Source organism: Sciurus carolinensis, chromosome 13 (assembly GCF_902686445.1).
Source record: "Sciurus carolinensis chromosome 13, mSciCar1.2, whole genome shotgun sequence".
Classification (NCBI taxonomy): Eukaryota; Metazoa; Chordata; class Mammalia; order Rodentia; family Sciuridae; genus Sciurus; species Sciurus carolinensis.
In genome coordinates this window covers 12,711,103-12,815,641 of record NC_062225.1, presented here as the reverse complement: position 1 = coordinate 12,815,641, position 104,539 = coordinate 12,711,103, and the positions used below count along the sequence as shown (strand labels likewise).

Below are 104,539 nucleotides of genomic sequence, written 5' to 3'. Positions count from 1 at the left end.
GGGAGATGTTTGGGGCCTTGAAGAGGTGATCTAACAAGATTGGCCAGGAATGAGGTTGTTCATAGTACATTGGTTTTTCTACTTTTGTATATGTCTGAAATTTTATCCAAAAAAAAAAAAAAAAAAGGTTAAAAGAGAGTTAAAAAGAAGATTGGAAAAGAAAATAAAAAACTAACCCTTAGACACTAGAAGAAGTTTGTAGAATAAATCAATCAATAAATACTGGGTCCTTGAAAGAGAAGGTGAATCTAGGGAATCTAGGGAAGGAAATAACTTGTGTGTGTGTGTGTGTGTGTGTGTGTTTTCGAAACATAAGTGAATTTTCCTGCCTGAGAATTTGTTCATTAGAAAAATTCATGAAAACAGTAAATTATAAAAAAAGTTCATGAGCATTTTGGTGTAAAGATGAGTATTCATGTATTTCAACCTTGCAATATGTGTTTCGTTTATTTAACTAGTCCTAGATTTGTGGATTACATCAGTCAGTGTTTTCCAGAGAAACAACCAAAAGGACATTTACACACACACACACACACACACACACACACACAAACACACACAAATTATCCCATATGATCGTGGGGTCCGAGATGCCCCCCGATCTGCTGTCTGCAAGCTGGAAACCAGGAAGTCTATCTGTCAGTCAGTCTGAAGGACTGAGAAGTAGGGGAACTGATGGTGTAAATTCCAGTGTAAAGGCAGATATGAGGTGAGACGCCTCAGCTCTAGCAGTGGATGGGACAGGTAGTGAGGAACACCTTCCTTCCTCTATGTTTTAATTGACTCAGGCCCTCGGAGGACTAGTGATGTGCACCCCCACTCGAAAGCACCATCTCTACTAAGTCCACTGATTCAAATGCTAATGTCATCCAGGAACATCCTCAGAGACACACCCATTAACAGATCAACCCTGGGCATCCCCTAGCCCAACCAAACTGATACAAACAAAACAGAACAAAACAAAACAAAACTTCCCATTAAACAGAATTCTCAAGAATTTTGTTGATTGCAGTTCGTCACTCTTGCAAACAAAGCACATTCATTTGGTAATTTGCCTTGGCTAGATTACTGGAAATAGAATTTCCAGATTAAGACATCTGATGTAGTCTTCCAAATTCCCCTCCAGAAAGTTCTACCAATTGTGACTCCAACGTCTCTCGCCTGAAGATGCCAGAAGGTGAAGTATTCTAAGTGTTCTAGAGGAGAACTACAGCACCAAGTTTGGATTCCTATTGTGGTGAGGATAATGGGGAATTTGTTGTTCTATTACATTGATGTACATTAAAAAAAATGATCAAAAGGGATGGGGATATTCTGCTCTTGAGCATTCCAGTCATTCACCTCTTCCTTCTGGGGTGCGTTTTGTACTTCCCAGTCTTTTGTTTTCCTGTCTCATGTGCCTACCACAGTGCACAGGCCCTGCATATTCTCAGGTGACAGAGCATCCCTGAAAGTTGGTTAGGTTGCTGTTTCCACCCCTCTGGGCACATCCTGAGAACTTAACAGGCTTTTACTGGAAGTGAGGAAAAGTCCAGGACTCAGAACAAAAGTGGAGAATCATCTAGCCACTTCTAGTTGAAGGGTTATGGAAAATAATATTCCTACAAGACAGCTCCCCAAGAAAAACAGAGGGACAGTGTTGCCACCCGCAGCAACAATCCCATGGGAATTTATCGGAGGTGGACTGGGAATGAACTACTTCTATTATCTTTCTTTATTGGGCTACTTCCTTGCTTGCTTGCTTATTCACTAGTTTATAGAGGAAGAGAGGCTTTGCTTACAGGAAGAGAGGCTTTACTTAGAGGAAGGGAGGCTTTACTTAGAGGAAGAGAGGCTTTGCTTAATTTTAGAGGTGCTACGCTTTCAGAGAGGCTACGCTTTCAGAGGTCTACTGCTTCTTAGAGGTGGGTTGCTTCTTCTTAGAGGTCTGCTGCTTATCAGAGGTGCTTCTTAGTGGTGCGTCCCACGTACTGCAATCTGCAACCTGCTACCTAGAGGTGTGTTCTTAGTTCTCCATCCTGCGATCCCCTCCCAGGTGAAGAGAATGTCTTATATACACTAAGGCAGCCAATCAGCTTAGGATTAGCACAATTGAAGCACGCCCCACCGTACCAATCAAGAAAGAATGAGGAACATCTGTTGACCACTAGCACAAAGGAGACATTAACTAATTAGGCAAAGGTAGATCACGCTGTGTTAACACTAATTATGCGCCACCTCTTGGCCCAACGCCAGCCGCCATCTTAGAGCTGCTTAAACATGTCTCTGCAGGACAGTGTGGCCAGGAGGAGGGAGGGAGATTAGCCAAGCATTTAACCTCCCAGTAAATTCTTTCCTTGTAACAATAGGCCCTGAAGGAGGGGGGAGGGTATTGAATGCTGGGCCCTGGACTCTGACCTTCCCCCATTGCAAATTAGTCCAAAGTGGAGGCACAACATATACGGAAACTCTGGGAAACAGTGGATCCCAGAGAAAGAAAAGCAATGAGCGAGATTTGAGTACTCATCCCTGGGGATCTGAACTCCTATCTCCCCAGACAACAATGACTTTCAGCCTTTTTACAATTACCTTCCTAAGTTAAAGTCCTAACCTGCGCAACTAGCCCCTGACTGTCCAACTGCACATCTGTGGTCTCCAGTGAAATTATAAAACCTAGACTCCTTTGGTAACCCAGGGGCCATCTCCATACCCAGAAAATGGGCCCTCCCATGCCTGATCCATGGACCTCGCTGCAGAATAAAGGACAGCTTGCTGACCCAAAGTTTGCTTCCTGTCTCCTGCCTCTCCCGACATTTGTGGGCCTTGAGCTTACACTAGTAACCTTACACTAGTAACCACTCTACACTAGTAACCACTCTGGTAGCGAAAGGTACTTAAACAATAGCAGCCACAAACCCTGACTGGTGTTGTCTCCTCTTCCACTCCATCCCTCCCTGCCCAAAGGCAAACAAAAGCTGTTGCAGGTTGAATGTCCCTCATCCAAAATACCTGTGACCACAGTGTTTCAGATTTCAGATTTTTTTGAACTTCGGAGGATTTGCATGTACATAATGAGACATGTAATGGGTGGAACCCAAGTCTAAACATGAAATTCATGTATGTCTCCTAGGCATCTTGTACACATAGCCTGAGGGAAATTTTAAACAATATTTTTGACACACCTGCGTTTTGACGATGGCCTGTCACATGAGGTCAGATGTGGAATTTTCTACTTATAGCATAATTTCAACACTCAGAAAATTTCAGATTTTGGAGTATTTCAGAGTTTGGAATTAGGGAGGTTCAACCTTATATTTTGTTTTTTGGGGGGGTCTATTGCCTTTAGGATCTCATCTGCAAGATGCAGCTGAGTGGTCCCAAAGAGAAAGAGGATGGAGACAGGGTTTTTTTTCCCGAGGCTGTAAGAGACAGCTCCTCCTGGGTGAGAAGATTGAGGTTCCCTAAAACTCAGAGGCTACTTGGGGTCTTGGGATACAGATGACCCTGATTTGACATCACCTTCTGTGATTTCATGTCACATATCAGTATACAGGAAGTACATGTTCTCTCAAGACATTTCTGAAAGGAATGTTTGGGGTTTTGAGAAGATTTCAGGTCTTATAGTAGGCCTTGAAAGAAATCAACAAAACCAAATACTTAATTGGGAACCAGTACATGGGAAACAGCCGAAAAATGATTCCCACTCTCCATGCTTGAAAATTGGTTCCTTTCCCACTTTTCCAACTTTTTTTGGTTCAAGCAACATGTTGATACCGCTGTTGACCGGTGACGAGTTCTGTTCCCTCTAATGTTGAAGTTTGAACACTAGGGAAGCACGCCAAGGCAAGCATATTAAGCAGGTTTTACTTAAAAGTAATAATACAGACTTCTCCTGGGAGGAAGAAGGGGGTCATGGCTGATGTTCTAAAGTCCCAAAAAGTGAGCGCACCCTATATCTGTTATAGGTTAAGGTCTCTTTTGTTCTCCAGTTCTCTCCCCCCTCAGCTCTCCCTCCTGTCTACCTGACTAGGCCTGGTTTTGCACAAAGTGAGAAACCATGGGCAGGGGGAGGGCCAAGGTGATTCAGGCAGGTAAGGGCCCAGGGGGCATTAATTAGTAGCTCCAAGCTTGCAGCCCTTGATAAAGGCAGGTAAATTTGGTAATCAATGAGCTCCCGGAGACCCTTGACATTCCATTCTCCCAGGGGCATTCTCCAGCTTCCAGAGGCAGATGGCTTCATGGCTTCATTTCCTCGATTTGACCCGATTCCCTATTTCTACACTAACTGCCTGTCCCCAATTCTGTCTTCCACGTTAGTTGTCAAAATTCCCACAACTTTTCCAACTGCATGAATACCAGCCCCTCTGTGCAAATAAGGGGTCTGTAACTTGCAATTCATACAAGAGTCAATACATGCCCCCAAAAGTACAGCCACAGACTTCTCCAGAGTGGTGGCCTCTGCTTAGACCCTCTGCAGAAGTCTGCTGAATGATGAACAATGAGATTATGGATGCCAAAGCAATGGTGGGATTTGCTTCTGGTCTTGCCCTTGCCCAAGCTAGATTTACCACCCTGCGCCAAGCAAGGCTCGGGCCTGTTGGTTTGATTGTACTTGCGTCTGTAATCTGAGTTTGCCGTGGGAAGGACAACATTAGATGGGTGGCAGAGTTTTGTTCCAATGTTTCTCTTGCTCTCTCTCTCTCCAGTTTATCTTTTTTTTTTTTTTAAAAATGCAACCATAGTTGCAAGATGTGGCTGACGGGAACACGACTTGCCTAAGAAGAAGCCTCAGCTCTCTGGTTTTGACCTCCGCGCCTCCTCGTGGGAAGAGCCGATTGCACTCTGTCCAGTTGACTGGCTTAAATGAAACCCGGGGCTAAACAGTCCACCAAAGACCTCCATTTAAAGGTCGTTTTGAGTCATCTTTCACTCAGGACTTGGAGAAATTGTCACCTGGTGAGATCAGCCTTAAATCAACCTACAGAATAAGTTTGGGGGTCTCTAGCCTCCTGTGGACGAGTGTGGCCGGGCTTGTCTGAGGCGGGGGCGTGGGGGTGCTGCGTACTCTGGTTTGCTGAGGACTGAGCTCCCGGGAAGAATGCCTTGTTCTCCGGATTGCTGTCGCCTCCCTCCATCAGTCCCCGAGGGTCTGCCTGACACATCGTGAACCTTGTCGACTTAACCTGCTAATCTAATTTCAATGTCCAATTCGGGGTTTTACAATTCTGGGTAATTGCGCAGAGAAGGCGCCCCAGATCCAAGAGGCGGGTGGGACCGGGCGCGATTGCTCCCCGTGTCCTGCAGAGGGCGCCCTGGTGTCGCCATCCTACTTTGCGGAGGATTCTTGAATCTGTCATCTTGATTTGACAGAAACATGCTGACAACTGATTGGTACACCGATTCTACTTTCCACCTTCTTGTCTCAGGCACACACACACACTCACACATAATCCCTTGAAAACAACACACAACCGTAGGTGTCTTCTATGAATGAATGGGTGAGCATTTTTTTTTTTTTTTGGTAGACTTTTCTAGAGACATGCCATCAACATTAGAAAAGTGTAAAGTGATCGTTGTCAAAACAACCCCTTAAGACTGTTGTGGCAGGTGGAAGACAGGAAGTGTATCCAGGTAACTGAGCTCAATGCAGAATGGTACGAACATGATTCCATCCACCCCCAAGCCTCCTTTCCTGCTGGATAGAATCTCCTGCAAGGATATTTGAGATAGATTTCTTAGCTTTTGGTCACTTTCTGGAGTTTAAAGAGGTACTGGGGTTGACAGGACACAGCGCTGGTCCATACTAAAACTTTGACCCTTTGATTAGGGCTTTTCCTCTTGCCCTCTTGGGGTGGACAGTCGCTGAGCCTCTATTAGTTGAAATGCAGGTGGGATGGGGTGCTTCACACTCTGTCCTCTTCCTTCCTCTCTCCTCTCCCAGTTGGAGCCACGGGAGGTGGAAAGGGGCCAAGTCCACATTCTCGATTGCACATGGTGGCCGTCCTCTCCCTGGACCACCACAGCTGCTCCCCTAGCTCACTGCCAAGGGCGTCGGTAAGAGGGATGATGACAATTTCACAACCGCGGACGAGCACATCTGGGCAGAGCCCTGGGCAAACGTGGTCCTTGGAGAGGAACATCTCTGCCGACAGGCAGTGGGTGACCTCATGCTAGATACCGGTCACATCAGAGCTGCTTCACGCCTGGGTTCCTGGCTCAGCTTCTGCCCTGGTTGACTCTCAGGTCGCTGGTACACTTGCGATCCTTCTTCCTAACCTAGAAGCCAGACCCACCAGACCCATGTCCCCAGGTGAGAGCGGGGGAGCGCCCATGCCCCACTGGGCCACCTCTTTTCCTTTCTACTTTTCTCTACGTTAGAGGCACAGGGACGGTCCAGCAAATCTACCAGCTGAGCAGACGCAAAACAGAGCTCAGGATCCAGACTCTTGCTGGCACTCAGAGTTTTAGGAGTGATTTCCTCGGGGAACTTGCTCTGTTTAGGTGGAAAAGAAATAGCTGTTTGCCTGAACCAAACTCTTCTGCAAAGAGTCCAACATTGACCCTTGATCTTTCTCCCCATCAGGTATGGGACTAATGGTCATCAGTGGGGGAACCAGTTTTTGTGAAATATCCCACTCAGTGACCCTCGGCCAGACCCTTCTTTAGCCTCTGCCTTGGATGAAAATCTGGGGCAAGAGGCAAAGTCCTGCTTGGTGTCTGGCATGGCCTTTCACACAGCTCTTGTGAGGAAGAGTGGAAGGCTGTAGGTGATATGTGCAGCAGCCACAGTGTTAGAGCGAGGACCCCTCCAGCCTTCTTCCTGGTTTCATGCAGGGAGGTACAATGCTGGGATCGGCTTTTCTCTGTCACGCACCCTCTTCTGACTACACAGCTGGGGGCCAGCGCAGGGGAAGAGAGGAGATGGACACAAGGGAGCAAAGGACCGCACAGGCAGCTGAAGGCAGGTGTGGGGAGGTTCAGCCAGGGATCACAGGCGGAAAGATTGTCCTATTGGTTCATGTTCCATCGCTATGACAAAATGGGAGGGTGAGAAGGAAAGTTGGGCTCAGAAGGCCCTCCTCTTTCATCTGTCCTGAAAAGTCACGTCCGCACGTGAGCCCAGCCTGTCTTGGTACCGACCGGGTGTGATGGAACTTTCCCTTTTCACCAATGACACATCAAATGAAGGGGAGCGCTCTCTTTTTCTGATGTGCTGTGACCAGGTGATGGTTTGACTGTGTGCTCCCAGAGTTCTGGTGTTGGGAGCTTGGTCGCTAGAGTGGTGGGGCCGACAGGTGGTGGGGACTCATGGAAGGTCCTTAGGCCACCAGAGCAGCTTCTCTGAGAAAAGATTAACACAGTTCTCATGGGATTCCCACAAGAGCCAGTTGTTAGAACAAGTACCACCCCTGAATTGCTCCCTGGCTTTCTGTTTGTGATCTCTTCCTTCCACACGGGCTCCCCGTGCTGTGCTGCCATCCACCATGAGGTCCTCCTCAGAGCAGAGCTGATGTTGGCACCATGCCCTTGAGTCTGTGGAACTGTGGGCTACATAAACCTCTTTTCTTTATAATTACCCAGCTGTGGGCATTTGTTACAGTAATGGAATGTAGATGAATACTGCCTAATTTTAAGGCTATTTCAAGATCTGTGAAGAGTGATCTTAAAAGATCTCTCCACACAGATAGGTTTAGATAAACTATTATGTAATGCCTTTCTCATAAATAATAAATTTCTACCTATGGTGGAGACTTCATTTGTTGGGCTACACTTTGGTGGTTGGAAGAAGGGGAGCTGATGGGAGTGGCTTTAGGGAAAACTTTAAGAATTGTGCCTTTTCTTTTACCAAGAACCAAGTATTAGAATTATCAGAGCATGATAAGATTTATCTGCTCTCTCTGTTTTCCTCTCCCTCCCTTCTTCCTTTCCTTCTCTTTCCTTTCTTTCTCATTGCTGCCCAAGACACACAGGACAGACCACAGAAACATAACAGAATTCTGCTGGTTACATGTCTTATTTGTCTAGCCAGAAAGCCCCCATTTGCTTACCACCAACGCCACATGTGAATTCCCATGTAAAAAGGCAAGTTTGTTTACTGGGAACAGAAAGTTGATTTTTAAAACTCCTTTAGCTTAGAGCTGCTGGGTTTACAATAAGATGCATTTTTTAAAAAACAGCAACAAAAAAGGCGGTAGGGCAGGGGAAGAATAAAACCAACAAGAAAATATTGTAACAGAGAAAGAAGGATCATGAGACACCCATTCAGGGAGTTTAAGAGGAAACTGTTGACAATCAGATGATGGGAAACGATTTGGATCACTGATGCTAGAGACAAGCAGAACAGGCAGAGGCCACACAAGACACTTCCCTAAATATTGTCCTGAACAATAAAACAAAAGTTTTCAGTGAAGGCCACTATTAAGCACTACTTTGGTGTTGAAGATCTCAGTGGAGGCCCTACCTGTCAACACTTCTAAACTTCCTGTGTTGCAAGTTTCTTTCTGCCAGTTTTCCAGTAGATTATTGAAATCTGACTAAAGAACAAGATCACAAATATCCCCAGTAATTTGTGTTTTACAAGTGTTTTGAGTTGGAATCAGGACTGGTTTTAGGTCTAAGGTTTCAAATGGAGACGTGCATCTTGAAAAATAACCTGATTGAGAAACGAGTAGAACAGATTCCATCCTAAGATAATAAAACATGCCTCCTTCCCCAGTGAAAGCCGGTCTTCCATCTCCACATCTTCTTTCCTCCCATCTCTCCCTTTCGTGTACTTACCCTATGTGAAGCTGGAGTGAAGAGGGCAGGATTCAGGAGGTCCAAGAGAACTTTCTGGAAAACGTGATTCGGGTGCAGGTCGGATGGAGATGGAGAGTGAGGTGAGAGGAAACCGCATGAGGAAAGAAGCACAAGAATCATGTGGACGGTCGCCTGTGGCCTAATGATGGGGATGGGTTCTCAGAAATGCAATCGTAGTCGATGGCAGGGCCACGGTCCAGTAAAACGCCCTTTTGTCACACAGGGATATAGTTCAGTTCCCTGAGTCTAGAGGAAGGTGGGGCTCCGAGGTGGGGTGGGCTGGGTGAGGGGTGGGGGGTGGACTGTGGTTCCAGGATGAGGAAGACTTGGGATTTTATCAATGCATTTTATTTTGAAAGATTTTTCTGATTCTAAATACTTGAAAATTTTGAAAATGTGGAAGACACAAAGAAAACAGCCTTGCACCCTCCTAGCATGTCGCTATGAGCACTTAAAGTTCCAGTGCTTTGGAGTGTGTCTTAACATCTGGCAATGCGCACCATGCCATAGTATTATGCTTTTTTCAACGTTTTCTTGACTCTTACTCATTCATTAGTTTATCAACTTTCAACAGATTTCTGTTGATTTTTGGAGGTGGTCAGGGGAGGGTATGGCGGATTGAACTCAGGGACACTCAACCACGGAGCCACATCCCCAGCCCTATTTTGTGTTTTATTTAGAGACAGGGTCTCTAAATGAGTTGCTTAGAACCTCATTTTTTGCTGAGGCTGGCTTTGGACTCGCAGTCCTCCTGCCTCAGCCTCCCAAGCTGCTGGGATTACAGTCCTGTGCCACTGAGCCTGGCTCTGTTAATACTTTGAATTGAATTGTTTGGGATTTATGCATTAATTTATAATATTACTCTTCTCTACAAACATAATAACCCTTAATTCAATATGTCCTTAGTGTCTTGATATAATTCCAAATACATATAATTTATGTACTTTTAATATAGCCTGGACTAAGCTTTTTAAAGAATTTCTTCTCAGGAATTTATTTTGCTGCTATTAGAATTCCCCGCCCCCACCTCCAGTTTTCCCTAGCATTTAATTCCATGCTAATGGAATTCTATTTATTTTTGTATTTTTATTTTACCACTGTCAAACTGCTATTAACTTTAATATTTTTAGCAGATTTGATTGTGTTTTTCTGCATGGATAACCAGAACTAAACATCACAATAAACTTGTCTTTTTCTTTCCACAATTTATGGCACTCGTTTCTTTTTGTTGCCTAATTGTTAATATGTCTAGATTTTGTTTCATAGGGATGAGAGTAGGTCTGTCTCTAGGGTTTTGCTCTTAGCTATGATGTTGGCTATTACTTTTCTTTAAAAATTTCTAATTATTGTTATGGGGCGCAACTTAAGAACAGACCGATCACCACTGAGAAGTCCAAATTTGAGAGTATTTATTAAGCCGGCCAGCTGACTGTCTCACACAATGCCCCAAAAAATGGCTATTGGGAGAACAGCCCCGACCACAAGGTTGTAGGGGTTCTTATACCAAAAATCACATCAATCATAAGTGTCTGTTGCTATGATTCGAAATTACAAACTAACATCATGAGAACATCAACAGAGGGGGAAGTGGGTCAAACTTTTATCTAGGTACAAACTAAAGAATGGTTACTAACATCCACACAATTTTTCTTTATATAAGAGTTGTGTTTTTGTATTGCTGAACCTGTCACACTAAGTAACTGGTGATGGGCACAGAGGCAAGGTGTTCCCATGGGAGAAGCTTATTTCCTACATAACATGGAGTCTCAGAGCAAAATGGAGTCTGCTTAGTCATTTCCCTTAGAGTCTGGCCTAGAAAATTCTCATGGAGCCAAATCTGTCAGCCCATCACAATTATTTTAAATTTAAATTATTTTAAATTGAATGCTCTTTTAGGCCTAGTTTGCCAAAATTTTTAAAACTCACAATATGTATTGAATTTTGTTGTATGAGTCTTTGTCAAATATTAAGATGATTATATACTTTTTCTCCATTAACCTTTTGATGTTATATTTTCTGCTATTTAACCATCTTTGCATTCCTGAGTACACAGCGAACTTCTATTTTTAAAATATGCTATATTTTTAGTTTTGGGGGGATTTTTATTTATATTTGCAGGTAAAATTGACCTTTCCTCCTTCTAATTCTGTCTTATGGAAATTGCTTGCTTTCTTAAATGAATTATGAAGATTTCAGTTTTTAATATGCTCTGAAAGCATTAATATAGGTTGACTACTATTTCTTTTTTTACAGGTTTGAAAACCAGGCTGTGAAACATTGTGTGTCAGAGACAACTTTGTTGATGATCCTTAAATTATATTTTTTATCTTCTATCATATGAATTGATTTTTTTGGACTTTTTTCTTTAGTAATATGTAAATGTCTAGAAGTTGTGTATGTATCTAAATTTTCAGATTAATTACCATAGAGAGATTCAAAGTAATTCTTCTGACAGCAACGGATGCCCTAAAGAAGCCCACTGGGTTTCTTTGTTTGCCCTCTGACTATTTTACTTTTGCTTTCTCTGTCCCACACTGTGACTTAATCAGCTTAAGACCTCTATTTTACCTTCTACTCTCTCTTCTGCTTGGATTTATCCATGCAAACATTTTCTCCCCACCTTTTTCTTTTCTTCTTTCTTTCACCTTTAAGTCCTTCCTCCTATTTTTTAGGGTTTATTGTGATGGTTGATTTCTGTCCCCAAACTTCTCAAGGTAAGCACAATACTTCATTTTACAAATTAAAGATTTGCTCCCATAGGATAGCTTTGGCTGCATTTCAGAGATTTGGTATGTGGTATTCTTCCAGTGTTTATTGGATTAATATTGGGACATTTAATCTTGATTTTTTTTACATGTTGATTTTCATCTTAACAGATGTGGTCTCTCTTCTGCTGACTCTGTTTCTTTGCATATAACTTTGTTAATTACTTCTAGTTTAATTGCATCATGATCTGAAAATAGATCCTTTACCATTTATGGTATGGTGTTAAATAATCTCTTGGCGCAACTTCTGTAATTCAATTGGCATTAGAAGCAAGGTGGCAGTTTTCCTATTACTACTTCAGTGTTGGATTTCTAGTTAATTGTCAAGTTGCTTTACTCACCAACTACTAAGTCCCCAGGATGAGGCTGAGCCGCGTATAACTGGGACACAACTTGGAAGTGCAGTTATGTATCTGTTGCCAGAGGGCAAATGTGAACAGGCCCTTCCCCTCTAACCTCTCTTACCCCTTGCCTGTCGCTACTCCAGGGGTGTAAAGGTGCTCTCACTTGAGGGGCATGAGATGGTGGGGATTTGAGCTTCAGAAAACCAGTGTTTTGGACTCTGTTGTGAGTGCAAGGTGCTTGGGGTGGGCGGGTGGCTCCATTCCCTTGGCAGCAAGTCCTGGGAGAGTGTGGCAGTGAGGTGCAAGTTTTAGGGACATCATATGCCACCCGCACAAGCAAAGCTGCCCCTGGAGGCGTGCCCAGGACATGACGGACAGGGCCGTGGGCGCGTCTGTTACCTGCAGTGGGCACCGGGTCTGGTCAACTGCTATGCATGCCCCCTCACCGCCTGCTTTTGTGTCTCTGGCCACCAACTCTCCCCTAAGTGGGGCCACTCCTTTTTCACTCCAGGACAATCCCTCTTATTTCTGCCCTTTTTTCTATCCATCCTTCAAAGGAAGTCACTTTCAGTGACTCCATGTCAGTATGACTTTCTGAATGAGGTGGCGTCTCAGGGACTCCCAAGTCCTCCCTTCCCCTGGCTTCCGTCGCATGGAATCTCCTCTCACACCTGAGCACTACCTCTTGCACACACACTCACACTCAGTTTCCAGCTGATTATCTCTCTGCTAGGGTCACTCATTATAAAAGAATAAAGAAACGTTCCGAAATATTCTCTGAATTTCTATTTTCTTCCTTCTACATTGAGTCTGCCCATAAAATATCACATTTATGTCTTTAACCTTCTCAGTTGGACTCTAACTAGTTGCTTTTCCAATGTATATTCTTTTCAATATGGTCTGTGCCTTCTAAACCCTTCCGGAAAACTCTTTACCTAAAATTTAGATTCTTATTCTAAGCCGGGCTTCCAGCACCCAGGTCCAAACTGAGTGAGAAGAAAGTCACTTGAATTTCAGGTCACTCCTCCCCAGGCCCCTTCTATTGTGAACACACTATGCTGTTTCTTGCTCAAAGTTTCATAGCCTGTCATTAGCTCTAGGCTTGTCCCAGCAATAGGAAGAGCATGGTGGCCTGGATTTGAGACCAAACCTAGTGACAGTAGCTGGATGACCTGGAGGGTGCCACTTAGTCATTGTTTCCTGGTGTGCAGACCTAATGATACCAACTGTGGAAGTGTTCAGACATGAACCTGAGACCTTGGGACCCTGCAGACTCTCAGCCGGTCCTGCCTCCGTGGTCACCAGCAGCTCTTCATAATGCTGCTGACCACCTGTCACCAGTCTTTGTCTCTGCTCAGGATGATGTCCCATCTTCAAAGCTTTCTTCACCTGCCTGCGAACAAAGCTGTCCTCTAGGACGGTGGTTCTCCACTAGGACTGCACCCCAGGGGACATGGGGACATTTGGCAATGTCTGGAGACCTTTTTCACTGTCACAATAGGGAAGGGATAATACTGGTGCCCAGATTAAGAGGTCGGATGATACTAGGCGCGAGGCAAAAGTGCGCCTGTCTCCTGGTTCTTCCTCTCCTGCGTTCTGAGCGCTCCGTGGTGCGAGGCCGTGTCCTGTGCAGCTCACAGCCATGCGGGGCGTGAGCGGCTGCAGAATCGCCCATCAACTGATGAGCACTAGAGAAATAACTTTTCATTTCACCACTGGGAGTGGAAAGGTGGATTCGTGACAGGCAATTAAAACTCTCAAAACCACAAATGGTGTATCTCATGAGAGCAGCAAATAACACAGTGAAAAACTTTTTCTTTCCTTTCTGAGAACATTTCCTTTCTCAGAAAAAAAAGTGTGAAAATCACTTTTTCTTGTAAAGTGGTGACTAGGAGCAATTATTGGTCACAACCGCTAATTCAGTTGCTCTAGGAGGCATGTCACCTTAGATGTGGCTCCTTGGCCTCCCCACCACCCTCTGCCACACACACACCTGATTTCCTCCGTGTGCTCACATCTGGGGCCATAACATGTGACACAAGTTGGCATTTTTCTTCAACCTGACATGAGTGAAATTTAAAGTAAACACAAAATCCAATAGCGTTTTACTATTATTCACTAAAGAGTCTTAGAACCAGCAGGTTCACAGTATCTCTTTATGACTGGAAAGGATTTTAATTTGCAAGTGGACATTTTTTTTCCCACCAAGGAACAGTTACTTGGCTGGCACCAAGTGTTTATTTTGTTTCACAAAAGTGTTTTTGTGTCCTTTTTCCTTTCTTTTTTTTTTTTTTTGTGGTACAGGGGATTAAACCCAGGAATGCTGTTCCACTGAGCTACGTCTCCAGATTCATTCATTCGTTCGTTCATATTCTGAGACAGGGTCTCATTAAGTTGCCTGAACTTGTGATCCTCCTGCCTCAGCCTCCTGAGTTGCTGGGATTACAGGCCTGAGCGACCACGCCCAGCGGTTTCTGTGGCTTTTATATAACAGGCACACGTACTTTATCCAGATGAATCTATGCTGTCTTCCTCTCTCAAAAATGAACAGGGGCTGGGGATATAGTTCAGTTGGTAGAGTGCTTGCCTCGCAAGCACAAGGCCCTGGGTTCAATCCCACGCATCGCAAAAAAAAAAAAAAAAAAAAAAAAAAAGAGAGAGAAAGAAAGAAAAAGAAATGAACAAGGACTTACAAATTATTTTCTAAGACTGGTTTCTCCCTGGAAATGAAAAATGAGCAGCATCCTTTCCACATCGTGTTAAGTAGTCTGCAGCCTTGAGATGAAATTTTAAATCTAAATATCTAGTTCTATCATTGAATAACCATAAACAAGTGCCACTGATTTTTCTACCTGTATATGTGATATTATTGTCCGTTAGCTCTTGGATATAGTTCCATGTTTGTTCCTCCTATGGGTCATCTTTCCTGGCCCTTATCTTTCTCAAACCTGGAGTGCGGGATTTGGACATCATCCCTGGTTCTCTAACCTGGTGGCAGAGAAGAATGACCTAGCAGCTTAAGGAAGTACTTAATGCCCAGGTGGTTCCAATTAGTCAAGCCTGCGACTCGGCGAAGACCCTCTTCCAGGTTATTTCAAGCATTATAATCTTGTGATCAGACAGCACCTGTGTAGGTGCTGGTGGTGACATTAGCGAGTCAGCACTGTCCAATGGAATGGTGAGGTCCTGCTGGTCAGTTTGATTACAGCCATCCTAAACCTTTAAAGAGCATCTAGCCAGTTTTATTTCTAGGTATTTATTCTGAAAAGATAAGCACACGTGGCCCTCTGCACCTGTGGGTTGCACATCCATGGATTTGACTAACAGTGAATGGAAAATATTTGGGAAAAATTCCATCAACATGGAACATGTACAAACTCTCCTTGTCATGATTCACTAAGTAGAACAGTATAGCAACTGTCTATAACACTGACATTGCATTAGGTATTGTAGGTAATCTGGAGATGATTCCAAGTGTGTGGGAGGATGATTGTAGCTTACATACAAATACTGCATCATTTTAAATAAAAGAGTTGAGCAACCATGGATTTTGGTATTCACCAGGGGTCTTGGAAGCAACTTTTCATGGATATAGAAGGATAACCCAATATTTGGTTATGATGATGTTCATTCTGGAATTATATGAAATAGAGAAAAAAATGAAAATAAGGGAATGCTTAAATAAATTATGGTATAACCATCCAATGCCATACTAAACAGACATTAAAATAATAATGTCATAGAAAATTATTTCGTATCATGGGAAAATGCTCATGATAAACTGAGTGAAGAAGTACAAAATAATCTTTTTGTCTTGGGGGGGGTGCATATAGAATGATATTTGGAAGGTTATAAAGCAAAATGATGACCTGTCACCATCATCTCTGAGTGGCAGGATTGGGGTAATTTGGATTTCTCTTCCTTTTGCTCATCTGTATTCGTCTATGGCCACAGTGCACTGCTGTAATTAGGATTGTCGCTAACCTGTCCCCTTTCCAAAATATACATTTACTCCTTAAATTCTTTCAGTTCTATCCTTTTGTTTCCCCCAAACTGCAACCTGATGGAGCTTAGCTACCAACCCAGTTTCTCCAGAAGCATTGAGCTCAAACCAGCGTACAATCCAAATCGAAGTGATAAGTGCTCAATAAGCATGCAACCAGGATGGGGGACTCGGGGGGGGGGGAGTTCTAAACTTTACCAGAGCTTTACCAGGCCAAGAAGCACCAGAGAGTGAGGCTTCCCAGGTAAGACTGGGAGGATGACCTGCTGCAGAGCTGACGAGAACTTAACAATAAATAGATTGGGCCTGACCTGCAAACATGGGGAGGGAAACGTGTTTTTGAAGAAATCTGGGAAAGTCCCAGACCTTACTCTGCCTTTGTGTGAAGGAGGGAAATGTGCTTCCTATGAAGACCAGAACCAGACTCAGCCCAGGCCCCGGAATTGACACTGATGGTAGGATGGATTGGATTCTGGTTTCTACTTACTGTAGTGACTGGGCACACTCTTGCAGTGCACGACCTAGACACCTGCTCCTACAACAGTGTTATGAAGTAAGAATACAGTGACTCAAGGAAGGTAATTTTTACAAAGCTCTGTTACTTATTTGGTGCAGGGACATGCATCCAGACTAAAGGCTCATAGGCAATACATTTGGGCATTCTTTTATGAACTATGAGAAGCATTGCTGGTTTTTGAAGAGGAAATTAAATTAAGGGCACTAAGATGAGGGTAAACATAGAAAATAATGAGGAAGTCATTGTTGCCATCGGGTGAAACCTGATGAGACCCGAATCAGGGCAGTGGCAGTGAGCGAGGATGGAGTGGACAGGTACGATGGAAACTGTGGAGATAGCATTAATGAATTTGCAAATGGGGTGAAGAAAGAGGGTGTTAGAAGAGAATCTCTTGAAATGAACCTCGAAGCCATCAGCTTCTGTTGATGGTTGTAGTTGTAGGAGTCTGAGGAAGGTTAAGTAAGTGCAGATCTTCAGAGAACACCAACAGTGAGGGAATCAGTGAAGCAAACTGAAGAGAGCAGAAACCAAGAAAGAGAGGGAAACCAAGAATGATGTGGGGTGTTATGGAAGCCAAGAGTGGAGGGGGATGTAGTGGAAACCCAGAATGGAAGAATGGAGTAAGGTTTAGGGAGGCCAAGCGTGAAGTACCAGGGAGGAAGTGGTCACCACACCAAAAGAGAGCAGTGGAGAATTGAAGAGATCAGAGAAGACTCCATTAGCAAGTCAGTTGGAAGGTGTCCCTTTATTTTTAACTAATAGTTCTGCAATGCTACAGAGATCTGATGCTAGACTCCAAGGGGTAGGTGTGTGATGGGAAGGAGTCTACCTCTTAAGAGTAAGAACCTGGACAAGGAAAGGAAGGACAAAGGGGGGCAGCAGTTTCATAGGATAGAAAAGACCAAGGAAGGCTTTAGTTATGATGGGGGAGGGGCTCTAGAATATTCTTAGAGACTAGTGGTGGGAAGCTATGGATACAGAGGTTAAAAGTGATTCCAAGCAGACTCATTCAAAGGGTAGACTACCAGGGTTTACGGGGATGGAGAGATCTAATCTGACCACCAGTAGAGGAGCTAAGCACAGCAAAGAAGGCACGTATTTTTCAGAGGGGAGTGAGGAATAGGGAGAAGATGGGTGCAGAGCCTGGGAAACGTTGAGTTGGGAGAGAGACATGATGAGGGTATGTCACATGGTGTCCATTTTCTCAGTGACTAGGAAATAAGACTTTGATGATGAGTTTTCAGATCTGGGTCAAACAGAACATCTGAAAAGTATCGGGAAAAGAGAAGGGCCCATCAGCAGTGTGGCAGGCCCTCCAGCTACAGCTGGATAACTCTATTCCTGTGGAATTTGTGAGGAGGGATGCTACGTCCATCCTCCTTGCTCACCACTCCATTTCCACTGAATCTCTGTGATAGAACATGGTGCCTAGTGGGAGTAGATGCTCAGGAAGTATTCGTTTAATGAATACGTTCTGCTGTTGTGCTGATCAGCAGTTATTTAGCCAGTGGAGAAAACAGAATAAGAGAAAAGGGAGTACATAGGAACAAACACACCAGACGCAAGGTCCCTTTAGGGATGATGGGTAAGAAGGAAGCGTCTCATCCTGAGTTCACAAACATTTTCCACTCTATCCTTTGCGTCAGTTTCCTTTTCTCAAACCCATCTACCTAGCTTGGTGCAAACCAGCCTAGGCGTAGACAATTCCCGTTATTGGCAGGGAGGTTGCGGGGCCTCCTACTGGTGCAGCAGAAGTGTGAAGTTTCCATCCTGCTATGGCTCTTCCTGGAGGCGGTAGCTTCTTTCCTCTTGACTCTTTTCTTTGCAAATAAGACTTTTTTCCTTTTCATTTTCCCTTCACCTTTCATTTCTAGGCTATGATTTTATACTCATCTGTTCTCTTTGGCTTCATCACTATTCCCTCTGTCCCCCTTGCCCATTTCTCTCCTGGTCTTTGAAGCATGAAGATCTTCCTCCTGGGATCTGAGTCTCTGTCTTTGGCTCTTCGTTGAAACATCTGTCCTGGGACTCTGTGACTCACCAAAGTGGTTGATGTTTTCATGAGCTCATCTGACATGAAAATTCACAAATCCATTTCCAGAGAGGGGCAGTCACACCTTACTCTTTCCCTGTGTTGGGTTATACCTTGCCAAGAGCTGTTTTGAGGCGCAATCTTCCTAATGGAGATTCCTGGAAGGCCCCTCTAAGCAAGTGTGTGATTCTCTCAGCTCTCCTGGATGAGGCCAGGTGGCCTTTCTTTCCAGCTGTCTCTGAGCCTACACTTCCATCCCAATGCCCTCTCCCTTCTTTTGATTTTGGGCCATCAGCTTCCCCAGCCCATCCTGGTGGCTGAATTTTAGGATTCACAGTATATCTTGGAATGGAAAAGAGAATGAAAAGAAAAGAAAAGAAAAGAAAAAAGAAAAGAAAGAAAGATTGATTATTTCCTACTTGCTTTTCTGTAAAGCAAAATCATACTAAATCATGGCACCCACAAGTGATAGTGTTAAACATGGGTAAATACACGGTGATGGCTCCATGCTTGAGGTCCAGCAGCTTATGATTTTAATAAGGAGGCTGGTGAGTTTCCTTCCAAGTGGTGGAAGCTCATCTTCTTGGCCTTTCCACTTTCTCTATGAGTGGATTTTCCTCTCCTAGTGCCCCAAGCACTGGGATGTAGAGAAATGATTCACATGGTTGACAAAGGTGTGATGTTTCTGAGGTGCTGCTGATTATGAGAACATGTGTGGCTTGAAAATAAGGCAAGTAGGGTCAAGGAGACCACTGACTTGCAGGCCTCCTATCGTGTTGGGTTAGTGGGAACTCAACTGTGGAAGTGAATCCAACGCATGTCCTGGGGTGGCTTAAAACCACCTCCTTTTCTGTGGGATATACGAATGCAGGTCCAGTGACCACTGTCTTCCCTGTCACAGATAAGACCGGAGGTGGGTTGCTGCCAGTTGAGAGAGAGGCCAATATGTGACCTTGGGTCTTCCCATCTAGTGATGCAGAGATCCCGTGTATATGCAGTGCCTCCTTGGGCAACTATAACAGAGTGCTGCAGACCAGGTGGCTTAAACAAAAGAGGGGTTTTTATGGTTTTATTAGTGCATTAGAGTTATATGTAATAGTGGGGTTCATTAAATTCATACATACACTAAATAGAATTTTTTCCCGTTTCAGTCCTCAGTATTTCCCCTCTATTATTCCTTCCCTCTCCTCTTCCTTGATTCTCCTGGTTTCCTTCTATTTATTTATTTTTAATTAGTGCATTATAGTGTACATAAAAGGTGGAATTCACGGTTGTTTATTTCTATATGTACACAGTATAATTTGGTTGCTTTCCTCATCTTTCCTCCTTCCCCACCACCCACTTCCTTTGCCTCATTGATCTCCCTTCTATTTTCATGGAGTCACCCCTTTCCCTTTATTTTGCTATAGCTTTTGCATAAGAGAGAAACCATTTGACCCTTGACTTGCTGAGTCTGACTTCCTTCACTTAGCATGATGTTCTCCAGTTCTATCCATTTACTAGCAAATGCCATAATTTCCTTCTTCTTTATGATTGAGTAAAATTCCACTGTGTACAAATACCACATTTTCTGTTGACAGGCACCTGGGTGGGTTCTATAACTTGGCCATTGTGAATTGCACTGTTTAAACGTGAGTGTACCTAGCAACAGAGATTGATTTGCTCACAGTTCTGGAGTCTGGAATTTCAAGATCAAGGTGTTGGCAGGGCTGTTTCCTTCTGAGGTTGTCAAAGAGAAGGTCTACTCCAGGCCTCTTTGCTCCTTGGCTACGGACAGGTGTCTTTTCTGAGTCCTCACATGGCCTTTCCTTTAGGTGTGCACATTCCTGATATCTTGCTCTCTTATAAGGAGATCAATCATTTTGAAATTAGGGCCCATCCATATACAATAGTACCCCATTAACCTTGGTGATTATCTTCCAAGATTTCCAGTGGATACTTGGAATCTGTGAATAGTACTGAAACCTATATATGCTATGTTTATTATCCACACCTATAATAAAGTTTAATTTACAAATTGGGCACAGTAAGAGATTAACAGTAGCTTAGCATAGATCTTAGCAAACTCAGTATGTGATATTTTTCCTTTCCTTATTGAGAACCTCTACCTTTTTACTTAAAGGAAGCACTTTATAGTCATTCTTTGCCTTATTTGGATTACAAACCTCACTACTCTTGCACTTTGGGAACATGAGTAAGAGTTACTTGATGTGTTAGTCATCTTTCCCTGAGACAATCAACTTATAAAGAGAAAAGGGTTATTTTGACTAGAGTGTGAGAGGTGCACATGATCGATGGGCATTGCTTTAGGCCTTTGAGGGTCCATCCCAGTGAGAGCACATGGCAGGAAAAACCTGCTCACCTCATAGCCAAGAAGGAAAAGAGATGAAGGAAGAGATGAGAGTTCCACAGTCCCTTTCAAGGGCACGTCCTCAGTGACTTGATTACCTCCCACTAGACCTCACCTTTTTAAGGTTCCACCATCACCCCAAAGCACCAAGTTGGAGAAAAACCCTGTAACCCCTGGGTCTTTGGGGGGCACTTAAGAGCCAAACTACAGCTCTTGAAAACAACATTCTGATGCCATGACAGTCTATCTAATAACCAAGATGGATACTAAAGTGATTAACAGGAACATACAGGGTTAGGACAAACTGGATGAAGGGATGATTTGCATCCTGGGTGGGATGGAATGGGACAGTGTGAGAGTTCATCACACAACTCAGAGGGGTATGCAGTGGAAAACTTATGAATTGTCTCCCCCGCCCCCCGGGAATGTCCCATTTAATATTTTTGGATCATGGTTGACCACAGGTAACTGGAACTTCAGAAAGCAAAACTGTGGTTTAAGGGAACTTCTACAATCTCAATTACCTCTTTAAAGACCCTCTTTTCACATGCTAGCCGTATATCAGGGGTTAGGAGTTCCACCCGGAGGGGGATACACTTCTGTCCATACATTGTCCATAGTGAAATCAGGGGCATAGGCTTAAGGAGAAGAGAAGTGTAGTGATCCCTGAGGCCGCCATACCCCAACCCAGAGGCTGTGGCGCTGAAAGGCCCCTCTGCCATGGCTCTGCCTTACTTTGCGGACATTGCCCTAAATGAAAGAAGCCAGCCACAAAAGACAAAGCTGTGTGATCCCACTTGTGGGAGGTACCTCGAGTAGTCAAATTCAGAAAGAAAGGAAGGAAAAGAGCGGGAGCCCCGTGCCAGGGGCAGGAAGAAGGCAGGAAGAGTGTTCAGGGGGAACAGTTTCGGTCTGCGATGATAACAAAGCTCTAGAGATGGATGGGTGGTGGACGGTGCACGAAAAGATGAAGTTTCTTAATGCCACTTTCTACTTAAAATTGACCAATAAAATAAATTTTATGTTATGCATGTTTTACCATAATGACAACAATAAAATGGTCATGAGCTGTGGTCTCAGCCCCGAGTTTCAGCCTCTCATTCTCCTCCTCCAACACACACACCTTATTTCGTTAGGTCTGAGATTTTTGACCTGCACAGTGGAAAAGCTTCCTACCCAGAGCTGAAAGGAGACAATGAAGCTGAAGTGTTTAGCAAGGACTTTTGGATATACTTGACACTCAGCCAACCATAGCTCATAAATACTAGGGACAGTGTCAGAGAAGAGAAAATGCAGCGTTCAAGTGATGGTGGCCTCTACTCTACTTCAGTGCAATTTGCTTCTCAGTGGGGTCAAAACACCCTAGAACCATGGATTCAGAGAACTGAGATTGAGCTGCTTATTGCTCCGGGAACCTCTGGGACTAGGAGTCTTCAGCAAACCTTCACAGGAGGCATTTTGCGTTCTCAGATGAGCTGCCTCTTTATCATGCCTGAAATTGAGCAGATTAGGAAGAGCTGGCCAGAGCCAGGGGCAGGGCACTCTCTGCTGTGACCTCGTTTCTTTGCTTCTGTCTTCAGTGGCTATTCATGCTGGCTGCTAGGCCAGTCCTTCAGGCCAGTCCTGCTAGGCCAGTGGTACACAAAGAACCTGTTCTCAGGTGGGAAAGCATGGACCTGCCAGTACAAGTGGGCTATGCCCACAGGGCCTCTGTACCCAGTGAAGCTCCACAGCCCCGGCTGTCCTGCTGTCTCTGACCTGTACCTCCTCTCCATGGAGTGCCACCTCTCAAGCCCTGAGTGACCTCACTCTCCAGGTTTCTGCTGTGGCCTTTTGCTGCCATCTCACTCTCCAGTCCTTGAGAGTTGGCCCACGGCCTAAACACTATTGGCTCAATAATGCAGTTTTCAAGTATAAAGAAATTTAATTGCTTTTAATAAATATGCAGCCCAGAGCTTCCACTTGGAGCTTGTTTTAGATTGCTATTTTGCTGTTGTGACTAAAGGATCTGACCAGAACAATTTTAGAGGAGGAAAAGTTTATTTGGGGGCTCACAGTTTCAGAGGTCTTAGTCCATAGAAGGCTGGCTCCATTCCTTGGGACTCAGGGTAAGGCTGAACATCATGGTGGGAGAGTGTGGCAGAGGGAAGCAGCTCACATCATGATCAGGAAGCAGAGAGCAACTTCATTCACCAGATACAAATATATACCCAAAGCCTCACCCCAATTCCCACCTCCTCCAGCCACACCCCACCACTTCAGTTACCACTTAGTTAATCCCTGTCAGGGGATTAAATCACTGATTAGGTTACAACCCAATCATTTCTCCTCTGCACCTTCTTGCACTGTCTCACACATGAGCTTCTGGGGGACACCTCACATCCAAACCATAGTAGAGCAGGAGGAGTGTGGTTCAAACCTTGGTGAAGAGTGGAATCAAGCACCTGTGGATCCTTTTCATCCTTCCTGTGTCCAAGTTCTATATATGGGGAGTTGGTGGATCCCAAGGAGCCTGGAAGGAGACCCTTCTCTGGGAGGATGGCGGAGAACTGGATCACTGGGTTGGGCTGTGGTATTTCTTCTTGGCTGTGGGCATCAGCCTGTACTGCCATCCTGCCCATCCAGGGCTCTCGCTGAGCTGTGCCTCCTGTGAAGACCAGGTGAGCTCTGTGGTCATGTCTTAGCACCCATCCCTTCAGGCTCAGCTCAGTTTGCAGAGTCCAGAGACCTGGGGAGCCTCACCAGCCCTCCTGCTTGTCCCAGCTCTGTCTGTTGAGAAGCATGCTGTGCCCAGCCTGTCAGTTGTAATTGGTCTTTTCAGGGAAACTCCAGTTTTCTCCTCCCCAGCAGCTCACCCACCATCTCCTCTATGCCAGGTTCTAGCCTATTGATACTGCAGATTTTACAACTTAATTTACATTTTTACTATTGGTTTCTTGGTCTTGGTAATTAGGCCAGGAATGCTAATGGTTGTAACTACCATGGGGACATTCTAGGAGGCTGCATTTGGGAATGATCCCCAAATGACACCCCTATGGCCCTGACGGTCCCCTGCACAGAGTAGACTGCCGTTTAGCCTACCAGGTGACTGAAAGTGACATCCAGAGAAAAAGTCCCCTCCCCTCGCCTCTTGACTTCCATGAACAGGGGCAAGGAGAGGCCCCAGGTTCTTGGTGTAAGGTGGTCTCTGCTGCTTCCAAGCCTCCCATGAAGGCCCCACTCCAGTCTTTTCCATCCCACCTTCTCTTAGGTTTTCTCCCCATCATTTGCCAGACTTCAGGGCCAAGTTTAGAATTTCTTTCATCCCTATTTGAGTCACTTATTGGAATGCCACAGACTCCACCACCCTTCATCTCCAGCACCCTAGTCTACCCTGCTCTCAACATCTCCACAACACTCTGGAAACCCCAATTCCATTTCTTTCTCCTATCCTCACTCACTCTTGAAGCCCTTCCTAGTTTTCTTGGACTTCACTGTCCATCTGCAGCTCACCTCCTGGATCACTCCTCTGGAATGATCTGTGCCTTCCCTCCTCACTCTTAGCTGGTGATCTTCTTTCCAATCTTCTGAGAAAATGGGTAATGTAGTTTGAATCCTGTTTCAACTGCTCAGTGAGGTTGCTCCAGAAGGCTCCCTTGCTCCTGATGAGTATATGCAGGTTATGATTTTCTTCTTCCACAGAAACAAACATTTGTCTCCTTGTCCTATTTCCTTTCTGTATTTTCCTTCATTTTTTTCCCTTCCCACTTGCAGCAAAAATGTCCTGAAATAGTTCTATGCTCTCATTGTTTAGTTTTCCTTCTTCCACTCTTTCTTACAACTTTGAACAGTCTTTCACCCCTCCTGATCCACAAACACTGACTTCTCAAGGCTACCATGATGTCCATGTTGCTAAATCCCATAATGTATTCCTAGCCTTCTTTCTATTTGAGTTGCTGGCAGCATTTGACATCTCTTTCTTGGCTTCCACATGCTGCACACTCTTGGGTTGAGGTTTCTTCCTATCTAACTGGTCTCTCTTTCCCTTTCTGTTTTTTGTGGCTAGTTTTTTTTTTTTTTTCTTCTACCCAACTTCTTTAAGTTCAAGGACTTGGGGCTTCACATCTGGTCAGTGTCTCTCTCGGTTATCTTATCCAGTTTCATGACTTAAAATCAATGTGCTGATAATTCCTAAAGATATATTTCTGGCCTGAATCAATCCCTGAGCTCTCGTTAGTCTACTGAGTCTTGCTGCTTAGATATTTCATAGTATCTCAGACTTCATGCATTCAAAATGGAGCCTCTTTCCAAATCTCTCCTACCTACAGCCTTCTTATCTCAGTTCCATCTTTTAAGGTGTTATGGATAAAAATTTGGAGTCTTCCTTTCTTTGCCTTCCACCCAAACCTAATCTGATGGTAAATGCAGTCAGCTTTACTTGCAAATTATTTCCAGAATGTAGTCACTTATTCTGACTTTTGCCTCTACCACCCTCATCCTAATCTGCCATTTAGATGATTACAGCAGACCCTACATGTGCAATTGTCCCTCCACCCACTTCCATTTTTGACACACACCCAAATCTATCAGCCAGTGTAATCCTTTTGATATTTGTCTAAGATAGCAGATCACATTCCTGATGTCTCTAAAGGTGCCCACCTCAAGCAGAACGACAGCTGAATAAAATTTCTACAAGAGCCGACAATGACTTCCATTGTTGTCCCCAAGACCCTCTGAGTCATCTGTCTCTCCACTCATTGCCCTATTTTACCCATCTCACCTACTCTTCCTCTGTTACCCTCTGGACCAACATTCCCACTGTGCTCTGTGGAATCTTCATAGATTAATTGGTTCATTTATTCATTCCACAAAGTAGTCACTGAGTTACTGTTGTGCGGAGATGCAACAGTGAAGATAGGAAATGCATTTCCTGGTCCCATGGAGCTCACAGTAGAGAAGGAAACATTGAACAATGTGTGTGTATGTGTGAAGAGTGGCACAATAGAAAATCCAGGGTTATGAGAACACACAGGGAGGGAAAGGCATACAAAAAGTGTGAGTCTAGGGCTGAGGCTGTGGCCCAGTGGCAGAGCGCTTCCCTAGCACGTGTGAGGCACTGGGTTCGAGTCTCAGCACCACATACAGATAAATAAAAATAAAGGTCCATCTACAACTAAAAACAAAAATATTAAAAAAAAAGTGTGAGTCTAAAGAGTTCTTAGGGAGTCATGTGAGCTAAACCTTAAAGGGTCAGTAGGAATCGACTAGGTGTGGGGTGCTGGAGGAGTAGGGCAGAGGGTGGTTCTGCTCCACTGTCAGTAGGTTTTCCTCACCCCTAAAACCTTCAGAGAGAACTTTCTTTCCAGCCCCTGACTCAGCTGAGACCTGGTTCTCTTCTGAGAACACTGTGTCTGTGATGGGTTTGCTGCTTCTCCTTTTCATGACTTTAAGGTGTGGGAGGAGGAAGTGGCTGTCTTTTCTTGGACTTTTCCAAATTGCCAAGCCTGCTGAACTTAATTCAGTGTTTTTACTTCTAATGTCGTCTTACCATTTCTGTTTCCTGCCTGGGCCACCTGCCATATCTCTGAAATCACTTCAGATAAGGTCAGCAGTGACTGTACTTGGGACTAGTGGAAATTTCTCTACCTTAACCTCTTGGTGGCATTTAATAATACTTGCAACACTCCTTATCTGCAGATTTCACATCAGCAGATTCAACCAACCTCCAGTCAAAATATTCAGAAAAAAAAAAATTGTACCTGTACTGAACACGTACAGAAATTTTTCCTTGTCGTTATTCTCTGAAATACAGTATAGCCACCATTTGCACTGTACTAGCTATGATAAGCAATCTAGAGATGGTTTAAAATATGTGGGAGAATGTGCACAGGTTATGTGCAAATGCTAGGCCATCTAGTATGAGGGATTTGAGACTCTAAGGATTGGGCTTCTGGGGGAGTCCTGGAACCAACCCTGCCTGAGGACCCCAAGGAATGCACCCACCATCATTGCCATGTCGTCCTCTGTCCACTGTTGACTCCTGTCCCCTTGCCTACTACCGCGTTGGTTACCTTTTTATTTTCCTTCCCAAGTGCCTTTTCTTCACTTGTCTACTAGAATATCATGATCCCAGGGTTCCATCCTTGCTCTCATAGTTCTTACTCTCCTCTCTCTGCCCAAGCAACCCCGGTCACCTCCATGACATCAACTAGGATTCACATGCTGACAATAATGGGCCTCTGATTTAGCTGACTGACACTGACAAGTCTAAGACCCTGATGTCAAGCCAACTCCTCAAAATCAGCCTATCCAGGTGGACTTGGCCAGGCCTTTCTCTTTCCCGTGTCTTCCTCCTCTAGGATGTTTTTTTCTGGGACTGTCTCCGCCATTCTGCTTCACCTAAAGGTTGTCCTGACTCCTCTTTTCCTGCTTCCAGTGCAAAACAATGAACCCAGTTCATCCTACTTTCAACACAGTAATACAATTTGTTCTTCTTCCTTCTACATGCTAGCATCACTTTTCTAAATTTTAATCCTTGCCCCTTCTTGGTGGGGTTATTGTAGGAGCCTCCCAGCTGATATCCCAGGTCCTCGTTGGCTACCTTTGCTCACCCCTTGTGGTCATAAGTTTTTAGGTCTCAACCGACTCTTGTGTTTAGTTAGATGAAGACTGGGTTGCATTTTGCTGTGGGTCAGAATGAAGACTTTCCTTTATTTCCTCTTTCTTCATTTCCTCTTTTCTCTACTCAGCTCCTTCTTTCCAACCACAATTTCTGGAATCTTTATTCTTCCTAAATATTCTAAGTTCTTCTGGGAAGAAACAAACTAACACATATGATTCCTCTGAGATATGAAAATATAAACTTCTTTTACCTGTTTCTCTTTCTTTTAGATAGTCTACCTTTAAGGAATGCTAAGCCATATTTAAAATGCTAGGATTTTACATAGAGGATCCTGGCATGGCTGCACGTTAGGATTTCTGTCTGCTCATTTCCCATTGTGTTATTTGATGCATGTATCTCTTTATGTGAACATCCACAGATTATGTTACATTCCTTAATGTATAATTCCAACATGTAGTTGTGGCATCTTGTTCTTTTAACAAAATATGATTTAATTCACCCAATTTTAAATGGTATTATATAAGAAAAACTTTATAAATTAATTCGAACATTCCTTACCCGAAATAATTAACTTGTAAGATCATCTTTGCTTTGTGCCTTATTCCATGTATGTAAGATATCTCACATCCTCTTACAGTATTGGGTCAATGTATTGTTATTTTAAAGTCTTCTGCATTCAAGACTCAGAGAATGCTGCCTTACAGAATTCTGAGGACCTCCATCATTTCTAGAAACAGGTTGGCTTTTTGCCTGCAAGAGCTTTTCCTGAACAGTCTGCTCTACGAGGCACATATTTCTGCTTGTCTAAGCACATGTGTTTGTTTTGAGTGTCTGTCTCTGCACACGTTGTCAGTTCATCTATCTTGGTGGGCAAAGCTCTCGTCAGCAGGAAGTTCACTTATCTATTCCCTCAGAACATCTAAATCTGTGATCTATTCAGTACAAAAGGGTATCACTGACAAAAATGAGGCAAACAAGGAGATAAAATTTTTGTTGCTATTAACAAGGTAACAGCGGTTCACTTTATGCTTTGAATGTAGCCCTTGCTGCTTGACCACTGCAACTTATTTTTTGAATGGACACGTTTCTTTCTCTTCCTCTCTCCAGGCTCCTCCCTCATCTCTTCCCCTCCCTAAACTCAGGGGAAATAGGGTTACCTTTCTTCCCCATCCTAGGCAGAGTTGTCTGCCCTGAGCACACACCTGTCATAGGAATGAAGGAATCAGACTTTGGGATGGTATGAGAGGATCTCAGAAATGACTGTCTCCCAAATTAACAAGTGAATTGTACTACAACAGAGAATGCGTGGAATGCAGCCTTTGAGTCACCTCTTTAAAAGCCACCTGTGGCTGCAAATGGGCAGAATCACAGCCTCTCGGACAGGAGTCCCCTGTGTTTCTCCTTTGCTAGCAAAGCAATACACCTTCTTTTTCCTTTTTCTCAAAACCCTGTCCTTGTTATTGGATTGGCATCAGGGAGAAGGACTGAGGTTTTGGCTAGAACATTACTGACTAGCCTGCACTCTGCCTCCTAATCCTGTAGCCAGAGAATATAGCCAACCATCTAAAAGGCTGATGAGAAATGAACAATAACCACAAAGATAAGGCAGACAGGGTCACCTGCAGAGCAGGTATGGGAGTCCACTTGACTGGGCTTTGATCCTGGCTGCCACCCGGCTATGTGACCCTTACCTCTCCATGCCTTGGCTTCCTACACAATGAAAAAGATAATACCTTACTCTTAACAACCAGAGGAGGATGTTGGTGGTTTTTCTATGTATTACCCAAAACACTTATCTACTCAATGAGCACACAAGAGCCAAGACTCTTTTTATGAGAGAGGGTCTGACGGGTCTGGCCACACCAGCTCTGACCTCTTACAATAATGGAGTCGCCCAACTCTCCTGTATTTATAACATACAGGTAAAGGGGGGCAGGACCGGGAGGAGCTTCTTCTGTGATGGGCAGGATAGGGTGGAGTTAGGGGAGCCATTCTCTTAGGGGGAAAATTTCAGAAGGAGACAGGGAACCACTCCCATGAAGCACCACATGCTCCCCGGCAGTTCCTAGAAGCCAGGCCTCTGTGTGGCATGGCTCAGCCTAGTCTGATCCAGCTAAATAAGGACGGTTTCCCACATCTCTCTCTTTTCCTCCCTCTCTCTCTTTCTCTTCCCCTCTGTTTCTCTTCTTCCTTCCTCCCTTCCTTCTTTCTCAGAAGAATTTCCTTCAGTCAGATCAAGGAACTTCAGGGAGAACCCCTCTCTATGCTTAGGAAGTAGGTTGGGGGAGAAACAAAGGAAGTTATAGACCTTGATTCTAAGGCAGCTTCTAAATCCTTCCAGTTTCCTTTCACCTCAAGAGTTTCAAAAGGTCTGCTTTGCAGTACTGTGCTCTGAGCTCCTCTAGTGGTCCACCTGTCCTCCTGTAACAGACTTTCTGACCCTTGAGAAGGTGGCAGAAAGCTGTTCAATTTTCTAGTTCCCAGAAAGGCTACTTCCTCATGTATATAATTTCTAACTAGGCACAAAAAATCGACAGCCTTACCTCTCACTTTTGTTAATTCTCAGATGAGTTTAAATCAATTTTTTAACTATTAACCCATTAATAAATCTCTGGAACCAACCCCCTCTCTTGTCGAACATGAGGTAACAGAAGAAAACAAGAAATGGGGACAGTCTTGCTGTCCATTCCCTCATAGCTTTGTGCTCAGGAAACAGGATTCTGCGTTTTTCCTGATGCTCTGCCTGGCTGGCCTCTCTCAGGATGCTGAGGATTAGAGGCCTGGCCTGCTGCTGGGTATGGACGAGAGGCCACTGCCAAGGATGACTGGTCCAGGCACCTGACCACGGTGCAAGAGTCTGACTGTTGCTTTGAGGACTTGACATGGGCCTGGGACTCCAGCGAGCTCCCAGAGAGGGAATTCTCTCAAGATGCTTCCCACACAATGGCCTTGCTAAATAAATCATGGATTTTTGCTTTTAGTGCAAAATTATGTACTTAGATAATAGTATGTTTTCCCATTAAAAAGTGTTGATGGCAAGTAGAGAAATGCAAATCAGAACTACACTGAGATTCCACCTCACTCCAGTCTCCCAGCTCAGAAGGGCAGTTATCAAGAATAAATGTTGGTGAGAATGTGGAGGAAAAGGTACACTCATACGTTGCTGGTGGGACTGCGAATTAGTGCAACCACTCTGGAAAGCAGTGTGGAGATTCCTCAGGAAACTCGGAATGGACCCACCATTTGACTCACTCATCCCACTCCTCAGTTTATACCCAAAGGGTTTAAAATCAGCATCCTACAGTGCTGCAGCCACATCAGTGTTTATAGCAGCTCAATTCACAATAGCTAAACTATGGAACCAACCTAAATGTTCTTCAACAGATGAATGGATAAAGAAAATGTGGTGCATATACACAATGTAATATTACTCGACTTTAAAGAAGAAAGAAATTATGGCATTTGCCAGTAAATGGATGGAGCTAAGTGAAGTAAGCCAATGCCAAAGAACCAAAGGCTGAACGTTTTCTCTCATACGCAGATGCTAATTCACAATGGGGAGTGGGCTAGGGAAGCATAGAAGTACTTTGGATTAGACAGAGGGGAGTGAAGGGAGGGGAGGGGTATGAGGGCAGGAAGGGTGGTAGAATGAATCAGGCATTGTTACCCTAAGTGCGTATATGATCACATGGCTGGTGTAACTCTACATCATGTACAACCAGAAGGATGAGAAGTTATACTCCATCTATGTATGATGTGTCAAAATGCATTCCCCTCTCATGTATAACTAATTTGAACAAATTTAAAAAGGAAAAAGAAAGGGAGGGAAGGAGGAAGTGAACAGGATGAACTTAACGTTCAGCAGAGAAGTATAAATCATCTGTTCTGGGAAACAAGATTATTTGACAGATAAGCTGATTGTACGTCTGTTATCTAATATGCTCCATATCCTGTTTTTTTTTTTTATCAAATAAAGTAGTATAAATTCTAAAACAAAACAAAACAAAAAACACACACAAAAATACTGTCTCAGTAAGAGTAGTCCCATGAAAGTTAAAGTACCATAAGGTAGTATTAATCCATCTTAAGGTCTAACCATATTTCTCAGTACCATCTCAGTACTGTTGCTTTGGGAAATAAAACCTTGACATGAGTTTTGGTGGGGACCAATCACATTCAAACGATAGCACCGCCTCCTGGTTGTACATGATGTAGAATCACACGGGTCGTGTAGTCATATATGTACATAGGGTAATAATGTCCAATTCATTCTACACTCCTTCCTACTCCTATATCCCCTCCCCTTCCTTCACATCCCTCTGCCTAATTCAGGTTTTTATAAATGAACTTGGCATCTCCCTTAAGTCCCTCTTTTGCAAACATGCATCCAGTATATATTCTTAGACCTCCCAAACAGTGAATTGAATAAACCTCTTTTTTTTATAAATTACCCAGCCTCAGGTATTTTGTTGTAGCAGTACAAAATGGATGGAGATAGACTGAAAACACCTACAGATTAAAAAAAAAATACTTCTACATGAGAATTAATAGTTACTATTTATGGCTTTTATTAGGAGCCAAGCACTTCACATAATTTCCTCATATATCACTACAATAATCTTGTGAAAGATTATTATTTCCACTTTATAGGTAAGGAAACTGAGGTTTAGATAAATTTAAGTAACTTGCCCAAGATTACACTGCTGGTAAGCAATGAAGACGTTCTCACAGAGGTTGTGTGACCTTGTAACCATTGTGCTCATCTGCATTCTAGCTCTTGCTGGGGCTGGCCAAGCCAAGTTCCTTAAGCATTTCTTATTAGTCGAGGTGTACATCAGTGAGTGAATGAGAAAAGACAATGTAAATATATACCATGGAGTTTTACTCAGCCATAAAAAAGAATGAAATGATATCGTTTGCTGGCAAAAAGATAGGACTGGAGAACATCATGCTAAGTGAAATAAGCCAGACTCAGAAAACTAGGGGTCATGTGTTTTCTCTCAGATGTGGAAGTTGATGAGAAACAAAGGGGGGAAAGGGTGTTGGGAGGAATATTATGAAAATAGAAGGGAGACCAGCAAAATAGAGGAAAGGGACCAGGGGAAGGGAAAGGGAGGTGCTTAGAAATAAAGTCGACCAAAGCATATTGTTATATTGCTATTGTGTGCTTGTACAAATATCTAACAATGAACACACTGTTCTGCATGATTCTAATGCACCAATAAAAAGGAAAAAAAAGACATTTCCTGTTAGGTTCTGTAGGAGATTCTATCTTTGGAGGTGACTCAGGTATAGGTCAAAGAACTGAATGTGATGTAATAGTATTTGCATAGCTTATGGGTAGATTAAAGAAAAGCAAAACAAAACCTGGAAAGGCAAAGAAAGAGAAAAAAACAGACCTCAAAAAAACAAAAGAAGAAAAAGGAAAAACCTTTGATTTACATTTATGAAATGGTTATCTTGGGGTCCCTAAAATAATCTGGTAGATACTGCTGTGGGCCCACCTAGCTGGAGCTGCATCTAATGCCTTATCTAGTGTCTCAGTGCCACTAAGCACTTGGATGTTAAACATATCCTCCAAGAGTACATTTCAGTGCCCAGAGGACTTTATGTCCATTCTTACATTTGGTGATAGTTAAAGTCATCATTAGATGAGATCAACCCCTCAAAGTGTCTTTCCCCACTAGCAATGGAAGAGCTTCCATTTATTAACACAAACTACATATCTGTATCTATCTCAAATCACATAGCCCCAGTGGGATGTGAAGTTCTTGTTTTATTTTTGGAGTGCATGCATTATAGAATTCCTCTACTTAAAGGAACCTACAGTGTTGCCTATGGAATTTCTAATTATACTTTTTTTTTTTGTCAAATACATCAATCTTCCTGAGTCTTTGTAGGTCCACACTTTCAGAAGGAGTGGGGCCATCTGTGTATTATGCTGGGGCTGGGGCTGGAGCTGGGGCTGGGTGCCATGCTTGACCCTTGGGAATGCATTGCTACATCCTGGGAATTTCCCCTGAAGAACTTGACCTACAAAGGTCTGGGCCTGTTCCCTCAGAGAACATGCTAAGATAGCTTTTTTTCCTATCTTTGTGACCATGAAACCCATCTGAGAGCATTAAAAAGATACCACCATGCTCACCCCTATCCCTCTAGATCTGTTACGGGTTTAAGTAGAAATTTCCCAAGCACATTCACTATTTGAACCCCTCTTGAATTCAGGAGAGCATCCTGACTCTGGAATTTCACGCTACTCTTGGGTCTTTCATTGTCTTAGGAGTCAACAGTCCTTTCTGATCTTTAGGAACACTTCGGTCTGGTACATCTTCCATTCCCTTTTATAAGAATCTAACCTGGTGCTGGGGCTGTAGCTTAGTTGTAAGGTAATTGCCTCGCATAAAAAAGAATGAAATGGTATCACTTGCTGGTAAATAGATAGGACTGGAGAACACCATGCTAAGTGAAATAAGCACCACATCAAAATAAATAAATAAAAAATAAAGATTTCACTCTCTCCTCCAAAATGCTTAAAAAAATAATCTAAACTGTCCTCAGAAATCATCACTTTTCTCTGAACAAAATATTTCTTTTACAACTCAGTGTCCACATGTCCTCCTTCATTTAAAAAAGTATAGAAATTCTAAAACACACCAATGGTGACCACAGGACCAACACCTGCTTTTTGTTTTATTTTATTTAATGAACACCACTTCTTCTTTAGTGTCTAAGCTAACAGGGTTCTTTGAAACAGTGCCAATTTCCTTTAGGTTTCTTGTTCAGATTTTATTTTATTTTTTAAATCTTAACCCCAAAAGATAGCTGACTTCCTATGTGATCAGGTCATCTGTGATCTTTAACTGTTCTGTGATAAAAAAAAATGAACCACCTCCAAGCGGTTGAATCCACAGGTTGGGTTCTTGAAATGATTCTTTATCAGAAATTATGCAATCAGTGATGCAAATGTAACATTAAGCTACCAAGCAGAGAAGGCTCCTCTCTGCTTGTGTGCAGCCACCTGAACCCAAGAGATGGTCCCAACGAGAAGGTGCTTTCTTCTATTATGAAGAACAATGAAATATGGGCAGCTATGACCTAGTGATGCCAACCCCACCTCCTGCCCTGGAGTTCTTGTAGTTATTTCTAGATGAGGAACAGAATGAAGGAGAGAAAAATGATGGGTTTCTGCCTAAACCTCACACGCTGATGACTTCCAGCCTTGGTTTTGCAGACTGGGGGAAGGAGCAGGTATGGCACTGAAGGGTCTTCACTGCCCACTCATCCTGTGGTTTTGGAAGCATGTGGACTCACATACTGAAGTTTAGAGGTGAGACCTCTGTGGGAAGGATTCCTAGGGATCTACTTTCCCAGAACTCAGGAGCCTGGCTGCTGCTGCCCACCTGAGCTACAGGGTTTGATGTTTCCACGTGGGACTTTGTCTCTCAGATGTCACTGTTGTCACTTGACTGGCAGTTTCCTGGCTTGCATGTTATATATTTTACATGACTGATAAGACTTCAAAAACAGTTCCCTGAGCACAGAGGTAAAAGTACAGAGGGTTTGTTTTGTTTTAGGCTGTTTGCCTTCCAGGGTATGATAAGTTGTGCCACAATTACCTTGAAAGATTTCACCCAAGTGTGGTGAAGATCAGAGGCCCATGACAGAGCAAGGGTCACAGACTAGTTGGTGTCTTGAAAGGACTAACAACAGACGTTCTCCCATTCTTTGCATTTTCTCTGTCTGTACTCCTACCTCTAGACAGGTCCGACATTTTCCATGGCCTTTGGAAGGCAACGCAATCTGTCTCTGGAATGTATTGAGCTCTGAGAACTTAGAGTCAACCCTCTTTATATGTGGATTCCATATTTGCAAACTAGCAAAATTTATTTATAACACCAAAATCAGTAGAGGGGAGCTTTCGTGGTCATTTGAGGATATGCACAATGTGACAAAAGATTTGAGTCTATCATGTTGGAGGTCATTAGCTCAGGTCCAACAAGGTACTCTGCCTTGTTGCTTCAGATCTCGTACAGACAGCAAGGATCCTTTTTGTGGTCCATTTAATTGACTTTTTTTTTTTTTCATTTTTGTGCTTTTCTGTTGGTGGTTTTACTGTTTAAAACAGCCCAGGATGTAGTGCTAAAGTGCTATCTCCTGTCCTTCAGCACAGGATGCTGTCATGTGCTGTGTTAGAGAAAATATCCATATTAGATATGCTTAATTCCAGCATGTCAGTGCTGTTGGTTATTGGTCATGAGTTCAATGTTAACCTTAACTGTATATATGTATGTATATATATATATATATATATATATATATAACACTATATACATTATTAACTACATATATATTAACTTATATATTAACTATATAAACTATATATATAATAACTATATATACTATATATATTGTTTTATATTATTAAATTAACTATATATAATTATTAACTATATATATATAATTTATTTACATTTGTATTATATCAGGGGTTTTTAAACAGATACATGCATAAAGCAAGGTCATATTTATTTGATTAACTTGGGACCAGAGACTTACAGAAACCTAATCCTGTGTAGCCCCTAGGAGTAATGGCTCAGTGTTCACTAATTCAGTGCTCATGACAAATTTATAGAACATAACAGTTATGCATAACAAGATCTGAAAATCAACTGTGTTTAATAGGGAGAAGAGTTTTCTACATCTATTTTCTAACTTTTATGGGTACCAATAAGTTTCCTGAGCTGATAATGCTCTGAACTCAGGCATTTGGAGAAACTAGGAGGCACAAATGAAATCAACTTTGTAGGGTTTCTTGTAGAAATGGGCAACACCAAGGTTACAGGGATCCAGGGCTTCTCCAGTTGAGGATAAGAATAAAAGAGTGGAGAAAAAATATTTTGGATCTTCAGTATTTAATCCAAAGTGAATTGACTGGCAACTTTACTTTCTCTTTGAGATTTTAATAAATAGAGAGCAATTTAATTTAGGCATGATTTTTTGCTGAAATTGAGGTATTACTGTATTGTCATTTAGGTTTGTTGTTCAATTTCTGTTGGTCTATTAGGCTATTGTAACAGGGCAAACTTAAGATGAGAAGGTGACTAAGCTATGAATTTTTGGCCTCAGTTGCAGAAATATATCTGATGTCCTATGTGGACCCTCTGCAGATGCACTTGAGGACCAAAGCTGCGTCTGTCTCCCTTGGAGCAGAGCACTGGTGAATACTATTCTCAGAGCTTGGAACGGTCTTCCCCAATTAACTATTGATCTCTTGTCCCAAGGGAGATAGGCATAGCCAAGTACGCGGCAGGCTTGACAAATAAACCCGAGTAAAAGAACTAACAACTGGGAACTGTTAGAAGGCACCTTACCCTCTATTCCTCTTGTATCTGAGAGGTGGGGAGGGGCTTCTGTTATTATGAGACTTGGTGGGGTCTAATGTAAAAAGTAGCACCTTATTAAAGGGGTGGGGCTGTTACCTGGACATTCTGACCCCTTCTATTCCATGTTCCCCTAACTCTCCTCCCCATTTTACACAGTAAACTCAGTCTTCCTGGTGCATATAATTAGAAAAGTATTTTGGAGTTTGTGGTTCCAAGGCTGGAGTTTAAGAAGGAAGATAGGAGATTCTCTTTTTCCTTCCACCTAGTTTCACTGTTAAAATTGAGTGAGTATTTTGACTGACAGCAGATGCCTAGTATTTATTCAGTAGCAAGAACCAGAGAGGATGGTACCTTGAACCCACCAAGATGGAGCACAGGGCTGGGCAGGAACAGCGAAGCTGGGGAAAGCCCATGAAGCTGGTCTGGGGAGGCCAAACAGTGGAGGGCCAGCTCAAATTCAAATCACACAGCATCTAATTCACAACGAAATCTGAACTGCAGAGGAGATGCGGAAGCTTCGAAACTTCTGAGTTTCTGCTTTCACTTCTCCAAGAGGGCATCTGGTTTGGTACCTCAGGGATAGCTGAGAGCAGGACCCACAGCTGGAAAAGGGGGAAGCAAGTGTGAAGTGTGGCTCAGACCTCATGGCCTGCTAAGTGGGTTAAGGGTGGGGCTTCCTCTGAAGGAAGGGCCTGGGCAGGGCAAGCTCCCCAGGCAGAGGTGAAGGAAGTGGTCTGGTAGGAACTTCAGCCTGATGCCCACATGCATAGTCAAGGGCTGCTTCCATTGCCAGCCCACTGAGCATGGTGCAGAGGGCACTTCCGGCTCTTCCCTGTTAGGAAAGAGGGGCTTTTCACAGGCAAGAATCTCACCACTGCATTTCCTTTTCATGGTTGATTCCACGAGGTGTCAGACCTGACTCTGCAGCAGAGGCTGTGCTGGTACGGAATGGCCGATTTTATAATCAGAATTTCTTAAATCATTCAACATGGTGGCAGGATGATGGGCGCTTTTATTTCTTCTTTGCATTTTCCATTTATATGAATATGACAGATTAGAGTTTATGGATATTACATATTACAACATGTGTCGTATGTTATAGTGTATGTTTTATATTACACATTATGATATAGTTTATAGTGTATGTTATAACGTATGTGCTATTTTGTATCCTTTAGGTTCTATATTATGACATAGTTTGTGTTCATTTTAATTTTTTTATGTTTTGTGTGTGCCAATTCATATTCAGACAGAATACAGTTAACTTAAAAGTAGAGTACAATATCTGGGAACTTGCCTTTCTATGAAGTTCTGAAACATTTCATGGGCAAAAGAAATGTAAAATTAATGGACACATTTTCAGAGAAGGATGAATGCTTGAATCCACTAAGATTAGATTAGAAGCAGACAAACTGAAATTCTCAAGTGTGGGTGTCACTTCTTGTTTTCATATGGAAAAGCTGTCATTTGACTTTAGGTTGACCTTAGCTTCTCCAAGTCAGTAGTTTTGTCCCTGAAGTTGTTAAGCAAATTGATTACCTGCCAATTTCACCAAGATGGAATTACAGAGCAATTTTACTCCTGAGTAACTTTTTTTAAGCCACTCCTTTGTATGTAATGTGCTTGCAACAAACACTTCCTTTACATATAATATGGTTCCACAACAACTTCAATTCAGATGACACTGGAACACAACGGAACCTTCTAGAACATTCCAGAACCTTCTGGTTCAGTCATACCCATAAGCTATCCCTTTATTCCTGTTCACATTCTGGCCTTGGTTACTTTTTTATGCATACCTCAACCTTCTTCCAATAGAGGGTATAATTTTTAAGACCCCCTCCTTACTTTCTTACCTGTACATTTGCTTCTGTTCTTTCACCACTAACCTTTTTTCTGCCTAGCCCCATGTACTTTCAGTACTTGGACAATCTGTGCAATCTGCTGCACAGGTGTTACTATTTTCACACCGTGTAGTAAAGTGGTTACAATGAGGCTCTGGAGCTGGGCTGTTGGTTTTCACGCCTTAGCTCCCTTCTTTCCTAGACTTGTGACATTAGGCAAATTGTTTGACTTTTCTATTTTTGAATGTCCTCAATCCATAAGTGTCTGCAATACCTATCTCACAGAGCTGATTCAAAGGAAACAGGCCATGCCTAGTGTCTGCCCTACAGCAGGTATCCCTAAGTTTGGGCTCTTATTACCATGTTAAGTAGGATAAAAATCTCTTCTATAAGTCTTCTCTTTAAAGAAAAATAATAGATGAATGTCTCCATCTTTAGTAAATGGCAAAACTACTTTTGAAAAAAGCGTATTTAGTGTTCTGTATATCTCCTTTGGGTACCTTGTATGTGCTGGACAATTTGTATCCCATATAGTCTTCAAAGAACACTTTGGGAAGTCTGTTAAAGAGTTTTCATAGGTGAACTATTCCAATAATACTAAGAGGTCAACCAAGAGGTCACCATATGCTTTTCAGAGGTAGTTATTGTTCTGCAAAACAATTGCATTAATCCCTATACAATTAAAATTTGTACATGAGTATTGTTGACTCTGAACATATATTTCAAAAACCATTGTGGGATGTTTTTATGATCAAATTTGGGTCCATGATATATATAACTAGGAGTGAGCATCCTTGTGAACACTCACAGTGATATTGCAAAATTACAATTCTTGGAAGCATTTATCTCAGAATTAACTGACCCTGATTCTCAAATCCTGGGGCTGCTAAGAGAGTTTCTGGATTTCAAAGGGGTATTTTCCCAAGGTGGCTGCTCCTCTTCCCTCTCCCCACTTCTTCTCTTCCCTTTTCTTTTTTAAGTGGGGGTGGGGATGGAATGTAGGCATACACTCTTCCACTGAGTACTCCACCTGGCCCTCAAGGTGGCTCTTCTCTGGGCTGATGCTCTCTGTGCCACTGAATACAGAGGCCACAAAAATGGAGAAATGTCACCACCTGAGGAGGAGGTAATGGTGGATAACTACTGATCTTAGTTTTAAACGTCGGGGTCAGGCATTTCTTTCTGAGCTCTTTGTATCCAAAATAGCTCCAAAAACCAACTATAGCTATGTAAAGGACACAGACTAACAACATAAAAGGAGCACAAGAGGGAAGGTTGAATCATACCACTTCCTAAAATGCATTAGCAATCATATTTCATAGAAATTTTGGAATTTGCATGGACCATTCCATTCCAGTCTCTGTTTTGGGGATTCAATGGCAGACCTACTGATAAACAATCCAATGCTCTTCCCAACGACTGCATTTAAGCTGTTTTCTGGGCTGTCAGCTCTACTCCCTAACTTATAATAAACAGCACCAACGAATCATGGAGCTCTAACCCTAAGTCTGGATGGGGTTTCAGAATTCTTCTCCACGTAGCGCTCTAGGGAACCACTGCCAAGGAGTCAGCTGGAGAAAAGTTGGAATCCATTAGTCATTTTTAATTTTCTTTTGTCTTCCCCTTTCTACTTAAATCAGCCTACCACACATGTTAAGAAGAAAGCTTAGAGAAGCTGCTATGAAGGAGCCTGGCATGAGACTCAGCACCTCATGTGTGTGACACTGAACGTGGGTTATTGCTCCTGTGATGGAGACCAGAAATACAGGGTAGTGTGGGAGGCTGGCATCAGCGCACAGGGAGGTGGGGAGTGCAGGAAGCAGGGAGTACCAATAAATAGAAGATGACCTCAGAATCCGAGCCATAGGGAACTAGAAATAGAGAAGGACAATGGCAGGAGAATGCATAGGAATGATTTTATTTAGCATTCACTATGTGCACTGACGGGTGTCAGGAAGAAACCCATCTGTAGTCCGTCATCAACACAGTCAAATACAAAGTCTTGGACAGAAGAAGGATCACCTGGGATGGAGATGTGTGCCTGCCAAGCAGGTGTGGGGCCCCGAGGTAAGTAAACTTGCCTGTGAAGGGCAGAATGGGGCTGGAGCGGGTAGATGCCATGCTCTGACAGTCATGAGGGATACTTGCAGGTTGATGGCAGGTGGAGAAAGGTGGTCAGCAAAATAAAGCAGGAAAATTCCCTGACAAGTTGTGAAAACAGCTATACCCTTTAGTAAAAGCAGAGAGAGTAAAAGTACCCAATCAGCAATATCAATAGAAGAGAGTGAAAGGGAGAGAGAGAGCAAAAGAGAGAGAGAGAGAGAGAGAGAGAGAGAGAGAGAGAGAGAGAGAGAGGAGAGAGGAGAGAGAGAACCAAGAACCAATTTTTCACTGGATTTGGTAGCGCTGGGGTCATTGGTGATAATTGAATCTCTTTCTACTTATCCTTCAGACAAGTTCCTCACATTCTCATTTTCCATATCTACCCATTAACTCCATAGAAACCACCTCATGATTGACAGCTGTCACCTCCCTGTGCTAGATCCTCTGATCTCTCTTCATCTAACTGCTCAATGCTCTCCCTTCTTCAACTCTTCTTCTTCCTTGGCTGTTGAGGAGAAAGCCAACCTTGGTTTTCTATTAGTTTCTCAATTGTCCTTCCAGGAACCTCTAACCTCCTGGTCCTCTCCATGACTGTTAATACTGGACAAAGCTTCATGTTCATCCTCTTTTCTTCTCTGACTCCCATCTACACCTGGGGTGGGAGTTACCACTTAAGCATTAACAACTCTCAGTTCTAATTGTTGAGTTCATATATCCAGCTGCTCTTTATTCTGATATCTTAAAGTCCCCCAACCAATTCAACATTTCCAAAACCAAATTCAAGTTCTCTTTCCCGCGAAACACAGCAAGCAAGCCCTCGTCCTCCTCTCTTCCATTGCTTGATAAGCAACTCCACTACCCATTTTGTTGCATTAACTGAGAACCTTGCTTTGCCTCCTTTTCTGTCATATGAATTTTATCAGAAAGTCCTGCTATTTTTTTTCTTATGCATTTTCTCCACTTCTGCTACCACCACCTTCGTTCAAGTTACCCTCATTTATCTCCATCCATATGGCAACAAGTTTGTTACTGATTTTGTTATTTCAAACACTGAGCTCAAGTTCTCTGATATTTCTCATTGAGTAGTGAGACCCATGTCCCATTTCCCTGAATCTGGGTGCACGTGGTACTTCACTGGCCAAAGAAGTACCATTAAAGTCATGCCATTTGACTTTGGCACAAGATCATTAAGGCAGTCTTTCCTTTCCTTTCCTTTTTTGCAATTCTGGGAGTGGAATCCAGACCCTGGACCACTAAGCCACACCCCCGTCTTAGGCTGTTTCCTTACCTTGCTGCTCAGATGCTTAGTTGGGAGCCCAGAGGTGCTGATATCTCCATGATCTTAGGAAGTCAAGCCACAAGGAGGCCTTCTAGCTTGCGGGTCTAGTCTTGGTGTCATCTCAGCCAGGACCCAGACAAGTGAGCAAGCTTTGGATGATTCCTTCCCCTGACCATCAAGTCACCCCATGACTCATCCTTCCCAGCTAGAGCCCCAGACATCACAGAACAATCCTAAGTCATCCACATTCTTCCCTCATGCTGACCTTTTACCCTCATGAGCTGTACAAATTCCAGAAAGAAAAGATTAGTTGGCATAAGAAAAAGGTTGCTCTAATCTGAGAAGTTTGGGGATGATGTTATGCAGCAATATTAACAGAAACAGTGACATATCCCATCTATCTGCACACAGTTCAGTCTGACAAAGTAGCCTCCCTACTTATAGCTGTTAAATTATGTCCCGTGCTCTTAGGATAAAGATCAAAATTCTTACCTTGACTCTGGATTCCACAGGCGTTTCCACCCTCATCTTGCAGCACATGCCCTCCCTTTCTCTGTCCTCACGTCAAACTGGCCCTCTTTCAGTTCTCTGAATTTGCAGTCCTCCTTCCTGTCCTCCTGTTTGCACGTCTTCCATCGTAAGCCATTCTTTCCTCTCTATGCACCACTGGTGGCAATTTATCCTGCAGATCACACATCGACTTTGGCCACTCTTTCAGGGTCAGGTTTTACTGCTGTGACATCTCTCCTGTATCTCTCTCTTACATGGCATTTATCACTGCTGAGGGAATTTTGGACTCCATTCCGAAGGCATTGGAAGCACAAAGTGCTTCTGAGCAGAGTAACTGCACTATTCATCTGGCAACAAGGTATAAAATGGATTGAAGTAACAATCATACATAGACTTGACAAGTTAAAGATTTTCGTTAGTCAGTTTTCTGCTATTGTAACAAATATCCACGATGATCGACTTATAAGGAGGAAAGACTTATTTTGGCTCATGATTTCAGAGACTTCAGTCCATGGTTGCTTGACTCCTTTCTTTTGGGCCTGTGGTAAGGCAGAACATCACGGTAGGAGCACATGGTGGAAGGAGCCGCTCAACTCATGGTGGCCAGAAAAAGAGGAGGAGACCATAACTCCACAATCCTTCTTGAGGGTGTGTCTCTAAGGCCCTAACGCCCTCCAACTAGATCCCACCTCTTAAAGGTCCCACCACCTCCCAAGAACACCACAGACTGGCAACCGAGACTTAAACACATGGACCTTCGGGGGACACTAATCCACATCATAACAGACCTTGTGTTGTCATCTGATATTGTAAATATTTGATTCATGACTGTTTTTAGACTGTTAAGTACTACAAGGCCAGAGATCCTGCCTGTTTTTGTTTACAGTAACATTTCTAGTGCATTGCATGGAGCTACACACATTATACAATCTTAGTGTATACACTGTAGGATGCATAAACAAACCTTGGTGGTCCACTTGCAAGGACAACATTTTTAAACATTGCATTCTCTTTAGTATCTTGGAGGAAGTTGAAACTCTTGTAAGTCTGTTCTTGAGGAAATTGCTGTCTGGTTGGGAAACTGGGATAGGTACATAATCACCTCTGGTGGTTAAGCTTCTCTTGTAAGAAAGACACTGTCCTGGGTACTTCAAGCATTTTATTTATTCTTCCTAACTTCTATGAGATAGGTGTTGTTATAATTTTTATTTTACAGATTAGAGAACAAAATCTTAGAGAGATTAAATAACTGTCATGGTTTGGGTGTGAGGTGTCCCCCCGAAGTTCATGTGTGAGACAGTGCAAGAAGGTTTAGAAGTGGAATGATTGGGGGTTTTGAGAGCCTTAACTCAATCAGTGAATTAATTCCTTGATAGGGATGAACTGAAGGAGAACTGAAGGCGGGTAGGGGGTGGCTGGAAGAGGTGGGCCATGGCGGGTATGCCTTTGGGGTATACATTTGGTGAGCTAAGCTTAGCCTCTCTTTGCTTTCTGATCATCATGTGATCTGCTTCCCTCCACCACACTCTTCCACCATGATGTTCTGCTTCACTTCGAGCTCGACGAATGGATCAGGCCGTCTATGGACTGAGACCTCTGAAACCATGAACTCCCAAATACACTTTTCCTTCTCTACCATTGTTCTGGTCAGGTCTCTGAGTCACAGCAGCAAAAAAGCTGATGAGAACACTCGTCCAAAGCTACATGGCTAGTACATGACTCGGGTAGGAGTTGAACCAAACACTTTGGTTCAAATCACTGGAATGAAAACATTATTATTTTTTTTTTTTTTATATTGCTTTTTTTTTTGTTTTTTTTTTTCTTTTTATTGTAAACAAATGGGATACATGTTGTTTCTCTATTTGTACATGGCGTAAAGGCATACCATTTGTGTAATCATAAATTTACATAGGGTAATGTTGTTTGATTCATTCTGCCATTTTTCCCTTCCCCCCCTCCCCTCCCACCCTTCCCCTCCATCTATACAGTCCTTCCTTCCTCCATTCCTGCCCCTCTCCCTAAACCCAACTCCAACCCCAACACTAACCCTTCCCACCCCCATTATGTGTCATCATCCACTTATTAGCGATATCATTCTTCCTTTGGTTTTTTGAGATTGGCTTATCTCACTTAGCATGATATTCTCCAGTTTCATCCATTTGCCTGCAAATGCCATAATTTTATCATTCTTTATGGCTGAGTAATATTCCATTGTATATATATACCACATTTTCTTTATCCATTCATCAATTGAAGGACATCTAGGTTGGTTCCACAATCTGGCTATTGTGAACTGAGCAGCTATGAACATTGATGTGGCTGTATCTCTGTAATATGCTGATTTTAAGTCCTTTGGGTATAGGCCAAGGAGTGGGATAGCTGGGTCAAATGGTGTTTCCATTTCAAGTTTTCTAAGGAATCTCCACACTGCTTTCCAGAGTGGCTGCACTAATTTGCAGCCCCACCAGCAATGTAAGAGTGTACCTTTCTCCCCACATCCTCGCCAACACCTGTTGTTGGTTGTATTCTTGATAATTGCCATTCTAATTGGGGTGAGATGGAATCTTAGGGTGGTTTTGATTTGCATTTCTCTTATTACTAGAGATGTTGAACATTTTTCCATATGTTTGTTGATTGCTTGTACATCTTCTTCTGTGAAGTGTCTATTCATTTCCTTAGCCCATTTGTCAATTGGATTATTTACATTCTTGGTGTAGAGTTTTTTGAGTTCTTTATAGATTCTGGAGATTAGCGCTCTATCTGAAGTATGATTGGCAAAGATTTTCTCCCACTCTGTAGGCTCTTTCTTTGCATTGCTGATAGTTTCCTTTGCTGAGAGAAAGCTTTTTAGTTTGAATCTATCCCAGTTATTAATTCTTGCTTTTATTTCTTGTGCTATGGGAGTCCTGTTGAGGAAGTCTGGTCCTAAGCCGACATGTTGAAGCTCTGGACCTACTTTTTCTTCTATAAGATGCAAGGTCTCTGGTCTGATTCCGAGATCCTTAATCCATTTTGAGTTTAGTTTTGTGCATGGTGAGAGATATGGGTTTAGTTTCATTCTGTTGCATATGGATTTCCAATTCTCCCAGCACCATTTGTTGAAGAGGCTATCTTTTCTCCATTGCATATTTTTGGCCCCTTTGTCTAGTATGAGAAAATTGTATTTATTTGGGTTTGTGTCCGTGTCCTCTATTCTGTACCATTGATCCACCTTTCTATTTTGGTACCAATACCATGCCGTTTTTGTTACTATTGCTTTGTAGTAGAGTTGAAGATCTGGTATTGCGATACCCCCTGCTTCACTCTTTCTGCCAAGGATTGCTTTAGCTATTCTGGGTTTTTTATTCTTCCAGATGAATTTCATAATTGCTTGCTCTATTTCTGTAAGGTACATCATTGGGATTTTAATTGGAATTGCATTGAATCTGTATAGCACTTTTGGTAGTATGGCCATTTTGACAATATTAATTCTTCCTATCCAAGAACATGGGAGATCTTTCCATCTTCTAAGGTTTTCTTGAATTTCTTTCTTTAGTGTTCTGTAGTTCTCATTGTAGAGGTCTTTCACCTCTTTTGTGAGATTGATTCCCAAATACTTTATTTTTTTCGATGCTATTGTGAATGGGGTAGTTTTCCTAATTTCTCTTTCTGAAGATTCATCGCTTATATATAAAAATGCCTTCGATTTATGTGCATTGATCTTATATCCTGCTACTTTACTGAATTCACTTATGAGATCTAAAAGTTTTCTGGTGGAATTTCCTGGTTCCTCTAAGTATACAATCATATCATCAGCAAATAGGGATAGTTTGAGTTCTTCTTTTCCTATTCGTATCCCTTTAATTTCTTTGGTCTGTCTAATTGCTCTGGCTAGAGTTTCAAGGACGATATTGAATAGAAGTGGTGAAAGAGGGCATCCCTGCCTTGTTTTTAGAGGGAATGCTTTCAGTTTTTCACCATTAAGAATGATATTAGCCATGGGTTTAGCATAGATGGCCTTTACAATGTTAAGGAATGTTCCCACTATCCCTATTTTTTCTAGTGTTTTGAGCATGAAGGGGTGCTGTATTTTATCAAATGCTTTTTCTGCATCTATCGAAATAATCATGTGATTCTTGACTTTAAGTCTATTGATATGGTGAATGACATTTATTGATTTCCTGATGTTGAACCAACCTTGCATCCCTGGGATGAAACCCACTTGATCATGGTGCACTATCTTTTTAATATGTTTTTGTATGCGATTTGCTAAAATTTTGTTGAGAATTTTTGCGTCGATGTTCATTAAGGATATTGGTCTATCAGATCATAATGGATTGAAGTTACAAATTAATGAAAGAGTAAAAAACAGAAACTATTCCAACACCTGGAGATTAAACAATATGCTACTATATGATGAATGGATAACAGAAGATATTAGGAAGGAAATTAAAAAATTCTTAGAGGTAAACGAGAACAAAGAAACAACATATCAAAATCTCTGGGACACTATGAAAGCGGTACTTAGAGGAAGATTTATTTCATGGAGCGCATTTAATAAAAGAAGTAAAACTCAAAAAATAAATGACCTAACACTACAGCTCAAAGCCCTAGAAAAAGAAGAACAGACCAACACCAAAAGTAGTAGAAGACAGGAAATAGTTAAACTGAGAGCTGAAATCAACGAAATTGAAACGAAAGAAACAATACAAAAAATTGACAAAATAAATAGTTGGTTCTTCGAAAAAATAAACAAAATTGATAAACCTTTAGCCACACTAACAAAGAGAAGACGAGAGAAAACCCAAATCACTAAAATTCGGAATGAACAAGGAAATATCACAACAGACACGACCGAAATACAAAACATAATTAGAAGCTATTTTGAAAATCTATACTCCAACAAAATAGAAAATTTCGAAGACATCAACAGGTTTCTAGAGACATATGAATTGCCTAAACTGAACGAGGAGGACATACACAATTTAAATAGACCAATTTCAAGTAATGAAATAGAAGAAGTCATCAAAAGCCTTCCAACAAAGAAAAGTCCAGGACCAGATGGGTTCTCAACCGAGTTCTACAAAACTTTTAAAGAAGAACTCATTCCAATACTTCTCAAAGTATTCCAGAAAATAGAAGAGGCGGGAACTCTCCCAAACTCATTCTATGAAGCCAATATTACCCTGATTCCTAAACCAGACAGAGACACATCGAGGAATGAAAACATTATTTTTTTTTATTTATTTACTTCACAAAGAATATTTGGAGCAAAGGAGAAGTAGGAAATAGAGTAGGTTGGATCAAACTTTGGGATAAGAAATTTAGATTTTGTTCTGTAAACAGTAGTGATCTGTTAAATAGTTTTGAGTGGATGATTGCCATAATCAGAACTGATCCTTCAGCACCCATCACACTGTGGCTGATATTAGACTATGACTGTCACTATACACAATTGGAAAACTGGATGGCACACATAAGAATCTTCCAGGCTTTGGACAAAAGTCACCTTGAAAAAGAAAGAAGGCAGGTAACTCCTACACTGCCCAGCTTTTTACTTAGGGGCACTATCTAAACTGTGGTGAAGGACAGGAAACAAACATTGCAGCATCCTGGCTAGCTGAGCAAGAGCAGTCTGAGTTTGAGAAGGTCATGCAGGACATCTGATAGAAAAAGGGAGACAGGCAAAATGAAGCAAACGAAAATTCTGTAACTAAAAAACAAAATATCTGCAATGATAGTCCCCAGCTAGGTTTAACTGCAGATTATACTGCATAGAAAAAATATCAGTGGACCTGAAGACAGGGTGACAGAGACTAAAGAGAATATAACAGAGTTGGGTAGAGAGTAAAAAATATATATTCAGTGACAACTGAATATTATAAATATATATATATTTATAACTGAATATTATAATATATATAAAAATATATATTCAGTGATTGTGTGTTAGTAATCTAACACATATGCAATTTGAATCCTGGAAGGAATGAAAAAAGGTTGAGGAATAAAAAAAAAGTTGATGAAAAATCATGGGAAAAATTTCAAAATTTGATGAGAAAAATTAAAAGCCTAATAGTTTCAAGAAACTCAACAACCATAAATGGATTAAATACAAAAAAAGACATGGCATAATCAAATTGTTAAAAATTAGTGATACAGAGAAAGTTTAAGCAGAGGAGTGGAAAATACATATCTACAACAGAAGACAGATAATAGTAGTGACTGTCTTGTTAGAAACAATGTAAAGCAGAAAATAGTTGAGCAACTTATTTAAAACACTAAAGGAAAAAAATAGCTACCTGTTAACCTATGATTCTTTGATTCTATATCCAAAGAAAATATCTTTAAAAATTAAAGTAAAATACAAGCATTTTTATGCAAATCAAAGATGAGAAAATTTATTGCTAGCAAACCTATATAGATAAGAGAAATTCCTCAGGGAACTGAAAAATTGTAAAATAGCTAGGTCCAATTATTAGTTAAAAATCACACCTTTGGGAAAGAAAGTGATGATCCTCAGACGGTTTATTAGAAAATGCTTTTCTTTACTTTGATGTTTTGGTCTTATTTTCAATATTTTGCAAGCATCAGCATATCTTATGCTTATTCAACTTGGGAAATAATCTTACTACAATTGGGGATACCCAGCTTATTTTTGTCTTTGGTGTTTGGTAGAATGATATGTTAGAGAAACTGAGTCAGGTGAGCAGAGAGGATACAGGAAGGCCAAGGAGAGGTCACCGGAACAGTTTAGGTTATGGGTGATAAGTGCCCAAAGAGGATGCTGGCAATGGGCAACAGGAACCCATGTCAGCCAGATGCACCTGTGTTAGGATTAGTGAGAGTCACCGCCTAGTTGAATGTGACCGGCCAGGAGAGGATACCCAGGTGTTACTTAGGGGCACTAAGAGATCGAGAGCCAGGGTGCCATTGATAGCTGGAGCAGAAGCTGGGAAGCAGGAGAGCAAGGTTTCGTGTGCCCTTGTCTGATGTTCTGGGCACTGAATTCAGAAAGGCTGAGGTTTAAATCTGTGTTCAGCAAAGTGCCCGTAGGCTAGTTATAACACCTCTGCAAGCCTCAGTTTCCTCTCTAAATTTGGAAAACAGTAGCTCCTTCTCTGAGTTGTCCTGAAGTATAAAGTAAAGTAAGGACATGCATAAATAACAGGGAGCACAGTGTTTGCCAGAGAGCATAATACAGGAGTAAGGAGGCAGCTCGGACCAGCACCACGGCCCCAGCCACATAGCAGCTGTTGCTGTGGTAACAGAGTCCTGTAAAGACGTTCTAGCACTATGATCACAGAATCCTGAGTCATGTAGAACTGTTGCTATGGTCACAGAGTTTAAGTAACGTGTTCTGGGCCCTGACCAGAGGCTGCTGGAGTTCTGACTAACTGCATTTAGTGGTCTGTCCCCATCAGAAACAAGAGGTAGACACATAAAAGGGAAAAGTGAATTTAATCACTCAACTTTTAACTCCAACTGGGAAGGGAAGTTTACCTGCCTTCCCCATCCTACAGAACTGTTAGCATTTGTAGATAAAAAACCCATAAATATACACAAGTATATTCAGCCAGGCAGTGCTGTGGCCAGGGAAATGATTTAATTCTGGCACTCAGCCCTTTGTTACATCCTCCTGGAACCAAGCTAGGACTTTTGGGGCAATCAGCTTCCATTCTCAGTTGGAGGAGGCGACCTGGGGAAAATAGCCTCGGGAGCAATTAATAGCAAAAGACTGGGGGTGGATAGAAAAGAAAAATTGGGGGCTTCTGATTTTAAATGGGCCCCTTTACAAAAGAACATCACAGAACCCCAAGTGATGTAGAACCGTTACTATGACCAGAGCCCTGACTGTTCTGATAGGACTGTTCTGGAAGAGAGTCCTGGGAGCCTAGATAGAAAGGTGACCCAAAGGACAATGTGGTAAAGGCAGATTAAGGAGGATGGAGACAAGAAGAGTCCACTGGATTTTGTGTCTAGTGGCCCTAAACTTCACTGAGAACAATTTTAGGACAGTGCTGGGTGGGACAACCTGATCTCAGGGTGAAGCAGAAGCTGGGACACCAGCCTTGTGCCTGGTGCAGGGTGGCAAGGCGCCAGAGCGTTCCTGGATCAGGAAGGCAGAAGACTGGGATGTGCTCACGAACTGGGAGTGAGTCTAATGAAGGGAACCTGAAAATGAGAAGCAGGGAGGCCGTGGCAGGGGCCATACGATGCGGAGAGGTGGGACCAGGATGGGAAGGAGGGAAGAGTGGTCGGAGGTGAAGGACAGCGCAGCCGAAGGCGTGTTTATGTGGTTACCGGAGCGGGGTGGGATGAAAGCTGGTCTGCAGGCAGGTGGGCGTGCGGTTGGGCACTTGAGCAGGTGGGCGAAGGCGAGACCAAGAGGGAGACCCCTGTGGAAGTGAGGAGTTGCCAGTCAGCATGGGGCTGGTCAGGAAGCAGGAGAGGGGCCCTTGGCCTGTGTGAATAGGAACCCACTGAGGAAGAGGACAGAGAAACTTCAGGAAGAGCAAGCAGCCCAACAAAGTCCACAAAGACGGAAGCTGCAAGGAGCCAGGCAGGAACCCACCTTGCCAGAGACCTGCTCCCGCCCTCAGGTGGAATCACTGGCCCTCCAGGCACTTCTCAACCGATTCCTGCAACCGGTTCTGTCCCTGGCTGCATGCAGAACATCTTCGGAGGCCAGTTGAGGGCCCAGCGAGACGACCTCAGAGTCAGGGAAGGTCCAACCTTCCTTCCGGTTTAGCTCTGCTCAGGGAGACCTACCTCCAGGGGCTCTGGATGCCAAGTCACTGTGCCAACCGACACTGGCTAGAACTAGAAATCCATTGTGCTTGTAGCACGTCAGGACCCCCAACCCTGTGTAACACCACTCGGAGAGGGAAAGAGGACTGCTCCCCAATTAGGTAGAGGCTTTGGAAAAGAGGAAGTTGGTTTAGCTTCAGAGCTTTCTTCGAAATGACATTGCCATTTGCAAGCCTTAAACTTCCCAGGGTCATGCTTTCCCTTTGTTTCTGGAAAATCCGAGCATCGGAGAGGTGTGAGGCACAACTGGGAAGTGGAAGTTTGCTAGGAACCTCCTACTTTCAGAGAGCCACAGGAGACTCTGATGACTTTGATGTGGGAATCACATCTTGCGAAACAGTTCTAGAAGCCCATTTCCTGCTGATAGCTTGCTCGTCCAGATGTTGGATAGGAAAACCAAGTGTCTGTGTGGCCACTCGAACGACAATGAGAACCTGAGGGAACTCTGTTGGGTCTGTCATGCCTAGCTACATTTCAACAGTGACATGCCCTTAACCCAAAGCGGGGGCTTTATTAGCTGCAGTGGTCACTGGGTGCCCTCCTGGGTCCTCTCAAATCACATCTGATGGCAGAGGGAGAAAGAGAGGCATGCGAAAAACAGCATGTGTTCTACAAGTGATGAGTGAATAAACATTCTCTTGACCTTAGAGTTCATATTCATCCTTTGAAATTCGTTTTTTTAATTGATTAAGTTTTAATTGGTTCATTATGGTTATATATAAAAGTGGACTTCGCTTGATGTGTTCATATAGACCCATGACTAATTTAATTTCATTCTGCTGTTCCTCCCCTTTCCCAGGTCTCCACCTTCCCCCTCATTTCTCTGCCTTTTCTTTTTATGAGATCCCCCACCCTTTTAAAAAATGCCTAATTTCTCCCTAAATTCTTCCTTGGAGAGAGAACATTCAGTCCATGACTTTCTGAGTCTGGCTTATTTCACTCAGCATGATATTCTCCAGTTCCATTCATTTACCAAGCAAGGACATAATTCCATTCTTCATGGTTGAGTAAAACTCCATTGTGTATAGAAACCCCATTTTCTTTATCCAATCCTTTATTCAGGGACACCTAGGCTGGTTCCATAAAATTCCTTTACGAAATGACACTGAGACAGGAGCCACACCTGATGACTGAGTAAGTGTAATTTTATGAAGCATACGCGCTGCAAGACCTCACTAATCCTGTCAGGAGTGCTGTAAATGCCATCATTATATCTATTTGCAGATTTAGATCCAGAAAGGTCACTTCTCTCTAATAAATGATAGAGCCAAGAAACCACATCCAAGTTGATGCATTTTGGCACTGAACTTTTCTGGTGCTTTCCTGCTGCCTCTGACTCAATCATATTCCTCAGAATATGCCTCAATCATAGTCTCAGAGTTTGTAAATATCCAGTTAAATTTGTAGCAGGAGTCTGAATTCATAGTAAGAAAGAATATTTTTGTTTTCATTGGAAAAGAAAATATGATTGGAGAAAGGAGATCAGTGGAGAGAAGGAAAGGGATGGTGGGAGGGAGGCGGGAGGGAAAGGGGAATTACCGGGGAATGCTATTGACTGGATTATATTGTTCTATCACGTGTGCATGTGTGAATAGGCGAACACAAATACCACCATTATGTACAAGTAGGATGCACCCGTTAAAATTATGGGGGAAAAGAAGACAAGAGATATGACAGCAGTTTTTGTCAACTTTGAAAAGAGTAAGACCAGAACTTGAAGAAAGGAAGACAAATAGTATAGTTGCCAGGCCCCGGAGGGGAAGGAGAGGGTACTCAAGACCAGCCAGGAGGTTGGGGTGGAGGAGATGCGCAGAGAAAAGAGTGGAAGAGACAGAACAGCAAGGAAGGGAGTCTCTTAGGATAGAGTTGGGGTAAGGTACTGTCATCCCCGGGGTGGAAAGTACAGTGTCTAGGTGACTCTGAGCAACTCCACTGTTTCTAAGGGGAAGCACTGCCACGGGAAGTGTGAAGTGACACCCTCATGAAGAGGCACTGCCTGTCAGCAGAAGTGTCAAATGCTTTACGTAGCCAGCCCTGGAGACGTTTATCAAAATAAATCCGTGCAGCTCTAACAAAGCATTAGTCACAAACATGGTGCATGCAGGCTTCCTTCATGTTGGCCAAGAAGCACTCCTCCCTAAGAGCAGCTCTGACTGATTCGCAGGAGCGGGGTGTTGCTGAGCTGTGGGGGTCACAGCAATCAGTATAAGGTCACACCCCCCCCCCAGGTGCCAACATGGCACTGGCAGAGTTTCTCTTCCTGATTTTACTCCTCATAACTTCTTCCCACCGGCGAGAACTTGCACCCAATCGGTGCTTGACACCCTGCCCAGACCCCTAGCAACAAGGCTCACCCAATCAACCATCGCCCCGTCTCCCAGCAACAAGGCTCTCCCAATCAACTCTCACCCTGTTTCATGCCCCAACCAATCAGCCTCTGCCCGGCCCTATATAAGTGTGTGCATTTTAAAATAAAATGGAACTTCTCCGGTGATTTGCTTTGGACTGTGGCTCCGTGCGCTTCTTTCAATCAGTCCCACAGTAAACACTAGGGAATTAGGCTTATCTCTGAATTTATAGTGATGAGATATGGGGACAGGTAGCCAAATCTTGTGATATCCTGAGAGCTCTGTCAGATGAGCTTCAAGTGACTCCCTGGGAAATTTTAAGGCTTAGGAAAGATGATTCATGGATTTATTTTAGTTTTAAAATTAATATTAATTTTGCCAAAGTTAGAAATTTTAAAATCTAGGTTATGACAAGTTGAAGACCACTTTAAGAATTATCTGCCATTTATAGGTCTAGCACATTTTTTTTTTTTTTTTTTTTTTTTGTGGTACTGGGAATTGAACCCAGGGCCTTGTGCACGCAAGACAAGCACTCTACCAACTGAGCTATCTCCCCAGCCCAGGTCTAGCACATTTTAATGAACTTTAATATGCAGCTGCCCCTTTACAAAGTTGGTAAATATTTTTAAATATTTTAAAATGTATTTATAAACTTACTGTGTTTGGGGGTATTTTTTTCTTAAATATTTTGACTAAAACCTTTCCAAGTAGTGAATTAATTCTTACAGAGTTAAGTTCTCTTAGGAATTCCAATGCTACATATAAGCATTAAGTTTTGTATATCTTATTGAGGATTCCACTAAAATTGTAAGTCTAAATCAATTATTCTTTTAAAAAAGAGTTGCAAAACTATTTTTCTATTTAATAGGTCAAGGTTTTAGGCATTACATATGCAAAACTTCAAATATATTCAAATTCCCTCACATAAAATTATACCATGGTTTTGAGTCTTGTTTCATGTATGTGCATGTATCTTTCTGTCCAGGTATCAATATCAAGGGACTTGACATGAATCTTGCATTCTGTGTGCTTCAAAATTTTTTCAAGTTTTTTGATACTGTCATTGAACCCAGGGGCACTTTACCACCGAGCTCCATCCAGCCCTCCCTTTTTATTTGCTTGTTTTTGTTTTGATTCAGGGTCTCTCTAAATTGCTTAGGACCTTGCTAATTGGCCAAGTCTGGCCTTCAACTTGTGATCCTCCGGTCCCAACCTCCTGAGCTGCTGGGATTACTGGCATCCACCACCGTGCCTGGCTACTCCGAAATTCTGAACCGTTATTGAAAAGTGACATAGTTGCTTATGGATACCCTCATAGATTTGTCTTGCTTTTTGTCACAAATTCCAAGTCATTCTATTGACAAGTCATATTGAATATGAAATTGTGCATACTTCTTATTTCATCACATGTTTAGACTTGAAGGCTAAATCCACTTGAAGTCGACATAATGTACTAAGTTAGAAAGGCCCCAGGTGCTACATAAAGATGGTGATTACTGTCATATAGCTATTCACATAACTACTGCATTCCACCTGGATCTTAGGACCAAGATGCTTGTGCCCCAAACAAACCCAGTGAGGAATGCAGGCTCCTTTGCAGAGTATGGGCAAGGGTGTTACAAGCTAAAGAAGGATTCAGGGTTTTATGGCAAGAATTAAGTGAGGTATCTGCACCATGAAAAGGTTCTGTTAAGTAACAGAAGTTCAAAAGGCTAGTTGGGAAGGAGAATGAGAAGTCACAAAGAAGAAGAGAAAATGAAACATTCAAAATTAGTTTCGGCTTCCCATTTTGATCATCCCTGTGGTTACCTTGACGCCTGCACAAGTTTACTTCGGAGGAGATTGTAAACACACCCCAGGCACACTGTCCTTCCTGTCGTTAGCCTGGATTAGCACTCCCTAGTCACTGTATACCCGATGCCTTCTGCATTAGTCAGTGTTGAAAGTAGAGACGCAAAATAGCGTGGCTTAATCAAGACCAAACTTTATTTCTCTCTCGTGTAGCAGGGCTTGGATAGACAAGTGCTCTAGGGACTGTAGACGGGTCTCCCTCTTGAGTTCTCTTGGAATCCCCGGTTCCTTCTAGCTCACTGCCCTGCCATTTCCTGACTGTGGGCTTCATCCTTAAGGATGAAGCTGGCTCAGCCCAATGCCATCTTGCAGTCACTAGAGGAGAATCTGCACTGTTTCTGGCACACTTGTGCTAATAGGTGCGAGATGATAGTGACAGGTTAGCCAAGAACCTTGGCATATCTTTTACAGGCAATACGATATCTCTGCCTATAGGATTTATTAGCTTAAAATATTATTCTGGTATAGTTTTAGCATTAGGATAAAGATTTAGCTTGCAGAAGCAGAGATTATCCTATGCTTAGGTAAAGTGCAAAATCTTTGTGCTCTTATTAGAGTAAGCACTGAAGTGATTTCCTCCTTAAAATCACCACGTAAGTTTCTACCACCCACTAGCCATTCTTCAATTCTCCCATTTGCTCTTATTTCTGCTATGGGAGAAGAAGAGTAATTACTAACTTAACTAGTATACCTTTGCTCCAGAAGAGTTAGTCTATAGTTAGTTGGGGAAAAGGTCTTTAAAATCTGAATCTAACAGTTATTAAGGGTTTACTATTGCCAGACACTAAGCTAATTTAAAAAAAAAAATATTATCTTATTTATGACACTTAAATCTACCCTTTTTAGAGATAGGATATCCATGACTTATGGAGAATTTAAGTGATTTTTCTAAAGATTAGAGGGTCAGAAATCCCCAGGGCAGCACAGTAGTCCTGGAAGGAGCATGCAAGATCAAAAGTCAAATTCATTGCACTGAATTTGTCCCTGACTGTCTCACGAGTTAGCCATCCTGTCACCAGTCCTCACTGTCCCCATTGGTAAAGTGAGGGGGTTGGATGGAGATATTCTTAAAGTATCTTTTGTTCAGAATTTGTATTCTTACTTCTTTCAGTGTCGACATTTACTGAGAATTTTGGACAAAAATCTAACTGATAACAATCCATTTTACCAAGAAGGTTATCTGATGGCACTTTAGTCCATTTTCAGAAAGTGCAATGTTATCTGTTTGGCAGGCCTTTTAAAACCCCCGTTTCATTTTTACAGTTGGTCTTTTATACTCAGTGTTAGAGGCTCTCTTAGCAGATGCCGCAGGACTGATGGACCTGGGTGAAGCAAAACAGGATTCCTCTCTGATTTGACCCTCCCATCAATTACAGTCCTGGAGAATTAACTCATTTACTCAGACACCAAGCATTGCAAGTCTTTCTGATTCTTGTCAATTAGATAGATGAAAAATATCATAAAATAGTATCTAAAATGCATTTTTATTATAAAAATAATATTAGCCTATTTACATGTAATTTTTTTTGGGAGGGGGCTGCTGGGGATCGAACCCAGGGCCTTGTGCTTACAAGGCAAGCACTCTACCGACTGAGCTATCTCCCCAGCCCCTACATAAAATTTTTGATCATTCACATTTCTCTTTGGTAAAATGTGGGTTTTATTAAATATTTTTTGGTATGGAAAATTAAAGAAATTAATTTTTTTAAATTGCAAAATTATAAAAGATACAATGGCCAGAGCTTAGCATAGGTTTAAGGCTTAGTATAGGTTCAAGGCATAGTATAGGTTTAAAATAGTGAGAAATCAACAACAGCTAGAAAAAAAAAATATCTCAATAATATTGAGAATCTAACTACAGATACTATGGGTTTTATTAATTAAAAATTTTTTTTTATTGGCTGATAAAGTCTCCTAATGTATTAAGGATATTAAACTAGAAGCTCCAGGCAACCTTTCCCAGCATTTATATGTGTTTTAATTTGTCTAAGGATTTAATTTGTCTAAGGCAGAATCATGGTCCTGGAAGGAGCGTGGAAGATTTTTTTTTCTTTAATTATTTCAGAAGGTCTCATTTCAGAATAATATTTTTATTGCTAAGATTTTATTGGCCTATGAAATCCTAAAATAGTGAGAACTATATATTTTCTTTGATACTTTCTGGTACATTTTTATCATGGTTACTTGTTTAAATGCCTGATCCCATGAAAAGAGGAATTATTTGCTATTCCCTCTTTTTCTTTCTTAATAGCTAACATATGACTTGGATTACAGATCATGTTTTTTTTAATGTTTCTCAAGCAAATAAAAAGTGCAAGAGAAGTGAGTGTACAATTTATGTTTCAGGGGTCATCTTAGCACTGACTAGGTAGTTAGAATCCATATTCATCCCTGGACTTGGCAACGTATGCTAGGACAAACTGGAACACAGATGGTTGACATTAGCCATCTGGTTTAAAATTGCACCAGGGAACTGGAGAGCAACATTTGTAAAATGGGTATAAGTAATTAAAGGAGGTTGGCAGAGAAAGAATTCCCCATGAGAGAGGAGTCTTCCGATGACTTTAGTCGCATTGATCATAATTTCCTTTCCTTGCATCTTTAAAATAAAGAGACTCATTGTCTGAATCAGGTTAAATGCCATTTTTTCCCCCAGAATTAGGACAAAGATTGAAGAATCTCTTGATGCTGGGCAATGGCTGTCCAGTTAATCACATGATCACAAAAGTAAACAACCATGGGCTGGGTGTCCTCAATGTATTTTTGACTTTTATAATATTTTTAGCTTAGGGATTGGATTTCCAGGATATAACTCGACCATAAACCAAGGGAAATATAAATCTATATAATATATAAAAAAAAAAGCAAAACTGACTTTTTACTAAGTGCTTCTTATTAACTTAAAATGTAGGGACTAACTGGGTAGGTGGTACAAGTGTGATATCAATAGTTAGGGAAGTTGAGGCAGGAGGATGACGAGTTCAAAGTCAGCCTGGGCAACTTAGTGAGATCCTGTATCAAAAAATAAAACAGGCTGGGGATGCAGCTTAGTGGTAGAAGCCCTGGGCTCCATCCCCAGTACCACACACGCATACACAGAAGTATTTCCTATAGCCCTTTGTTTGCCCTTTGTTTATGGTGTATTCAGATGTAATTGAGTCAACATGAATTTTGTCATTATGATTTTTACCTTTCTCATTGTATTGAGAAAGCCAATATTATCCCCACCTCATTATAAAATCAATGTTCAATCCTACCTATTTATAGCTTTCCTTTGTTAGTTTTTCCTTTTAAACCTCTAATCCATTTGACATTCAACTTTTTCATCTATTAAAATTTATTTTATATTGCTGATAACATATTGAGAGTGCTTCTATTGAAATGTCTGTAATGCATACTTGAATCTAAAATGGTCTTAACACCATTAATTTAAAAACTGTTCTTTCTCCCATACTTATGGTTTCAATTCTGTTTTTACGAATGCTCCATCTGGTTTCTAGGTTTTTATTTGATGTCATTAAGCTATCCTTTTTCTCCCATGACTGTTCCATATCATTTTAATTCCTAAAATTGTTTGGACCCCGGTAGGCCTGTAGCACAATATCAAGGAGGAGAGATCTCCCATTCCCTTAAACTTTTATTAATTTTTATATTTTCATGGCTGGTCTCAAGTATTCCTGGAAAGCTGAGAAGCAATGAAGATTTTAAGTAATACACAGAGTTCCCTGTCATAGAATCTGGTGACTTCTCAGTGACTCAGTTACCTTAACTGTAAAGTGAGGGTAATAATTGGCACTACCTTTTTTTTTTTTTTTTTTTTTTTTGCAGTAGTAGGGATTGAGCCCTGCTTTTTACCCCTGAACCACATTCCCGGCCTTTTTCATTTTTATTTCAAGACAAGGCCTCACTAAGTTGTTGAGGCTAGCCTCAAATTTGAGATCCTCCTGCCTCAGCCTTCAGAGTTGCCTAGATTACAACTGTGCACCACCACACCCAATAAGTTTCTAACTTTTAAGTTTATAATGAGCACTCAATAAGAAGTCACTTTTGCTCTTTATTTATTTTGGTGTTGGGGATCAAACCCAGCATTTTGCACATGTTCAGCAAGGGCTCTACCACTGTCCTAATTTTCCTATTTTATATTTAATTTAATTTTAGAATTATTTTGTTAAATTAAAAAAAATCATTGTAAGTTTTTTTTTTTTTAATTGAGTCTTCCCCTCTGGAAGCATGAACAGATACTTATTTTCTTTTATAGCTCCTGGTAAATTTTGAATTTGGAATTATATATCTATATATTATATCTATATATATTTATATGTCTCACAAAACTATTTTGTCACACATAGTCAGAAATAGCACTGGCAAGAAAATATGTGGGCATGTTAGAAAATGATCTGTGAGCATTAGGATGTGAGAATTTTTCACTGATGATTTTCTATACATTTTAAAATATTTCCACTGAACATTACATTGTGAGAAAAACATTATTTACAATGACTCTGTTGCCTAACTATTTTAGTGCTTTGAGTCTCAGGCATACAGGAAGTACCTGCTAGATATTATGTGGCATGTGTTTCAAAAGCATACTGACAAATAAACTGTTGTTTTAAAAGGTGGGTCATCAGTGAGGAAAGCTAATTTCAAGAGAACTGAGTAGGATCTTGAAGCAAAACAATTTTAAGTGTATGACTAAATGGGCTTACTGAAAATGCATGTGTGTATGCTATCTGAAATCACTATTTTGTGTCTTTCCACCATCCTCTTTTCTTCCTAAGTCTAAATTTTCTTGGAATGCTTCAGTATATTTGGATTTGATCTCAGGATAATCTGTCATGCATATTTACATAACAGGAGACGTGGGCAAATGAAGGACATCAAAATTTGGCCAGCCTCAGCTAGAAGCTTCTAGATTTCTAGTTTTTAGAAGACATCTCACCATAAAGGAAAATGTTGACATTTATTTAAATAGCTGGAAAGAATGAGAACATGACCTGCATTGGTTTTTGCCCTCATGATCTCACAGTGTCAGAAGGTGAGGATCGTCTGAGACACCGGAGTTCAAAGGCACTCCCCAGGAGAGACACTGATATATGCCCCACAGATCTCCTTATGCTCTTATTGTGTCATGAGGTGAGTTGTTTGGAAATTTCAGAGAACAAAGTCCACCATGACAACAACGTTCCCCAATGAGAGAAGATCTCCGATCAAGGACAAAACAGCCCAAAGTAGTGAACCCCCATCCGCTGTGGGTCTTCTCATGGTTTAGAGAGACTTGTCCCTACAATGCCTCACATGCCATTGCTGTTCTGAACTGACTCATGGCAGCCCTAGATTGTGAAAATAGCATGATAGGAAGTTGTTTTCCATGACCAGATGAGTCTGTTTCCTTCGCATCCAGGCGCAAAGATCTGTCGAATATATTGGCAAACACACAGAAAGGAAAAGACTTATCTGATTAGATTGGCAAGAAGTTCTTTTAAGGGCTATGGAACAATCTCTAAGAGCAGAAGTTTCTTCTGATAATAGAAACCCCAAAGTTAAGATAGATGCAGCTTCCTGACAATAACAATGCCCACTGAGAAGGAATAGAAGTCGAATTTTTGAATACTTTTTCAAATAAGTAAATAAGATAAAAGCCATGAAGATCAAGTCTTTAAATTTGAGCAAATATCCCTGACTGCCATTGTTAAATGCACAAGGAAGGAATTACAACTCTAACAACTATTATCTATGTATTACAACAGAGCAAATTGAAGTTTAGCAGACGATACTACAATATATTATCTTCCACAGTTTCTGAGGGTCAGGAATTTGAAAGTGATTCAGGTGGGTGATTCTGCCTCAGGATCTCTCAACTATTTGCTGTCCAACAGTCGGCCACAATTTGTCATCTCTGAAGACGTGACTGGACTTGAGGATTCGCTTATAAGTCACTTGCGTGGCTGTGGGCAGGAGGTGTTAGGGTGTCTCCATCTGGAGACATGTTCTGGCTGCTCACGTCATGGCTTCTCTCAGGGTGATTCCAGAGCAGAGAGTCCTCCGTGGCACTACACGCCTTTCACAACCTCGTCTCAGGAGGGACATGTGATTACTTATTGCTGTATTATATTTGTCATACTGACCCGCTCTGGTCCAGGGTGAGATAGAACTACACAGGGGTGAACATCAGGAGGCACAGAACACCTGGGCCTATCTTGGCCACTGACTGCCATGGCTATTACAGGTACTTTTCATTGAGAGCTCACAGTTTCTAGCTTCTCCATTGCTCATTCCTTTGCTTAAACTCATCAGTGGTGGGGAGGGACATATGAACCTTGCTAAAATGTGGAAAGATTTAAGTACATTTTCTAGAAACTATTGTTTCAATTTTTTCCATTCATTTATTTTGGAAAAGGAAAGTTTAGGTGTGTGTGTGTATGTATGTGTGTGTGTGTATGTATAAGAGAGAGAGAGAGAGAGAAATACAAAGATCAAAATTATTTTTTCTTCTACATGAACCTATCATTTTAATAAAACTCCTATTCCACAAATCCCCAAATCAAGAGCCTCAACTAAACAAGGAACTTTTCTGAACTTCAGAAAAAGGGAAAGAGCTTTATTGCCTGCTTATAATTCTTAATTTTCACATAAAGAGCATGCTGTCCAAAGTCTTTACCAACTAACTGCTTCAGTGGCATCGCGATCAGCCAGTTCAGTTCCTGAACACAGGAAGATTCTTTTGTTCACCCATTGTGGAATCATAAAAGATCTGAATGAACTTATGCAGTGTAAGTTACACTAGTAACTATTACAGGAAGTTCCTTTCCTGCTCAATGTCATGAAAACAGGGCCCGAGGAAAGGGATGAGATAGAGATAGGAAGCTAGGTTATGTATTTGGCTGGATTAGAATTTTCTGGGTTGAAATTCTACTCCTCGTTTCCTTCCTTTTCATACATGCTAGAATTCTTTTACAAGCCATTCCGACATTTGTATTTGTAGAACATTTCTTTCTTTTTTTTTTTTAGAAACTCTAAAGGGGTGAATCATACTAGCAACATATTTAGTAGGCTGTAACAACTAGGCAAGGGGAGAGAAGTTTCTAGAAGTGGGGGAAAGGGTGGTCATGCAGACATGAAGGTGACAAAGAGATGTGACAGAGCAAACCGACTTGCTGATTGTACTTCAGATTCTTTCTAATAGAGGTTCAGCCTTTCCAGCTGCCCAGCACCTTGGTGGATCTGGGATGAGCAGAGGGGAGCATCAACATGCTCCCAAAGGAGGGAATGGTGTTGGAGGGCGGCGGCAGCAGGAGAGAGCCCTGGTGTGTGGTGGGCAGCTCTGTGGGGGGCTGTGAGGTCGTCCATGTGATGCACAAATCTGTAGCATCAGACTGCATTTGAGATGTAAATGGACTTGATGTAAATAGATTTCTCATGCAAATAGAGAAGAGTTTCTCTTCTCTTCTGCCCAGGAGAACAGAAATGGGACTTCTGGACACAGAAGCTTGAGACTCCAGGGATCATGCAAAAATGAGTCTCCTAGGAATTAGCCGACTTAGACGGGACTCTGGGTTGTCACAAACTGTGAAACTGGCAGAGTGTCTGAACCAATTATTTTTAGTTTTTCAAGGCACAGGGAAGACCAGCTAATGTCATTTTTTTTTTAATTTAGTGAGATTAAAATATTTTTTATTAACATAATTATTGTACATATTAATACGAGTACAGTGTGGTCTCTGAACCCACACATATCACATGTACTGATTAAATTGGAGTAATTAGCATTTTGGACAATAATAAAGCTCATTTTGGTTTGGTTTGGGTGAACAGCTAAGATACCTCTTCATGTGGATTCACTCCAAACACAAACAAGTACTTGCAAACACGTACCCACACACACACACACACACACACACACACACACCAGTCCTTTAAATGTTTTTCAGAAGCACCAATCTGCTGTTCTCATCTCAAATGAACAAGTTTGACTAATTTTGATCTCTCTTTTCATGTTGTGGAATGGTGAGTTGTCACAGATGTTATTCTACCTTCCTGGAAAGAATTACCTTCTGTTGTTTTGGACATGTTCATTAAAGAGAGTTACTTCCAAGAGGTACAATCATTTTAATGGGTATTTTATAGTTTGTGTGCACCTTTCAAGATCTTTAGGACTGGGGAGAGATCCTGCGAGGCGCTGGCGCTGCCAAGTGCATGCAAGAGCAGGCAACTCTGAATCCATACCTTGCAGAGCCATTGGGAATGGAAACTTCCTGAGCCTCTCATGGGCTTTTCAGTTCCTTCACCTCTTCATTCAAATGTGACCTTTTATTAACCCTAGACGACCTCTCTGGGCGTTGGCCTTCCTGGATTAAACAACATTGCTGGAAGCATTGAAAAATACCATTCTTCACCTTGATAGCAATCAAGTACGTAACTGAGCGATAAAGACCGTTGGAAGGGTAAGTTCCACAGCAGAGACGGTTCAGGTTTCTAAACGCTGCTATCGTAATGCTTACGTGACGGTAACAGATACCAGGAGATACAGAATTAGAGCAGAACCACAGCTCAAATACACAAGAAAGATGGAAAAATCATTCGATCTTCAGTAAAGACTTTACAGTCTCTGAATTTTTAAAAATACTCTGATTCTCAAAAGGTTTTTAGTTTAAATCACCAATTTGCAGATTTATAAAATGTCACATTTCTCCCCCTTATTTTCAGTCATAAGTTCCTAGAGTTCAAGAATGGGTCTCATTATCTCTTTCATCTCTAATACAGCCTGATGCAATGTTGGGCACATGAAGTAAGTACTGTTTATTTATTGATTGTGTGTATTTTCTCTAGTTCCCTAGCAGTGAAAAATAAATGACAGAGGACCTGATATGAAGATTGTATAGTAGGTGATTGGAATCTATTATTTTTCCTTGCTAAATAAGTTTATTTTTATGCAAGGTACCCATAAATAAGGGGAAGAGATGATTTGGGTCTCTTGAGGGGACTGGAGTCTTAATACAAATACAAAAGAAAAGGAGAGAGATTGAAGTTGGGGTGTTGCCCTAATTTTGTTACTGACTTGACATAGATGTGACATTAAGATATGATACTTGTTATCAATAGATGTGACATTAAGATATGATACTTGTTATCAATAGTATTATCTTTTCAAATCCATTTTGATGTTTTTTTTTTTTTAATTTTAAACAGAATTGTACTGGGTGGAAAAGATAACTAGTGATAAGGCAGGAAGTTGTGAGTACTAATTGTATGGAAAACAGTTTACATACGTCATTCTTTAGTATCAACAATAATACCCTTTGCACAAGGAATTTAAAGAGGTTAGGAAATTTGCCCAAATTCACATCACCAGTAAGAGAAAAGCCAGGTTATATCTATAGCTCCTGTTCTCTCTCCATATTGGAAGATTTTGGCAGGTGGCATCTCCTGATTTTTCAGGAGTCACCAACATTTAGAAAAATAATTGCATTGGTAAATAGGTTTGTTTATCCAGAATTTGAATACTTACAACATGTGTTATAAAATCTCTATTCCTACCATCCAAGACAGGCCATCTGGGGGCATGTGGAAAGAGTCTAGTTAGGGGAGCTTTGGATTCTGGATTTACCTTGTACCAGCCATTACTTTGGGTAAGGCAATTAGCCTCTCCGAGCCTCCTGGCAGCCTCTGAGAATTTCATGGGATAGCACGTGCAAAATCAATGCACCTAGAGCTGGGCATACATTTTAACACCTTGCAGAAAGTGCCAGAATCTTCAAAACATTGACACTGATGCGTCAACAGGGAGACGTGGTGCAGAAGGGTGTGCTGATGCTTTTAGAGGTGCAACTGTGGGGAACTTCAATCTGCGGACCTGCCCTCTGTGAGCAGCAAGGGACCTGCCACCTAGTCAGGGAGGTGAAGACTGGGTGGTTTCATTGAGGCATTCACCCCCAAAGAAGGCAAACTGTAATTAAGATTAAATGTGAGCATCCACAAGATTAAAACAGGAAAGACAACTTCCTCAAAGATCTTTGAAATCCAGGATAAGGAGGTGAAAACTGCAGGCGATATTTGTTAACAGTGTTGTCAGTTTCTGCTTATCAGTCACCTGTTCCTGTGTCTTAACTGATAAGGAAAATGGGAGGTTTTTAAAGATTGGGTAGCTATTTCATTTTGCATAAAGCTACTAGAGAAATTGCCCTTTAGAGTCAGATAAACTCTGTGGGTAGCAAGTTGAGGAAGAAAGAGATCTTTTAGGACTGGAAATCAGTTGATGGTAAGTGTTTTCAGGGTGTTTTTCAAAAATGCATTTATTTTAAAGGGGGTAGAACCATCGAGTTCTAAGTTAGGCTAAAAATAATAATTTCTATCTTTTTTCTTGTGAGAAAAATAGAAAAAATAATATTCAAAAACAGTAGTTTTGAAATCGTATTTGTAGGATACAGAACTTTGGTCTAATGTACTGGAAAAGATCTGGTCGAGGGTAGAGAAGGATGGGTGCTTTGCAGCATGCATCCAGAATGATCATATCTCAGAATTACTATGTATGGAATTCACTAAAACCCAGAAGTAGTATCTTACTCGGAGGTTGGGAAAGGGAAAAGAACTAAGGAAGCAAGGGGCTGCTGGTTACAGGGGTGAGGGAGTTCTGTCCATTTTTCCATTTACCAGCAAATGACAAAATTTCATTCTTCTCTGTGGTTGAGTAAAACTTATTGTAAATATATAGTCCTTTTTTTTATCCATTTACCTGTCCACAGACACCTAGTTACTGCGGATTGTGCTGGATAAACATTGAAATGCGCATCTCACAATAGTAGGTTGATTTTAGTTCTTTGGGATAAATGCCAAGGAGAGGGAGAGTTGGGATACGATGGTTTCATCCCTAGTCTTTTAAGGAATCTCTACACTGCTTTCCACAGTGGCTGTACTGATTTACAATCCCACCAGCAATGTATGAGCGTACCTTTCCCCCAACTTCCTTGCTGGAAATATTCGTTATTTGTAATCTTATTGGTAGTCATTCTAACTGGAGTGAAATGGAATCTCAGTGTGGTTTTGATTTGCATTTCCCTGATCACTAAGGATATTGAACATTTTAAAATATATTTGTTTGCTGTTCGAATTTCTTCTTTTGGGAAATGTCTGTTAAGACCATTTGTTTATTTATTGATTGGGTTATTTGGTTTTTTTGGTGTTAAGTTTTTTGAGTTCTTTATATATTCTGGATATTAACATTTTCTCAAAAGAGTAGTTAGAGATTATTTTTTCTCCCATTCTGTAGGCTCTCTGTTCAGGTTTTTGTTTCCTTTGCTATGCAGAACATTTTAATTTGATTGATTCTTGGTTTTATTTCTTGAGCTTTAGGAATCTTGTTAAGGAAGTTGAAACCTCTGCCAATATGTTGAAGTGTTGATCTTGTATTTTCTTCTAGCGGTCGTAGACTTTCTGTTCTGATTCCTAGGTCTTTGATCCACTGTGAGTTGATATTTGTGCAGGGTGAAAGATAAGGAGGTAGTTTCATTTGTGTACATAGGGATATCCAGTTTTCCCAGCACCACTTGTGAAAAAGACTATCTTTTGGGGCTGGGATTGTGGCTCAGTGGTGAAGCACTTGCCTAGCATGTGTGAGGCACTGGGTTTGATTCTCAGCACCACATACAAATAAATAAAGATTCACCAACAACTAATACAAATATTAAAAAAAAAAAAAAAAGACTATCTCTTCTCCAGTGAAAGTTTTTAGCTCCTTTGTCAAGGATAAGAAGACTGTTTTCGTGTGAGTCTCTGTGTCTTCCATTCTGTTCCACTGGTCTTCATGTCTGTCTTGATGCTTCTCCTTGCTGTTCTGGTTACTTTAGTCTGTAGCATAACTTGAAATCAGCATAATTGTGATACCTCCAGCATCACTCTTGTTGTTCAGGATTGTTTTGACTGTTCTGGGTCTTCTACTTTTCCATAAGGCTTTTAGGACTATTTTTTCTAGTTCTGTAAAGAATGTAATTTGTATTTTGACGGGGATTGCTTTTATATGGTCGTTTGATGATATTAACTCTACCCTGGAAGTATGCTTCTCTGTAACTGCAACAGTTTTCCTACCAGATCTTGAGCCAAACTATTGATGAGCCATTGCCCCCATCCCCTTGTGAACATTATTATCCCATTTTGGCTATTTCACGGGTGGTATTTGAGACAGAACACTCTGGACTAAGACAGACTGCATTTAATCCCTGCTCTTACACTTATTTGTTGCATTGCTCTATGTTGCTCATTGAACTTTTATAAATTCCTGGGTTTCTTACCTTTAATAGTAGCATGTTGATGCTAACATCAACTTCCCTGGGACATTTCTAAAGATCAAACGGATGTAACAGCTCAGTGTCTTACTGAACGGACAATAACAATGATGTCAGACTTCATTGTTTTTATATTTTCCCTTTTCTGCTCTGAGAAATTTTAATCTTTGATGTAGTTGGTAATCGGAAGTTACAGAATACCCAGCAGGACTCTTGTTTTTTTTTTTGGTACTGGGGATTGAACCCAGGGTGCTTACCCACCGAGCCACATCCCAGCCCTTTTTATTTTATTTTTTGATTTGAGACAGTGTATCACTAAGATGCTTAGTGCCTCATAAAGTTGCCAAATCTGACTTTGAACTTCTGATCCTCCTGCCCCAGCCTCTTGATCCGCTGGGATTACAAGCATGCACATCACCCCTGGCTCAGCAGGACATCGTGAACAGATTGTTTGGGTGAGGAGGTTGAACCTAAACTATTTTCCTCCCTGGACGCTTGTGTTCGGAGACGTGGTCCCATAGCTCAAGTTACGAGTGTTTTGTTCTTGTATTGTCTGGAGGGTCTTTGGTTTTTATGTGTGTTTTCCTGTGGGAGAATTCTTCATCTATGTCATTCAAAATATCTGTCCTAAGATCATGAGGGTATGGATTTCTCTGTCCACTCTCTACATTTCCCAGTTTTCTCAGAGTACAGAAGGAGACAGATGAAAAGGAAAGGGACACCAAAGTTTTGGGCAACTTTGAGCCAGGTTGACATCGGTGGGTGGGACACAGTGCAAGACTTTCTCACTAGAGGTGATGCTAAAATTATGTATTTGTGTGTGGGTGTCCATGTGCCCATGCAGTAGAGACCCAGGGCAGGGTGGAGGGTCTCCGGTCCGGAATGAAATTCTAACAGCAACCCAAGGTCCTGAGGCCAAAAAGAGAAAGGTACAGAGTTATGTTATGAATATGAGGACTGGGCTCAGACACAGGGGAAAATGGAGAATTGGGGTCTTGATGGGATGGGGAATTTCCAACTTGTCTGGGACACATTTTTCCTTAGCATATTTGTGATCACATAGCAGTAGCTGCCTCAGTGATCACCCACTGCTGCTCTGCTCCCTGCTAGCCCCAAGGTGAGTACTCTCCATATGCAACTTCCTGCCATTCGTATGGTAGTGATGTAAAGCAGGGAAGAAGCCAAGAGCTGATTGACTCAGATTCTGCACATTCGGCTTATGGTACTCAGAGCCTTGTGGGTACACATCTGGTTGGGTTGAGTCCCCAGGACTGCTGGTTCCAATGCCAGGGGTGACTGAGTCCCGGGTGGGAAGGAACCATGTCCTAAAGTGAAAACACAGAATATACAAGATACCCACTGAAATGTAACTGAGAGTTGGACAACAGCTTCTCACCTCTTCCCCAGGTGGGTGATAGTTTTGCATTTCAATAACTGTCTTTTGACAACTTCCTCAAATGTAATTTAAGGGTGGATGTCAGTTGCTGGTTTTGAGTCCATTCTTAGCCAGGAGTCAAGATTCCCCTCTGCCTTCCTCTCAGAAGCCTTGTAGTCAAAGTGTGGCATAGGGAACAAGGACTGAGCAGAGTCCCCAGACTCAGCCCCACTGAGGCCACCAGGAATGGGATGATATGGGGAATTATGCATTAGAGGAATTCTCCAGTAAACTCGCCTTCTTTTCAAAATGTGATTGACATTAAGATTTTTAAAACTAAGACATTCTTAAATCATGATGACCATACGGATGACTTTAGAATGAATTTGGCTCCTGCTTTTCTTATTTTTTTTTTTTTCCTTTTATACCAGGAATTGAACTGAGAGGTGCTTAACCACTGAGATACATTTCCAGCCCTCTTTTTATAATTGACTTAGTTCTCACTAAGTGGCTTAGGGCCTCACTAAATGGCTAAGGCTGCCTCCTGCCTCAGCCTCCGGAGCTGCCTGGATTAGAGGCCTGTACCACCACACCTGACTGGCTCCTGTTTTTCCTAAGGGAGTATTTTGAACAAATTAGAAGTTCAATGGAGACATGAACTTTTGCCTTTTCGGTTTTCTCTGTCCTTCAATTTCCATTTGTTGTCAGTCCGACATACAGTTTTGCTCCAAACCTGTGAATTAAATCTCTGGTTAATTTACCTACCTCTTGTTTTAGACTTTCATCTTTCTGATACAAGCATTCTTAAATCTAACAAGGGTTCAATCAAGTAAACATATTTTCTGAGATGAAATTAATCCTCATGTTTACCCAACAATCATCAGTTCATTCATTTTTTCCATTCAAAATACATTTACTGAGGATCAACTTGTTGGATATATAAGTGAAAACTAAAAATATACATGACACATAAACGAAGCATTCAGTAATGTCAGAAGGTTATAAACACCATGGGAAAAACAAGAAGCAGGGTAAGGAAGATTGGGGGCACGTGGGTAGCTGGTCGGGTGGTGAGGAGTGGGGACAGGAGTGAGTCACACAGATGCCAAGGGAGAGACGACAAGTTGGAGAAAAGAGCCATGGGGTACTCTGAGGTGTGCGCAAGGTTGGGTGTTCAGGAACAGAGAAGGGGAGAGTGTCTGAGCTGTGGCACTGGGGCGAGAAGCCCAGAGTCCTGAATCAGAGAGGTGGGAACAGAGGGTCAGCCAGAGCCTTCTTGCTCGTATAAGCTATTTGGCTTTCACTGGGTGAAATGGGAGCTTTGAAGAGAGGAGTAATTTGGAAGGCTCACCTTGGCTTCTGTTTAATGATCAATAACAACAGGGGGCACAAGAAGGACCAAAGAATCTGGAGGTCCTTGCAATGATCCAGGAAGAGGTGGTGGTGGTCTGGATCAGCAACGATGGTGGAGAGAAGTGGAGAGGGAGTCGAAGGCTAGATGTTTGGAAAGTAACTCGCTGGGATCTGCCGTGGACTGGGAGTGGGGGTTGGAGGAGCAAGGTAGAAGAAAGCCTCCAAGGATTTGGTCTATGACGCTGAACATAACTGGGAAGCCCTCCAGCAAGGAGTACAGTTGGAAGAATAGGGTTTGGCAGGCAGGACAAGAATTCTTAGATTGAGTCGCCTGGAGCGCAGGCAAGCGAAGGCGTCAAGTCGGTACCGGGACCAGAGTTTGTGTGGCAAGTTCAACTGCAAGAGCGTGAGCAGGATATGGACGGTGTTGAAGGCCAGTAAACCCAGGTACATGACATGGGGAGTGAGTGTCGATGGAGAAGAGTCTCAAGGACTGAACCTGGGGAGGAGGCCACGTGGAGGAGAGCGAGGGGCCCTGCAGACAGATGGGGAGAAGGGGCTCCCCATCTTTGACAGAGGCTGCCTGTCACTGCAGGCAAGGTGAAGACAGGACTCTGGCGATTCTTTAAGGGCCTGGAGGTAGTTGGTGACTTTGAGTGCAGCACCCTGACTGGGTAGTCTTAACTAATTTTTTTCTTCTGGCTTTTAAAAGTTTGTTTTAATTAGTTATATGTGACAGTATGCACTTTGATACATCATATATAATGGAGTATAACTTCTCATTCTTCTGGTTATACGTGATGTAGAATCCCACCAGTCATATAGTTAGAAATGTGCACAGGGTAATAATGTCCGATTCATTCTACTATTCTTCCTATCTCCATACCCTCTCGCCTCCCTTCACTCCCCTCCACCTAATCTAAAGTAACTCTATTCTTCCCTAGCCCCACCCACATTGTAAAGTAACATCCACCTATCAGAGAAAATATTCAGCTTTTGGTTTTTTGGGTTTGGCTTATTTCACTTAGCCTGATATTCTGCAGCTCCATCCATTTACCAGCAAATGACATAATTTCATTCTTCTTTAAGACTGAGTAATATTCCATCATCCAACTTAGTGCCCTTCAAAAGATGAATGGGAAAAAAATGCAATATATATATATATATATGTTATATATATATAAAATCTATATATATAATCTATACAAATATATATAAATGTGATATATATGTGTGTGTGTGTGTATATCTATCCATCTATATATATATATATATATATATATATGTAACCGTTGAAGGGCACCCAGGTTGGTTCCACAGTTTAGCTATTGTGAGTTGAGCTGCTATAAACATCGATGTGAATACATTACTGTAATATGCTGATTTTAAGTCCTTTGGGTATAAACCGAGAAGTGGGATAGCTAGGTCAAATGGTGGTTCCGTTCCAAACTTTCTGAGGAATCTCCTTACTGCTTTCCACAATGCTAGCACCAATTTGCATTCCCACCAGCATGTATGACTGTACCTTTTTTTCCCACATCCTCCCCAGCATTTATTGTTGTTTGTGTTTTTGATAATTGCCATTCTAATTGGAGTTAGATGAAATCTTAGTTTTGATTTGCATTTCTCTAATTGCTAAAGATGTTAAACATTTTTTCTTATATTTGTTGATCGATTGTATCTTTTCTTCTGTGAGGTGTCTATTCAGTTCCTTAGCCCATTTATTGATTAGGTTATTTGTTTTTTTTTTTGGTGTTAAGTTTTTTGGGTTCTTTACAGATCCTGGAGATTAATGCTGTATCTGAGGTGCATTTGGTAAAGATTTTCTCCCATTCTGTAGACCTTTCTTAACATTATTGTTTCCTTTGCTGAGAAGCAGCTTTTTAGTTTGGTACAATTCCATTTATTGATTCTTGATTTTACTTCTTGTGCTTTGGGAATCTTGTTAAAGAAGTTGGATCTTAAGCTGACATGGTGAAGATTTGGGCCTACTTTTTCTTCTATTAGGTGCAGGGTCTCTGTTCTAGTGTCTAAGTCTTTGATATATTTTGAGTTTTGTTTCATGAAGAATAAGAGCTAGGGGTTTCATTTCATTTTGTTACGTGTGAATTTCCAATTTTCCCAGCACCACTTATTGAATAGACTATCTTTTCTCCATTAAATGTTTTTGACATCTTTGTTTAGTTTGAGATAACTGTATTTATATGGGTTTGTCTCTATGTCTTCTATATTGTACCATTAGTCTACTTGTCTTTTTTGGTACCAATACCATGATGTTTTAATTATTATGGCTCTGTGGTATAGTTTAAAGTCCAGTATTGTGATGCCTCCAGCTTCACTTTTCCTGGTAAAGACTGCTTTGGCTATTCTGGGTTTTTTCCAAATGAATTTCATGTTTGCTTTTTCTAGATCTATGAAGAAAATCGTATGAATTTTAACTGGGATTGCACTAAATCTGTATTATGATTTTGGTAGTATGGCCATTTTGACAATATTAATTCTGCCTATCCAAGAGCATGGGAGGTCTTTCCATCTTCTAAGGTCTTCTTTAATTTCTTTCTTTAGGGTTCTGTAGCTTTCAATCAGAGGTCTTTGACCTCTTTTGTTAGATTTATTCCCAAGTATTTTATTTTTTTAAGCTATTGTGAATGGGATAGTTTTCCTAATTTCTTTTTCAGTAGATTTGTCACTGATGTATAGGAACATGTTTGATTTATGGGTGTTGATTTTATAACCTGCTACTTTGCTGAATTCATTTATAAGTTTTAGATGTTTGCTGGTGGAATTTTTTGGATCTTCTAAATACAGAATCATGTCATCTGCAAATAGTGATAGTTTGAGTTCCTTTTTTCCTATTCATATGCCTTGAATTTCTTTCTCCTATATAATTGCTCTGGCTAGAGTTTCTAGGACTATGCTGAACAGAAGTAGTGAAAGAGGGCTTCCTTGTCTTGTTCCAGTTTTTAGAGGGAATGCTTTCAATTTTTCTCCATTTAGTATGATGTTGGCCTTGGGTTTAGCATACATAGCTTTTATGATGTTGAGGTATGTTCCTACTACCCCTACTTTTTCTGGTGTTTTGAACATGAAGGGGTGCTGTATTTTGTCAAATGGTTTTTCTTTCTTTGATGTGTCTTTGTCTGGTTTTGGTATCAGGGTAATATTAGCCTCATAGAATGAGTCTGGAAGTGTTCCCTCCTCTTCTATTTCATGGAATACTTTGAGGACTATTGGTGTTAATTCTTCTTTGAAGGTCTCGTAGAATTCAGCTGAGAATTCTGGGCTTTTCTTAATCACTAGGCTTTTGATGGTGTTTTCTATTTTAATACTTGTAATTGATCTGTTTAAATCATGTATGTCCTCCTGATTCAGTTTGGGTGGGTTATATGTCTCTAGAAATTTGTCAATGCCTTTAAGTTTTTCTATTTTACTGGAGTATAAATTTTCAAAATAGTTCTAATTATCTTCTGTATTTCAGTCTTGTCTGTTGTGGTATTTCCTTTTTCATCACGTATTTTGGTAATTTGAGTTTTCTCTCTTTTTTTCTTCATTAGTGTGCTAGGGGTTTATCGGTTTTATTTATTTGTTTAAAAAAACAACTTTCTGTTTTGTCAATTTTTTCAATTGTTTCTTCTGTTTCAATTGCATTGATTTCAGCTCTGATTTTAATTATTCTCTGTCTTCTACTGTTTTTGGTGTTGATTTTTCCTTCTTTCCCTAGGACTTTGAGTTGTAATGTTAGGTCATTTATTTGTTGATTTTTTTTTTATTCTTTTAATGAATGAGCTCAATGTAATGAATGTTCCTCTTAGCACCGCCTTCATGGTGTTCCAGAGATTTTGATATGCTGTATCACTATTCTTATTTACCTCTAAGTACTTTTTCTTTCATTTCTAATTTCTTCTATTATCCATTCATCATTCAATTGCATATGATTTAATCTCTAGGTGTTACAGTAGCTTCTATTTTTTATTCTTTTATCTTTATTCCATTATGATCTGATAGGATGCAGGGTATTATCTCTATTTTTTTTGTATTTGTTAAGAGTTGCTTTGTGGCATGGTCTATTTTAGAGAAGGTTCCACATGCTGCTGAGAAGAAAGTGAATCGATGGATGAAATCTTCTATATATGTCCCTTAAGTCTAAATTATTGATTGTATTATTTAGATCTAGAGTTTCTTTGTTTAGTTTTTGTTTGGAGGATCTATCCAGTAGTGAGAGAGGTGTGTTAAAGTCACCCAGTATTTTTGTGTTGTGGTCTATTTGATTCTTGAAATTGAGAAGAGTTTGTTTGTTGTACATAGATGCTCCATTGTTTGGGGCATATGTATTATGATTTGTTATGTCTTGTTGACGTATAAATCCCTTAAGAGTATGGACTGTCCTTCTTTTTCTCTTCTAATTAACTTTGGCTTGAAGTCCACTTTATCTACATGAGGATGGAAACCCCTGCTTGTTTATGCAATCCATATGAGTGATGTTTTTTCCCATCCTTTCACCTTCAGTCTGTGGATGTCTTTGCCTATGAGATGAGTCTCTTGGAGAAAGCATATTGTTGGGTCTTGTTTTTTAATCTGATCTGCAAGTCTATGCTTTTTTAAATACTAACTTGATTTTATTTATTTTTTTATTTTATTTTTTTTCTGTGCAAACTTTTATTTTTGTGGAGGGGTCATCACCTTAGCAGTATCTAGCAAAATTTAAACATATATTCTTTATTTATTATGTATTTATTTTACTTTTACAGACTTCATTTTGATTCATTGTACACAAATGGGGTACATCTTTTCATTTCCAAGGTTGTGCACTATGTAGATTCATACATTTGTGTAATCACATAAATACAGTCACCTCATACTAGACAAAGTAGCTAAAAACATACAATGGAGAAAAGATAGCCTGTTTAACAAATGGTGCTGGGGAAACTGGAAATCCATATGCAGTAAAATGAAATTAAACCTCTATCTCTCCCCTGCACAAAACTCAACTCAAAATGGATCAAGGACTTAGGAATCCAGAGACCCTGCACCAAATAGAAGACAAAGTAGGCCCAAATCTTCATCATGTTGTCTTAGGATCAGACTTCTTTAATAAAAACTCCCAAAGCACAAGAAATCAAAGCAAGAGTCAATAAATGGGATGAATTCAAACTAAAAATCTTTTCCTCAGTAAAGGATACAATCAATAATGTGAAAAGAGCCTATGGAGTGGGGGAAAATCTTTTCCACACTCACTTCAGATAGAGCACTCATCTCCAAAATTTATAAAGAACTTACAAAACTTTACACCCAAAATACAAAGAACCCAATCAATAAATGGGCTAAGAGCTGGACAGACACTTTACAGAAGAAGATATACAGGCAATTAACAAATATATGAAAAGTGTTCAACATCTCTAGTAATTAGAGAAATGCAAATTAAAACAACTCAAGATTTCATCTTACTCCAATTAGAATAACTATTATCAAGAACACAATAATAGAAGTTGGTGTGGATGTGGGGGAAAGGGCACACTTTTACATTGCTGGTGGAGTTGCAAAATCTATGTCTTTTGATTGATGAGTTTAGGCCATTAACAGTCAAGGTTATTATTGAGATGTGATTTGTGTTCCTGATCATTTTGGTTTATTTCGGACTTTTAATTTGACTTAGTTTTTCCTTCAATTGACTATTCCTTTAGTGTTGTTCCTCTCTTTACTGGGTTTCACTTTTTTTTCTCCATCCTCATGGAATATTTTGCTGAGAATGTTCTGTAGTGCTGGGTTTCTAGTTGTAAATTCTTTTAACTTTTGTTTATCATGGAAGGTTTTTATTTTACTTTCAAATCTGAAACTTAATTTTGCTGGATATAAAATTCTTAGCTGGCATCCATTTTCTTTCAGAGCTTGAAATATGTTAATCCAGGACCTCCTAGCTTTGAGGGGTCTGGGTTGCAAAATAGTTGAGATCCAAATTGGTTTCTCCCTATACATAATTTGATATATTTTTTCTCTCATGGCCTTTAAGATTTTATCCTTATTCTGTATTTTAGTCATTTTCATTATAATGTGTCTTGGTGTGGGTCTGCTAGTTTTGTACATTTGGGGTCCTGTAAGCCTCTTGTATTTGATTTTCCATTTCACTCTTTAAGTTTGGGAAATTTTCTGATATTATATTGTTGAAAAGATTGTGTATTCCTTTGGTTTGTATCTCCACTCCTTCATCTATCCCAATAACTTCTAAGTTTGGTCTTTTCATATTATCCCATAATTCTTGAACGTTCTGTTCATGTTTTTGTATCATCTTCTCTGCAGGGTCAACTCTATTTTCAAGATTATATATTTTGTCTTCATTGCCTGAGGTTCTGTCTTCCAAGTGGTCCAGTCTGTTGGTGATGTTTCTATTGAATTTACAATTTGGTTTATTGATTCCTTCATTTTGAGATTTCTAATTTTTTTTTTGCACAATCTCTAACTCACTTTCCATGTTTTTGTTTTATTTCACTCCTTATACTATCCTTTACTTCACAGATCAGTTTAGTTATGTACATTCTAAACTCCTTCTCTGACATGTCTTCCACCATGCTATCAGTGGGCTCTGTCACTGGAGCATCTTGGCTTGAGGTGCTTTATTCCCATTTTTTCATGCTGTTTATATATTTTCCCATCTAGCAGTATGAATCTAAGGCAGCACAAATTCTACCCTGCAGACCTACAGTGTCCCTGAAGGTCACCAGCACCCCACCCTCAAACAACGCACAGCCCCAAACCATTAGATCTTATCAAGATTTCCAGTTTTCTCATAACAAACAGAAATGACAAGTTCAATTACTATCCACACTATACACAGCAAGCTTGCTAAAGGGGTTCACAATTCCAACTGTTGGACACAGAAAGAGCAGAAGTGGCGTAGGCATGATGTTCAGGAGGGAGGAGGAGAGCCAGAAGCAAACACCTATAGTAAGAGTGGAAGAAGAATCAATAGAGACTGAGTGTTAGTGGGAAAAAAGATAGAGAATCCAGGAAAACAGACAAGCGAGGGGAAAAACATACAATAAAAAAAAATTTTTTAAATATAAGAATACAAAGCAAAACTGCAAGATACCATCCATATACCACAGTCCTCAACAAACTGAGGCAGGAAAAATACCAGGTCCCCCAAATAGTAAAGATGCTGAGAAGAGAAAAAAAAAAAAAAAAAAAAATTAAAAACAAAAACAATAACAAAACAAACAAAAAAAAAGTAGAAAAAAAAAAAAAACTCAATGAAAAATTGAAAAACGGTTTGTTTCAGAGTTCAGTGTTTTTTCAGTGTTGTCTTTGATTCTTCATGGAATTATCAGGCCCAGAGCAGCCCATGCAGATCCAATCACTATCCCACCCAGCTGGCTTTTGGATACCCAGGCTGGGCCACTGTGTAGTCCCTAGATCTCAAGCCTGTTCCAGTTTGCAGAGAGATCACCCGGGATGCGCCCACACAGAGGAACCACCCTGAAGAGACTCTGCAGGATGCCCGTCACCTGCACTCCCGGCAGTAAGTCTCCAGGCGCAGCCAACCCTGTGGGCACTCTGACCCTGGACCTCCAAGTCTCAGCAGGTGTCCCCAAACAGAGGCTGGCACACCGGCCCCCCAGGCACTGGCTGGAATCCCAAGATTTTGGCTGGTCTCGTGTAACCAGACCTGCAGACACTCTGGCAGTGGACCTGCGGGCGGTAGCAGCAGCAGGTCAGCAGAAATGGCGGGCAGGTCGTGGGACAGCACGGGGAGAGCCAGCGGGTGGCCGCAGCATCTATGGTACCGGCGCCCAGAGAGAAGCCCTGCAGGCGATGGTAGGAGCAGCGGCGGAGGCAGCATCCAGGTCTGGAAGAGAAGCGTTGGAGACAGAGGCAGTCGCATGGGACCCGCAGCGCTGGCAGCAGCCGGTTGCCAGCGTCGCCCACAGTCCCACTTGTAGGAAAGACCTGTGGGCCGTGGCAGAGGCATCTGCCTCAACTAATTTTTAACAAAATTGAAATTTAAAGAAATAAGCCCCGTAAGCCCCATATCCATGAGGGATCTGCTCCAAAATCTCCTGTGGAGGTCTAAAACTGCCAATAGTACTAAAACCTATAAACTCTATGTTTATTCCTGTATTTGCAAACCTATGAGCAAGGTGAATTTCAGTTAGGCACCATGAGAGATTAACCATCATAACTAGCAATAAAATAGAATAATTAGAACTCTATAGTATAATAAAAGTCACACAAATGTGGTCCTTTTTACACGGAACAAAAAGATGATTAAATATAAGATGGGATGGTGGGATATATGGTCTTTCTGCCCAAAGAGTGCTCAATGTAAAACTTACCAATTGTTTATTTCTGGAATTTTCCACTCGTATTTTCCGCGATGATTGACCACAGGTAACCAGAATCTTGAAAGTGAAATTGCAGTTGGGGGTGGGAGGGACTCTGGTAATGCAATGTTCCCAAAGGGGTCTCAAATTCTATAGAATTATTTGGAAAGCAAACAAAAAACAAGAAGTAGATTCTAAGATAAAAGAGTTAAAATTAAGTAAATGTGTTCAGAAGATTCAGCATGCCCTGGGTTCTTACTGATCAGGAGACCAGCATGTGAAAAGGTCTCAGACGTCCTTAGGGAATAGAATGGATTGCAATTCGTTTGGCTTTATGTTTCTTAAACTTTCATTTTTATTTATTTATTGATGCATTTATTTATTGAGATTGGGGTCTCACTATGTTTCCCATGCTGGTCTCAAACTTGTAAATTCAATGATTCTCCTTCTTCAGCCTCCCACGTACCAAGAGTATAGTTGTGAGCCCCAAGCCCACTACATGTTTATTTTTAACTGAAGTTTCTGTTCTATAAGGTACACTTTGGGAACAGAGGTGCTATCTAATCAGAAATTTATATTCTTCCCCTTTGCTTGTCATGGGTTCCAAATGGCTCAGATGAATTATGGTTCAACTATTTCTCCTAACACACGTGCTTTGATGGAGCAAGGTTTAAAAAATGACATGAATATTGTTAGGTGTGGTGGCACACACCTGTAATCCCAATGACTCAGGAGGCTGAGGCTGGAGGATCGAAAGGTCAAAGCCAGCCTCAGTAATTTAACGAGGCCCTCAGGAAGTCAGTGAGATCCTGTCTGAAAATAAAAAATGAAAACTAGGCTAGGGATGTGGCTCAGTGGTTAAGGGCCCCTGGGTTCAATTCCCGGTTTAAATGTCTGTCTGTGTGTGTGTGTGTGTGTGTGTGTGTGTGTACACATATATATGTCATAAAATGAAACCACAGAAGGAAATGGGTAAAAAGTGAGGGAAAGTGCTACAAAATCAAAGTAAAGTGAACTTGCCAAGCATGAGCATCCACATTTAAATACACTTGATGTGGATTTATGGGTTATGTTTTTCGAATGATTAGCAAATGTTTATTGTCCACATACTGAGCGACTCATCAGGCTATAAGGCAGAATTCCTGCCCTTGTAGAGATTTTGACTTTGACTTGGTTGTCTTTTAAATTATTTCTTATTTTGAAAATACCTGTTCTCAGGTCATGGCATGCAACCCTGGGGATGGAGCGTGCTTAGTATGAGCAAGGCCCTGACTTCAATCCTTGACGCCAAAAAAGCAAAAACCAAAACAGCACAAAATGCTTTTCTTTTCCTATCATTTTCTTTTAATTAACTACAAGAGAAAAGTTCCTCAAAAGTGTTTGAGGAAGTGGGAGTGGGTTGGGTTTTGTTCTGCATTATTTTCTTTCATCCCTTGAAGAAAAAAAAAGGTGGTACTATGTTTTGCATCTCCAGCAATGTCCTTCTGCTACTTTGCCATCTGTTCATTCCAGGTTCATTTTTAAGATAGAGCGAACACTATGGTGGTCCGGAACAAACACTCAAGGGTGTTGGATGCTCATCCTCAATACCTCTGTGGTATCTTACATGGGATGATCAAAATGTATCTTTTAGCAACAGGAGAACTCCCTCTGGGGAGTTCCACAGAAGACAGAAGCTGCTGTTCGACACCTCACGTTCCAGCTACTTCCATTCCTTTGATGATCTCATCTTGTCTTTGGATTTACTCTCATCTATACACTGACCTATCCCAAATTTCTATCTCTCGCCCAAACATGTCTTCTGAACTTCAGAAGCAAGTGTCCATCCCACCAATGACTTGAGGTCTCCGGTTTCATGTCTAATAGATGTGTCCAACCACATGAGTCTGGAGCCCATCTACCCTTACTCTAAAACCCATTCCACCTATGCTCTTCAGATGGGTGAACTGCAACCCCATGGACCTAGTTGCTCAGGCCAAAGAGCTTGAAGTCATCCTTGATTGCTCTAATGTGCTCTCCTTCAAGACAGCTGGCTAGCTCCACCCTCAGAATATTCCTGAAGTAGCCAATTTTGTCTCTCCAACCTACACTTCTGCCCTGAGGAGACCTGCTCTCTCTCTCAAACCAGTCAAATCGCTGAGGAATCATAAATCCAGTTCTCTTTACATTTTCCAATCACAGAAAATTATTAAAAAAATGTAGTGAACCTGGTTCCGGAAATATCAAGATTGGATAGCAAATAAATATCTCTGCTTTTTAATGGGAATAGGAATTCCATCGTCGTTCTGGTTTGCAGCCAATTACAAGACTCATCCACGTTACGGAGAGTTTTCTTTCTGGCTAGTCAATTCCTATGTGATGCCCCTGTTAAATATATTAAATGCAGTCTTATTCTTACCTAAGAAACTGGAAATAAATCTAGCTTAACGCCCTGAATTTTAAGTGGACAAACCAAAATAAATAGAGAGGGAAACTTAAATGGAAGTTTTGAGGGAAAAAAGACAAATCAACAAAATTATTCATAGGACAACTTGTTCTTGGACTTCCTTTGTAAAAAGAGTCGGCCATCTCGACAGAATATTTATCATGCAGAATTTCACAATGTTGATGAGGCCTCCACTGGACATTTCTCATGGTGTGACAGATCCTGGAAAGGAATCTGGGTCTCTTCACGACCAGGCTCCTCCTGTCACATGTGTGGCAGAATGCAATTCTCAAAGGCTTTTATTTTACTTCATTTTTTTTGTTGGGAAATGACCAACATCAGCTAAAAGCAATGATTTTAAATGTTGGGTTGAATAAGATTAGACCATTGTATTCGCCTATGAATTACCAGGCCAAACAGCACAGAATGCACCTCTTCTTCCTGGGAAACATACCACCCTTCCCTTTCCAATCAAATTTCCCCCTTTTCTGGCTTACAGCAAGATAGATCATAACTTGCTTATGGGATTTCATATAAGCATAATATGTAACATGGACTCTTCATGCAGGTGGATTATGTCATGTCGACTCTGTGTAAGTGTAAAGGGAATTTCAGTCTCAAAGGATCTTAGTTATGACTTCATCAGTTCACATATGCAATCATTTAAAATTGCCAGCAGATTTTAAGATGACCATCACCCCTTGGTCCTTGGTCCCCAGAATCTTCTCAGTTCAGATGTTCCTATGGGACTTTCCCAGGACAACTGAGACCTTCCCTAAGATAAAGGAGAAAAGTCAGAGTTTCAGGAGAGATGCTTCAAAGCATGATAGGGATACATTAATCCTGTTCAGATCCACAAATAAAAGCTTTGTTTTTCAGACTTCAAGCTCTGCTGTCTAGTTGGCTGTATTGATTCAACCAACATTTTTGAGGGCCTCCTTTGTGCTGGTCACTGTTCCAGACATGTGAACTCCATCAGTGACAAAATTGACAAAAATACCTTGTCTTCTGGAGCTCATATTCGAATGGAGAAAAACATAAAGTAAACAGTAAACACAATTTAAAAGTAGTATGTTAGAAGGGGGACAAAGGCCCTCTAAAAAGATCCATATGGGAGAGGAGCTAGGGAGTGGGTGAGGAGACATTGCAATTTAAAATTGATGGTGTTCAGGTTCTCAGATACTTAGACTCTGATGTGTTTGACAGCATTATTCTAAATAGTCAAAAGGAAGAAACAGCTCCATAAAGGGATGACCAGATGAACCAGTTGTGGTATATACACTCGGGGGAACATTACTCACCCATCAAAAGAAATGAAGCACTGGTACATGCTCAATGTGAATGAATCTTGGAAACATTATACTAAGGGAAAGAAACAAGACTCAAAAGGAAACTTACTGTGTGACTCCATCAATGTGAAGTAACTACATGAGGCAAATCCACAGAGCAGGAAAGCAGATTGGTGGTTACCCTTGGATAGGGAGAGGGAGAAACAGGGAGTGACTGTTATGGGTTTGGGGCTTTATTTGGGGGCGATGAAAATGTTTTAGGACTGTATAGTGTCCATGATAATAAGGATGTAGGACTGGAGAGGAGGAGTCAGAGAGGAGACAGGTGGCATTCTATAGCAGGGGCCCTTGCAGCTAGTGAAACGGTACTGGCTTTTCTTTTGGGTGAAGTGCAAGGACACCAGAGGCGCTGCATGATTGACTTTAGGTTCTAATGGGATCTACAGAGTCTCTGCATTCAGAATAGACTGAAGAGGGGCAGAGGTGGAAGATGTGGGAGCAAATTAGAAGCTATTATTTAAATCCAAGAGACAGACGGTGATGGGTCAGACTAGGACAGTGGTAGTGGAGTGGGGAAGTAGTTGCAGCTGTGACGCACTTTGAAGGTGACACTGTTGGGTCATCCTGACATGCCAGATATGTGGAGGAAGGTCCATCCTACCTGGGGAGTTTCAGTCTGAGGCAGTGCTGTTTGGAGTTGGCCTAGCTGGCAGCGGGAATCTAGGAGGAAAACCCATTTGTCTTAGGGGCAGGAGAGGGAAGGAGGTTGGAGGGGACCAGGCATTCAGTTCTGGAGATGTGACATCTTTGCTCATTCTGATTTGTCCTTGAACGTATTCCAGTTGCTTCTGATCTTTGGACAGGAGAACTGGATGAGGAGAAAGATGGAGGGAGGGAAGGAGCAGAGGAGGAGTGTTCCTAGACTTTGGGGTGCGGGAAAGACGATCCACAAGACCAGCTGTTTACTGAAGGGACAACTGCTGGAGCTAGACCAGCCTCCTAACTTGACATAGGTTCTGTCCTTGTCCACCCCCGGCACTCCGCAAGTTTACATGAGGAAAAGGAAAGAAGAGAGAAAAATGACATCCAAACGGCTCTCCAATTAAACATGGGTGGCTGGGTGGGGAGGTGGCAATCAAGCTCCTGCTGGTTCAATGACCAATTGGTCATTGGTCATTGGAATGACCAATAATGTCTCATTAAATTTACATGAAATTCATGTAAATTTAATGAGACAAAAATTTCCTGGCTTATGACTTGAGTTTACAGTAAAACCAGGGCCCTGTTGGCGACTTTAGAGTGTTGTGACATTAATAGCCTATGTTTAGTTGTGACGTGGGCCAAGTCAAATGAGTAAGCCTCGCACAACATCTTCTGGGTAACAAAATACTTCAAGGTCAAAGGCAAGCAGCTAGCTGTTAACTCTGGCAATACAGGTTTAATTTAATTTAATTTATTTTTAGTGGAAATTTCAGAGAAGTTGATTATAAATAGACACTTGTAAGATTTTAAAATCGTAACCCAAAACCAGGGGAAAAGGATCAAGTTAGATTGGGTTTATGAGATTAATTTTGAAAACAGAATAGTTATAAGAAGTCTTTTTAAAAAAAGCAGGGGTATTTACTTGAGAAACAAGAATTCCGATTAACTTGGCAGATAATCATGACCATTTTAAATCCCTTGTTTGGTTTGTTGATTTATCCTAAACCTTTGTCTTTCACATTTTAAGTTGCATAAAATACTACATTCTCCTTTGTATGTGCCAGGGTTGTTAGGAGTCAAAATGGTTAGTTCTTTTTAAAGAAGATGGCTAAGGGAAAGCAGACTAATTTGTTTTCTTTAACAACCCAGTCCCGATTTTAAGAAGGGAAGCTTTAACATTACAATCTCTCTCTCTTTCAGTTGATGTCAGGAGTGGGTGGAGACCTTGGCTTTGAAATTCAATAGGTCTGGTTTTAACCTCAGCCATAACTGGATGAGCTTGGTCATATTATTTTGCCAGTCTTATCCTTGGGTTTTCATGTTAATCTGTAAAATTCTAATGATGTTGATGATGAGTAGTGCACAGTATTGTACTTTGATTTTTTATTTATTACTCTTTTTTAACTGATAGAAATGTACTTTGAATGAAAGGACTTAATTACTAAATAGATGGCAGAACTATTTTACTGCAGCTAGACTTTCTCAAATGCTTCTGTAAAAATTTGTGATTGTTATATTAAAATTTCGACTGACACATTATTTTAAAACTATGAAACCAATACATATGTGGCTTAGTTTAATGAGTAAATGCCCAATTTTAACAAATATTTTGAAAAAGACATTTCAGGACACAAAATATAAAACAATTCTGAGTTTTTAAATTATTTTATTTGACAAACACTTATCATCTGGTGCCTACTAAGCTCCAGGCAGGTTCCAAACATGCAGGTTTTTTACTCTTCGATCTCATGCTTGGACTCATAATATGATCTTGATAGGAAGAATCAAAAAGAGCAATAAACAGAACTAATTCCTCCAAGTGACACCGAGCATCTCATGGCCAATCTTCCAGCAGTCAAAGGTCTTGGTATCTCTTCCTCTCAGAGCTTCTCACTCATGACCAAGGACTGGCCAGAGCCCCTGGCAGATAAGAGATATCAAGAGGCTCCCAGCCATGATGGGGAGCAAAGATGCTGTGGGAAACTGGCTCAAAACATTTACTAAGGGGGCCTCTTTGTCAGTACTTCCTTCTTAACTTCCCACACCGGGGCAGCCATATGAGCTGGTGATGAATCTGGTCTTTCTAACTGGCTGATTTTTGTTCAAGTTTTGACTCTGTCTCTCAGTGTAATGTAGCTTAGGCAAGTTACTTAATTTCTGTTCCTCAGTGTCCTGGTCTGTATGATGGGGATGATTATAATAGTGTCCACACCATGGGGTGATTTTGAGAATGGAGGGATATATGTAATTCACTTAGAACTGCATATGGCATAGACAAAGTTCTACATAAAGGTTAGCTGTTACTATTTCATTATCATGTTTGTCTGGAAGTAGTACCTAAGTCCTTCCCAGATGTGATGACTGAAAAGTTCAGTTGAATATACTTATAGTAGAGTTATAACAACTATGTATAACTAAAATCAAATTTAGCCATTAACATTTAATATTTATATCGTGGAGCCCAAAGTTTGAGGTGATATTTTTCTTTGTTACTACCTTGAAAGGAAACTTTTCTTTTTTCTTTCCGCATTTTTTATTGGTGCATTATAGTTGTGCAAAATGATGGAATTGTTGTTACATGTTCATGCATGCACACAATATAACAATAGAATTTGACCAATATAACTCCTCAGGACTTTCCCCCTCCCTTCCCTCCTCCTTCTCCCTGATTCCTTTCCTCTTTGGATCTCCTTTTGATTTTCATGAGATCTTCTCCCACCTCTCTTTCCCTTTTTTCCTCTCTAGCTTCCACAAATGAGAAAACACATGCAGACTTTGATTCTGAGTTTGGCTTATTTTGCTTAACATAATGGTCTCAAGTTCTAACCATGTTTCTGCAAATGACATGATTTCCTTTCTTTTTACGGCTAAAGGAAACTCCATTATGTGTATATACTGTATTTTCTCTATCCATTCATCCATTGATGGACACCTAGGCTGGTTCTATTTTGGCCATAAACATGGGTGTGCATGTCTCACTGTAGTATGATGACTTTAATTCTTCAGGATAAATACAGAGGAGTGGTATAGTTGAGTCATCTGGTGGTTCCATTCCTAGTCTTTTGAGGAGCCTCCATACTGATTTCCACAGCAGTTGTACTCATTTACAATCCCACCAACAGTGTAAAAGTGTTCCTTTTGCTCCACATCCTCTCTGGCATTTATTATTGTTGGTATGCTTCATGGTTATTCTGACTGGTGTGACCTGAAATCTTAGTGTAGTTTTGCTTTGCATTTCTTAATTGCTAATGATGTTGTTCTTTTTTTTTTCATATTATTTGTTGACCATCTATATTTCCTTTTTGAGAAGTGTCTATTAATTTGTTTGCCCATTTATTAATTGGGTTATTTGGTGTTAAGTTTTTTGAGTTCTCTATGTATTCTAGATGTTAATTCTCTGTCAGAAGAGTAGCGAGCAAAGATTTTCTCCCATTCTGTAGATTCTCTCTTCACATTCATAATTGTTTCCTTTGCCATGCAGAACCTTTTTAATTTGATGCCTCCCTGTTTATTAACTCTTTGCATTATTTCCTGAGTCTTAGGAGTCCTATTGAGAAAATCATTGTCAGGTCTAAAGGATGGAGTGTTCACCCTACATTTTCTTCCATCAGTTGCATAATTTTGACCTAATTCCTATGTCTTTGATCCATTTTTAGTTTATTTTTGTGCAGAGAGAGATATAAGGGTCTATTTTCATTTTTCTACATAGGGATAACCAGTATTCCCAGCACCATTTGTTTAAAAAGCTGTCTTTTCTCCAATGTACATTTTTGGCACCTTTTTCAAGCATCAGATGAGTGTAGATGTCTGGGTTTGTCTATGTGTCTGTTTTATGCCAGTACCATGCAGTTTTTGTTAGTATCATTTTGTAGTATAATTGCGATGCCTCCAGCATTGCTGTTTTGGCTTAAAATTACTTTTGCTATTCTGGGTCTTTTATTCTTTCAAATGTATTTTAGGGCTGTTTTTTCTAACTCTGTGAAGAATGTGAGTGGTTATTGGTGGGGATTACATTGAATTTGTATATTGCTTTTGATAGTATGGCTATAATAACAAGGTTAATTCTATCTATCCATGAACATTGGAGGTCTTTCCATCATCTTCTGAGGTCTCCTTCAATTTCTTGCTTCAGTGTTCTCTAGTGTACATTGTAGAGGTCTTTCACCTCCTTGGTTAGATTTATTCTTAGGTTTTTTGTTTGTTTGTTTTTTGAGGCTATCATGAATGGAATTGTTTTCCTGATTCCTTTCTCAACAGATTCATTATTGGTATTTAGGAAAGCTAAATTTTTGTATGTTCGTTTTCTAACCTGCTTCTTTGCTGAATTGTTTATTAGCTCTGGCAGTCCTTTGGTGGGGTTTTTCAGATCTTGTAAATATAGGATAATATGAACTGAAAACAACGATAATTTGACTTCTTCTGAAGGGAACTTCTTGTTCACAATCTTTCTCTACTTCTCTGATCTCCTTAGAAAAACTTTCTTCTTTGTCATCCAAGCTGAGAGAATTATTTGGATTGAAATCTGAGGGACTGGACCCTATTTTTGGATAAGACTGTCAAACTCTGGACCACAGACAGAACATTTCTAAGCACTATGAGGTCTCGCTTGATTCTCAAGGCTCATTTTCCCCCTCTTTGTTTTCAAAATTCTCCAGCAGAGTCGGCTGGGCCTTTCTAACCAGCATCTGTCAAATGAGGTATCAGGGAATAATCTGGAAGGAGAGCTCAGAGGTCCATGATGTCAAGATCATTTGGAAAGAAAAGTGAAATAATATCAGGGAGACAAACAACAAACATTGTTTATTATTCAGCTTGAGCAATTAGTGAATTAGTGCTGAGACAGAGGGAAATGATTTGAGGGTTCCCTTTAAACAGAATTTTTCAATGTTGTCATTCTTTTTAAATATGTACCAGGGTCACAGATTCTTAGAACATGATACACTGACAGTTTTTAATGAGTCATGGATTTTGGCGAAAAATCAAATTTTAGGGTGTGGGTGAGTGGCAAGTTGCAAGATGTCTTTGAGTGTTTAAAATAAAAGAGCGAGTGTGTCCACTTGTGTAATCTACAGGAAGGAGCTAAAGGGCAAGAAGTCATTCTTAGCTCAGTCCTTGACCTGGAGCTTGCTCCCTTCGTCCTTCAGCCTGGGTAAGCAAGACTTACTTATCTAAAGTTTGTAGTAAGAAAAGTATCAGTAATTCATGTTGAAAGGAAATGAGCTTTCTTAAGGATGGTTGTGTAAATTTTGATATTGAGTACACCTCTCCCCCGAAGTTTTGAGAAAGAATCATATACCGATTTTTTAAGGAAGGAAGTATCATAAATGATTATCTTCCTGAAAGAAACAAAGAAAATATTTTCCTATCATTCACAGCCCTTCAACTATTCTTAGAGAGCCTTTGGTGACTTTGGGGGACAAGTTGAGGCAGGGACAAATTTTTGAGGTTTTGGGGTAGAGTCTCAGATGATAACTTGGTATTTCTCTCTCTCTCTCTCTCTCTCTCTCTCCTTAGTTGTTTTGTAATGATTATCTCCACATATGCTGGAGTGCACATTAATATGTGTGTGCCCAGTTCCTCTAGCCTGTGCAAATGTTTGTAATTCTATATAGTATTGCACTTTCTAGAGTCTATTGAATTTTATGGGTCTTTTTGGCTTAAATATTCCTTTTCTTTTCTCTTCACTTAACTTCTTTGAGGACATTCTCATGAGACTGGTAAAATGTAATTGTGAGACAGCACGATCATTGAGGGGTATATAACCCAAAGTTCAAAAGGAATAAATGTAATATTGCATGTCTGAAATCTGTCATTATACTTATGTGTACTTAATAAATCTATTTTTCCCCCTTGGTAGCCTTGAGTAAGTAAAAATCATGGCTAAATAATTATTTTTCTTGTGGTTTTGTAGGATTTGTTTTTCAGTAGAGACTTTGGCTCCTCTTCCTGACTGTAAGTCTGAAGAAGCACCAACGATGGCCTTGTGGGGACCTGCCCCAGCCTGTGCCATTCAATCATCTAGAGAAACCTCTACAATCCGCCGCCAACACTCGCCCTGGATTGATAAACAGAGATTGGGGCTTTGGATCTTGGCAATTCTAACAGTTCCCATTCACTTCACAGCAGCCAAGGGTAGTAAGTATTGCTTTTCAACTAATACAAAAAGTTAGTTCCAAGAGCATGTACCTTGTTTTAAATTGCTTGCTTCCAGTTGTTCCAGCTGAATTGTAAATTAGGAAGCATTTGAAAAACTGTAAATGCTTAACAATCATTCTTGATCACAAATCTGTCAGAAGAAATTCTCTGTAATAAATGAATCATGATTTTAGATGTACATCAGAATTTAACTCAATGCCTGCATGTAAGAGGTATAACAAGCATTTGTTGCCTGACATATCTCTTTAGGTAAACATAGCTACTTTTCCACAGGAACAGTGTGTGAATTTGGTTCCAAATGACTTTGATGATCTGTGGTACTCAATAGAACATTTCATTAAAGGTTTTAATCATTTACTTATTGTTTCTTAAAATGTCAAAATGTGTGACCCAGTGTTAAATTTAATCCTAGATAGAAATATTCAGAATATAAGAATTATGTTATTTCATACGATCATGTTTATATTCTTTATTTGCAGATAAACGATTCTGGGGCCTCGAAAATGAGGCTTTGATTGTGAGATGTCCAAAACAAGGAAGATCCCTTTTCCCTGTGGATTGGTATTACTCCAAAACCAACCAAAGTATTCCTACCCAGAAAAAAAGTCGTGTGTTTGCCTCAGGGGAAAGTCTTAAGTTTCTCCCAGCCAGCGTGGATGATTCTGGAGTTTACACTTGTATTATCAGAAGGTATTACCCAGGAAGCCAACGTTGTCTTTGAACTTGCTTCCCTTTCATTGGTAGTTGAAAGTCTGTTCCACTCTTAAGTTTGTCTTCCTTCTCTACTCTGTTGTGAAACAGCTGAATTGATAAAGTGATTTGGATAAAGGAGTTACTCTAGGGACACTGTCAGCTTGGGGATTATGAGCCAACTCTTTGGATGTACAATTGTAGGGATTAATTGGTAGTCTAATTAGAAAAAGGACAAGCTTTCTCCATCACCGAAAGAACCAAGAGCAATTTTCACTCTTGGCTGGAAGGAAGAACCGAGTGGCACAAAACCCAGTAACCTAAGCTTCTGACACCGTGGAGACCTAGGGTGGGTGGAAAGGGGTAACTGCCAGACCCTGAAATCTTAGAGGTCAGCCAAGGAGGATTGTGTGGGATTGCAAGGACTATAGCTAACTAGTCCATATATAAATTATATAAATATTTAATATGTAAGTTAATATGAAAATAATATATAATTATATAATGTATTATTACAATAATATATTATAATATATTATTAATATATAAATAGATATTTAATATATAAATGCTCGTATTTTGTACCTACAAAACATTAGATAAGCTACATTCAAAGACAGGCTGGGTGTAGTCACATGCCTCTGTTTCCCGGTCAGTTTCAAGTTCACGACCTAGCCCTGGCTAGCTGTGTGACACTAGCAAGAAGCTTCTCTTCCATCAGTTTCCTCCTCTGTAAAATGCGTGTGATAATATAATCTACCTCAGAGCCTCATTGTGAGAATAAAATGAGCTAAGGTAGGAAAATGCTTACCACCATGACAGGCACATGGTACGCTTTTAATTAATACTCATTTCATTATCACATGGGGATCATGGTATTAGAGCAGAAGTAGTGTGTGGAGAAAGGGGGGGAAGTCATTTTGGAGCTAAAATAGGTGTTATGCTTTTTTTTCTCAAGGAAAACAAAAACTCTATGGTGTTGAAACTCTACATTTAAATGATGATTTTTCCCTAAGAGAAGAAACACTCTCATTTATTGTTTTACAAAGAAAAACAATATCAAGCAAAGGCTAGAGTTGACCAGTTATTTCACAATTCTGAGTAACCTTTTTGTTTGTCCGACTTATTTTAGTAGTCCCACCTTGAATAAGACTGGATTTGCAAATGTCACCATATATAAAAAACAGCCAGATTGCAAAATCCCAGATCATTTAATGTATTCAACAGTATCTGGATCAGAAAAAAATTCCAGAATTTTTTGTCCGACAATTGACCTCTACAATTGGACAGCACCTGTGGAGTGGTTTAAGGTAAGAGGACTTTTTTTTGTTGTTGTTTTGGGTGGGGTGAAATACATGAAAATAGATGCAAGTTCAAAATTACTGAAAAGGGAATGGGATTTCTGTTTTAGAATTGTGAAGCTCTTCAGGGATCAAGGTATAGGACACACAAGTCATTTTTGTTCATTGACAATGTAAGGAGTGATGACGAAGGTGATTACACCTGTAAATTCATACACACTGAAAATGGAGTCAATTACAGTGTGACGGCAACCAGATCCTTCATGGTTAAAGGTAAGCTCCTAACTTGGACAAATGTGAAGTGCCAGCAAAGGCAAAATGAGAAGGGTTGTTCCCTCTGTTTGAGGTTCCCCTACTGTGTCATTTCTTGCTCTTCCTCCTCCTTCATCCTATCTTTTGCATCCTCTACTAGGACAAAAAGATATTCCTAAGCACTATCAGGATTTAAGAAACTCAAGGGATCTGACCCCCACCTCCCCCTTACTTTGCTCTAGCTTCAGTTTGTGAGAGGGAACATTTGACCCTTGATCAAGCGGGAAGAATGAGGGTCAGTGAAGGGAGGAAATACAAAATGAATTTGACAAAATTACTCTATGTGCATGTATAAATATACCACAGAATATACCACAGTGAATTCCACCATTATGTTTATCCATAAAGCACCAATTAAAATAACTAAATAAATAATTAGAAGGTAAATCCGTAGAGAAGGGAAAACAGGGAAGGAAGGGGGAAGGAAAAGAGAGGGCACTAAGAACTAAAATGGAGTAAATTAAATTTGATGGATGTAGGATGATGTCAAAATGAATCCAACTATTATGTACAACTACAATGCACTAATAAAAGAAAAAAAGTTTTATGTAATAAAAATAAAGAAAAAAAGAAATTCTAGGGAGAAATCACACTACTAATCCAAAGCCCACAGCTACTCTTTCTTTCTCTTGTGACTTAATTTTGCAAAGGTAAAGCAGTGTGAATGGTAATGTAGTTGACCTTTATTAAATGATCTACAGGGTATTGACCCCCTTGGATACCAGAATCCTTGGATACTCAAGCTCTCATGTAGAACAAGGTGGTATTTGCATAGATCTCTGTGTCTCCTCCTTGAATTCAACCCTACGTTACTTACAATGCCCGATACAATGTAGATGTTATGTGCAGAGTTGCTATACTGTGTTTTTAGGGAATAATGGAAAGACAAAAAGTCTGTACATATTTAGCAGGGAAACAAATCCACTTCCCCTCCTCAATTTTCAATCCATGGTTTGAATTTGCAGGTGTAGAACCTGTAGATACAAAGGGTTAACTGTAAGGGGTACAGTTGGATATATAAATATTGTTGGGTGGGTTTTCCATCCTGGTTTGCAATGCTTTTGACATTATCAATGACCTCAAGTAGGTCACTTATTTCTAGAAAGTACTTTCTCCAAATATATTTCGAATTTTATAAAAATCCATTTAGGGCCGGGTGTGGTGGTGCATGCCTGTAATACCAGTAGCTTGGGAGGCTTAGGCAGGAGGATCATGAGTTTGAAGCCAGCCTCACCAAATTAGTGAGGGCCTAACCAACTCAGTGAGACTCTGTCCCTAAATAAAACACAAAAATGGGCTGGGGATGTGGCTCAGTGGTTGAGTGCCCCTGAGTTCAATCCCGGTACCAAAAAGAAAAAAGAAAAAAAAAATACATTTAGGGAAAAGACTTCACAATTACAACCTGTCAGATCTACAGAGAGGCGGGATCTTAGCACAGCTTGGTCTATAGAGGCAGATGAAGTAGCACATTCACAGGTGGCAGTTCTCTTAGAGCAAAGCAATATTGGAGAAAAGTTTTGGTGTGGATGTTTTCAAAGCTCCACTGCTATAACCCAAGTATCGCCAGACCACTTTTCTATTCTTTCCTTTCCCGGTTTTAACTTCAATCCCTATGGTAGTCCTTCATCACCTCACCCTGAAATAAATCAGCATGAAGGGTGCCCCCAAACACTCGCCCGCTGCCCTGTCCTTCTGCCTCAGTGGCCACCGGAGTGGGAACTCCCTAAGAGGAAGAGATTCTCCCACTAAGGATGGCCCACAATGGGGAACAGAAGCCGGAGACCTATGGATGGCATGCATCTTTCATGAGTCTTTCAACATCTTCTCTGTAATTTTATGCTTATTCTGCAGATTCGTGGGTCTTGAACATTTGTTAGGTCACACAATGAATTTAATGGATTGGACCAATATTTGTTTTAATGATATTGAAGAGAATTAAAAGACCAAAAAACATCATCATAGTAATAGAAAGTACTTACTTAATTTTTTTTGTTATCTCCTTTGTGTATGTGTATTGCCAAAGGTTATTGTCAGAAAAGTTTGAGAACGTTTTTTGAAATAAGTTAGAAATATGAATATACAAACTTTATATTGATGACCATTGAATGCTCTTAATTCTTATGTTCTCTTTTTGTTTTTCATTTTAAGATAAGCAAGGCTTTTCTATGTTTCCGATAATTACAGCCCCTCCAAACTATGAAATAAAGGAAGTGGAAATTGGTAAGAGAATTGTATGAATGCTGTGTTGATTGAAAACTTTCCCTTATGACCCCCGATGTGAATTCCTCTAGATGGAGCCAGCTAATGAGTGAGGGGATCTTAAGGAGTAGGAGATGACAGTGTGGTAACACTGGCCCAGGCACCTGCTGAAAACGGGGACCACCCTTGTAGTGATATGCAGCGTTTTCTTCTGTACTGTGCGTTGGAATTCCGGGAGCCTTCATGTATAGGTCTGTTTTACTGTTGATTCTGTAGAGGAGGTAGACATTGTGACCACTTTTGAGGAAACTTAGAGATACCAAAGGAAACGCCCCAGTTCATGGATAATAAATGATAGAAAAAGAATGAGAATCCTCACCTTCTGGTTCCACCTTTGCCTTTCCCGGTTCTCAATAGAAGTGGACATGATTTGAAGGTCTCAGCATGGGAGCAGGTCTCCTCATGACCCGGCCTCCCCTGCCATTAGCCCTGCACACCCACTGCCTCTCTGATGAGCAGCCCATCCCACGTTCTTCTCTACTGTCACCATGTTGTGCCTCCCTTCCTTCTCTCAAAACGAAGCTCATATATTACTTCTCTTGTTGACAAAGAGCAAGATCATCAACCCTAGTCCAGGACATCATTTTCTCATGCAATATTTGATCGACATATGCTGAGTTCCTCCCTCTGTCCTCACGTGTCTCTTTGTCAGTCTTTCTATTAGAACAGAGCCATATTTTATGCTCTAATTGTGAATTCATACCATCACCACCTCCCAGAGACTCCACGGTCCTCATCTCTCTTAGTTGATTGATTCTTAACATGGCTTCCATTAGGAGCCGAGGGCTCAGGCAGGGATGGTTGAACATCCATGATCACAAAGCATCTTTCAGTTCTTCAGGGAAGAAGGCTCACAGCCATTTGGGGTAGAGCAATGGAGAGTGCTGTTTCTGGAGGCTTAAGTCCTGGACGATAGTTGAGTTGGATAAAACATGGTTTTGTCTCCAATGGTAGATTGTAGAAAGATGAAGAAAATTCAGGTGTGAGGGGGAAAGTGTAAAAGAAACAATTTTAAAAACCTCCAGTTTCTAGCAAGGAGAAGTCCTACATGATCATGTGAGGCTGTAAAGTCAGTCTCATCTTCCCCTGTTTCCTCTGAGGTGAGATGGTGGTAGGAGTGAGCCTCCAACTTAGCTGAGAGTGACATGAAGACACTGAGGAGAAGGGAGGAGGCAAAGAGGGCGGAGAAAGAAGGAGCTCTAGAGACAGGAAGGGAAGGGGAACCACAGAGCACATCAGGCATTCCACCAACATTTTTCGCATTAAGTGAAATTAAATACTACACGCAGAACTTAATTTTACTGGTGAATTCCTTTGCTTCCCATCTAGGAAAAACAGCCAACATAACTTGCTCTGCTTGCTTCGGAAAAGGCACTCAGGATTTGGCTGTTGTCTTGTGGAACATCAACAGAACCAAAGTGAGGGACTTTGGTGAAGCCAGAATTCAAGAGGAGAAAGGGCAAAATCAAAGGTATTTTTATATCCAAGTTAAAATGTCTCCTTCTCCTCCCTCACTGTTGGCACCTGAAAAAGAAACATGGAGAGAGACATCCTTACCCTATGTACATGTATGATTACATGAATGGTATGAATCTATATCATACATGATCATAGAAATGAAAAGATGGGATTGGCTTATTTCACTTAGCATGATATTCTCCAATTCCATTCATTTATCTGCAAATGCCATGATATTATTCTTCTTTTATGGCTGAATAATATTCCACTGTATATATATATGTACCACACTTTCTTTATCCATTCATCTGTTGAAGCACATCTAACTATTGTGAATTGAGCTGCTATAAACATTGATGTGGTTGTGTTACTGTAGTATGCTAATTTTAAGTCCTTTGGGTATAAACCAAAGGGTCAAATGTTTTTCCTGATAAGTGGATGATGATATATAATGGGGTTGGAGGGCGGGGGATAAGAGAAGAATGGAGGAACTTTAGATTACGTAGAGGAAAATGAAAGGGAGGGGGAATATGAAAAATGGTGGACTGAGACAGACATCATTCCCCTATGTACATGTATGATTACATGAATGGTGTGAATCTACATCGTGCACAACCATAGAAACGAAATGATGCTCCCCATTTGTGTACAATGAATCAAAATGCGGTCTATAAAAATGAAAAAAAAATAATTAAAAAAAAAAGTAACAAGTTGCCTTCTCAGTTCTAGTAACGAGCTGACTTGTCTGAGCATGGTTCTAAGAATAACTGATGTGAAGAAAGAGGATTTGTCCTTGGAGTATGACTGTCTGGCCCTGAACCTGCACGGAGTGAGAAATCACACCCTAAGACTGAGAAGCAAAAAGCCAAGTAAGGAGTGTCTCTGAGGCTCTGGTCACCTGTGTCCGCTCTATCAACTGTAAGCTGAAACCGTTTTCTTAGAAGACAGCGTACTCCGGTTTGGTTCCAGGAGCTCCGTCACCACAATGGAAATGACCCGGGTCATAGAACACACTTCTCTGGTTCAGAGTGCCGACGGTGCAATCTGGTCTTTTCAGAACACTTCCGCTTGTTAGGAACCTTCTTTTCTGCCCCCATCCTCTTCACCTCCTCCCCTTTCCCTCCTCCTGGTCTCTCCCCTTCATCCTCCTCCTCCTCTCCTGCTTCTCCTCCTGCTTCTTGGTGGGCTCCTCTGCTACCTATGACTGCTGGCTTGGACACCCCACCTAGGTGCAGACCACAGGGGGATGCTGCTATGAACAGAGGCGTCAGAACAACAAAAAACCTGTCTACCAGTCACTGTGCTTCTGACTGCCACCACACCCAGCTGGCATTAACCCTCCTCAGTGACAAAATGCTCTCAGCAGGTACAGATGACTCCGTACCCACTCCATCCATCGGTCTCTGACTGCAGAGTCATCAGGGCAAATACGCTCATGAGCATTCAGTTCCTGGGCACTTGTTCTTTGCGGTACCAGGGATGGTCATCTCGTTTATGAGATGAAGTATTTGACCCCATAGAAAAGGGAAAAATACGATCTTTTGACATAACATCACTCTCTTAATAGCAGTATAACTATGTAGAAATTATATATTATTTGTCAAAGATCCAGAAAGTTAAACTCTGAGTTCATACCATGTGCAGGGTATGGCCTGGATTCATTCGGATGGGCACAGACTCCCAGCATCATGGGAAAGGACTCAGGGTCAGGGGAAGCAGAAGACCAATTTGATATGGCCATGGTAGGTCTCTGCTTGAGATGGTGCTTACAAGTTTTCTTGTTTAGCTTAGTCGTCTCTTGATTTGTTTTTATAAAACAAAGAGTCATAACTCACGAACAGACTTTAAGTGCTGTCCTGCTTGGTAGGACATTAGGCTTATACCAGTGATGACTGTGTCACCCCAGGATGGCTGTGGACCAAGTCAGGATGTCCGTGGGTGGTAGGGGGTTTGTGGATCCTACGGGAGAGGGGAAGTCACACACCGCTCCCCACCTCGTCTGACCTTTGTGTCCTCCCTGTGCTTTGCTTATGTTACAATTCTTTAATATTCTCTGATTGATTATTATTAGAATTATGATCATGTTACCTTTTTTCTGTGTGTGTGTGTGATTTTGTAGTCTCTAGTTTATTTGTATTTTACCTGTTTTTGTTCAATTCAACAGAGTTACACTCTGCTTCAATGACTGTATAAATTAAACAAAAATTGTCTCTACTGCTATTGAATTGTCACAACAAATTCCTTCAGTTTTGAAACTACAGCATTTCTTGAGCTTAAATATCAAAAACTTAAAAAGCCTATGTCTCCATATTATTAAATGCTATGAAATAAACATTTGATGCTTATAATAATAATAGTACACACATGCATACATTGTTTTTTTGTCCCAGGTCCTATCTGATTATCTAAAAATTAAATTTCTCATTTTCTCTCTCAATACCCCACAAAGGAGAGAATGTTACTATCATCCAATTTTAAAGATGAGGAAACAAAAGCAAAAAGAGCCAAGTAAGTTCCCAAGTACTACAATTCACTACAGTTGTAGAGCCAAGATTCAAACACAGTGACATTTTCCTATTTATACATACTTGCAGAAAGTGTTTAGTATTTATCATCACTTGGAAGAATGCCCTGTACCTTTATAAAAACATTGCACTTGGGTAGATACTGACCCCAATTCCCTTATGTGTCATGAATCAGTTTCTTTCCTCCAGCTGAACGCGTCCTGCACAGTACCTCACAACAATCCCCATGAGAAGTGCCCATGCTTAGCCTGCACCCAGTTAGGACTTCTAGAACTCCACCCCACTCCCAGTATTGGAGATGGAACTCAGGGGTGCTTTACCACTAAGCTACATCCCCAGCACTTTTTAATTTGAGACAGGATCCTGCTAAGTTCCCCAGGCTGGCCTTGAACTTGTGATCCTCCTCCCTCAACCTCCCAAGTAGCTGGAATTATAAGTGTACACCATTGTGTTCAGCTTAGACAATCTTTTTGAAACAAGTTCCTTAGAGAGTGTGTATCATTCAAGCTGACGACAGTGCAGACAGTAAGCTCTCTGCCTAGTTTAGTTCTTTTCCTCAGCTTTGGATCATTTCACCTCGATTACTCTTGATGTCATAGTGCTGGGTACCCAGAGAGCACATGAACATGCAGAGGGGAGAAATTTGTGAACCAAGGTCACTTTCAGGGTCAAGTCTGAAAGCCCATCAACTCAGACTTAAATAAACCAAATCTCATTTGATCTCTCTTCCGTTTTTAAGCAGGACTGTTTCTAAGACAAAAGAGCTAACAATTCTAAGGAAGTAAACATAAAACCACCAAGAATACTATGAAAGATCCCAGATCTTACATTCAACTTGTCCACATTTGCCACAAGTTCTTAAAGATGGAAACTATGTTGCGGATGCATTTCAGAATCAAGAAATACTGGGATAAAGTTCAGTGATGGCTACATAAGATTTGCCATCAGGGGAGGGAGGGGGAGGTGAAGAACCTAGAAGCCAGAGATTCAACTTCATCGGATGGACTTTAGAGGCTTGCAGGGCTCTGCTTGCTGCTTTTCTTCCTACACCATCAACCTGTCAGAGCCCAGGTGTCCTCCAGACCTAATGATTCAGCCTCCTTAGTGTGGCCAGCAAGCACCAGGCTTGTCCATTCTTCTCTTGCTGTTATGTGAATTCGAATCCTCATCTTATACCCCAAGTCCTGTACCCTATTGTACTCAGAGCACTGTGATCTCTTTCACAGAAACCAAACTTCTGACGTCAGATTAATCTTTGTGAAAAGTCCTTACATGGTTGATGGCTTCCATGACCTTCAGAACTGGACAAATGCGTTGGCTGGTCAAATCTAGCCCTCGCCGGTCTTGGTAATCATCTTTCCCCCAAACTGGGTTATTCCAGTTCCTAAGAACACAGACCCCCATCTCTGCACTTTGTCTCACGCCATCCTCTCTGGCGAGGAGAGCATTTTCTTTTTGGTATCTCTCTGAATCCTACAGTCCTTCAGGAACTCCTTCTGCAGAAAGACTTCTTACCCAGTTCAGCTTACGGAGCAAGCTCTTTTTCAAATGTCTCCGCCACTTACAGTCATGCTTTTAGCTCCCAGCTTAGTTAAGTTTACATGCATCTCTTTTGCTCTTGAGAATCCTGGGTGATGACTAGCCTGGTGCTTTGCACAGAGTAGGGATTCAATTAACACTGATTTACTGAAGTTTAAAGCAGCCATGAAAATTCTAAGGCAGAATTTTGGTGTGAATCTCTTATACTTCCAATAGAGGCCAGCATGCATGTATTTATCTACTCATCCTGTTTTAATAATACTAACAATTGTTTTTCTCCTCTCCCTATCTTTTGATAGTTGATCATCAAGGCATCTACTATGTAGTGGCAGGATGTAGTATCTTGTTAATGCTATTCAATGTCTTGGTGATAATCCTGAAAGTATTCTGGATTGAGGTCATTCTGCTCTGGAGAGACATAGCTAGACCTTATAAAACTAGGAATGGTAAGTGGCAAGTTTCAATTTTTTTTTTTTCAAAAGAAAAGGGTTTCACAGATTATCAGTGAATTTTGGGGGAATACTGGGGATTAAACCCCAAAGTGCTTTACCTCTGAGTCACATCCCCAGCCCTTTTTATTTCTAGTTTTGAGACAGGGTCTCATTAAGTTGCTTAGACAGATGTTGAACTTGTGATCCGCCTGCCTCAGCCTCTTGAGACACTGGATTACAGTGTGTTGTGTACCACCACACGGCTCAGTGAAATTTTCTTGAGTCTACTCAGACACCACTACCCATCCTGCTCTGTTGCTCCCTGTGGTACTGAGATTCATCTCAACAGCTCAAATATCCTCCTTGCTAGGTTTGCTGTTGCTACTAAATCCCCAATGGCAGAAAGTTTTGAATATTTTAGGAAATGTGTATTGGTAGAACTTTATGAAATAAAACAGTAAAAAAGTTGTTCCATGAGGACAAAGACATCTGTACAGGTAACAAATATGTAAATCAGACATTCTGCATCAAAAAAAGTTGTTCCTCTTTTGCAGATATACATAAGTTAGACAGGTGCAGCAGAATTCAAGATCTTTTTCCCTGAAAGTTGTTCCATAAGTATACAGATGCACATGAGCACACATATGCACACGAGCATACATGTATGCAGTATACACATACATGAACACATATGTACAAGAGTACACACATGCATGTAATGTATACATGAAACAAGATAGTTCTGCCTGTTAAATATGTACCTTATTCTTTCATTTGGAAGCAAACATATGTTAGATTTTTCTATATACTTCACTCAACTATAGCTAATTCTTTGATTTGTGGGAAATTTAGGACCCCTTTAAGATATTCTACTGTCGAGTCATTTATTGTTTAGCATTTTCACTTCTTCCAAGGAAGTATAGTATTTCCCCCTTATCCTTGGTTTTGCCTTCTGTTGTTTCAGTTACCCAAGGTCATCTGTGGTTAAATATATATATATATTTTTAATATATATATTTTTAATATGTATATATAAAATATTGTATATATATAAAAAATATTTCATGGAAAATCCCATAACTAAACAATACATTAGCTTTAAATTGTGCACCATTCTTAGCAATGTAATGAAATCTGATGTCATTCTGCCCAGGACTTGCATCATGAATCATCCCTTTGTCTAGCGTATCCACACTCTATATGCTATCTGCCTGTTAGTCAGTGTCTCGATGATCGGATTGACTATTGTAGTTTATCAGTGCTTGTGGTTAAGTGACCTCTATTTTACTCCATAATTACCCCAAAATGTAAGAGCAGCTATGCTGGCAATTTTATTACAATATATTGCTGTAATTATTCTATTTTATTGCTAGTTATTATTATTCATCTCTTACTGTGCCTGATTTGTAAATTAATATCTTTCATAGGTATGTATGTGCAGGGAAAAACTAGAATATGTAGGGTTCAGTACTCTGGAGTTACAGGAATTCGCTGGAATTTTGGAACATATCTCCTGTGGATCAGTGGGGACCACTGTATGAAGGGGGGATAGATGAAACTGGGGTCTACGAGGCACAGGGAGAAGGCCCATCAATGACTAAAAATACTTCAAAATAGGTTAGTGATCCGTCATGACCACATGGCTTGAACTACACTGGTCAATAGTTCTTCTGTTCTCCATCATTGAGTCTGAAACAGTGAACAGCAAGAGAAGGTTGAGACTGAGACTGTTACTTCCATACCACATTTTTGTGGCAGTGGACTGTCATCGCCTCTTGGTTCCAGAATATTTTAGAGGAAGAGAAATCATTCACTGACAGCCATAGAACTTGAGGAAAAGTAGTATCAGGGAGGAAAGTAGTACTCAGAGCGGTAAAAATGAGAATTTTTAGAACCAAGTAATGGACTGGACTTCTCGTTTGCATTTTCAGATGGAAAGCTCTATGATGCTTACGTTATCTATCCGCGGAACTACAGAAGCAGTTCAGAGGGGGCCGATTCTGTGGAGTACTTTGTTCACCAGGTTCTGCCTGATGTTCTTGAAAATCAGTGTGGATACAACCTTTGCATTTATGGCAGAGATCTGCTACCTGGAGAAGGTAAGCGTGCTCTCTCTCTCTCTGTATCTCCTGATTCTTTTCAGGAAGCTCTCCCACTGGCCACCCACAGAGGTGGAAGGTAAGGGTCGATGGTCTCAAGTGCTCTTTTCACTTCACAAGTCAGCTCAAGGACCTGGGGGAACGCTCCTTGTCCATGAGCTCACACCGTGTGCCACATCCAGGCAGGGCTCTTCATCCCTTCTTTCTCAGCCATCAAGCTCATTTCTACCCCCTCTCCCCAGCCACGTTTAGCTACTCTCTGGTGCTCATGCTGTTGCCGTCACTGGGCAACACCACACTTACGGGAATGACTTTCTCCTTCCCCGCCATCAAGACATGTCCTGTGATCCTTCCTCCACCCAGCTAGAATAAGTCCACAGAATTCCACTGAAGTCCCCTCCTCCCTTAGAAAAGCATCACGACTGGCTTTGTGTTAATTCTCATGCTCGCTATCTTCCATTCACCCCCTCTGTGGCCCTTCTGCACTCCCTCCATCCAGGGTGGAGGATCTGAATTCACCATCTTCATTTGACAGTATCTCACCTTTATTTTCTGACTTCAGACTACATAAATTTGCAGCCTTTAGTCACTACTGTAAAAAGAATCTTGAGTTGCTTTGTTCATGGTGGTGTCTCCTTAGTGTACTTTCACCGACCGCAGTGAGAACTGGGTACTTTATATGTTACGTCTAAGTCTACTCCAAGCTAATTAAGTCACCGTGGTGTTGATGCTCCTTAGACACTGACTTGAGGAAGATCTAATCTTCCTTAAGATTTCTCTAGAAGTCTGGATCAAATCAGTTCCTAAAACAGAGATGACTGGGGTGTGAAGTGGAGCTAGGACTTCCCTAGAGACTTGGGTCAGTTCAGGGTGGGGGCAGGGCTTCCTGAGAGTGCACTCCCCCCTATGTGAGTTAATATGTTAAGCCCCTTTAAAACACATGCACACATATTCTAAGACTCTACCAATCTAAGAAGAAAATTCTAATGGAACTGAATTCTACATCTCCCATGAAGCAGAAGGGTGAGATATGTCCACAACCCCAATTCGCTGGAAGAACGGTTTTGGTTAGAATTGATTTACCTGGGTGAAAAAGAGGGCCTCAGTGGATATTTTTATGATGAAGGAAAAAAAGAAGAAAAAAATGGGGTTTTCTATCCAAGTTCATTTCCACTTTCTGAATAAGTTATTTGATCAGTGATCAGAATCTCACAGCAGATTACAACAATAAGAATATTTTTAATGTTCAGAACATCTGTGATCCGCCATTTATTAGACTATGGAAAAGACAATGACAGGAAATCCCAATCTATTTCTTACCTGACCAGATGCAGCCACCACTGTGGAAACCCACCTACGAAAGAGTAGGCGGCACATGTTTATCCTGACGCCTCACGTCACGCTCAGCAAGGAGTTTGCCTACGAGCAGGAGATTGCCCTGCACAGCGCCCTCATCCAGAACGACTCTAAGGTGATCCTTATAGAGATGGGGGCTCCGGGAGAGACAGGTGGACTGCAGGTTGAGGGCCTTCAAGATTCCCTCAAGCACCTTGTGAAAGTGCAGGGCACCATCAAGTGGAGGGAAGATCATGCGGCCAACAAGCGGTCTCTGAATTCCAGCTTCTGGAAGCATGTGAGGTACCAGATGCCTGTGCCAATCAGACTCCCCGGCAAGCCTTCCACGGTGGCTTCCTGAGCGCCTTGGGGTACCCGTGCTCACTCTGATGCACAGGCACATCTAGATGGCAGCTCTTCTGACCTCTGGGTTTCTCAAGTGTGAGGAGGAGGAATGTCCAGGGTAGTCAGCCCTCAGGCTCCAGCTAGTAACTTTACTGCAATTTTCCTAATTCTGGTTGGACACAAACTATGGGGAAAAGTTTACCGCCCCCCCCCCACTTGGTTTTATTCTATTATGGTCTAGGATTTTTTCCCCCCACAATGCTTTTGATTCTTTGTTTTCCAGTTCTTTATCTCATTCATCATCAGTAATTTTGCATGTCAAACTGGAAGTTTTAGAGCTAAATTTTGGTGTTATCTCAAGGAACACTCTTAAGAGCCGGGTATAGTGGCACATGCCTGTAATAACAGACTCAGGAGACTGAGGTAGGAGGATCACAAGTTTAAGGCCATCCTGGGTAACTTAGCAAGGCTTCGTCTCAAAATTAGAAATAAAAAGGGCTGGGAATGTAGAATGGCAATAAAGTGCCCGTGGTTTGATCCCCAGTTCGGGGGGAAAAAAAAAAAGAATATTCTGATCCTCAGGCAAAACATCAGTAGTAAATCTTTGTTCCCATAATGCCATAATTTATTCTATTTTATTTAATAAATGTTCAGCCCTACTACCTAATTCCCAATTTATATTGGAATACCTTATCCAAATTGACATTAAAATCAAATTTTTTCATTTCTGAAGTTTTTCACATTTTGATTCTCTTCAGTAATACTATTTTCTTTTTATCAAAGTAGACAGAAGCATATTATGGAAGAACAGCAAATATAAAACAGGAAATTAATAAAAATCATTCATGATCTTAAGA

General features: G+C 41.1%; 1 protein-coding gene and 1 non-coding gene across 10 annotated transcripts; one reads left to right on the top strand and one right to left on the bottom strand.

Moving 5' to 3' along the window:
• The first annotated feature begins 40,581 nt into the window (after nucleotides 1-40,581).
• On the top strand, nucleotides 40,582-104,298 carry Il1rl1 (interleukin 1 receptor like 1). 9 transcript variants are annotated; one of them, XM_047522592.1, is made up of 13 exons: nucleotides 65,712-65,753; nucleotides 66,238-66,293; nucleotides 88,305-88,381; nucleotides 89,144-89,367; nucleotides 89,868-90,078; nucleotides 91,211-91,388; nucleotides 91,490-91,652; nucleotides 93,840-93,911; nucleotides 95,280-95,421; nucleotides 96,132-96,277; nucleotides 99,772-99,918; nucleotides 101,835-102,002; nucleotides 103,331-104,298. In XM_047522592.1, the coding sequence occupies exons 4-13, from the start codon at nucleotides 89,208-89,210 to the stop codon at nucleotides 103,696-103,698; spliced, it is 1,755 nt and encodes a 584-aa protein (XP_047378548.1). In that variant the 5' UTR covers nucleotides 65,712-65,753; nucleotides 66,238-66,293; nucleotides 88,305-88,381; nucleotides 89,144-89,207; the 3' UTR covers nucleotides 103,699-104,298. The 9 variants fall into 9 exon arrangements, with proteins under 9 accessions (XP_047378550.1, XP_047378545.1, XP_047378543.1 ...); XM_047522587.1 differs by lacking the exons at nucleotides 65,712-65,753; nucleotides 66,238-66,293 and adding an exon at nucleotides 64,225-64,283 and having other exon boundaries at nucleotides 89,144-89,364; XM_047522585.1 differs by lacking the exons at nucleotides 65,712-65,753; nucleotides 66,238-66,293 and adding an exon at nucleotides 64,225-64,283.
• Nucleotides 57,031-57,109, bottom strand: Trnat-ugu (transfer RNA threonine (anticodon UGU)). The gene has a single exon. It is a non-coding gene; the product is annotated as a tRNA-Thr (tRNA).
• Nucleotides 104,299-104,539: the final 241 nt, after the last annotated feature.

Bases quoted from the DNA above. Each gene is read 5' to 3' on its own strand.
- Il1rl1 (XM_047522585.1), top strand. From the start codon at position 64,263: ATGCAATGTTGGGCACATGAA. The intron at 91,653-93,839 runs GTAAGCTCCTAA...TTTCATTTTAAG, and splicing joins CAGATCCTTCATGGTTAAAG to ATAAGCAAGGCTTTTCTATG. The intron at 96,278-99,771 runs GTAAGGAGTGTC...ATCTTTTGATAG, and splicing joins ACTGAGAAGCAAAAAGCCAA to TTGATCATCAAGGCATCTAC.